The sequence below is a fragment of the Spermophilus citellus genome (assembly GCF_964194105.1).
Source record: "Spermophilus citellus genome assembly, chromosome: 15".
Taxonomy (NCBI): Eukaryota; Metazoa; Chordata; class Mammalia; order Rodentia; family Sciuridae; genus Spermophilus; species Spermophilus citellus.
This window is the reverse complement of record NC_138195.1, coordinates 95089435-95233613: the sequence shown is the minus strand read 5'-3', so window position 1 is coordinate 95233613 and position 144179 is coordinate 95089435. Positions and strand designations below refer to the sequence as shown.

At 47.6% G+C, this 144179-nt stretch overlaps 3 protein-coding genes across 4 annotated transcripts; 2 read left to right on the top strand and 1 right to left on the bottom strand.

Moving 5' to 3' along the window:
• Positions 1-52861: 52861 nt before the first annotated feature.
• Positions 52862-79839, bottom strand: GLRX3 (glutaredoxin 3). 2 transcript variants are annotated; one of them, XM_081266972.1, is made up of 11 exons: positions 79690-79839; positions 73344-73452; positions 66171-66245; positions 65291-65492; positions 60593-60765; positions 60320-60381; positions 58192-58249; positions 56451-56503; positions 55326-55365; positions 55145-55237; positions 52862-53106 (listed from the first exon to the last, which is right to left on the bottom strand). In XM_081266972.1, exons 1-11 carry the CDS (start codon positions 79785-79787, stop codon positions 53056-53058), a joined length of 1014 nt encoding a protein of 337 aa, XP_081123098.1. In that variant the 5' UTR covers positions 79788-79839; the 3' UTR covers positions 52862-53055. The 2 variants fall into 2 exon arrangements, with proteins under 2 accessions (XP_081123098.1, XP_081123099.1); XM_081266973.1 differs by lacking the exon at positions 79690-79839 and adding an exon at positions 78997-79468.
• A 95-nt stretch (positions 79840-79934) lies between these two features.
• LOC308634444 (uncharacterized protein) lies at positions 79935-95329 on the top strand (the record flags this gene model as incomplete). Its single annotated transcript, XM_081268261.1, has 2 exons — positions 79935-80048; positions 86682-95329. Exon 2 carries the CDS (start codon positions 94211-94213, stop codon positions 95327-95329), a length of 1119 nt encoding a protein of 372 aa, XP_081124387.1. The 5' UTR covers positions 79935-80048; positions 86682-94210.
• On the top strand, positions 95199-127251 carry LOC308633833 (uncharacterized protein C10orf143). The gene is made up of 4 exons (XM_081266974.1): positions 95199-95404; positions 114721-114885; positions 114991-115053; positions 126786-127251. Exons 1-4 carry the CDS (start codon positions 95336-95338, stop codon positions 126813-126815), a joined length of 327 nt encoding a protein of 108 aa, XP_081123100.1. The 5' UTR covers positions 95199-95335; the 3' UTR covers positions 126816-127251.
• Positions 127252-144179: the final 16928 nt, after the last annotated feature.

Genomic DNA, 144179 nt, shown 5'->3' with positions numbered 1-144179 from the left:
TCTGTGCCTGACCACCCCGGCAAGAAAAGGAAGGGCTGGGAATTGGTAATGCCGTGCTACCAAACAGTGACCGTGACAACCCAGGGCACAGGGGGACTCTCACATCTTCTCCAAGTGTCAGGAAGCACCCACGGCTCTGTTATGGACTCTGGCATTAATCGGGCTCATCCTCAGATGGAGTTCACTCAAACAATGAAGGTTGGTCACCCCTGGGGCTTTGCCGAATCAATATACATTACCCATCAAGCTGTAAAGCGGTGATTAGAAAGATCCCCTCGGTACTTTACCGTCTGATAGATGAAGCCAAGCATTAAGGTCAGAGTGAGCCTGAGCAGCAGAGGAGGCCAGGGAGGGTCCCCATCTCACGTAGAACAGAATTGCACCTTGAAGCACGGGTGTGAGAAAACTCTCCCCACGTGAAGACACTTGGAAATACACACATAAAGGGGAAACGTCTAGACTGAAATCTCAAAATCTATAGCGGATGGTAACACAGAATCAGATCAGAACGCTGCCTTCCTGCATAATCTGTAGGGTCCACTCATCCAGAAATAAAGCAGGCTCCGCACTCCACTGCTGAAAATCCTGCCCTGCAGCGCCACTCACCGGCACAAAAAACATCTTCACGGGGTTCAGGTGAAGCAAGTGTGAGAGGATCGTTTGAACTTCAACTCTTTTTTTTCCTTTGCTTATTATTCATTTATTTATTTTGCATTACAATTCTTAATATGAACTTCAACTCTTGTCCTGAGGTCCATGTATCCTGGGATTTGCTACAAGAAAAGAAGATACCATTTCACTCCATGGACTAAACTGTGGATAAAATCAAACCCATGCAGCTCCTTCCCTGGGTCCTAGGAGCTAAAGTGGCACAGTCAGCCCTGCCTACAGGCTCTCGTCTTGGCTGGCTCACCAACCTCATGGTCTCCAGGTCTGGAGGACCTCTGGTTAGACATGGCAGATCAAATGCTTGCACTTTCTCTGTTCCTGTCCCAAACCCAGAAAATGGGGATAGAGGAATTCCAAAGGGCAGCCCATGAGAACAAAGCAGCTCATGGAAGAAGAGAACAAAGCAGCTCATGGAAGAACTGGTGACACTGCAGGCAGGTGAGGCCAGGTGGGCCACAGCAAGGCATGTGCAGAGCACAGAACACTGAAGGGAGCCTTCAGGGAGGGGGATGCCCAGCTCAGGATTCCTGCAAAAGGGAGCATGAAGCCCTGACTGCTCTAGAGTGGCCTGAGAGCTGTGGTGAGCGCATCGTGGGGCAGCTCGGGACCCCTCCTAGACCAGACTCAGACAGTGCCCACCTACAGAAATAGAAACTGCTCACAAAACCAAGAGGCAAAAGACAGGCTCTGGTTAAAACTTCACTGTCGGCAACAGTAGGCCTGGGGGCATGCGTTTTTTCAGATTATCCATGCCATTATAATTCTGTAGTATTAAACTCTGATTGAAGAAAAGCCCAGTTGGCTATGAAAACAAACTCACTACATAATATTGAGAGGATGCTACGAAAGTGAAACAGCAAAAAAGAATCCTCCACTCTGGCTTTTGAGGATTAAAATCTAATAGTAACACTCAGGCACACATCACATCTGCAATCCTAAAAGCAAGGAGGACTCTCACTTGTGACTGTCCTAGGAGCAGGCTCACATGCATCGCAGGGTCTCACTAGGTACTCAGGCAAGATGCTGAAGGTCACCCACCCTCATTCATTCTGTGCCAAGAACTGTGCGGACCGACTCTGCACACTCTAAAAATAAGAGCACCCACACTAAAGGACGTTGGAAATTGCATTCCCAGCATGGATTCAACAGCAGAAATGGGCTCAAAGTGGGCTACACTTGAAGCTCATTAAGAGCACTCAAATGCATATGGTAAAGAGGAAATTAGTTGGGCTGAGGGACAGCTAAGTGGTAGAGCTTTTGCCTAGCATGTGTGAGGGCCTGGGATCCATCCCAGTACTGCATAAAAGGAAAAAGGAAAACTAATACAAGGTCAACGTCAAGGCCCTGACTTGTACATCTTCAGTGGTATATAAGTCATGGAAGCCCCCAGGGACCAGAGAAGCTGGGAGTGTGCAACTCCTGCATTGGCTAGTGTCTTCTGTTTGCCACACATTTGCAAAAATGCCTACTGGTGTTGGGCATGGTCACACACACCTGTAATCCCAGGGGCTCCCGAGGCTGAGACAGGAAGATCCCGAGTTCAAAGCCAGCCTCAGCAATGGCAAAGCGCTAAGCAACTCAGTGAGACCCTGTCTCTAAATAAAATACAAAACAGGGCTGGGCATGTGGCTTGGTGGTCCAGTGCCCCTGAGTTCAATGCCCCATACCAATAAATAAATAAATAAATAAATAAATAAATAAATAAAGTCTACTGGAGCTAGACTGCATTTCACAACTAGGCAATAGGTATCCTCATTCAAGACACCAAAATTCCCTAATTCCAAGGATTAAAATATTGTTCCTAGTTTATCAGCCTCTGAGCTCAATATTGTATTCATTTACTATAATAGGTTGAATATGTCACTGTATTGGATTGAATGCATGTCCACCTAGAATGTCAGAATGTGACCTCCTCCTTTGATAAAATTGCAGATAAAATTGGTTATATGGGGTCATACTAGATTCGGGTGGAAGAGGAGGTGTGGACACACAGTGGAACTGTACACACAGGGAACTGGCCATGTGCAGGCTGACGCAGAGATGGGAGTATTGGCGCTGCAAGCCCAGGGAGACCAGGAACCCCCAGAGAAGTTAGAGACAAGGACATAGTGTCCCCTGGACCATGGATGGGACAGGGCCTCCTACACTTTGACCTTGCGATTCTGCAGAATAAACATCTCTCACAGGTAGGTGTCTTGAGCCCCCTGGTTTGCAGTGACTTCTGGTCAGGCAGGAAATGCAGACCTCAAGAGGGGGCAGGGCCAGCTCCTGAGCTACATTAAGTAAGGGAACCACTAATTGTTTTACAAAGGTAGGCGATTCCAAAGCCAAGCCTCTTCAGAGCCGGAGGACCAGGTCCCAGCCCTTGAGTACTTGAGACAGCTCAGACCTGAAGGCGAGACGGCCTCCCTCCTCCTGGGGTGGAAGCTGCCCCGCGCCACCGCAACCCAGCACCCCCACCCGCACTTCAACAAGGGCATGACTCAAAGCTGTCATTCAAGAATTCCCCATGCTGCTGTGAACACTCACAAGGAAAATATTTTACCAAATACTTTATTCTTCAGGAAGAGATTCAGGTTTGCGCCTGTCAAAATTATTTCCTTTGGGCTTCATTATACATCTCTCTGCCTCATTTGAAGGCTCAGGGAACGTGGTATAAAATGACCCTATTTCCCCTCTAAAATCTATGTGGCCACATCAAAGTTAAAATTACTTTTCCAAAGATCTTATTGCTTTTTAGTTTTTCTCTGCTTTATTAATAATGCATTGAGCATGTGCATGACTTCCCTTCCAGTTTCATTTCCTAACCTGAATAATTTGAAAATAACATGGAAACCTTCTGGCTGGACACTCAGTAGAGATGTGTAAGAGGAGCTTTAAATGAAGCTTCTGCACATGTTTCCACAACGGCCTGAAACTTCTGCAAATGTCCATAGCTCCCACAGTGCTGACTGATGGCTTGGTGCCTATAAACACAAGCACACAGGGCATATGTACATGCACACTTATGTACACCCATCGACACACCTAGGCATGAAGGAAACACTTCCAAATTTTCACCAGAGAGCCTGCACTTCAGAAAGACGGTGCTGTTCCAGTGTTGCCGGACAAATTCCAACAGTCAGGAAGACACAGAGGCTTCGGGGTCTGAACCGGCTCTGCTGCCTATGAAGTGTGGCCATGAGAAAGTGCTTGACTTTCTGGGCTCTGGCTGCTCATTTGCAAATGTGCAGACATCACCTCATCTGAGAACGTGGCATTTCTACACCAGGTTCAGGCCCTGTCCCATACCCTGCCCCAGTATCCCTCAACCAAATTTTTCTTTTCTGGAAAATGGCCACAAAGAATTATCCTTCAACGGAGCTGGGGCTGGGGCTCAGCAGCAGTAGAGCACTTGCCTAGCATGTGCAATGAGCTGGGTACAATCCTCAGCACCACATTAAAAAAATAAATTAAATAAAGGTATTATGTCCAATTCTGATATTGATATATATATATCAGAATTATTCTTCAAGAAAGAAAAGATATCACTTACTGAATGCCTACTATGTGCCACTCAGTGGCCACAGGAGTTTCCTGTTCTGTCCCTTGAAATGCCCTATAAGACATACCAAACACTATTAGTTGGAAGCAATTTGAATTTCTAAAGAGAAACCTTTTATGACTCATTTTTCAAAGTATCACCAAAACCACCAAATAGCTGGGAGCTGTGGCACATGCCTGGATTCCCAATGGCTTGGGAAGCTGAGGTATGAGGATCTCAAGTTTGATGTCAGCTGCAGCTACTTAGCAAGGCCTGCAGCAACTTAGTGAGAACATGTCTCAAAATTTAAAAAAAGAAAAGGGCTGGAGACGTGACTCAGGGGTAAAGTAGTCCATCCTGAGTTAAGTCCCCAGTATCAAAAACAAAAAACCCACCAAATATTTTGTGAATCTTAAATAAGGCCAAGGTGACCAGTGCTCTATTGGCCAAGGGCTGGGAAGGGCCCTCTGGTGCAGCGTGTGTGGGAGTGCGACACGGTACCCTGGCCCCAACCCAGGGATAATTCTAGGATTGAATATCAATGAAGTACCTGCCAACAGGCACCAAGACGTATAGACCACTATATTACTGCACCAGAGTTTGAAATAGCAAATGGCCAAGAACCCACGGGGCGTGGGGGGGACTCACTCATATTACGGTGCTTCTGTTTATTGTGTTTCCAGGAAGCCTCTTGCTAGATGGGGTAGATCTCCTAGTGCCAACGTGGACTCCGACAACTGTGGCCGCCCGGGGAGGATGCTGAGCGTCGGCAGTGGGAGGGGCTCCACCCTCTGCTCCTACATAGCCAGACCTGGATTGTTCACCAGCACGGAAGAGGGACGCCCTTCACCTGACATCACGGAGCACTTCTGAAGGCCACACAGGGACACAAGTTCAACCGAGGGGTCGTGCCACCTTGTCCACAGACACAACCTGCTGATGGAGGATGGCGGGCAGCACGGACGGCACTGCATGACCCTGCCTGGACACAGGGGTGGGGATGACGCGCCTCCTTCCCCAGAGGGACCAGAGAGCGATGCTCCCTGTCCACACCGCTGCTCACAGCAAGGCCGAGGTGCAGGGCCAGGAGGACCATATGGGGGAGCACCAGGCCCCCTGGAGCCACAAGGAGGGGCCCAGTCTATTAGAACCAAAGCCCATGCTTCATCTGTGACATTGTGTCAGTTTCCACATTTGAAGCAAGCAGTCACCATGTGCACCGACTCAGTCACCCTTCCCTGCCAGCCCCACGTGGCACCTGCCAGGGCCAGCCACAGGGTTCAGCCGCAGTTCAGAAAATCAGCAAAGGCAAGACCCAGGCCACTCCACTCCTTCCTCTACTGAGGCGAGGGGCATGAGGGCTCTTCTCCTGCCACCCATGGGCTCCTGGGACCTCAGGAGTGAAGCAGAGCCTGGTTCCCTGCAACGACTTCTTAAAACTGGAGCTTCCGTCGCCTCTGTTTTTGGAGAGTTCCATTTGTCTTCCTCTCAGAAAGGTGGACTTATCCTGGTCAGATCTCCTCAGGGCCCCGAGATCCGACAAAGACTCCTCCCCCCTGACCACAGACCCTGGGCCCCACAGGCCTCTCCCACCTGCCGTCCCCCGGGGGAACTGTACCCCCACTTCTGCCCAGTGGGGCCACTAGAAACTGTCAGACGGCTCCCTGCCTGTGGCTGTCTACACTTGCCCCCTGGAGGCCTGCCCACCAGAGAGAGCTGAAGGGTAAGGCAGGAATGGGGGTCTGTAAGAACAGGGTTGTGCCCAACAACAGGGGCCCTAATCCCACACAGAGCAGCCAGGGACAGCCACGTGTCCCCTGGGGCAGGCCCCAAGCCATCACTCTTACCTCTCCTGTAATCAACGTCCCCCTCACCCCCATCAGTCACAAAGCCCACAGCCTCTGATCCCAACAGGAATTGCATTTGGCACCAATCTGGAGGTTCTTGATGTGAAAACGTCCCTCCACAGGGCAAAGCAAGCATTCTGGCCCGGGAAGGAAGGGAGATTTGAGGCTGAGATGGAAAGGGAGCCTCTCCATCCTGGACTCCTGCTGCCCCCAGGTGGGGAAACTGTGGCACCGGTGTGCAGGCTGCTCCAGCCTCCTCCCTCCCAGAACAACCAGGAACCCCAGGGTCAGCCGCGGAGGGCGCCACTCCCTCACCCAGGCATCTCAGGAAGGCCTCGCTAGTACCCTGTTTGACCCCTGGACTGTTCCTACAATGGTGCAGACGAAATGAGGAGTTGGGGTTGCCGCCCACTGGGTCAGCCTTGGTCAGTCCCGGAGCTCAGCAAGCCGGCAGCCCTGGCAGAGGACAAGGCCGGGCCGGGGGGCCAGAGGAGGGTGCCCCAGAGCACGGCCCACACAAGCCCACACAGGCAGGAGGGGCTCCCTACAGAAAGCAGCATGCACCACACTGGAGGACAGGAAGTGACCACAGGAACTCGCTGTAACCGGGGTCACCACACCTGTGCACCCTCCTAAGGAGCAGCCAACGTCTGGACAGTTCTTGAAAGTTCTGGCAGACTTAAAAGAGAATTTGTTTATTGTTGCAAATCCCAGGGCAATTCACTGGGGAAGATAAGATGCAGCACTTGCTTGTTATGTTCAAGACGAGACAAAGCACGAAATTCAGGCTGCAAAGGAAATGTGGTGTTTTCAGAGTGCAGAAGAAGTGACAGTTTATTAAAAAATATAGGCTATGCCGGGGAAAAGTAATATGGGATTTTATGATTATTTCATACTGGGAATTGTTACATAGTTCTGTGCCTGTTTATTATATAACTACAGATTGCAATAATACGTTTTGTAGCTTGTAAAGTTCTGAACAAGCAGTTTTTACAAAGATACATTTAGTAGGTTAGTTTTTGAAAAAAAATTTTAAAAAAGGAAAGAAAGAAAAAGAAAAGAAGGAAAGAAAGAGAGGACTGTTAAGAATAGAGAAAATAAGGCTTTGGAAGAATAAAACCTATATTATTTTTTCACATTATTTCTTTATAGTTGCATGGGACCAGCCTTCAGTGTGTCCAGTAATCACCTGTATCTGTTTGCAATTAGATGGCAGGGTCCTCGACAGGAATCAGTCCTGCATGGAGCTCTGTAAAGTGACAGACACGTGGCCAGCACCAGGAGTTCTCTCAGGATTACAGAACTTGAGAGAATACTGAGGGAATCCTTCTTTGTTCAATCACAAAATTCTTAGACATCCCCTGTGACTGGACACTAGACACAATTCTGAGTCAAAGAAAACCACACACAGCCCATCCTTGAAGAACTTACAGACAAGGGGAAATAAATGTCAGTCACATAAGTCACAGTAATGCGAAATGACAGCTGAGGTCCTTTCTAGAAAGATGGGTATGCAGGCCACTAGACACAGAAGGGGCTGTCAATCGGTGATGCTGTCCTTGTAGGGGGAATGGGGCATGAGGTTTTTGAAATACAAAATAGTATTTCCACGAACAACACCATCTTAATACAAAATGGTGCCCGAGCAGCTAATCCTATTGTTGGGAGCACCTAAGCCCCTTTGGCTGTATTGACAGCATCAATAAGAGATAAAAATCATATTAAATCTTCCAACAGAGCCACGGGCTCTTATCTTGGAACAGCCCGCTGCTCTGAACACTGCCTCTTCCCGGGCTCTCCCATTTCCAGGAAGCACTTTCATAGGACGTGAAAATAAATCACTGCTTTGCTTTCAAGAGAGAGAGAGTGACACAAACAAGATAGTATCAGGCAATGTTTTGCCCTGAGTTTTAATAGGAGAGTCAGCGCTGTTTGTTAGGAAGCCTATTTTCAGACACCTGAACTCTGACCAAACGATGACATCCATTGCATTTTAGCTCAGCCAACTGTTGAGCACTGTGACATTTCCCTGGGGATGAACAAGCGTCCTGCCAGCCCAGGCAGCTCCTGGGTGTGCAAAAGGGAGGACAGAGGCTGTCCCTCTGAAGGGGCTCCAGTAACAAGCACTCAATTTGAGGGCAAAGGATGTGCCACCAAAAACTCTGTTTGATTGACACCGCTGCCCCCGTAGAGCTAGGCACGCAGAGCTGCAAATCCACTCCCAATCCCTGAACGTGGACTGAACTTGGCTCAGGGAGCAGGAGCACTCAGGGCTCCTCCAGGGCCAGAGCAAGTCGACAGCGTGGCGGGCTCTACTTTCAGCGGAGTCCTCATCCTGCTCCTCACCAGCTCCTCATCCTGAACATGGATGGCACCAGGAGACAGTGACGTGTCTACCGGCCTCTTAGAGAGACTACCTCAGGTGAACTAACAGTTCATGACAAATTACCAACACATAAAAGAGATTCATGTTCAAACAAATGGAAATGCTTGTTACCCTCATTTGATTATTATATATTACCTACATGTTTTGAATTACCAAATGTACCTTGTAATAGGTACAAGTATTGTCTCAATAAAAATATAAAATAAATTTAAAACAGTTTATGAGAGCAAGATTGTCTTTGTCAGCAGCCTACAGCTAGTAAGGGCAAAAGACATGATAGAAATTTTAAAATTATCATTGTTGCTATTAGCACCATAGAGAGGGCGGGTGTGGTCACACTTGATCATAATTACTCAACAACTGCATCTTCAGGAACTTCCCCAAGGCTCATTAGCCACAAGTATCAGGAGATCTAATGGGGACAGACTGGCCCCAACCCAAGTGTTCACTAGGGGAGACAGTCAACTGAACAATGGCATACCCAGAGAATGGAACACCACACTGATACCAAAATAAGAGTGATTTCTCCACATATTTACCTGGAGGGGTCTCCTGGACATTATGGATGGAAAAGGCATCTTGTTAAGAAAGGGAGGTGGATTTGGGGTGTAGCTCAATGGTGGAGGAGGCGCTTAGTAACTGGAGGCCCTGGGTTTAATTCCTAGGGGTGGCAGGGAGAGGGGGAGAGATTTTTTAAGTATGTAGATATACATTTGAATACATAAAACAAAGAAAAGGAAGAATAAATCAAAAGATCATTTTAACGGTTACCTTTTAGGGAACAGAACAGAGTACACAGAACAGGGAGAAAGCCCACTTTTATGAATACGCCTTGAGTTTTAGACTTGGCTTTGAAAACAGGTAAATATTTTACGAACCTATAAGCCAAGATTAAATTTAAATATTTATTCCTAAAAGTCAAAGTAAGTAGCACCATATGAACATAACAGTGTTTAAATGCAATGCCAAACAAAAAGGAGGAAAGAAAGGAGGGTGCACAATCTGTCCAGTCACACAGCCATTAAAAGGAGAGCCAGGACACAGACGGTCCAGGGAACCCGGGGCTCATGGCCTTAGCAGTACGTAATGTTAACCTTGAAGGTTCCAAAAGAGCAACAAAAGAACAGCCAATTACATGTACAAATGGTTCAGTTTTGTAATTAATTTTAATTCTCACCTCCTTGCAGTTATCAAGTTTTAAAATACGTGCTGCTGTCAAGCCCTAGTGCAAAGAAAAAACATGATCCTCTTCCCCGTAAATGGGAAGGGGAAGGGGAAGGGGAAGGGGAGAATCACTGAGGAGGTCACGTAGCTCGAAATTTCTATTCTAGGTGCAACTCTAAATGTCCCACCTCTGAAGAAGACCCTACAGATCCCGGACCCTCGCTGAGCACCAAGCCAAACCCGTGGAACTCGAGCAGAAACCAGCTCACACATCTGCACAGGCGCCCTCCACAGCTCACTTCCCACGTCCCCAAAGCACAAACCAGCGTCCTCCTGGAGAGGGCTCCCGCCTCTGCCCACTGCTGCTGGAGGCATCTGCACACCTGCAAGGCGGGGGCACTGCCAGCCCGGGCAGCCACCATCTCCCAAGACGACAAGGCAGCTCTTCAGTAAAAAACACAGAACACTCAGAGTTAACCGTCGAGAGCTTCTGCTGTAAGCCATGAAGGATCCACTGTGCAGGATTCGTCCTCCCACTGGAAACAGCCAGAAAAACAGACAAAATACACCAAACTGCTTTCGGAAGAGAAAAAAGGTGTGAAAAGGACAACTGTGACCCTGACTGAAGGGAGGCGATGGAGAGCCCCGCTTGCCCCTGGGAGCTTCGCTGGGGGAACCAGAGCCCAGGGTTCTCTCTGAGGTGAGGGTAGAGGTCGTGGAGGTTGGAGAAGCTAGAATAGGGGAGCAGAATTCCAGGCAGGAGGAGCTGTGCAGAGAAACACCTCCCGCCATCTGCCTAGGGCTCCCTGGAGGCCTTGCTGGGCGCTCACCTGTACATAGGGCCAGACACAGCTACGCCAGGGCCAGGGCCGGGCAGGATCAACGTCTTCAGAGGAGCAGCAGCTCCACTTCCAGGAATACAATTCCCAGAGTTCACGCAAGCCTGAGACTGACCTGCTCTGTGGAGACCTCAGATGAGCCAGTCTTTAAAAGTGGACCTAGCTCAGCTCTGGAATAACCTGAGTCACTCTGAATCAAAATAGATTTAAATATCGCCTAGCTCCGATATTCCTAGAAAGTGAGCTCCGAGCCCAGAGGCTTCCCTGGTGAACTCTACTAAACATTTGAGAAAGAAACAATGCCAATTCCACGTAGGCCTTCCGAAAATGGAAGAGGGTGAAATGCATTTGATGAGGCCAACAATACTCTTCACAAAGCCCGACAAAGACATTACCAAAAATATTTTAAGGGCAGCAATTCAATAGGCTTAGGTGTGTAGACTTTGAAAGCCTTAACAAAACACCAGCAAATGAAATATAGCATTATGTAAAAGGGATGATAGTCACGATCAAGTGGAATTTAAGCCAGGAATGTAAAGTTGGTTCAGCACTTAGGAATCCAACCAGGCAACTCTCCATGAAAGAGAAAAAACAGGGGGCCGCAGGGAGGAAGAAAACTCATTTGACAAAGATCAACATCCACTCATGATAAAGAAAATCTCTCAATGAATTAGAATAGGGGGGATTTCTTCAACCTAATAAAAGGCATCTACTCAAAACCGCAGCTAATGGGATCCTTAACAATCAAAGATGGGGTCTAAGGGGCAGAACAAAGCCGAAAGTCTCCTCTTATCACTTTTATTCAATGTGACACTGGAACTCCTACTCAGTGAAAAAGGCAAGAAAAATTAATAGAAGGAATACAGATAAAAGTAAAAACCAAGACTATCTTCATCCACTGGAAACATGACTGAAAATATATTTTGATCCTAACTGGATGCTATTGTAAGTGGTATTTTATTTTCGCCTTCAGCTTCAATTGTTTATTGATAATTTGCTAGTATTAACCTTGTATGCTAAGTCCTTCATGAATTCACTATCATCTCTAGTAGTTTCTTTTAAGCCATTTATATTGGAAATGGCAAAACATTGGTGAGAAGAGTTTTAAAAGACTGAAATAAGTAAATGTACCATGTTCATGGATCAGAATGCTCAATACAACCAGTAGATTGATTCTCCCCAAATTGACAGACAGATCCAACACAAAACCCAGTTAAAAATCCCAGCGTGCTTTCCTAGTAGAAAGTGATAAACTGATCCTAAAATTTATGCAGAAATGGAAAGGGCCAAAAATAACTAAAACAATTTGAAAATTGATCTTCCAAAGATGGAATTGACATTTCCCAGTTTCAATAATCACTATAAAGCTCTAGTAATACGGAAATTGTCATATCGACAAAAGTGTATGCATATAAATAAATAGCAGAATAGAGGATCCAGAAACAGACCCAGTCCTGAAGAGACTCCTGATTTTCAACAGATGCACAAAGGCAAAGCCAAGAACAAAGAACGCTCCTTACCAAAAGGTACTGGAACAATTGGTTGTAAATATGAGAAAAACCTCAACCCTCAACCCTCATTTTATATATAAAAATGAACTCAAAATTGACGACAGACCTAAATTCAAAAACTAAAACCTCAAAAGTTATGGAAGAAAATATAGGAGGCCACCCTTGTGACCTCGGTTAGGTTCTGATGAGACACATGATTGACACAGTGACTCTCAAAGGGCTCACCTGAGTGAGGAAGCTTGACACAGGGAACAAGCTCTGTCCCACTCATTTCAGTAAAGCTGTAGGGACGGTGTCCCCTCCACAGCTCCTGAAAGGAGGTCAGTGGCGGGGGAGACCCTCCCATGTGCCCGGCTCAGAGCATGAAGTAATGCTCCCCGTCTATACAGCCACTGTGGGCACATCAAGGGCCAAATGTGTCGAATTCATCAAAATGAAGTGCCTTCAAGGAGGTGCCTTGTGTTCGATGTGAACTTTACCTTAATCCAGTCGGGTTTTTGACAATCGGGTGTCAAACACAGGTAAGCTTGGCTTGGGTGACTCCACAGCGGCCAGCTTGGAGCTCCCCGTCTTTCTGTTTGATGTTTCATGGCAGAGTTGATCCCTGAGCTGCGGCTTTTGGTATTTGTTTGAGTGAAAACAAACCTGTGGCCATTTGGTGGCCAGCTGCCAGAAAGTGACTCCCAGTGATGGGAGTATCGTAGCTTTCCCCCTCCGAAACTAGGAAGTCATTTCTCTGCAGATTTAAGCCATTTTTGCTAACAAAACCCTTAATAAAAGCTGCCGTGCTCAGTGCACCTCACAGGGGAGTCAGGAGCAGTGAGTGGAGGGCCTCCTGTGATGGTCTCTCCACACCTTGATCCCTCTGCACGGCGTGGGTGCCACTGTCACATGCCAGGTCCCAAGGGCCCATCTGGGGTGCTGGCCATCTCTGTGACCCTGCAGAGATGGGGATGTTCCCACTGCCTTCTCCCACTTCATCCAGGGATGGACCCTCAGGTACACACCTCTCCCATCCTGAGCACAGGAGGGCGTTGCATTTGTGTGGCATGTCACTGTCCCCAAGGGCTTCCCACAGTTCCCTGTTTGCAAACCAGCACCCATGCAGCCAACCCCAGTCACACTCACCCAGGCCACAAAACCCAAGCTCTGCCCTGCAGCTGCAGCCTCAGACCTCCTGCTGGACTCGAACCCTGGATGCCCACGGGGCTGCACTGCCTGAGCTCATGCCTAGCTGTCTCGCTTCTTCATTACTCTGTGAATCACACTTAATCCTGGGGCCTTTTCCTTAAGACCTATGATGTTTACCTTTTAAAACAAAGTCCTCCAAACTCCCCGCCAAGGACAAGCTGCCTGCTGACACTCAAGGGGATCTCAGAGACACAAGAGCATTAAGGGGGCAAAGAATTCTGCTTCAGCCAAACCCCAGAGGCAACCCCACACCCACCTCCATCACTACTGAGTACCTGTTGTTTCTGAGAAAACCATGGAAATGTGAGTGTGGCTGCCGCCTGAAGATCCCACAGCTGAATCTATGACATCCCCGATTTTCCTGCATGAAGAAAGCCCTAGAAACTGCCCTGCTCAATCTCCTTCTCAGCTTGAGGGAAATCCGTGTGTGTGCAAACACATGCACACGTGCAGCCTCAGCTTGATTGCTGCCTACGGCGGGGGCTCCTGCACCTGCGGTAGCATCTCAGCATCCAGCCTGTTGGAACGCAGTTCCATGTTTGTGCACAGATGACCCCCAGGTGGCCTGCAGCTAGTCTTGGCTTGAGGCGTCAGCCTTGCCTGTGGCGGGTCAGCTTGCAGATCCAAGTGGAGCTGGAGGCAGGAGGAGAGGCCAAAGTGGGGACAGAGGCTCTGTTTCCCCTATGGGCTCTAGCAGTGGTGGTGCCCACCATGGTGGGAAGAATTCGGGCCTCTGATCTGTGCCTTTGCTCCATTTCATGGTGCAGGGGCCTTTGCCAAGGCCATGGAGTGGCTAACCAGTTGACCCTAAAGCACTGAGTGTACCCTCGGGTATTCAGGTGAATTCAATCGCTCGAGCCTGACCGCACGGAAGAGGAGGCTCAGCCCGTCAGAGAGCGCCCAGGTGCAGCAAGGACGTGCTCCTCACACAGGTGCCGGAAGAACAGAAGGAAACGAAGTCCACCAGCTCCCAGCAAACTGGCAAGAGGACCTGATGCCCCAGGTGACCTGCAGTCCCAGCCTACACCCAGTCAGAGAGTGGGGCCTTGCCATGCACCCTTCTCAGAAGCTGAGACAGGTGGAGGCATGTTGTTTCAGATGGTAACGTTGGGACTGTCACAACCACAAGGGGAAACCAACGCGCTACTTCTGGGCTGATTCCACCCACTGGTCCCACAGGGTGGGGACCCCGTGCAAGGGCTGGCATTGGCTGCACAGAATTGGGGACAATGCCACTTCAGAAGGGGCACTCAGGCCTACGCGGGTGCCAGCCTGGGCCAAGGCCTGCCTGCAGGATGGAGCAGCTGCAGATCTGTGGCCAGATCATGGTGGACTGGCCTTGGAGAGGGAACAGGGCACCGAGGGCAGGTGGACCTCACTGCAGAGCAGGTCCCACGGGGCTTCCCACATGGCCTCCCACCATCAGAGCCCACAGCAACCACTCACTAGCTCTGGGGAGACCTGGAGCAGCAACAGGCCAAGGCCAACTCCAAGTCCTCCCTAGGGTGTCCTAAACTGGACTTGTGTCTAGAACTGATGGGTCTGAGCACCACTTATTCCACGACCACACTGTGTGGCCTTCCTGGATCAGGGACATATCAGAGCACTTAAAATAACCTGTGTGCAGGCATCTGACTGCATGTAGATACAAGTCCACGTGGCATGGCCCAACAAGGGCAAGGAGTGACCAGAGAGGGCCAGATCATCACATGGCCTGCTCCAGAGCAGGTCACTGAGAACACCCATGGTTCCTCTTCATTGGGCCCCTCTTTTATTTCTAAATGGATAACGTCTTAGAAAGACTTAAGTGTGCAGCCCAACCCTGGCAGTCCCCCCACCTGCCACCCTCGTACCTGGAGCAAATCCCAAGTCTGGCTTTGATGCAAAGGCCTCCAGGATCTCCTCTCACCCGAGCCTCTACTTTTATACCATGCTACTCGGACCGTAGTGACTGAATGTTTGGATTTTCTGCTTGGTGTTGACTCATCTCGAGCCTCTTTCCCTCCCTAAATGTTCTTCCTTTCTCCTGTGTAGCTCCTGGAACTCCAAGCAGATCCCAGTCTAGAGACTGGGCCTCAGCTACCTTCCAGAGAAGACCCAGGTCCTTCCTCTGAGCCTCCGCCCTGCAGATCAAACACCACAGAGAGTACAGAACCTCATTCACCTCAAGGGCAGCCCACCAGCAGCGGGAAGCCTGCGAGCCCAGTGTGGGAGGAGGGTGGGCTCTACCCGCAGTCCCGGAGGGGTGGGGCAGCAGAGAGCTCGCCAAACAGAGGGAGGCAGCCCATGGTCTACCCAAAGCCCCACCTGAGCGCACCTGCGAGTCAGACCACGTCCAGGTGTCTTCTACAAACCATAGCACACTCCGGTCCCTTCTTAGTGGGGTCCCCGTGCCGTCCTTGTCCAGGCTGATTTTAGGGAACACTTGACAGTTTGACCACTGCTGTGTGGGGCCAGGGACAACTGGCCCCAGGAAAGCACTCACGCTTTCTTCAAATTTGATCCCTAGTTGTCTAAAATGACCTCCAATAAAACGAGAGCATCCTGGAGAAGTCCTAAATACTTTATCCGTGTGGTTTTTCGGGAGGCTGCAATCCCCAGAAACCTCGTTACCTGAACCCTAAAGCTGATGCTCAGTGGAAGTGCCCATAAAAAAATAAATGGGACACAGAGCCCACGGACCCAGGAGGGAAGGGGTGGAGCAGATGCATTTTCCTGAGTTCTGCCTCCGCTGTGCCTCTCGTCGGCAACGCCGCGGCCAGACCAGGCTGAGGAAGGTGAAGGCCCTCACCTGGCCCGCACCACACGCCTCTCTCATAAGTCCAGCGCACGGGAGCCGCTGCGCTTTCAGGAGCCTCGTCTTGGGTCTCTAGCCTCCTCCTTCCTGGGACCCGCCTGCTCGTGGCCCCTAGCTCCTCTCCCACCCGCAGCCTTTGGATGAGAAGGGGGCTCTGAAGGTGAGACCTACCCTGGTCTCCGTGAGGCGGGGAGGCAGTAAGGAAGGAAAGTTCGGCATAGACTTGTGCATAATAAACACGCCCCAATGCTCTCCCGCTGCTGCCTCCTCACTGAGCACCCCACTGGCCCTGACTGGCCTCACGGCCGCCTCGGCCATTTCCCTGCCTGACCCGTCCAGGCAGCTGGCCGTCCTTCCAAGGGCTCAGTCCTCCTCCTCTAGATCCTGTGCCACCTGGTGGGCTCCACGCACATGGGGCCCTGAGCCTGCCTCTGCAAGACGGGGCTGCCCCTGGAAACGGCACCAAGACCAGCTCTGAGCTGGCGGGACTTAGAGGGTAAGAAGGAGTGGGGTTGGCACCTGCCTCAGCTGCGAGTTTGAAAGACAGGAGTCCACCCGGAGCCGCAGCATTGACATGCATAGACCGTGTTCCTGGAGAGAGTCCTCAGCAAACCTCAGTCTCGGATGTCCTGTTAGTTTTAAAAGCTCTTTGGTTGTGTTTGGAAACATGCCGGCGTAGGGAACAGGTTCCTGCTCTGCTTTGAGAGACGCATTACAAACAGCAGCTGGAGGAGGAACCGGGAAAAAGACACAAACACAAGATTTGCTGACATTTTAAATGCAGAACAGAGCGGTGAAAGAAGGAGTTTATGTAGAAAACCTAATTTCTACCAATCTTATATTTATAAGGCCTCAAAAAATGCACCGAATCCAGGGTAGACACAGCCTCCCGTCACCATGGAGTTGGACAGCAGTGACCACACCATCTGGAGTGAAAGACAGCCACCTGGCTGTGGCTTCAAGGCCTCACCTGAGTGCACACACGGGTGGGGGGGTGTGTGTTGCTCCCACCGAGGCTGAGACAGTCCCAGGACATTGTCCACACTGAAGGTGGAGGGAGAGGGACTCGGTCCACTTTCTATGTCAATCATTTCCACTTGAAATTTCATAAGCCTTAAAAATGGGGCCTCAGTGTCCCATCTGTAAAATTAGGGTTCTAGTTTCCCCTCCTTCTTGCTTCAAGAGGTAAATGGACATGGTGCCATGCCAGGGCTCCTCCACGACTTTGCACGGTAGCATTGCTGTGCCCATTGTGCAGATCGGAAAGCTGAGCCACAAGTCGTGAGTGAGCCTGCTATGCGTCACCCAGTCAAAGCCAGCATGAGCCCAGGGTGGAGTCAGTGGGGGCCTGGAGGAGGCCAGCTTGCCCACCACGGAAGGCCTGGGATGCAGCTGCTCTTGGTGATATCGCCCAACTTGAGCGAAAGCCATTTGGGAGGCCTGCGAGTCCCCAGAGCTCTTGGGATCCGGAAGGTGCCATCCAGGCCTGTCTCCCGCTTAGCTTGAGAAGACTCCGCTGCATGATGAACGAGCAGAGATTTTGCTCTGCCTCGTCCTCAATCTGACTTTCCTCTCTCCTCACCCCCCTGCCCCGTGCTGCTGGCGGTAACCACCCCAAATCACAAACGCCTGTCTTTTCTCATTTGGATACTTTTCCCAAAGTGCTTTCACATGTGACTCGTTTGAGGCCTGGACCACCACAGGTGTTCATCCTCCCATCTGAAGAGGACCAAGCAGCCTCCCCATGGCCTCGAGAACACTGGGCACTACTAGGTCCTTCCCACCTCACCCCTGGGCCAGGTGCTCCTGGGAGGGTAGACCCAGACTTCCAAAACCACACGTCAAGATCTCAGCCATCCAAAAGGGCTGCACACCACCTCCGGGGAACAGAGAGGAGACCTCACAGTGGCCACTCACCGCAGCCCAATTCTGTCCATTTTTAAAATGGCTGCCACAAGGTCTGGGTGCCAACAGCCAAACACCATTCCTGGGTGGGTCAGGTTGTGGAGGCTGGTAAATGGACAGTCCAGCTGCACTAGCCAATCTCCTCCATCTCCAGGAAGCACATCCTGAGGCCCTCCTTGGCCCCTCAGCTCTTCATTCCCCCAAGGGTCTCCCATGTTTGGGCGCCTTCCATGGGGGTGTCTGTTCCAACCCACACTGGCCCGGGGGGCCTTCAGGTCCTGTGAGTGGAGACGGACCACCACTCAGAAGTGTGGTGCTGCCCAGAGCCCCCACCCCATGCTTTGAAATGGACTCTGGCTTGTGGTTCACCTTGAACCCCACTACCCATTGCCAGGTCCCCAGCTGCCACTCTACCAGGCCCTCAAGAGGGCAAGACCCGCCAGGCTGCCCTTCAGAAAGGAGAGGACAGGGTGAGCCTAGTTCAGGGAGCTGCCCTACCGGTCAGCTCAGGCTGCTCCAGCAAAACAGCAAAAATGGTTTACAAAGAGCAGAAATGGGCTGCTCACAGCTCTGGAGGTGGGAAGCCTGAGGTTCCGGTGCTGGGGATCTAGTGTCTGGGGAGGATCCACTTCTTCACTCGTCAACCTAAAAACAATGGAGAGACTCTCCAAAGACAAGGGGTTTATTTGGGAATAAGCAGGAGGATTACAATCCAGAATATGTGTCCCAAGGTGGACCAAGTCACATCAGGGAGGTTGGAGCAAGGGGATCCCTAAAGGCAAAAGAGAAATTCACACACTTCCTTGTGGGACAAGGAGAACACTGGCCACAGGGCTTAGCACAGGGTTGCCCTGCGGCAAGGATCCTTGGACAAGAACTAGGCATCCATAACCATTTCTGAACCTGTTAGAAATGTTTAAGTATCCAAGTAATAGAAACCCGAAAAACACAGGCTTAAACCTGACAAGTGCCGGAGGCAGTGCCACTGGCTCAGAGGGGCCAGGAACAGCATCTCTGCCCGTCCCTCCAGCTGCCAGGGCTCCAGCCACATGTCACACCCAAAGCAGACAGCAGGACAGGAAGCAGGAAAGGAAGAGTGTCAGGGTCCCCTTGACTCAAGAAAGCTAGGGGCCCCAGCAGGCTGGACATGTGTCCTGGTCACTGCAGGTGCAGGGAGTCTGGGAATGTACCACAGAGAACAATGCAGCAGCTTTCTACACCCTTTGATTCCCAGGACTCCTCTGCACTACTTTCTTCTAAATAGCAGTGCCTGCCCCAGGCAGGACCTGCAAGGAGGAAGCACCCTCCCAAGCTCAGCGGGATTAGCCTCAAATAAAACAATGTGCTATGCACTTTGATTGACAACTGTGGGCCGCAGGTGCAAATCAGTTTCAGCTTAATTGAAAGGAAGACCTTAATGAACAGACATATTTCTTTCTCACTAGATAACAGGACCTGGCAGTTCCAAGGCTACTGGGTGGACTTATAAACACTAGAAAATGAAGAGGATGGAAGGAACTAGGGGTGTGAACAGTCAGGAAGTCCTTAGCGAGCCCTCTGCCACAGAGCTTGGGTGAATTGGTGTGCTGCCGAGGGTTGGGACTAAGAGGGGGGGCTCCTACATTGACCTCCTCTGCCCCCATCCCTCCCCCAAACCCCTAACTAAGCCAAGCCCAATGCTCCTGAGAACCAGAAGTTCACCATAAGGGCAAGATTCCCCCAAACCCCAGGCTCTGGGTTGAACTGACAAGTGTATCGAATTTGAAAATCAGATTCAAATACTCCTGGAAAGTAATTTCAGATTAACCTTCTTCAATGCTTAGGAATTGCAAAAGCTGATTGATGTAATACTAGAGCCTCATCAACACAAACCCACCCGAAAACTTCAGATGACCTGGTTACAGCAAAAAGAAAATGCACTTCTTAAAGGCACTGTGGTGGCATGTGTGACCAAACCCACTGGCCACCAGGGCTGGTACTGCTGGGGCCACAGCCACTGAGGTGGCATCCGGAGGTGGGAACAGGGGCAGAATCCCCCAGGGCCATGGAGCCTCAGCTAGCCAGGATGAGAGCTGGCCCTGTCCAGTGCCCATGTCCCAGAGAGCACGCATATGAAAGGGTGGGAGCCTGGCCACGCCTCCCAGAATGGGCTCCTCCTCTTCCTGGAGCCAGTGGGCCATGTGGCAGTGGCTGGTGTCGAGACATGTCTTTTAGGAACTAAGTTCTGCTTGAGGACCCAGTCCTGCCGAGCCAGCTCCCTGGACCTAACCAGGAGGGCTGCTAGCAGTGTCCAGATCAGTGGTGGCTGCGTGAAGCCTAGCCTGCAGAAGGGCCCAGCTGAGGACTCGTTCAGAAGTGGAGGCCCAAAGAGCCCCTGCAGTGGGTGGCTAAGGCGGGGGAAGGGAAGGCCTGGTGGCTTTGCCCTTAGGGAAAGCCCAGGGAGAGCCAGAGGACCAAGCACGGGGCCAGAGGCTCCAACCCAGGGTGAGTGCTGCACCGATTAACGTGGGGGGCAGGATGAGAGAGGCCTGTCCACGTCCAAAATCTAGGACTTCCTATGCAGAAGGAGCTTGGTGGCTGTGACTGAGGAGACCACCCTGGACCCTCAGGTGGGCCCAGTGGAGTCAGCAGGGTCCTTACGAGAGGGAGGTGGACAGACAGGGGCTGCGAGGACAGCAGCAGAACAGAGGCTGCAGACCTGGGGCACCTCTGATTCTCCTCGGACCTCCGGCAGGAGCACAGCCTACCAGCCTGCTTGGGCTCCTGACCACGTAGGAGAGGGACGAAGATGAGGTGCGTGGTCTGACACAGCAGCTCCTGTGGGAGGCCAGTGGGAGGGAGGGTGCCATTCTCTGCCTGGCTCTACCTGCAAACTGGTGGGTAAGCTCGTCAGGCAAGGGCTGGAAGGCTCTCCGAGGGACACCGGGCCTGCGTTCCACCTTCTGGTCTTCTGTTACAGAGGGAAGCTGGAGCTTCCAGGGATGGCAGCTGGGCCCTGTGGGGAGCTGACCCTGGGCTGGGAGGGCGCAGGGCCTCCATGGGAGCAGTGAGCCCCTCAGCACGAGGTCAAGGGAGGAGGGGCTGTGCCCCACAGGGGAGCCTCTTGCAGAACTGAGTGCTGGATTGCTGAGCAGGTCCTTGTAAGACCCCAAAGAATGAAAGAGGACTCTCCCTAATTACCAGACCGTTCCCCCAACACAGTCTGTCCACCAGAACCAGCCAGGTGGGGAAGAAGCACTTTGCTCAATTTATAGAAGCAAAGAAATCTGGCACCTTTCTGGGCAGGAGCCAGGGTCTCCCTGTGCAGGAGCTGGAAGGTCTCCCTGTGAAGGAGCTGGGGGTCTCCCTGTGTAGGAGTGGGGGTCTCCCTGTGCAGGAGTGGGGGTCTTCCTTGCAGGATCCAGGGTCTCCCTGTGTAGGAGCCAGGGTCTCCCTGTGCAGGAGCTGGAAGGTCTCCCTGTGAAGGAGCTGGGGGTCTCCCTGTGCAGGAGCCGGGGTCTCCCTGTGCAGGAGTGGGGGTCTTCCTTGCAGGAGCCAGGGTCTCCCTGTGCAGGAGCTGGAAGGTCTCCCTGTGAAGGAGCTGGGGGTCTCCCTGTGTAGGAGTGGGGGTCTCCCTATGCAGGAGCCGGGGTCTCCCTGTGCAGGAGTGGGGGTCTCCCTGTGCAGGAGTGGGGGTCTTCCTTGCAGGATCCAGGGTCTCCCTGTGTAGGAGCCAGGGTCTCCCTGTGCAGGAGCTGGAAGGTCTCCCTATGCAGGAGCCGGGGTCTCCCTATGCAGGAGCCGGGGTCTCCCTGTGCAGGAGTGGGGGTCTTCCTTGCAGGATCCAGGGTCTCCCTGTGTAGGAGCCAGGGTCTCCCTGTGCAGGAGCTGGGGGTCTGGCAGCTCCCGTGTGCAGAGCACACAGAAACTCTGACTGCTGGCAGAGTCTTCCCACTGCTCCCGTCCTCACGACCCTCCAGGAGAAAGCCGGGGCAGACAGGCAGGCCGCATGCCACTCCTGCCCATCTTGGACCCCAAAGGTGGGGTCCTCTTTCAACAAGACTGGGCGCTGGTTGAGCAGAGACGACTTCTGTTCCTCATCAAGGACGGGAAAGAGGAAGCTGAGCCACAAGCCCACTCCCCACCCTTGGGGGTCAGGAAGGTATAGAGGGAGGGTAAAAGAAGTGACGGAGAGGGGAGGGGAGGAGTGGCCTCCCTTTTGGGGGAGCGTGGGGAGGAGTGGCCTGCCTTCTGCAGTGGAGTCAGGGTCTCACGCCCACAGCCCTCCTAGAGCCTCCATTTCAGCAGCCCACCTACAGAGGAGCTTCAGGCCCTGTCCTGAAGGATGAGCAGAATTAGTGCAGGGTCGCAATTCAGCTAGGCCATCAGGCAGTGCCAGATGGGGCGAGTGACTGCGGGCTCCGGGAGCTCAGGGCTCTCTAGGGTCCAGGGAGCTGCCTTGGCGCCAGGTGCGTGTCTAAGCAGGAGAGGAGTGGGGCTGTGCCATTGACACGGGGCAAACACATCTGTTTCCCCACAATGTCAGAATTTACTGAACAACAACAAATTCACAGGCTACACCACTTTCTTTTTTTTTTTCTTTCTCTCAGTTTAATGCATCACATAGGTACCGAAACCTACCCTGTGCTGTGTTCTGAGCAAGACGTCCTCAGAACACAAAGGTAGCAAGGTGAATAAAACCTGTTCTCCTACCACCTGGCACTAGAATTCCTCCTCACTTGGCAAAGGGCATTAAGCCATCGGGGGTAGAAAATCGTCCCTGTGGGTAGGGGTGACGGCAGATTCCAACAATAAAGAGAGACCGAGGGCTGTGCCAAGGGAGAAAATGAGACAAGCGCATCTTCTGTTCCTGGGGGAGGGAGAAGCCAGAATGAAGATAGAAACCTGGTCTCTGTGCAAGGCCAGGACTATTCCAGCATCCAGTGACCAAGGCCTTTGCAAAACCAGGAGTGTTGAGTATGTGACTTGTTAAACTGTCAGCTGCCAGAAGTGTGATGTGTGGCCCCTTCTCAAACCTGGGAATTTCAGTAAAGACCCCCACCCTCCCAGACACTGTGGGTGAAGAAGGGCGCTAGTGGATGTGGGTCCAGGGGTGGACGAGGAGAGGCATTATTTACAAATTAACAATAACGGAGGTGCTGAGAAGATGGCGGTTGTTCATTTGTACAAAGAAAAATGTCGTCCTACCTTGGCACTATACTCAGAATGGAGTCACTCATGGCAAACAACTGCTTTTCAAAATGTAGCAACTCAAGTTTAGACTCAGCCTGAGAGATGCTGTTCTAAATGCCGTGGAGTCACTCAGGGCAGGCACAGCCTGAGAGCTGCTGTTCTGCACACCATGGAGTCACTCAATACATCACGGGGTAACTGAGCAGGATACAGCCTGCTCCCCACAAGAGCCTACCCTGACACCTGCCCAGAGCTGTGGGGACCCTGCACAGGATACCACAGACCACATGCCCCTCACGTAGGCAGCAGTGTCTCACAGAGGAGCTGCCAAGGTGGTGGCAGGACAGGCCCCCCAGAGGATGGAGGGGAGGGGGCTGCATCTGCATAACCACTTGTAATTGGAGGTTGTTACAGGGAGCTGGGTAAGCTCTGGGAGGGAGGAAGCAGGCGGTGCAGTGGGCTGTGGCCTCCTTGTGGGGCACAGTCAGAAACACGAAGACCCACATTCCCTGAGGGCCCCAGATGTGCTGAGCCAAGGTGGCAGGAAGCACTACTACCAGGGGTTACCGTGGCGTGCCCCACCCTCAAGTTCAGCTTCAGGCATGCCTCCCAAGCCCTCCCCAGAGGACTGGCACCTCTCCCCAGTCCCTGACCCTCAGCTCGGAGAGGGAAGTCTCTTGTCTTCCTTGTAAGCCACCAGTGCCTCTCCATGTGGGGGCCTCAGCAAGGCTAGTGGGGCACAGAGTCTCTGTCCCAGCGTCACCTCCTTGAAGCTAACCCTCAGAGTACCTGCTGCAGGGCTTGGGGGAGGCTGCAGCAGCCCAGAGCAGAGTTTCATGGGATCCTCCCCCAGGTGAGTACACCGGCCCCGGAAGCAGACCCTTCTCCTTCTCGTCTCCCCCACCTAGGACTTCCCAGCCTGGGGCAGGCCCTGGCCAGAGCCCTGCTGAACCCCCAGGATAATGCTGGCTCCATGGACCTGGGGCAGGTGGGGGCTCCTGTAAACTCTTGATTCACACCCTCCCCAAGCCACCTACCCACTGTCATCCTTCTGGGGCTGACCTCCCTGGACAGAGCTCCTGGCCCTGGGTGACCCTGGGAAAGTGGCCCAAGTGTGGGGCTCACACTAACCAGGACCTTCCAAGAGTGAATTGCAGTTGATGGAGATCACTGGGTGGCCCCAATGTTGCTTCTGCCTACAAGAGCAGAAGCATCCTACGGTAATGGGCTGTGGAGGTTTCTATCTAAACAGAAAGAAAGAAATTGCCTTCTTGATGGGGCTGGATTCGTTCAGGATCATGCAGACACAAAACCACCAGCACCTCTAAATGAATGCCCTCACCTACACCTGCCTGCCCATCTGGGTCTAAACAAGTAAGGGCAGTATTAATAGAAAACACGGCTGTTTACCTTAAAGAATGGAATTTCAAAGCCCACAAAACAGTTGCTTCTGTTTCAGGCTCTGATGAGAAAAGAATAAGTTTACACCAAATTGTATTTTCAATATGTTAATTAAACCAATAAAGAGTAACCATATTTGCGTATCCTGATCTAATAACAAAAAAGGTATGTTTGGCTGAATATTTAAAGTGCTTGATGGAATATTTTATATGCTTTATTTGCATAATGAATAAATGCAAAACTAACATTCCAAGTTTTGCAAACTGCTCAGAACGCTGCAGCAGAGAGCTCCGCAGAGGGGCACACAGCCCGCCCCTGCAATTAACACCCCTGTTTAGAAAACCAAGGATACAAGTCTCCTTAATCAAACTTCCTTCCATGGGCTTTTTTTTTAATTACACTTAGAAATCCATACACTCAGAGGCTCATTTCATCCGTGGATTGTGCAATCATTTGGCCAACTTTTGGCAAGAAAATCATAAACTGAAGACAATTAGCAAAACTGAATCCTGAGACTCACATGAAACCACCAGAGACCGTTAGGTTGATTAATGAGCTTACTTTTGACAAATCTTCTCCCGCTGCACTTGGCCCATTCATTGGTGGGAAATGTACATGCCACACCTTCTGACGGAGGTGACTAAGCTTGAATTCTGCCACACACCCCTGCCACGCCTGGTGCTGGAGGGAGATCAGACTCTCCTAACCCACAGCTACCCACAATCTCCCCTTGGTCCCTCCCAGTCGGGTCCTCCCTCGGTCCCTCTTGGGCACCCCTCCCTGGCCTGACAGGAGGGAGCGCTGGCTGGCCACTGCTCCCTCCACGCTGCTGCTGGTCCGGCATCCCCACGGTCCTCTCGACCGCTCCCACCAAGACTGGGCACCCCGGGGCATGCTCCCTGAGAAAACTAGGTGCGAGTTGAGTTGTTCCTCAAGATGTGACCTCACAAGTCCCATGGCCCACTTTCCCTGGAGACACAGTGTCCTCCAGACTCAAAAGGAGAGTACTGGACCCCACCTCCAGGGAAGAGTCAGCTCACACTGTCAGAATGCACAGGGAAAGTCCTGGCCTCCGGCCATCCTTCCGTCCTCTGGTCCATCTCCTCCTGGTTCAAGGCCCATTCATGAGTGTCAGGGGCTTGTGTCCTGCACACAATTCCCATGTTGTTGTCCCAATCCCCAGCACCACAGATGTGACTGGACTGGGGACCAGGCCTTTAAAGAGTGAACTGCAGTAACTGAGGTCACTGGGCTGGCCCCAAAGTGCACAATGGGTGTCCTTGCAAGGAGAGGCTAGGAAACAGTGAGAAAACCCCATGAAGACCCCGGGAGAGGACAGTGTCCGCAAGGACAGGAAAGAGGCAGAAACCCACCTACCAACACCTTGACCTTGGACATCCAGCCCCCAACCCATGGGGTGAAGCTACAGCAGTGCCAGCAGACAAAACCACCCGTCACACTCAGCTCCCTGTAAGCACTCATCTCAGAGATGGACGCTCAGCTTAGTCAGAATCCTGGAACCATCCCAGCCCCCTGACCAGTGGGCAACATGATGCCCACATCATACCTGGGCCCCCTCTTAGCCACCCCTCCTCTCCCACCCTCACAGTGGCCACCAAGATGGGGACATCTGCCGCAGGCTCTGGCCCCTCAGCCTCGCACCTCCTCCTCCAACCCACCTGGGGCCAGTGTGGCCTTTCTGAAGACACAGACGAGCACACCACTCCTCCTCCTGAAATTTCTCAATGGCTCTCCAATGCCTTCAGGATGGACCCCATCCTGGCTCAAGGCCACCAGAGACAGCAGGTGGTGATGCATGAGGGGTGGACACCAGCACCAATCCACCTGGCCACACCCAGCCCTGCCACTGCCCAACATAACCAACACTCCTGTGCCTCAGTTCATCATGGAGGAGGCTGATCATACCCCGTGCAGAGTACGGGACAATTAAATCACCAGCTCACAGACAATTAAATTAGCAACAGTGGTGTGACCCATCCCTGTCTTTGACACAGACTGCCGCTGCCCAGGCTCACCTTACACCCCTCCAACACAGGGAGCCCACTCCCAGCACCCTGAAAGCCTGTGGCCACCCAGCAGTCACCTCCGTTCCATCCAACTGCTTCAAGGGCAGGCCCCTGGGAGAGGCTCCCGGATTTCCCTGGAGCATGAGCACCCTCCACCCTCCATTCCTCCCACCACATCTTTCCTCTTTTCTGCCTCAGAACTTCTCCCAAAGCCCCAAAAGCAGCCCCCAAACCCACAGAAGGCATGGCCCAGAACAAGACCCTGGGCGTTGCTCTCAGAGAACCCAGGACAAATTTTCACACAGAAGTCTGCACACTGCTGACGCATTCACCAAGCCTGGGGCGGCCAGGATGTCCCCAGTAAGTGAGTGGATAGACAAACTCTGGTGCATCCAGACCAGGGGACAACCCTAAGTTGGAAAGCAACAAGCTAGTGACTTGAGTCACAGCGTGGATAGGCCCCAGTGACAGAGACAGACCAAAAGGGCTACATAGGGCTCGATCCCATTCACAGGACGTCTGGAAGAGATGGCAAGATCAGCACTATGAGGGCCAGTAGAGGTGGGAGTGGTCACTGTGAAGGGGTGACGGGAATCCCAAGGGCAATGGAGGATTCTGAGCAGCACTCAGTGTGGACGCACGACTCTACGTGGCCATCAGAACTCACGGAGGAGAACTTCAGAAGCCCATCCAGGGGCACTGTGGATCCAGGACGAAATGCAACCTGACCAATGAACCCAAACATCACCGAGCGCACCCACTCGAGGGGGACAAAGCTGACCCAAAAAGCTTTAGAATGGTGTTCTCACTGGAAACTATGGGCTGGCAGCAAAAGCAGCCCCCACACACTGGACCCTCCTTGGCAAAGGTGTTTCTTGCAGGAGTGGGGTTCACAATTCTGAAACCGCTTTTCCTGTGTTTGGGGTTATCAGGGAGTGAGGTGGCATGGGCGTGAAGGAGAAGGGCACAGTGCACCGGGACAGCCAGACGTCGTGCTTGGCTTGATACCAGGACAGATACAGAGAGGGCCTAGGAGCACCAGCCACCAAGCACACCAATGGCAACCAGCACACTCAGGCCCAGATGATGGCTGCTGTGCAGCAAAAGGAACTGAGGATCCTTGAAGAAATGGCTGATTCTAGGCTCGGGACGAAAAAAGTAAGGTGGGCCTGGAGTATCTGGTAGCGTCAGAAAGCAAAGAGGTGGTCGAGCAAACCACAGATGGGGACAGGCCAAAGGACTCGGGCACTGACTGAGAACACCTCCGGTGGCCAATGCTGGAGCACCTGGGGCCACAAAATAAGTAGCACGGGCTGAATCACAGCCAGACGTGTCTGAATTTGCGCGAGCCTCCATGACACCAGCGAATGCATGAAACAGGAGGCAGAGGAGACCAGCCTTCTGTGCCCAGACCCAGGGATCTAGGTTACTATCCCTCTCCAAGGGACACACCCGTGCCCCTCCCCACCGAGTGAGGCTGAGCTCAGTCACTTTCCCCAAAGAGCAGAGGCTTGACAGCAGGGAAAGTGACCTTAAACAAGTGTGAAGGTCACCAGCAGTGAGTTGTGACAAGAAGGGTGCTTCTCTCTGACCCTCGTCCCCCAAATGCCAACGCCATCCTGGCAGGGCAAAACTGAGGCGGTTTCCACAAGATACTTGCCAGCGCTCCCCACACCTGTTGAGACCTCAACTGTGACAACAAAAGGGAAAAGTCCAAGAAACTGCGACTGATCAGAGGACACTCAGGAGACTTGACAGCCAGACTCCTTCATATCCCGAGAGGGCAGGCAGAGAAGCCTGGAGCTGACAGTACTCGCTGAGCTGGCTTCCCGGGTGTGACTAGAGGGCCGTGGTGAGAAACTGAGTAAGGGGCACACTGAGACCCTCTGTTCATCTTTGGAACTTCTCTGTAAATATAAAGTTATTCCAAACTGGAAACTTCTCAAAAATAAAACTCAGAAAGAAAAAATTAAATAAAAAAAATTAAATAAAAAAATAAAACTCGGAGATCTTGGAATACCTGAGTCACCTTTCAGTCGAGCTTTTCCAAAAGCCACTGCTGCTTCTTTCCCTAAGCATCACCAAAGGGTAGTGAAGCCACCAGCTCCCCGCCCCACCTGTCCCCCTACCCACTGACCCACCCAGGCACTCTGTCCCCTCCCTCAGCTGAGCCAAAAGGCAGATAGGTGGGTTTGGGGTCTGCTTTAGCTCAAAGGATGAGGTCAACCAGTGAAAACGGAGGGTGCTGACCGCATGTTGGGCGACCCCGCTCCTCTGGGTTGGGGACACACACTCCTGCAGAAGTGAGTACCCTGATTGCACACAGATTGCTTTGGGTTTACAGAGCGTGGCCAGGACAGACCTCCTGGGCACACAGTATGCATAACACTTTTGTACTCGATATGGATGTCATCCAGCCAAGAACCCTGGCCTTTCAGAGGCCGAAAAGCCAAACAAACATTTCCAGGCACCTAGCACTGAGGTTTGGGCCCTGGGCCAGGGTGGATCACCTGCACCTCAGGGAAAGCCAGGACAACCAGCCCCGAGCCTGGTCACGCAAGGCCCCCGTCAGCTGTTAGCTTCACAGGAACCCAGCACACGTGGTGGGGAAGTCTCCACGGCTGACCCTGGGTGGCTGCGTCCTCCAACGAGCAGGTACCAACAGCAGCATCTCCATCAGAGGCAGGTGAAGAGTCCCCGATGAGACAGCTGCTAGACAGCAGGCACTGGAGGCAGCCACGGCCTCGCCTAGGCCCAAAGGCCAGCAGCCAGGGGAGGAGCACAGTTACCAGAGCCTAGTAGTGAGGAGGGGCTGCCCGGGGAGACAGAGGGCTGCCAGGGAGCTGGTACCAGAACAAGGGGGAGCGGGAGGACATCCCCAACCACACCTCCTCCGCCAGCGCCTGCTGGCCTCACTGGTGAACCTCCTGCAAACCAGCCAGGGAGGCAGAGAGCTCAGGGCATGGGATGGACAGAGCTGGACCCAGCAAGGAGGAGCAGGGTCATCACCCCATATGGAGGCTGAGAGCCACAGACCAGCAGGGATGGAAACGCTGCCTGAGTGGACAGTCCACGCACCACTTGCACATATGAGCAAGACAGGGCAGCAGAAGCAGGGCTTCACAATGTGCTGAGGCCCGGGATCCCTCATGGGCTTCTCCAGACTTCCCCCTAGTGCGTCAATGTGCACACAGCCCCAACACCCTGAACTGAACCTTGTGAACTGCCTCGCAGCCCTACACCCACGCACGCGTGTGCACCCACCATACACACACAGGAGACACACATCCCGGGCACCCCAGAGTCCAGGCCTAGCAGCGAACACTGACGGGTGTCTGGGCTGGCGAGACAACTCCACGGGCCACACAGCACCGTGGTGGTCCTCTGGCTGAGAAGGACGTGGGCACGCTTCAGGCTGTTCACTCCCAGGAACATCCCAGAGTGTGGCTGCATGTGGCCCCTGGACCTCAGGACCTGCCTCCACGTCCCAGCCTCCATGACGACTCATGCAACAAAGGAAAGGCGTCCACAACGGGAACGTGCTTGGCTTCTGCCGTGACCGCGGGCCAAGGGCAGTGATTCCCCAAGGCCCGCGTGCTGGTGGCTGGACAGGCCCTGGGAAAGCTTCTGCCACCGGCTCAGAGCTGGCCAGGCCGTCAGCCAAGTCAGCACCTCGGGAAATGCCCCGTTACTGAGAGACAGACCCGTAGAGAGTGGTCGCACAGCCATGGTCCTGCAGGGTGCGTGGTCACACACGTCGAAGGCGCTCTCTCTGCCTGAAGATCTCACTTGCTGTGGAGAGCCTCTGCAGAAGGGAGGGGTGAGGGTCCCCACCAGGCCGCAGTACAGGCCGCGCCTCCTAAGTCAAGTCCCCGGCGGCCTCCCCTTCCCCTGCTTGAGAGGTGGTTCCTTGGGCCTCCGAAGGCCCCTTTCAGCACGTGGGGCATGGGGCGACCTCTGTCCTGCAGCCACTCAGCCTCCTGCCCACAAGCACACTGCACCACCTCGTGGTCTGCCCCCTACATGCCAAAGTCCCAATAGCAGGTGGCCCTGGGGCTCAGGCCAGCAGGCCAGCAACAGCCAAGGGCCCTCCAGAGGGAGGCCTGCCCTCCCTGCCCAGGCTCCCTTCATTCACATGTGTTCTTCCTTCCTCCCCCAAGACACTGAAGCATGTGAAACCACACAGGGTTGAAACACAAACCCGAGGGCTGTATTTCAAGCAGTCAGCCTCACTTGGGAAACCACAGCCCATGGGCCTGGACCCTTCCTAGCTGTGCAACCTCAGACAAAAAAACTGTCCCTCTCTGTGCCTCAGCATCCTCCTCTGGACAAAGTAAGTACATGTGACAGTGTCTGGCCACTAAGGCTTAGGACTCTGCCAGATACACAGCAGGACTCAGAAAGTGGCCTGTCCGTGCAGTGGCACAGGATCAGCCTGGAGGTAGAAGGAAGTTCTGAGACACTGCAGCCCGGTCAGCCTTGAGGACACCAAGGACAGAGGCAGTGTGAGTCTCCAGTGTGCCGTCTCCAGTGTGTCCAGTTCACAGAACAGTGGGCACCGGGGCAGGGAGGAGGGAGTGCTTGAGGACAGAGTCTCAGTGTGGGAAGATGGAAAGGCTCTGTGGAGACAGATGATGGTGACGGTGGCAGCAGTGGGGACCCGCTGACTAGAAAGAGGAGCCTAGATTGTGTGCTGTGTGTGTGCATCCACGCCAATAAAAGGGGAAAGAGACAGAGGCAGACAGAAGAGAGGGAGACAGCGGAGAGAAGACGCTGGGAACCAGCTGAGAGGGGAGGCAGACCAGAGGGGCCCCGTGGTGAGAGCCAACCCCAGGCGGTGGGGCACGAGAGCCCAGAAGCACCCCAGGAAAAGAGCCGGCACTGGACCACAGCCCCCCATGGAGACTCGTGCCAGGCTCCAAGACGTCTTCCAGGTCAGCACCAAGGGCTCCAAACAGCAGCCCACTGAAGTGACCAAAGGGTGCACACCAGGCACGGCCACCCCAGCCCTGTATGAAGGTCTTCTGAGAAAGACTCCACAGATGTGCCTCCCAGCCTTCCAGCCACCCCCACTCTGCAAAATAGAGTGGATCCTACAAGAGAACACTCACTGTGGGTGTTCCTTATGTTGCAGTTTTTAAAACCTACCATTTTATTTTAGAGAACTTGAAAACTCACAAGAAAATGGAAGTTATTAGTGACCACACCACCCAGAATGGCCCCCCCAGCATTGTGGCGTTGGATAAATACCCGAGTGCTCTGGAGACCTGTCTGGGCACACGGGACATGCATACGCACACAGACATTCCGGAATGCGTTTCCATTTCTTATTTTGAACTAAACTGAGATCCACCATATCTGCTCCTCTGATGCCTTTTAGAACTCTACCTCCTACTAGATTTTTCCACATAATTAGCTTCTGTTTTGCAATGCTGATTCGCACTGGGAACCTTCCGGCTGTTCCCACTTTCTGACGTTACCAGCACTGCAGAGATGCATGACCTCGTGGCAGATGCTGAGGACATAAATTCCCAGCTGAGAAGTCCCTAGGTCAAAGGGCAGGGCGTGCTTCTTGATATTGGTGGCTAAAACACCCCCAGAAAATCTACCCCGCTGCGCTCCATCTGCGGGGTGACAAGGCCTAAAGGAAACCAACTTGGACTTAGTCAAATGTGCTAAGCAAACACCTATGGGGCAAGGGCAGCAAAAGAAGGCACAGCATCTGTCCCATCTGCCACGGGGTGGCTGATGTCTAGAGCAAACCTGCAACAGCGAGTCAGCCAGCCACTCCAGGGGAGGTGCCTCACACAGCACAGTCCCGCCTCCCCAGCCAAGCCCAGGCCAGGCCAGGCCAGGAGAAGGCCCCTGGGTGGCCCAGCCAGCCGCCACCTCCTGCAACCTTCCAGCCCACAGGGGAGCCAGGGCTGCTCAGACAAAGTGGACAGAGCACAGGGCAGACCGCATGACTCCAGCCCACTGGGGTACTTCAAAGGCCCCACCTCCCGGTTGCCCTGCTGGTTTGGATGGCATTGATTTTGTGTCAGAAGTTAGAATTCTGTTCCAGCTGACGGCCCTGCAGCCAACCCGGGGATGCATCAGTCATGAATTCACATCTCGTGCGTCCCTCCACAGCCTTTGTAGACTGCTCTCTGGGCTGCAGGACACAGGATCGAAGCCAGAAGCACCGGGACACTGCCCTCTCCACCACCTCCAACCAGCAGGGCAGGCTGGTACCAGGCAGTGCCTGGTGCCTCAGCACCTACGCTAGGAGGGCAGGAACCTCTCCCAGGGAGCACACAGGTCCCCTGAAAGTCCCCTGGGAAACAGCTTCTGTGGGAAGCATCAGAAACGGGTTTCAGTCCCCGTCATGGGCCCCTGGTGACCCAGCACGAGGGCATTTCTGCAGGTGGTCAACAAGAACCAATGCGGACACAGCTGGAGGCAGAGCGGAGGAACCCAGACCCAGGGGCAGGGCTGAAGTATTAGGGTCAGGATCACCCTGACCTGGTTTCTTCCACAGGTAGACCAGTCCCCCGAGTCCAGCCTGTGCAGGTGCTGCAGGGGTGCCAGGGCCCACGGACACCTTTCATTCCATCTCTTACAATAACTGGCTCACCCACCCTCTTCATTCTGTTCGTCTTCACACCAAAAGTCATAAAATACAACTGTTCATTGTTTTTATGGAGGAGAGGCCCAGGGAAGTCATCAGAAAGCCCTAGGGAAAGCATAGAACAGGAAGGACCAGATGCCACTCAGAGATGGGGGTAGCCTCCCGCATGGGGACACTGTGGGAGAGGGAATGATACCCCTGGGGACTGAAGGGCCAGGGCTTATTCTGTGCCTGGGAGTTGAGCACAATCCTGCCACCAGATCCACCCTAGGGCCTCCAGGGCCAAGGAGAGAATAAGCCCACCAACATGCCCTCAGCAGCACGCCCACCAGCCATGCAGTTATGAAAACCAGCCCACTGCACGCTGCACTGCCACCAGGGCTGCACATGGCTATGGTGCGCATCAGTACCCAGACCCGTGCCATCCCTCCAGATGTCCCCCCACCAGGGCTGCACATGGCTATGATGCACATCAGTACCCAGACCCATGCCATCCCTCCAGACGCCCCCCCACCAGGGCTGCACATGGCTATGGTGTGCATCAGCACCACAGACCCCATGCCATCCCTCCAGATGTCCCCCCACCAGGGCTGCACATGGCTATGATGCACATCAGTACCCAGACCCATGCCATCCCTCCAGACGCCCCCCCACCAGGGCTGCACATGGCTATGGTGCACATCAGCACCACAGACCCCATGCCATCCCTCCAGATGTCCCCCCACCAGGGCTGCACATGGCTATGGTGCACATCAGTACCCAGACCCGTGCCATCCCTCCAGACGCCCCCCCACCAGGGCTGCACATGGCTATGGTGTGCATCAGCACCACAGACCCCATGCCATCCCTCCAGATGTCCCCCCACCAGGGCTGCACATGGCTATGGTGCACATCAGTACCCAGACCCGTGCCATCCCTCCAGACGCCCCCCCACCAGGGCTGCACATGGCTATGATGCACATCAGCACCACAGACCCCATGCCATCCCTCCAGATGTCCCCCCACCAGGGCTGCACATGGCTATGGTGCACATCAGCACCACAGACCCCATGCCATCCCTCCAGATGTCCCCCCACCAGGGCTGCACATGGCTATGGTGCACATCAGTACCCAGACCCGTGCCATCCCTCCAGACGCCCCCCCACCAGGGCTGCACATGGCTATGGTGTGCATCAGCACCACAGACCCCATGCCATCCCTCCAGATGTCCCCCCACCAGGGCTGCACATGGCTATGGTGCACATCAGTACCCAGACCCGTGCCATCCCTCCAGACGCCCCCCCACCAGGGCTGCACATGGCTATGATGCACATCAGCACCACAGACCCCATGCCATCCCTCCAGATGTCCCCCCACCAGGGCTGCACATGGCTATGATGCACATCAGCACCACAGACCCCATGCCATCCCTCCAGACGCCCCCTCACCAGGGCTGCACATGGCTATGGTGTGCATCAGCACCACAGACCCCATGCCATCCCTCCAGATGTCCCCCTCACCAGGGCTGCACATGGCTATGATGCACATCAGCACCCAGACCCCATGCCATCCCTCCAGACGCCCCCCATCAGGGCTGCACATGGCTATGATGCACATCAGCACCCAGACCCCATGCCATCCCTCCAGACGCCCCCCATCAGGGCTGCACATGGCTATGGTGCACATCAGCACCCAGACCCCATGCCATCCCTCCAGATGTCCCCCAACCAGTGCTGCACATGGCTTTGGTGTGCATCAGCACCACAGACCCCATGCCATCCTTCCAGAAGCCCCCCATCAGCCTCCCCAGGGATTGATGTCTCTGTAGAAAAGCACCCACCCAGCTCAGTCACTGCAGGCCAGAGGCTGAACTACAGGGGTGTCCACACAAGTACCTTTGGGGGAAGCCCCACCCTGCCACACCTAAAGTTGAGCCAGCCGCCCCAAGGGGTTCTAGACCCAGTCTTATCAAAAACCAAGCTCTGGAAGGAACATGGCCACCCTCTTTCACACTGCCGTGCACCGCCACCCACAGCCCCAGGTCCCCTGCAGCCCACCCAGTGGAATCTGATCAGAGGGAAGGTGTGTGCAGCGTGGCAGCCCTGGGCACACTCCTCCCACTTCTGACCCTCCTTGCTGAGAATTGAGCGCTCCTGCCTGGAGGTGGTCCCCACACGCTCAGCCCAAACTATGCCCCAGCCAGTGCAGTCCATCCAGTGACCTTCCTGCAACCACCAACTGCCCAGGGCTCTCAGAAGGGGCAGGTCAGACCCTTCCCAGAGCCCAGGACCAGTGTGGCCCTGCCACCTTGATTTTGAACTTCTGATTTCCGGGACTGAGGAGTAAATTCCTGTGGTTTCAAAACACCTAAATTGCAGTTATTTGTATGGAGTCCCAAGGAACCCAGTGGGTGGCCTCGGCACGCCACAGAGAGCACTCTGTACGTTATTACTTCAACAGGCACGTGGGAAGGGGCTACACCCTGGAGGAGGGCCTCGGAAGCCACTGCTGAGCCGCCAGGAGCACTGGAGCGTCCGGCCACTGCAGTGCCCAGAGCTGGTGCTGGGCTGGCCTCCACGGCACCAGGTGGTCTGAGAGGCCCAGGGGATGGCAGGCAGGCGCCCTGAAGACACCACCGGTGTTCCCGGGCATTCAGGCTGTGCTGCTTTGGGGTTCTTTCCCCAGTAACAGGCTTCTATTTTTAAAAAATGTGAATAATTTCAAACAAAAGCAGTGACAGAATATGCATGAACGTTGCCGTGCCTGGCCTGTTAGCAGAAAACGTCCTCCTAGTTTAAAGCAGTCTGGTTGTGTTGCTGGGAGCGGTTTGATTAGGCTGCAATACAAGAGAAACAACATTACAGAAAACAAATCCAATAACCATGCAGCCCAGGATGGGTCAGCAGGACTGAGGCAGCTGGCCCTGGGCACCTCGCTGGTCCACAGTCAGTGTCAGTGGGTCAGAATCACTGAGCCCCGGAGCAGGTCCAAGACAGCCGTCCTGCCGGGAGCACCCGTGTCCCTGCCTTGCTGGGGCCGACTCAGAGCCTCATGGCTCACCCCAGGCGCATCACAGCAGCATCACGGTCACCCCCTCCCTGTGCCCTGCGCCTTGACTGCCCCGCACTCTCTTGGGCCATTTCCTGAATCTTCTGGAAAAAAATGCCTGCGCAGGTCTGCCCCTCGGAATGCTTCCCAGGCCTGTCCTGGATGAGCAGCCTCCGTTCTTCCTGGTCCTCCCCGAGGATCCCAGACCCGCCCACCGAAGCGTTCTCAGATGCGGGATCACTGCTGCTTCTCAGGGTGTGTATCTGCCCAGGCTGTGGCCGCCCCAGGGCTTCTCGGCTGTGAGCTTCTTCCTGTGAGTTGCGATTCTAGTTTTCAACTTTGTGTAGACACTGTGGCCCTCCGCCTGACAGGCCTCATCCTGGCCCTGGGAGCTGTGTGGTGATGGCAGCTCCCCTGGTTGGCATGCGGACTCCACAGCCTTGTCAGCGGCTCCATCAGGCCCCTGTGGGCCCCCTGAGCCTCTGCTTGGCCTTCTCCCCCTCCTCCCTACCTTCGCTCTTGCGTGGAGTGCAGGTTTCTTCCCTTTCTTCCTGAACGGCTTCTGTGGCGCACTGTGTTGGGCAGAGGGGAAAGGATCTCTCCCAGTTCCAGCGAGTCGTCAGTGGACAGTGCTACAGCTTAACAGAGGCATCTGCGCTGAGTCAAGACAGCTCCTCCAGGTTGCACTTGTCAGGAGAGCAGAGCAGGAGATGGAAAGGTGCCGGGCAGACAGGGGTCTACAGATGCAGCAGACGACTCTTGACCAGAGACTCCATTGGAGCCTGCAGTATGCACCCGAACTCTGAGCCAGCCCAGAGGTGAAACCGCGCATGATCAACACCCTCATCAGACAGGGGGTACATGAACGTGAACACAGGGTGCCCTGGTGACTGGACTCAAAGACCCACTTCTTCAGCGTCTCTAGCTATGGTCTTCGAGACCACCTGCCTCCCCCTAACCTTGTCATAGAAACCCCTAGACAACAGCCACCGGGCAGCACCCTCCTGGAGACCCTCCTGCGGCAGAGCTCTTAGCTTTACCAGATCCTCTTTCTCTGCCCTCACCCTTTGTGTCCCTGGATCTCGTTCTTTAAATCACTGGACAAAGCATTCACAGATTCTGTGTCTCAATTAGCCTTACCTTTGTCCTCTGACGCCCCTGAGACAATCCCTGTCCCCCTCTGGGAGGCCCTCCAGCCTGGAATGACTGATGAGCCCCACCTTTGCTGGCTCCACACCCCTGGAAGCATGGCACCGGACCTCTCAGCAGCTGGACATCTGTGCAGTTTTTGTGGCTGTTATAAAAACCTGAGAACCAATTTAGAGGAGGAAAGACCTAGTTTGGCTCGTGGTTGCAGTCCGTAGTCAGCTGGCTACTGCTGTGGGTCTGAAGTGAGGAAGGACACACGGTGGAAGGGACTGCTCAGCCCATGGTAGCCTGAAATGCAAATGGGGAGTGGGGCAGGCTGGGCACAAGAAATGCCCTTCCAGGGCACACCCCACCTACCTCCCAAGAATCCACTCAAGTGATTCATTAATCCAACTCATTGACCCACTGATAAGGTCGGAGCCCTGATGATCCTGTCACTTCCCAGGGCCCCACCTCTGCACGTTGCTGCACTGGGGGGCTGACCTTCAACACATGAGCTTTGGGGGACATTTCAGATCCAAACCAGAACAACATCCCCTCTGGATTTCTGCTAGGTGTCAAATGACATTTAATCCTGTCCGTACACTTCTCGTTAGTTCCTTTTCCATTGACAAATCTGTTGAGATCGCTGAGTTTATTGCCAAAATATTCATGTACAAAGAGCTGGATACCCACCCCCCTGCAGTCCACCCTGGAACATCCCTGACGGCTGGCCTGACGGAGTATCCCAGGGATGGACACCCTGGCTCATCCGCCAGCTTGCGACCCCCCGGCAGAAGCCAAATGTGTCGGGTTTTTCTCTCATTGAAACCAAATCTGCTCTAAACTGCATGTGAGTGTACCAGGGTGTCTGCCCCCACTTCCTTCCACCTGAAAAGTGGGGCAGGGCGGGTGGAGACAGTTACCTGAAGGTCCACCAAGAAGGAATCATGATGATGTCAACTGAGGTCGGTCATGGCAGGGCAAGAAAAGGCAGCGGCACTGACGGTGAGTCTCCAGTGACACCAGGTGTCCAGCCTCCGCCACAGCCCTGTGCAGGCCGGCGGGTGGGGCGGGGGCCGCATACTGAATGCTGTGGGTAGAGAAAGAAAGGAAGGAAAGCAAGTGTCTCTTGCTCTGTAAACTCATGAGGAATGGGGACCTGGGACATGACAGGAATCCCCTCTCCACAGGGCTCCAGGGGCAGGCAGCGTGAGGCCGGCTTCCAGTGAGGCCACTACATGGTTTGACTCTCTGCAAGGAGCATGTGTAACTCTTGTAACTTATGAGGACAGAGGGGAATGTTCTCCAAAGCCCTGTGCAGATGAGGAAGCACCCTAAAGCCCAGTGGACCTGTGCAAGAAAACCACGTGTCCACCCGGGCCGAGCCTCAAAGCAGCTTCCACGACGGGACCTGCCACCCTCCTCGACAGATGGGAGGTAACCAGGCCACCTAGCTGCAAGTGTGCAGAGTCCAGGCTGGTGTCCAGGTCCAAACCCAAGTCACAGGCCCTGTCTGTGTGGCCCAGGGACTCCTGTCTGCTCAGGGTCTCTTCACCTGGACTGGTGCAGACAGCTTTAACCTCAGTGTAAGAAGCCCACCGCCCAGCCTGAGGCCACCACCAACCTCTCCCACATAGCCCCAAGGGTCAACAGGCCTCCACACACCGTATCTGCTCATGGAAACCAACACAGTGCCTGAGAGCAGAAAACACTCAATGAACCCATGTGCTAGAATGTTCTAGAACAAATTCCATCTACACCTGGATATCACGTTTGAAGCCAGACGTTTGAAGTCCTGATGCTCCTGAATCAGGGACCTTTTACGTGCCTGGCCTGGATGAAGATTTCAAACCCTGGGGTCTCAGTGTCCGCATCGCAGATGTGAGGATCACACTGAGTGGGAATGGGCGTGGAAAGACCCATCTCAACGCACCTGAGTCCAGCAGTGGGTGTGTACACACAGTCAGCTTCTCGCCGAGGGGGCAGTGGCACGTCAGTGCTTCATGAAGTGTCACTGGCATCTGGGGACAGGTAGGAACCCGAAGCAGCCTCACAAGGCCCGGAAGGCAGGGCCAAGCAAGCCCCATGTCTGCACCCAGTGCTCCTCTAGGACATCGCCGTCCAAGTGAATTCCATCCAGAAGGTTCCGCTTGCCACCAAACATCCTCCACACCTGCTGTCTGCCCTGACCGAGATGGAAACCCGCCTGGGGCAGGACGCCCCTCTGGATGCCTAGAGAACCGGCCTCCGGCCCCCAGGGCTGGCCCAGGAGCTCAGGCTTCTCTCCTCCCATAGCCACCTCCCAAAGCAAGTCCCAGCCCAGGGGCCTTCTCAGGTGGACATGAATGTTCCTGCACAGAACACTCCTGATGGCTTTTATAAATGCCACATCTGGCTTGCTGAGTTAATTAACAGAACGGAATCACGGTAAAAACAAAATAAGCCAACACTGCTCACCATGGCAGCAGCAGGGGGAAAACCAAGCCTTCACAGTTCTGCACAGGAGAGTGCACGGTCATCAGCGTCTAAGTGACATTGGCAAATACATTTCCATAATCCTCCCCTCAACCAGGCCAGTAACCCGCTACCTAAGTGTTGTTCCCTTAAGTTTTCCCAGTTCCTCTCTTGACCCTTGAAACTACCAGCCCACAGCCAGACACGGGGCGGCCAGCGGAGCTCTGCGTCCTGTGTCCTCCCTGCCTCTCCGCCCCTCCATCTCAGCTCGCTCCTGCCTCCTGTCTGCTGTCCACTGTGGCTGAGCCTGTCTGCTATTCCAGGGGCTCTGGTGGAAGAAGGCCCGAGTGCCAACCCAGACCCTCTGCTGACCAGCTGGGTGACCAGGGATACCGCAGAACATGAGTCCACATGGCAAACTGGGACAGCACGCCCAGGCCTGCAGTGAGGACGGGGCCTCGGGAGAATGCCTGATGCGCCGCAAACAAGACACCCTTTATGAAATCCCCGCTGTTCGCAGGCCTGCGCACTGCCCAGACTCGCCCCGCCACCCTGCCTGGGCTCAGGGAGGCCTGTGCTCTAGGGAAACGGCAGGGGCCTTGGGCTCAGACCCACAGGCCTGGCTCAAGAGCCCACCAGGCACCGCACGTGCCTGTCCTCGCTCCTGAACTGCTGCACCTGTCGGCAGAGCAGGGTCCCCACCACCCGCAGCCTGGCTGCAGGCAAAGTGCACATCAGCTGCTGGTGCTTGGACACTGGCCCCAAAGTGGCCCGGTGACCAAGTCTGTGCCCCAGGAAGCAAACCCTCAGCATGGTCCATGTTCAGAGAGGCAGGGCCAGCAGGGATACTGGTCTCCTGAGCCCCCCTCCCTCAGCTGCTGGCAGAGAAAGACGTAGGAGCCCATATTGATGAGGATACTGTAACTGCCAACTGTGACGCATCTTCCAATATCCTAGAACCCTGATGAGGATGCGTATAAGATTAACAGACGCAATTAGAAAGAGACTTTTTGTTTCATTTCAGGCAGAATCGGCTTCTTATTGCACTTATTTATAATACCTTCACATTTTCAAAGTCAAGAAACTCAGAAAGGAAGCACAGCATGCTGAAGCACACCCCATGTTATCATCTTTGAGGAAAATGAGGACAAAACCACAAGATGAATTTCAGTGAAAATCCACAGAAACACAAAAATGCCCCTACGTGTGTGCTCAAGTCCAGCGTCCTTTTAAGTTGGCTTCATAAACTCTCTGTGACCTTATAGAACATGGCAGCATCTACTGGCCAAGATTTGGGGCATGGAATAACAGTACTTTGGGACTCTGTCATACAGGATTCTCAGCACGTTTCACAGCCTTGACCGACAAAGTCGGAGGTCAGGCAGCAGAGGAGCCCAGTGCCAGAGCGGCTTCACCCACAGGCAGGCTAGGGGCAGGACCCCAGGGTCTGCAGGCACTCCATGTGTGGCTGTGTGACTGCCCCCTGGCCAGAAGCCCAGGGCTGGTCGACAGGCCAGGCCCTTAACCCCCAGCTACAAAGAAAGGGTATCTTTTGCCCTGCCCTTTGCCCTCTGTGACCAGCAGCATTGAGGGCACATCTCCTCAAACATGAGCAAAGTTAAGAGTCCAAAGACTCACAGAAAGTCCAGGCCAATTCAAGGATGCTGGACTTCTGACCGCTGCGCTTGAACCGAGACAGCCTGGCAAGCTCATCAGCACAGGGTGGGTGCTTTGTGCCTCTGGAGAGGGGCATCCCAAACAGGTTGGACCCTGGGCCCGCGGTAGGCAGAAGACAGCAGGGCACCCACCACCCAATGCACAGACCGCAAGGGCATCCAGTGACACTCTGACATGCAGAGCACCAGACACGAGACAGAACCACACTGTCATTAGCTGACACCTACGAGGCCCAGCGCCCCAGGGAGGGAGGGAAGGACACCTGGAGGGAGAGAGGAGGAGAGAGGAGGAAGGAGCGGCCAGGGGAGGAGACGGGGCAGGAAGAAGGCCAGGGCCCATCTTCAAAACAACCAAGCAAACAGAACAGCCCAAAGCCTGAGGGAGATTCCTGGGGACATCACACTCTGGGAGTTGGGGCTTAGAACCAGGGTCTCTGCAGGACTGAAGGGAGACCCGAGGGAGCCCGAGGCCTGGCTGCTTCTCCAGGGCGCAGGTAGTCAGTCGTGAGGGTCGCCCACATCTCTGAAGTTGGGCAGGCTGCCAGTAGGAAGCCCAGACACTACACCCCCTCCTGACCACCAGGGTCCTGGGACGACCCTGGCCATGCACTCCCCGCCTCCTCATTCTGCGGTGGAGCAGCATCTTCCAGTGACTCAGCTGACTCTGAGCTTGTGCCAGCCCCACGCCCTCCCACAGGCCAGCAAGCTGCTGCAGCACAGCCCCGCCGGGGGCCCGGCCCTCCACGGCGCCAGCAACCACCACCAGCTCTGATGCCTTCTCTTTCCAGGGAAGCAGGCAATGAATCGCCCACCTTGCTGAGTCCTGGGTGTCAACAGGACCGCGTGGACGCGCCTTCGTGGCACGTAACAAGAGCATTAAAAATGACCTGTGGGAATCGTTCAGACTTTCAAAAGGCCTCTTTAAGGGTGGTGAACGAGAACCCCCTCACGGGAGGGTCACTGTAAGGTCTCCTCAGATGTTAAAACCTGACCAAGAGGAGGAAGGAGGGACCCCCCCTTTCTCAGCTGGAAAGGGCTTCAGTGTGGGGAGCATGGAGAAACTGCAGGGACCGGGCACATCTGCTCTGTGGCGGTAGGCAGCTAGCCCAACCACAGCAGAGGGCACCAGCAAGGGGCAGGGTCTGCACGGGTGAGGTCAGCATCCGCTGTGCAGAGCGCGCTGTGCGCCTCCATGTTCTCAGGTACGAGGTGGGGGAGGGCCAGCAGCAGCCCCAGCCCTGGCCAGTGGGCACAGGGACCTGACTCAGCTCACAGCTCCGGGGCCACAGACACCAACACCTGTCTTTCAGCACACAGCAACATGAGGCCCAGATGTTTGGAGGAAGAAGCTCCTTGGTGTCACAGCCCCACGGGGGACACCCTTGCCCTGCCCCACAGAGCCTTCGTGCCCTAGGTGCAGCCACCTCGTCTCCCTCCACACTCAGAGCTGCCCCCTGGCACCCTGCCACCGTGTGGGAGACCCAGGGATTCTCCCTCTTCCCTGCCACGGGGGATCCTGTTCAGGGACCTCTTCTCCTCTCCTCTTCCTCCTCACCCTGGGGAGCAGGACTGGGCTGCCCTCCTGGGCACAGACAGTCCTAGGAAGCAATGAAAGGTAGACACCGGCTGGAAGTGGGTGAAGGACATACAGGGAGGGTGGAGATGCTGAACCGCACCCCGGAACAGCCCGCCATGTTGCTAGGCAAATGTTCATCAGCCTGGCATCCCTCTAGGACAAGCAACTAAAACATGCCTCGATTTCCACCTCCAGTGCTCCTGTGAGTCCCTCTGGAGCAAGTGTGTGACTTACAAGGCTCCAGTGTCATTCTGAGGGAAGCCCAGGCTGAAACCGTGCCTTCACAACAGCACTTCCAGAAGTGAAGCCACCGTGAGCGTCTGACCCGAGCAAAGGGGCCCGCCCTTCAGCAGCCACCTGGCCACCGTCCAGGAGTCAGACACAGAAGGTCCAATCAGGGTCACCCAGATACGGGGAGCCCTCAACCATCCTGGAACATGGTCCTGGAGCAGGGCTTCCTTGCAACCTGGGCTCCAGGGAATTCACGATTAAAAGCAGAGACTGTTTTAGGAATAATAAGATTTTTATATTTATGTTTATGAAAAAGCATGTGGAATGGTCCCTGAGGTAAAAGGGCCTTGCCATCAACTCACACGTGCCTCTGGTTTCCACCCCGTCTGTGATGCAGAGTGCTCTTAAAGGTAATGAAGTCAAATTGCTTTCTCAATGTTCTGCAGCTCTGACTTTTCACTGAGAACCAGAGAGCTTTTTATTGAAGTATCATCTTGCTGAGCACCTCTTTAGAAGGGTTGTGGCTACAATAAATCCAGCCTGCCATGGAACCTCTAGACAAAATGTCCCTTCCCCACCACTCACTGGGATAAAACAGGTACATTTCTCAGAGAATCCGAGGGCTGCTGGAGAACACCCAACTCTCAGTGGCCAAAACCTCCATGTCTTTCATTTCTATGCTAAGCTACATTTGAAATCAATTATCCAGATTTTTGAATAGGTAACTAAACATGTTCCCAGGAGAAATCTTGCCACTTGTCCTGTCACTAGGTTGACTTTGGTGCTTAGGAGGAAAGATAACCTGCCACCTTTGGACTTAAGAGACAGATCACCTAGCCCCTTTCCCAGGTGACACTCCTCCCTCAGGGGATGTTGTGGCAGGAGAAGGGCGCCCTGTGGGGACCAGCTACTCTGTAGCTTGATTGTGGAGGAAGGGGCATGAGCCTGTACATGTGACAAAGTCACACAGAACTGGTAAATCTGAGTGAGGTTAACAGATTGCACCGGGGTAATACCCTGGCAGTGCGACCACCCTGCAGCCTGCCCTCCTACCTCCTGCTTTCTTTCTTCCTTTCTTTCTTCCTCCTTCCTTCCTTCCTTTCCGCCTTCCTTGGTGCAGTGCTGGGAACCTCACGCAGGGCCTCCAACATGCTAGATGCATGCTGCACCACTGAGCTATGCCCCAGCTCTCAGCTACAGTTCTGCATAATGTTCCCTGGGGCCTCTCCGTATGATTTCTTACAATTCCACATGGACCTACAACTATCTCAAAGTGTTTTTTCATGTCCCACTGACTGGTGTCTGGACAAACCATACAAGAACCCAGGAAGATGCACAGATGGACAGATGGAGGCCACTCTGTAGCAGGCAGAGCCCCAGCCAGGGAAACATGCATACATACATGGAGAAGGGTTCAGGGACAACCTTGGGACCTGCTGGCAGCCTGGAGGAGGGTGCAAGGCAGGCTGGAGAAACAGGGATGGAGGATGACTGTGGGGCATTCATAGGGAAGGAGGAGAAGGAAGCCAGTCTCCCCAGGACTGCATCTCCCAAGACTCCCAGCCAAATCCCACCCAAACAGCAAGGTTTTGTGGAAATGAACCAAACTTATAACTTTGACAGGTCATGTGAGTTTGGGAACCAGGCCAGTTTTCTAAAATGATTCTTCCCTCTTTAATTAAAATCCTTTGTTAACTGCCAAGCTAATGCCTTCCCCCAAGACAGACTAGATAATGTGCACACATCCATTGTCCCAGACAGGCACCATCCAAGAGGCTGGGGAGGCTCAGGAGAAGGGAACCAAGCCCACACGCACCCCTCAATGGCACATGGGCACAGATGCTGAGCACAAGTTTGGAGGCACATCAGGGAATCCCTGCAGGAAACAGGGGGGCCCCAGCCAGTGCCCAGCAGACCAGGGCTTTGTGGACCCACACCACCCGGCAGAGTGTTCCTAATGGACAGTGAAAGCACAGAGCATGTGCCCAGCAGGCCCATTTGGGAGGGCAGGGAACCCAGAGAGTTTTAGAACTGCCCTCTTGGTCTGTGTCAGCCAAGCAAGGGCCCTGGGCAGACCTGGCTTAGATGTCCCAGGAGCTCCCGGCATGACCACAGCCAGAGCACAGACTCGGAGCTGGGGCAGGGGGCAGATGCAACCAGAGCAGCCGCCCACCAAGCCCAGCCCTCCTGGCCACCGGGCCAGGCTCTAGTAAATGATGAAGGGCAGCCTGGTTCACCCCCAGTGTGGGCCCGAGCCATCATCTTTTCATCTCATTTGAAATATTCCACAGACAAGAACTGGAATCCACAAAATAAATGCCCACATGTTCACTCTCCTACCCCTTAGGTATAAAATAAATATTCACGAGTGCACACTGATATGCGTGGTTGTGTAAATCAATAAATGAGAAAAGAGATAAATACCTATGAATCTCCAAATAGAATTCCAAGGAATTTAGGTAGAAGCTCCCCCTCAAAGTTGCCCCTTCAGCGTAGGCTGCAAACTGACGTCCAAAGAGTGCAGCCAGCCGAGGGGAAGAGGAGGAATTTCTCAGCCAACTGACCAAGGACAACAGCAACAGTGACAGGTCTGAGGGACAGTTGGTCCCCTTCACAGGAGGCGAGGAAAGGGCACTTCACCCTGTGGCCTTCCTCCCAAAACCACTCTCCCCAGAGAAAATCCTCAGACAAATCCCAGTAGAGAAACACCCCCAGAAACGCCTTCCCCTGACTCTTCAAACTGTGGGGACATCAGACAAGGAGGGGCTGAGAAACGGTGAGGTCAAAAGGAGGACGGCAGGAAACCTAGGGCCGATGTCAAGTATGGACTTCAGTGATGACCACTGCCCACACTGGTCAGTGAGTGACTGTAACAAATGTCCCGCGCGAATGGAAGGTGCCAGCCACAGGGAAACTGGAGCGAGACACGCGATAACTTTCTCAACTACCTACTCAATTTTTCCGGAAATCTAAAAATATTCTTTAAAAAAAAATAAAAGCACATAACCTCCAACTGTCACTGCTGTCCCTCAAGGTCTCTTGGCTCCTGGCTTTCAGGGAACACTTAAGATTCACTGGACTAAATAACAAAAGCGAGGCTGGCACCTCTGGTGTGCAGGCCACCTGGTCGGGTGTGCAGGCCACCTGGTCGGGTGTGCAGGCCACCTGGGGTCGGGTGTGCAGGCCACCTGGGGTCGGGTGTGCAGGCCACCTGGGGTCGGGTGTGCAGGCCACCTGGGGTCGGGTGTGCAGGCCACCTGGGGTCGGGTGTGCAGTGCGGGCGTCGGGCAGCCCCTGCAGGGCGGGAGGCTGGGACCGCTCACGCGCGGACGCCACGGGCTCCGCCCTCCAGTTCCAACAGGTAATCCCGGGCGGACGCACGTGACATCCGCACGGTGGACAGGTGCGACTCCCTGGCTTGGCGCCCTTCCGACAGCGTTCCAGGGGCTCCAGGGGCTAAGGCCCGAGCGGGAAGGCCGAGAGCCCCGGACACCTGCCCACAAAACCCGGGCGAGCGCGCGGCAGCGCGCACACGGCGGCGCGCTCCCGGCTCCAGCGTGATCCTCGGTCCTGGCACGCCCCCTGGCGCCCGGAGACCGCCCCTGCAGGCGGTGCGGCCGATCGGAGCGCGGTCATCAGCGCCCTCGCGTGGGCACGCGCCGCCACCGCCTGCCGCGGGGGCCTGCGCTCCAGAGCAGTGACCCGTGAAGGAGGGCACTTGCCCAGAGCCTGCAAGTCCCTCGCGGCCTCGGCCAGACAGTGTCAGGAAAGCTCAGGGCCCACTGGGTCCTTCGTTTCTAGTACTGTGCTCCCAAAGGCCTGGCCTTCAGAGGGCCGCTCTCGGGTCACTTCTCCCTCCGGGGAGCTACTCTTAGCCTCACCCTCTCTCTCTACCATTAGAATCAACTCCCAAGAGCTCGGCCCTAGGACTGAGGTGGAATGCCCCTGCAGGGCTCGGTGGCCTGAGCATCCAGCCTGGCCGGACTCGGTGCGCGCTCTCCCCAGCGAGGCCACCATTACATCAGTTCCCTTCCCAGGAAGGCGCACAGGGAAAGGGTGGATCCTGAGCAGGCCCAAAAGGGATGCTGTGTCACCTGGACAGAAGTGCGCTGCCCCCCCCCCCCGCCCCGCCCCAGCAGGGTTCAAGGCCTGAGCCTGAGCCTGAGCCGGAGCCGGCCGGCCGCAGGGACTCCCAGAGGGCACACGTGTCAGCCAGCATCCATCCAGGGTCCTTGAGGAAGTGGGGGTGGAAACGGAGGCAGATCTTGCGCCTGTCCTGACCCAGAACAGCCCCCGAAGCCTGATCATTCTAAATTCACGTTGGCAGGAGAACACAGGGCAGACTTTACCCGGTGGTGCAGTGTTCGCAAACGGTAAAGGGTCTCCACTGGACTGCTCTCGCGGTGAGCGTGGACCTGCTTCCCCCTGCTGCCCAGGGAGCACCTGCGTGTGGTCCTGGCAACCACAACCAGACCAGGAGACAAACTGAGGACAAGGGCGTCCTGTCCGGCCCTACCCCACCTCAGTGCCAGACTTAATCAGCGGGGAAATCTCATCTCCTCACAGACACAGCATCAGGAAAGCTCAGGACCCACTGGGTCCTTCGTTTCTAGTGCTCCCAAAGATGATGGCCTCATCTCCCCACTCAACTCCAGTGCTTGCTAAAACGACCACTCCCTGTGGTCCAGTGCCCTAGGCTCCCAGCCTGGTAAACCTAGATGACACTCCTTAGGTGACAGGGTGCAAACCTCTGAGCCTGTTTCCCACAGGTACAAGCAGCACCCAAGACACTAGTGTTGGGCCCACTGGGTCTTTCGATTCTAGTAGTATGCTCCCAAAGGCCTGGCCTTCAGAGGGCAGCTCTCTGGCCACTTCTCCCTCCAGGGGAGCTACTCTTAGCCTCACCCTCTCTGTCTACCATTAGAATCAACTCCCCTCCACCCTGCTCAGTGCCCTTCACATGACCACCTGGGGCTGTCTTCCTTCCCAACCCACAGGAGTGGATTTAGTGACCCCTCATGCAATGTGGGAGTAGAAGCCAGACCCTGGAACCAGGAGATCCAAGGTCAAACCCCAACCCCACCAGACAGTGTAACTGTGAGCAGTTTCCCCTCACTGTCGTGAGAACTAACAGGTTCCTAAGTTGGTGACTGGTATGCGGACTGTCCTGGCAGGAGAGCACACAACAGGGCCCCCGATGCTGACCATAACCACACTAGATTATGTGAAGTCTCTCCAGCAAACAGCTTGTTCATGCTCCAGGAAACTCTTAAGGAGAGCACCAGGTGAATGAAGAGACCTTCCACAGATCTCCAGAGGACACCCAGGCAGGCCACCGACCCCTACCCAGCCATCCCCAGACCACACCCTAGCATAGCTGCTTCATCTACTTCTGGCCCGGGCAGCCACAGGACAGGACTCTCATGTAATGCTGTCATCTCAAAATAATTTTCTTTTGTGCTGCTAGGGATTGAAACCAGGAGTGCCCTATGGCGAGGCTGTATCTCTGGCACACACACCCCATGACTGTGAGACAGTCTATGTTGCACAGGCTGGTCTCAAGTTCACTCCTGCCTCAGGCTCCCAAGTAGCTGTGGTTACAGGCATGAGTCACTGTGCCCAGCTTCAATCTTCAAAGCTCTCTAACCCTGAAGGGACAATAGCATGTGAGCAGGAGGCCAACCCATGGGCTGGTGGTGCTCCTGATGCCCCAGGAGCACAGAATCCCAGTGGACATGAAGGCATACCCATGACCAAAACAGCAGGTACCAGCCCTGCCATGCTTCCCAGGTAAGCAGACACATGCATTCAGCAGAGGGCAAGAGCATCCTAAGAAACACAAGCAGCCAAGAACCCCTGCACTATGGATGTCTTCTCCATCGATAGCAATGTGCTTTCTCCTTCAGACCTGTGGCTCTACACACTGCACTCAGGACGGGGCAAGGGGGGGAAGGACAGAGCAGTGCTGTGAAGGCTGGCCAGAAACCAGCACAGGAACCACAGGCCACCACTTCCAGACTCGGCTGTGGGACAAGCTCCCTGCCAATCAGGAGCTCATGGCTCCAGGACCAGGCCCTCCTGACGTGACACCAAGAGGCACAGGAAGGCGAGTGCCCTAGGTTACTCCAAAACCAGTGAGCACTTCTTCCTTGCCACGTTGCCAACTGGGAACTTTCATCTAGAATTCAAGAAATAAGGGGAGAGGGAAGGATAGGTGGCCAGGCTCCCAGGGTACCCAAGCTGCTTCTGGGTTTTGCCCTCCCCCCTGCCATTATATCCCCGCTCTTCCTTTTAGGACACAAACATGGAACAACAGCATACAACCATTTTATTAACCATGAAAAAATTCCCAACCCTCCCTTCTTCCAGATATCTCCCTGCACAGGTCAGGTTACATATCTGAGGAGCAACAGTCCTGACACCTTGACCCCCGCCTTGGGGCCCCACAAAGGTCAGGCTCTCCCCCATAGGGTTCATGTGGGAAATCTTCAATTTCCTTAAATAAACGTGGCATTTCATAAGAAAAATAAATACATTATCTACTATTGATAACCATTTAGATAATGGAGGAAGAGAATAAGGGGGTTTTAGAGTCAGAATTTGCTAAGTCGTGAAACTTTAAAAGCCACACTAATCCTAACACAAATGCCACAACATACCAGGCACTGTGGCACACACCTATAATCCCAGTGTCTCTGGGGGATGAAGCAGGAGGATCTCAAGTTCAGTGCCAGCCTCAGCAACTTAGCAAGACCTTATCTCATTTAAAAAAAAAAAAAAGAGAGAGAAAGAAAAGAGAGAGGGGGGGGAGGGAGGGGGAGGGAGGGAGGAAGGGAGGGAGGAATGAATGAATTAAAGGGCTGGAGGATGTAGCTCAGGGGTAAAGCACCCCTGGATTTAAACCCCAGTACCACATTTAAGGAAAAAAAAATCACATTTCAGAAGCTGAAGACATCTCCAAGTTAGCTAGATGACACAGGTCTACTTCAGGTACCCAGGACACTTCTGGCACAGTGCCTAGGCCTGGACTTGGGGCTGGTTCAAACCCCAGCTCCTTGCCCTGGAAGAGTGTGTGTGTGTGTGTGTGTGTGTGTGTTGGTGGGGTGGGAGGTAGGGGAGATGCATGGCAAGCCCAGCCCATACCCAGCCCCGGACTCTCCTTAAAGGCTGGGTGAACTGGTATCTTCCAGGTCTGAAGATCTGCAACTAAGACAAAACTGTGTGGAAAAGGCCAAGACTGACATCAGAAGATGGTAACAGTTATATGAACCTGTCCATTTGGTTGAATTAGGCATTAATAGGCACATCAGTTTGTATCCATTCCTAGGACTTAACATCTGAAATTTGTATTAAAAAACAATTTATCTGCAAAGAACCAATAACTAGAAAGAAAATGTTTGAATTTTGATAGTAAGTCCCTATTGTCAAATTTAAGAAAATTGACTTTAAAAATTAAAACCAGAAATCATGTTTCATATTGCAATCTTAAGCTTTCAACTTATGTGACTGCTGGACAGGCCTTATTTGTATAATTTTTTCCAATGAGGCAGGTAATGATTTCCAAAGCCAAGTGCTTAGATCATACTACACTTGTTGCAGAGATTAAACTTATTTTCTTGAAAAGAATGCAGTTTTAAGTTAACGAGACTTCTAATTATAAAACAAATGCCTGCTATTTTAAAAGTCTCAATCGACTTTCAACACATTCACCTACAGGCATCCCCAAACCAACTGCTGAGCTTCAGGAAGTCTGGGTCAGAAAGACTGAGGCCTGGAAAGACAAGAGCAAGAACTCTGCCTGGCACTTGCCCAAGCTCCTTACCACAGGTACAGAGGCACTTAACCCAGGCCGTCTGCTGAGTGAGGGCCTCCTGGGAAAGGTGTATTTCAGGTTTGGGTACCACATCTGCTTGTACAAGTGGGCCCCTGAGCGAGTTATTTATCTTCCCCAGGCTCAACTATAAACTCACTCACTCCCTCTTGTTAGAAAATTTGGCAGAGGAAGTTCAACCCAAGATACTTACTTTGTAAAATCTACTTAATAAAACCAAGCTAGGAATGGCTTTCAAAACAGCTTGCACGAACAAGATCTCCTGACCAACGCAATTGTGGTCAAACATGGGTAAATATAAATATTCCTGTGTCCAGCCCCTCATCCCCCCATACCCTGCAAGGCTCCTGGAGTCAACAAGACCAACAAAGAAAGAATAAACCAGGAAGGACACAAAGGCAACCACTCACCAACTCCCCTGACGGAACCCAGGAGGCCGAGCAGAGAATGATGTCTCTGACACGGGGTTTCACCCAACCATCATCCCAGAGGTGGGAGTTTTCCTGAAGTGCGCTAACCTGTGACACCAGAGCTACAGCCTCTGGCCACATGTGTTCCCAAGCTGGATGGAGGTAGGTGCTCATGTTAAATGGCATTTCATTTTTTGAGTGTATATGGGGTGAGGGGTGCCTATCAAATTTGTGGTAGCAGAGATTTTTGCTTAGCAAGGTGAGGGTAAAAGTTGACATAGTAGAAAATAGAACAGGAGGCCCTTGTATACAGAAATATCATAAAAGCCACATGCAAATGATTCCAGTTTGACAGAAGCATATAAAAAAATTATAGACCCTTCTTCCATGACTCACACAGCCCTGAAGCTAATGGCTTAATAGAATCTGTTTGATTTCTACTTCCACCTGTATTTTTTGCTTACACAGTGATTTTCATTTTAACAGGAAAAAAGTCATTCTCAAAAGAGCCTTCTCTATACATAGTGGCAAGAAAAACTTCAATCCCAGGCATCCCAGGTCCTAGCAGGAAACAAAGCCACATCCACTTTCCAACTGGTGCAGAACAGACCAACCTCTACAACGCACAAAGGCCATCAATCAGCTCTCTGGTCCTTACACCATCAAAACAGGAGAGACACACAGCCCAAGTGCAGAGGCAGCAGCAGAACTCCGGTGATGGGCTGTGTGTGCGACCCCTCCACCCCTCTCACCTCAGTTACTACTCTTCCTACCTTAAGTGTGTTGTGCAACTCCAGCTGCCTGGATCAGCAGGCTGGGAGAATTTAATGAAAACAGTATGTGTCTGAGGTATCACAACCCTACAACTCAGAGATGAGTTCAAAATCCTGATAAAGGTCTCCACCAGTGGGGAAGCTTTTATCCCAAATGATTCAGGATCAAAACACCGTTGGAATTTTCATGGCCCTGAGAAAAGCTCTCAACCTATCTGAAAGGCTAAACCAGTATTCATTATAATGGTTAAAACAAGCCATGAGGCTGCAAACGGACTGACACTTTCTTGCTTTGTCATGACCACTCACTCTTCTACATACTGAGAAAAGCACCTGCTGTGACACGCTCCATGAGGAATCCCATGCCTCCTGAATGTGCCTAGTGTGCACCCTCGAACTGAGCATCGGGTCTGAAAGCAGACCTCCTGTACTGCCTCCACGCTGTCACAGTGCGGGGCTCAGATGCCAGCAAAAGGATTTCATCTCAATTTCCCAAAGCTGCAGAGAGAACTCTCGCCAGTGAGGGGAGCTGCTGGGCTGGTATGTGAGCTGCTCAAAGGCTGATGGGGAGCCACAGCACAGCTCTCAAATTCTCAATACTGATATTCCTCCAGCTACAAAAGCCCACGTTAAGAAAGAGAGATTTAAAAGGGACTCATTACAGTAATTACATGGTTAACATCCCTACAAAAATACACCTTTTTACACACTTATTTTAATTGAAGATGTTTATTGCATTCTATTTTTGGTGGAAAAAATGAAACATATATTTATTTAGTACAACCTTGTGAAATGCACAAAGCATAACTGAGTAAGAAGCATTTATTATTCCTAGTCCATTTCTGAGGACTAAATCATGAACTGCTCCACTGTAATTAAATATTTCTTATAATAGTTGGGCTTGTTAATTTTCTCCTCTCAGTATAGGCAGCAATTCACCATTTTCTTTCAGTTCCTAAAAATAAAAAAAGTAACAATAATGTAAATGCACATATAAAAAATGAAAACATCTTTGCAAGTCACAGCTTTCATCAACATTGAGAACAAAAAGGAACTCCTATTGCATTTACACCCCAAGTCTTTCAACATTCTCAAACTAAACATTATGTCACAAAAACTGAATATAGCTGTTCCTTGGTATGCACAGGGGAGCAGTTCCAGGACTCCCAGGACACCAGAAAGCATGGATGCTCAAGTCCCTTGCACAGAACTGCACAGTATTCACATACAGCCACCCATACCTTCCCATGTGACCTGTGTCATCTCCAGATGACCTATAATACCTAATGCCAAAGAAGTGTTACATAAGCAGCTGCTGTGCTGGATGGTCTAGAGAATGGCGACAACGGGGGCTAAGTCTAGACGTGATCAATATGGTGCTTTTTTTCCCCAGATACTTTTCAATTCTCCATTGGTTGAATCTGTATATGGAAAACTGCAGGTGCAGATGGCCCTGTATGTGTGTTTACGCATGCAAGCATGTAAAATGAAAAATGTAGGTCTATTTTTGTTGCTTTAGGGTTATCCAAAAGCTAATGTTAAACATTTTTTTCCTCCAGGAACGAGATCAGCAATACTACCCCACTGATGTGTTTCAGAGCCATCATGGCTGCAGCACTCAGCAAGAAAAGAAGCCGGAACAGATGCAACCTCCATATGAAGGCCCCACAGTCAAGGTGCTCAAAAGCCCTGGCTTTGTAAACATGCACTAGTGCCATTTCAGCTGGGATGGGGTTCCTCCACGTCATGAAAGTGCATGCTAAAAACCTTCCCTTCACAATATGACCAGAAGTAGCACTTCTTATTAGTTGTCTTCCACTTCAAAGTCAGAGATCTGACAGAGAAGACTTGCTAACAAAGCAAGCAGGAGGAAGGCCTGAGGGTAGTCTGGGCCTTGGAGGAAGCTCAGCAGCCTGCCTTCTTGACAGTCCCAGCTTCTCAGGAACCAGCATTCCAGCTGGCCCTCCACTTGACCTACCACAGCCACCTCCCAGAGTGGCAGCAGCACGGCAGAAGGTTTCAGGGTGTCAAAGCTGCAGCTTCCCTTTATTGTTGTGGGCTAATCAACAGAGCTGTGCAGCACACAGGTGCTAGATGTGGGGCTGCCCTAAGTTCTAGACATCGAATGTAAGAAAAGTTAAGTCCAACAAGCCAAAAAGTAAATTAGTCTACCCATCAATCACTTGCTGAGCTCCTAAATTACACAGAACATCAGAAGGGTTTCAGAGTGTACAAGAGGAACCTCTCAACATGCTTACCATCCAACAGTTACAGAGTAATAACATCTGACTGAGGCCAGTGATCTGCAGCCACTGTAGTGCGCAGGGCAGGGCCAGTTCTGGGCCTCCAGGCTCCTGCCTCATCTTCACGCACCATGAACAAATGAGGGAGGATAAAGAAAATGCAGGAAGAAAATCATGACAACATAAAAAGAGGCACAAAAATTTCAGGAGTAGGAGCAAATGTCTCTAGCTGGAGGGAGCCAGATATTTACAGACCAGTGAGTTTTACAGGATAAAGAAAACAAGTTTAATTACAGACTATGAAAGAAAATCCAAAACCAAGGGGACAAAGGTGAAGAAATGCTGAAAAGCAGGAAAATATGGAAGAAAGTTCTATGGACTTAGTGCACTATGGTTTTCTTAAGCCTGGCCACAGTCTAGGGCTCACTGAATGCCAAGCGAGAGTTTGGATACTGGCTGGCAGCTGGATGGGAGCTGACGAGGTTCTATAGAAGGCCCAGAGCAACAGGGAAGGAAATCGCTGGCTAATCCAGGAAGGAGAGGATGAGAACAGTCTGAAGCAGCAGAGACTATAAAAAGGATGAGACATTATACACTCCAAAACAGAAGTACTAGTCCAGAACAGGCAATCTATGAGGCTGGAGAAAACAGGAGTCCGACAACCCCAAAGTTTCCATTCAATGTGCAATGATGGTTTTCAAACGTGTCCCACTTATCAGTGCTGGAGGGTAGTGGATAGAGAGTCCTTACCTTAACAATATCCAATCCTCCAACAAGCTCCCCTTTCACATACAGCTGTGGGTATGTCGGCCAATTGGAGTATGCTTTTAATCCTTGCCGAACCTAAACAAAAAACATGATCCTGAAACCTTCCTACAACATCCTACAATGAAAGCTAAACAAAAAACAAAACAGAAACCCCAGAACTTACTTCTTCATCTTCCAATATATCAAACGTTTCATATTCAACACTACAAAAAGGAGAGAACATTTTAACAGGAAATACAGTTGTAAAAGAAAAAATTATAAGACCTATTTGGTGTTTTAAAAATAGTCAAGAAAAGTAGATATTGCTAACAAAATGCCCTAAGTTCTAGGCCAATGGAAACTGTTTCACTTCTTAGATCTGCCAGGGATGACAAAGAACAAATCACCACAGGACACAGATCTACCTGGATCTCTCTCTAGACAATAAAGGGTCAGACCCAGGGTTAGAAAAATGTTCGTAAATAACAAAGAAAGGGGCCATTAAAAAAATGACCTAAAACCAGCCAGCCTCCCCTCCTGGCCCAGGAAAAGGGGGAAGACAGAGTGGGCCTGAGGTAGTAATTATGCTAACTTGAACATATTTTCCTTTATAAAATGCCACAATAATTTGAAGAAATTAACCATTTTTCTTTTTGCATCTAACATTACATTCAATCTATGCTTTCCATCCTACTAAAGAATGCTGAAGTATTTAAGATTATATTCCCTATAACTTCATAGGGTAGGTTAATATAATCTATTTAAAGCTATGATTTAAATACAAATTATATTTTTTTAAAAAAGCAATTGTGAAACAAGGAAGAGAAGTAAAAGTAAGCAGAAGCATCTGACAAGCCCAACAGAATATTTGCTACGTATCTCCAGGTAAGTGGTTTTGTTCTGAACCATAGAAGTCAACGGCAGTGTTCTCACCTGGCAGCTTCACCACGGAGCACATCAGAAGAAGAGGTGCTGCAATGTAAGTTCAACTGGACCCCTCTCAGATCCAGGTGATGGACCTTATGTGTGCCCATCAGTTTCATGTGTTGCTTAGAAAGTACAACTTTTTTAAAAGAAAATTTTAAAACAACCTATAATATTCTCCCTGTCCTATCTTTATGCATGGTGAGAACACTGGCCCAAAAAGTTCTACTTTGGTCTTAAGTTAAAGCATTCATAAAACATTATAGCAAAAATAAATAGATTTTAAAAGTATGAACAAATCCAGACATTAAAACTGAAAAGCATTAGTGGCAGAACTAAAGTTAGAATTTTTTAAATACACCATTTGAAAACAAGATTTACATACCCAGTACTATTCAGTATTTCCAGAATTTGTTTGCTGAATCCACATTTTGCTTCCTAAATTTAAAAAATTACATTTTTTATATGTCCCAATTGTCATGACCGCAGCTAATGCTTTGTCAATCAATGCAGCGCTTGTCCAATGTCATGGCCCCTACATGTGCTCGGCTCCTGACTCTTCATAGCCCTCTCCTTCCAAGCACTGACCCTCCAGACATCTTCCCAGACACAGCCCACAGACCTACTCAGGCATGCAGCCTCATAAGGTGACGTGTGCTTTAGTGGCTCATGGTCTGTGTGGTAAGAAGGGGCCTGAATCAAGTCTAGACCTTCTGGAGAATTTCTTCCTTACTTGATTTATCTGAACACACTTAACCTTTCTGCAATAACTAAAATAATCATTGTCATGTTCCCAACTTTGACCCCATTTTAAAAATTTATCTTTACATTATATGGCATCAATTTTTGGGGGTGGTTATGGAAATCTTATGCCTTTTTTTCATGCCACAGGACCCCAAATCCTAAGAATCTTGTGGAAATAAATTGATACACATAAAACATTTTAAAAGTTCCAACAATAGTGTTTCTGAAATGTATGAATTCTTTCTGGGCTTCCAGAAAAAAAAAGGAGTGTTGAAAATAAAAATCTACTTTAAATAATCTCAAAAGCCAGGGGAGGGATGCCGCTTTATCATTACTAGGAGTTATTCATTTCCTCCATTTATTTTTAACAAATACACTGAACCAGTGAAAGAATCTAGATCCTAACATAGCATGGATTTCAACATGCTAAAAATTCCTATGATCTTCCTTGCTGTTATTACTTGCGTTATATTAACTAATGAGTTTCATTACATTTGTAATATTAGCTTTCATATTCCTTATGGTGACCTGACTCTCAAAACAGTCCTATGAAGCCCATTTACAAGGGGCAAAGCAGCTTTTTATGGCTGAGTCACCTGCCCAAGGTGTCCTGTCCTATGTGTTGGGCAGTTTCCTCACTCTGTCAGCCTCAGCTAGCACAGTGGTAGTTTCCACACCTCCAATGTAAGCCAAACCCTGTTCAGCTTTGCCTATCCTAATGACTGGCTGAGAATTCAGGAAATTTAAGAGAGATTCAATTGCTACAAAACCAGTAAAATACAATATAAATGCAATGGCTAGTCTGGGGAACTTATCATCTTAATCCCAGTTTTATTCAAGCCATCCGTGGGAGTGATCTATCAAACTTGATAATCAAAATTATGCAAAATTAATATGTATTTTCATCAAAAATACTACAAGAACCCTCTCATTATAAATGAGAATTACTCATTCATCAAACATATGAGGAGCACACACACCAAAGCCAGGGTTTATTTCCCACCGTGGACACTTGTACTGTAAGAACCCAAGCACTACCAGCTTCCCCGCACAAAGTACACCAAAGCAGCCCACACACTCAAACAAAGGGTAATGGGACAGCAACTAGCAGACCAGCAAGTGTTAAAATAGTGTTGACCATGTTAGCTGACAAAGTTTGGCAGCAAAAAGAAATGCACCCTGCTGAGATGTTGATGATAAAGTCAAGCAAAATGTAGATTACTTTGCTTGATCTCCATAAGCACCAATTAAGGCCTGGATAACTTCCTGATACTGCTACAGCTTCATTAGCTAAAGCTAGGAAAAGAAGATTTAACTGTCCCCTTGTTGCAGATGTTAACATCAAAAGAAATTACAAATAAAACCATTTTTGAGTTCTTTACCTGTTTGTTTCCTTTCATAAAGAGCATCACAGAAGCTTTATTTGTCAGCACTTTAAGCCTGAAGAGAGAAAATTGATATAAAATGGCTCAGCTCAATTATTAAACACCACTTTTGCTCTGCATCATGAGTAACATGCGTATTTGAGGGATAGCAGGATGATAGTTCACAGCTTTGAGTGGTATTAAACAAGCAAATGCACTGACATTTTCCTTTATTTCACGCTCTCCCTGAGCCACTGTAAAACACAATATGGCTTCCTAGGCAACGAATGTTCCTTCAAGTTGCAATTTAAGCCCATCAACTCAGAGTACGAAAAAAAATAATAATAACAACAACCAAGTCAGGAAGGAATTATTCAATAGGGGGCTCATCTATCGGGCAGAATTTCCAGAACTAGATCCACGAGCCCTGTGTCTCACTACTCTGCAGAGTTCTGCACTCCTAAGGCTCATAGGGCAGGGCAGGCTAGAGGATGAAAGTGTTAAATCCCAGAACATCGACTAATGCTAGCTGCTAAAAAACCAATGCAATAATGACTTTATACCACCTTTCAAACCAAATAACCTAACTCCTGTCAGGAACTTTAATCATCTGTAGTTAGCCCCAAAGTTTAGTCACACAAAGCTCAGAAAAAGCGTGGGAACAATGGGTCACACCACCATATTCTCACTCCACTGGTGCCACAGGGTAATTAATCCACAGCTCAAAATCTCTCTACAGAAAAGTCACAAAGAAATGCACAGATCATGAACATGGCCACATCATCTCACCTCCAATGAAGTCTAGCCCATTCTCAGACACAGCAGCAGATGCAGAAACAGGACGCTGGCCCGCATCACTCACCCAGACCACTCTGTACTGTCAAAATACGTCACAAGCCCACAAACTCTGCTCACGATGTACTCTTTAAATTACTATTCAAAATACACTAAACTCTGCTGGTCTATATAATCCTGGCCAGTTACTGTCTGTGTCTAAAGCACAGGAGATTTAGAAGCAGTACATTCAGAAAACGGAAGGTCCAGTGGACAGAAGAGCATAAACAGCAATGAGCATCTATTTGAAAAGGAAAATGGGTACTGAACAGCAAATCTAGACATAAAAGAACAGTTGTCTTCAGAGGCTACAGCTGCCACAAGCCAAGGGCGTCACCACACTATAGGAAAGAACAAGTGAGGACGTGTGGTCAACAAAAGGACACCACTTTCTCATTAAGAGGCAAGAAGGGCAATTAAACTTTAAAAAAATAAAACTAAAAAAAAAAAAAAAAAAAAAAGGCAGGAAGGGTGCTGGCTGTGAGAAAACAGGCAGTAAGGGTCAAATGGACACCCATGGAGAATTAATACAGTCCTACTACCCACGGAGGACCACTTTACTACTCAAGCGCGAATGAACAAGGTATTTATTATTAAACACTATCAGAAATTTTCAAAATATTAAATGATATGAAAACTTTAAGAGGGAGGTTTATTTTACAAACTCAAGCCCAACTGCAAATGGCTGACTTGATGTATTTCAAAATCAATTCCTTTTTAAACCTCTACATTAATCCATCTGTATCTGAATAAAAGTCCCTTTAATTCTCCCTACATACCAAAGTCCAAAATTTCTATGAGTTTCTTCTAAAGTTGACTGAGATCCTCCATAAAATAGACAAAAATTTTCCAGCTCCAAAATCTGCTGGATTTTAAGGTGTCATAGTTAGAAAGGCAATGAGACATATCCAGGGTCTGATGGGAAGTCTAACACATATGGAATATCAGCTTCTCACACTGCACACACTCAGGGTTCTAAACAAGAGTGCTGTGTTGACATCCTCAGGCAAGAACCAAATAACAGGATCCTGGCTCCAAATGCAGGGAGGGAAGAAAACTTGGTTAATCCACCTGAAACCATGACTTTCCAGAAGAGCAAAGAATATCTAAGCAATCACTAAACTGTTGCTAATGCTTCTCCAGTTCAAATTAGAGTTTCCCAAGTCTCTATAACTAGTTTGACAGCAAACAATGACCCCTGGCAGGCAAACATCAAATCCTTGATTTCTTTAAAGAAAAAGCAATGCAAAAACAGGATTTAAAAATATTTTTAAAGTAAGAGTAGACTCTGTGAAACTTCTATAACACTTACCTTTCCTCTAATTTGGGAGCTTTGGGGCAAATTGTATCTAGTTCTTCAGATGCTTCTAGCTCCTGAAATAAACATAACATACACATCAGTTTAAGAAACCTGTACTATGACATAAATCTCCATCACACCATAATACTGATCAATTACCTATTGAGAAATACTTTTATTCCAAATTGATATTAGTAAATGCAGAGATTCATGTGTACTTTAGACTAATTATAAGTATGCTCTAAATGGAATTTCTTTACAAGGTACAGATTTCTCAATCCTCACCTTAATTATATCAAGGCCTCCTATGAGCTCTCCAGAAACATAGAGCTGAGGATAGGTGGGCCAATTGGAGTAAGTTTTGAGCCCCTGCCGAACTTCTTCATCTGAGAAGATATCAAAACTGCTAAATTGAATATTATGTTTGTGAAGAATTTCCACCATCTGCTTGCTGAAACCTGCATACAGAAAAAGAAAACAAAGAATTTAGCATGTCTCTCATATACATAAACACGATTATAAATTAATTGAGAGTACATATCACCCAGTGAACACAGATGCCTGCCTTTATTCTGCCAGAGATTTAGCTGGCACAGCTGAATAATATGTGAAGAGAAGATACATCCCAAGAAACTCTCATTTGACCTTGAACCATACATGTTCAGATATGACTTAACTCTTTAACACAACTGGAAGCTTTAAAAAAAAAAAAAATGGATGTGTACTAATCAAAGTTGCTCTTACCATTAGGAACATTTTCTGTGGAAGGAAATTTAGTGGCTAAAGAGCAGAGAGCTCTGAAGCTCTGGCACCATTCATCCACCGTAGGGCAGAAGGCCCTGGACAGCCACCTCCCAGGACTTCCTCCCAGTGGAGGGACTGATCTGGACGTTCTGAACAGCCCCTCCCACTCTCCCATGCTGAGAGCAGAGGAGAGTCAGCTCTAGCTAGAGGAAAAACTCAAGACAGCAGTTATTTTTAACCCAACTGTGTACTTCCACTGCCACTTTCCTGCTTCCTGAGTGCCCACTTGAGCAGTTCTCAGTCCTCAACATCTCTAAGGACAGATGAGAAATCAAGGAGGGACATCTTCTCTCTCAGGCTGAAATGGGCACAGCACATTGAATTTTAAAGCCATCTTCTCTGTCATTATATATGAACTGTCAATAGATTGACAGTGTTCTTTCTCATCTCATGTCATCACTTGACAGTTTCTTTTCTAAAACTATTTACATTCCCTAAAGTGTGTAATGTAATTTCTTTGCTACACTGTAGTGACAATTTTATGTTCCATGATTTTATTATACTTTTGTGACACATTTCTGTTCTGTACTTTCTTGACATCATCATCTTATTATAACATTAGTACTGAAGAATAAGAGTGTGAATCAGTCTTTTATAAACCTGTTAGTCCAGTCTGAAAAAAGGATATTTTTCTTTCCATAAACTAATTCTTACCAATCTTTTTTCCTAGTTTGAGCCACCCTATGCTTTCTCATCTCATCATTCTTCTTTCCAAACATAGTCGTAACTCACTAGAAAATAACCTATTCTTCAGATTCAAAATTCCTATAAGACTTAATAGCATTTGCAATTATTTTCAAATCAAATCATAATATTTGGCATAAGATTAACTGAAAGATAAGCTTAACCTGATATCACCCAAAAGCATGTTTAGTATTAAAACAGATCTACAACTGAGCTTCATTTTCCAGATCTGCAGTTGAAGATGAAGCACTAGTATTTATTTGTACAGCTATAAGTTCTTTTCCTACAACAGAAGTGTTAAGTTCATGTACAGCCTGCAGTAAAACACTGATTCTGAAATTTTTTCATTCATCTGGGAGTTCATTAGTAAACAGCTAACGGCTGATTGCTGATGGTTATTCTGCTGCCAATATATTAACTCATTTCTACTGTAACTGGCTGAGAAAGAGCTTTATTTTAGCTTTAGGCAATTACATGCAGACTAGAAAGATTGATTGGTAGTATTTCATTTTTAAGGGTTAAAGTGGTAGACTAGAAATGTTTTCCTTATGGATAAAGTAGTAAGAAAGCTTTATTCTAATGACAAAATATTTACACAGTTTGAAGAAAAATGCATGCAAGAAATAAAAATACTTAAAAGTAAAAATAAATAAATAAATTAACTGCCACAAAGTCACCATTTCTATCTGCAGTCATGTCTATTCATGACATGAGTAATACACCTAACTGCCACATTTAATAACTAACAATAAACCCCTAAAGAACAGTTCTGCAATATGCTTTTGTGACTGAAACAAGGCAGATGACTCTCACTGCAGGAGACATTTCTATGGTCAGACACCTGCTTTGCTACAAGTCTAACTTCAACAGCTGTAAGAACTCCCCAATTACTTAATTAACTTGCTCTAAGACTTAACAATTCTGTTTAAGAAGACAGACATGTCAGTGCTTCTAGAAACTCTTCCTTCACACCTAAGTGTCCTCTCTATCCTCCCGAGCTGCACAGAAAAGAGACAACCAAGTCTTTGACAACTGAGGCTCTCTCATGATACACCATAGGATTCTACAGGCAGAATCCACAGCAAAGGATGAGAAGGCAGAGCTGTGGCCTGCATGGGAGCCAGGGACAGGCTCCAGAAATGGCTTTTCCAGCTTCCTGGATTCAAATTTAAATGTTATTTATTCATGGTTTTCTGACTTTCAGAAAGGGAGACGGGGGCCATCAATTTAAAAATCAAGTGTAGCCATAGTCTACAGTGGACATCAAAACGGTGTTACTAAAGCGTAGTACTTTCAAAGCGAACTCTGCCAAACCAGGAGAGTGGCCACTTGAATTCACAAGGTGAAAAAAACTTGGTTTTTAATTACAGGAGCTCACCTACACTTCTTCTCTGAGGTGCTAACAAAGGAGCAAAAACAATTCTCTTCTAGGCAGGCTCAAAAAGACAGCAGAGGGAAAGGCCTTATGCTCCCAAAAGAAACCAGCTTCAGGATGAAGTTATGCAGCAAAGCACACAGAAAGGGGAAAAAGAGCTGGGGAAGGAAGCAGCAGGGCTCAGACACAAAGGAATGCTTTCTAAGTACCCTAAGCAGACACTTAGGATACTCAGAACCAACGCCCTAAGGCAATCTGCTCACTCTATCTGCTGGGTAGGAAAGACAACACCCAAAATATCAGGAAACGGAAAAGCCTTTAAAAATGCAGTTACAAAGTCGTAAAGAATAAAACAAGCCTCAGAACAGAAGAAACTGTACTGTTACACCATCTGCATCTAAAAACCTTCCTTTAAATTCCCTAGTTACTTATTTCATTCCCTAAATATCTGTAAAGCTGTTTTTCAGATTGCTCTAAAATGTGTTAAGACTTTTTGATTTTTATGTGTAATCTTTTAAATGTCAGTTAATACATCATAAATGAAGTTTAATGAAGTGAAGAAAAATGAGTATTTTTAAGTTTACCTCTAATTTGCTGGAATATAAGATCTACATTGAAAAGGCCCTCCAAGACTGACTTTACCCCAACACCCCCAGAAGGAAATGGGGGTAGTTACTTGTGCCCAGTTACTAAGCAGGGCCAAACAAAGCTCACTCACTTGACCATGCCCATCACTCTTCCAGCACACCCTTTCCTCTTCTGGCTGAGCATCCCTTCCCCCAGCTTTGGTTTTGCCATTTGCCAGCTTCACCAAGTCATCATTCAGATCCCAAAGAGGAGAACACAGCATTAGGTTTGCTATGTAAAAACTAGCAGACAGGTTCGCCCACATTTTATAGCCAGTTATACTGCCCTTCAGACTGGAATGAAGGTACTGAATTAAATCCATGAGACTGACGTGAGTCCTCATATTAGGTGGACTCATAAACTGCCAGAAATGGTTTTCATGCAACACGTCTGTCGCTGCCTTAGCTAATCCTGCAACAGACCAGGTTAGCCTGTAGTCCCTTCTGAGAAGGTGTCACCTGAAACGGAAGACACTGACCAGGAAATTTTTTAGGTAGAGCTAAGAAATAAAAGAATCATTTCTTCAACTTTTAAAACAGAATTTATCTTGAAACTTTACGATTAAAAGTAGACTTTTTCATAACTTAACATATAATTTGATAACCATATAGGGAAGACTTTAAAATTGAAATTTATATTGGAAGCTAGGCTATTTTTATAAAGTCACATTGGACATGTAGAAACCAGATCAATTACATCCTCAATTTTATTGCCACCTATCTTAATAAGTTCCCTCCTGTGTAGTTGAAACAAATATTCTTAAGCGTCTCAATAGCATCATCAAAAGTCATTGAATGCTCAATTATGAAGCATAATAATGTTGTACCAGGCACAGTAATAAGAAAACAACATAAACCCAATACCAGAGGGGTCAAATAACTCTAAAACTTACTTAAGGACACAATTACGAGCATCTATGTGTATAGAAAATAAGGGTACTATAAGCCAAGAATTGGGAGTCTTTAAATTATTAGCCGCTATAAATTGGAAATGACAGCAATGGGCAAATAATGCAATCATTAGACATCAACAACAGGGAAGGCAAGAGTACACAACACAGGCCCACGAACACTTAAGAAAATATTGCAGATTTTTAAATTACTGAATCTGATGAGTGAAGAAAAGAAGGTGGCCAAGAAAGAAGCTGTTAAGAGCAAAACTACACAGGCCAAAGGCCCATCAACAGAGACAGCAACATGGCAGCAGGAACCTGATCTCAACTGGTTGGCCTTGGGTGAATCAACTTCCCATCTACATGGATAAGACAAAGGTGCTGAATTAGATAATTTCTAGGACCCCTTCTGGTTCCAACCTTCTCCGAGTTTACAACGCAAACTAACTCTTCTCATCTACTTGTCTGATGCCCCTGGGAATCAGCACCTGTCTGGTTTTCTACAAGCATGTGAACAGAAGCAAAAGATGTCCACCCCAACTGCACCCTACATTGGCAAAGCACCTGCATGGCTTACACCATCTCAAGCACAGCTTCTTACCACAGCGAGGTTCTTGAGGGGTTCCTTTCATGAACAACATGCAGGGAGCAGCGTGCGTTAATTTCTTCAGGCGAAGGTTAAGATCTTCTTTAAGATGCTCATTAGCACTAGGTGGAAAGGAGCCACTAGATGCGTGTCGCTGCACTTTTTTGGTCAACTCTGGAGCATGTGCACCATCTAATCGGTCAATTTTCTGAGAATTCTAAAGTTTAAAATGTCATTTAGAATACATATGGCATTCCTTCATCAGAGAGATTTTTAGACTCAAATTATAGCGAGTACATACATAGTTCTAGTCAATTTTTAAACAAGTCAACGCTGTTACTGGAGAAATAAAAACCTGATTACCAACTGCCTGAAAGGCACTCAATTTAGAAATACATGAGCCCTTTTATTGAGAATGTGTGATGAAAATACTGCACCACCATAGTCAAACCATCCAAAAAGATCTTCCCCCACACTCGCTGGGATGCATCTATTACTAAGTATGAAGTATCTGAAGAACTATGGTAATACCGTGGGTACCCTGAAGCAAAGATTTGCCTCTGCTTCCTAAAAATCATCAATCAAGCCAGAACCAGCTACATGCTTCATAATGTTTAGGCACATGCCCTAAACAAGCAACTTCTGATTCAACACAAGGGAACATTACAATTTGCAACCAAGGGTATGTTCTTTGGTTAAGAAGTAACCACCTGGCTTTTCTCTCTGGCCTTCTCATCAGCATCAGGGCAAACAATGAGACCACTGGGGAAAGTGCAAGGCCAGGAAAAACCAAATGCCTCATGTTAAGGAGTCCAGAAAGAGTAAAAAGGAACCAACATGGACAGTCCAATGGCCCACTAGAGATGGATGTTCTTGTACCACCCTTTATCCTTACCTTGAAAAACAGAAAGGTGGGAACAGAAATAATTTCATATTTTTCAGATACTTCAGGAACAGCTTCAGCTTCCAACTTTAAAATAAAAAAAGAATTTAAGCTTGATTATTACAAGGTCCTTTTTTACTGCTTCAACATGTAAATCAGTTTCATTTGTATTACCCCTCCAAGTAGCTGGCGTTTTTAAGAGTATGGTAGAAAAGTCTACGACACATTTACATTGAAATGAGACTCACTGGGCTGGCATGCCATCCACGGAGTCTGCAGTGTCAAAACAGGTTCAGAGGTTTTTATTTTGTTGCACATTTCAAAAGATGCCTGGAGGCTGTGAATAAAATTTTTGGTGCACTAGTGACCTAGTAAATTTTCAATCATATGCAGCTACTACTATATTGAAATCCATAAATCACTGACCCCAGTTATGTCATGATTACAGTGCTTATTTTCTGCCCACAGCAATTCTTGCTGTTTGCTCTATTGACTAATTTCAAGAGGCAGTACATCATGACTGACAGTTGCAGCCTTCTGCAAATTATGAAGCAAAAGGAGTATTTCTTCAATAAACTATTGATGTCTGATAAATTTTACTTTTAACTCCTACAAGGCTGCTGGACACTAGGCAGATATCCTGCCAAGTTACTTGCTTCAGGTCTATTCATACATGGAAATTCACTGTAAGATGATTACACTCTGTCTGATGATTTCCTTGAGGCTCCTCAACAAGACATAATGTGATATCTGACGACGTGGATATGAAGGACATTTAGAAACACAATTTTGTAAATAATTAGAACACAATTACTATAAGCTATTTATGTAGGTCTTTATAAACTATACTTTGAGAAAAACCAAGATATATTTTTATCTCACAGGACTGTCAATTTAATATAAACTTTTTGAAACCAATAAAAACCTACATTCACATTATACCTATAGGAAATAAAATTTATTGATAAATTGTTAAAAAGTGCTAAAAATATATACACTGAATTTCTTCAAGAGTGAAATATCTCCACTGGGCCTGGAATACTATTTTTATCTACAGCTTTACCAGTCAGGTGATTTCCATTAGATTGAAACTCAATGCAGAGGGAGGCAGCCATCTGTCTGTGATCTATGCCTTCCACCTTACACATTTTTAGGTGCTGCTCCACTATCTTGTTTTGAGCACCCTTTTGCAACAATATTTTTAATTAATTTCCATTTTTAAAAATGCATTCTGTATCTTAAATTAACATCAACCATTCAATAATCTGAAAAAGGTGCAAAAAAAGATGAAGTTTTTCTCAGACAGCTGTTCAGAACACACTTTTTCTTTAATTTTAGAAATGTGTGCACCATTCTCTTTAAGACATGCAATTCTGCACTCTGAACAAGAATGCCAGAGAGGCTGAAAACAAGGGCATGTCCAGTGTCACTTGGGCTCATTAGCCCTTCCTTTTGGCTACCATCTGTGGAGCACCCTCTTCATGCTGGGTATTGTGCCATAAAGGTTCCTATCCTTGTACTACTGGAGTCTAACAGAAGAGACAGACATCCCATCACCAAGCAATGCCATGCAGGAAAGAGGCAGCGTGGTCTTAAATCAGAAAAATATAGGCAGCATCCGACTCCTACATGCTTTCAAAATCTGATCTCTTCTGATTTTCCTACTGGTTTCCCACAAGGTCTTAAGATAGCTCTTCCTGAAGCAAATCACTTGCTGTTCCTACTGAAGTCGAAGGATCACCACAAGTGCCTCCCTTCAAATCAGCTCCCAGAAAACAAATCTAAGGTAACGGTAACAAACAATTCCTACAGAACAAGAATAGGAATACAGAAAAAGGCACAACATCCTCCAGAATGTCAAAGGCACCTAAAGTCCTAGACTCTGCAGGGCTGGGGATGAAGGTCAGCAGTAGAGTGCTTGGCAAGCAAGCACAAGGTCCTGGGTTCAATCCCCAGCACTGTTTCTCTTTTTGCTTTTTTAAACCCTTTTCAACATGAAAATTCTTTGAAATATTGGATCTAATACAACATAACAATTTTAATCACAAATAAATATTTTTAAATGATCTGCAGTCAAAGGAACTCAAAAGATAACTAACAATAGCTACCTTTCATAGACAGCCTACTGTAAACTATGACCCTTTTGTAGCCTACTACTTTGAAAGGTATACAGCACATTATCACCCCAGCTTTAAAGCTGGGAAGGTAAAGAGGAGGTGTGGTTAATTTTAGACATCAATTTGACTGGGTTCACATTATACCTATAGGAAATAAAATCTAACTAATAAAGCATTATTCTGGGTGTGTCTGCAGGGGTATTTTCTGAAGAGACTGGCATTTAAAATCAGTGGACTAAGGAAGGGGTATCTACCCTCACAACGTGTGAGGGCCACATAATAGGCTAAAGCCCCAAATAAAACAAAAATGCAAAGAAAAGGCAAAGTCATAGAACACCCATCTCCAACCCTTGGCCATCAGAAGCCCAGGTTCTCTGACCTCTGGCACTTGTCCCCGTGACCCCCACGTTCTTAGGCTTTGGGCCCCAAACTATAGAGTCACACCATCAGCTCCTCAGTTCTTGGGCCTTCAGACCAGAGCAGCTTCTCGGCTTCTTCAATTTGCAGAGGGCAGGTGGTGCAGCTTCTTGGCTTCCATGACTAGGTGTGCAGATTTCCACAGTAAACCCTCTCTCATACAGCTCTCTCTGTATACATATATCCTACAGGCTGTTTCTCTGGAGAACCCTGACTAATATACAAGATCACGGAGTAACCTGTGTCCACGGATACACAGTTAATAAGTGGTAGAACTAAGCACAGTGTGCACGCCTGTCATCCCAGCTACTAGGCAGGCTGCAGCAGGAGGATCACAAGTTCCAGGCCAGCCTTGGAAACTTAGCAAGACCCTGTCTAAAATACAAATAAAAAAGAGCTGGGGGTGTAGCTCAGTGGTAGAGCATCCCTGAGATCTCTACCCACTAGTACAAGCAAACAAACAAAATAAGTGGCAGAGCTGAGAAACCATAAAATCTATGCTTCTTTCCACTATCACAGTTAACTTTTCTTCTACTACAATCAAAAAGATAACACTTTAAGAACTGGATTTATATATGCCTTTGAAACCAAACAAACATGAACACTTTCAGAATGAAATCTGAATCTCCCTGGTGGAAACCACTTGCTTCTACTCCAAGAATCTCAAGCCCTGGATTCTTCTCACCAAGCATTCTGTGTATGCATGAGAAGGAATGAAGTCAGGGAAGCATGAGGTTAATCCAGAGGTGGGGAATTCTCTCTATTTCACTTCAATTTAGCAGGGTCACCAAAGACTGGCATGACAGTTACAGTTCACAGCCACAATTTACTCTAGGCCAGACACAGTTCCAAATGTTTCATGTACTGACTCAATATCCTCTCAATAACAGGTACTATCATTAGAACCATTTCACATCGTGATTGTACAGACATTTAGAAACTAGACATTGTGAACTGTATCTTTAAGTTAGTTGCCTATTTCAAAATATTTAAAAATAAAACTATAAAGATTCCTCTTTTTTTAAGGAGAAAAAAAAATACATATTTCACTATGTTAACTCCTCAATGCCCTTAACTTTTTACCTTAAATCATAATGTACATCAGACATAAGTACAACAGTTATTATACAAACAAACTTAACATTAAATGAAACACAACAGCATAAAAAACTAACCAATCAGCCAGCTGCTAAGTCTGATCTGGGGAAATTTTGTAGTACAGTGCATTATATGATAAAAGAGAACCACAGGGGAAAAATCCATTTTCAGATCCATTTGATTTGTTTCTCAGATATACCCAGCAGCACAACTTGTTCATCACCATGTACTACTTCCTCCTTCTCACCTCCTCTGCCAGATACCATATTCTGAAAGACTCTATCAACTAATTAATTGATAAATGTATATGCACATTTTAGGTAATGCTGAGGGCCATTACCAAGTAGGAAATTTCCTTGCCAGCGTACCCCATGTTAATTTCGCTGTTGACATTGCATGTTAGGTGACCCTGCCCAAGGACGAGGGTGGATCCAGGATTAGGGTGTATCCTGCAGTTTGAGGAAGTATCCCAATCCTTGGGTTTAGGGCGTTCCCGGTTTAAGACAAGGCGTTCCCAGTTTAAGACCTTGGATTTTAGGGAAGTTCGATGTTGAGGATTATTGCTGCTGGAATTAGGGCGTTCCTGCTGCCTAAGCTCCTGTTGAACTCTCGTGAGATTCAGAGAGCATTTTGGGAAATAAGCCTCGTGGAGTAGGTGAATTGGGTGGCAGCAACTGGGATTGCCCCAGAACGTGTGTGGAGGCCAGTGTGAGTTCGGGAATAAAGATTGCTGTTTGAATCTACAAAGCTGTGTGGTGGCTCGTGATTCTGTGCCCAGCCAAGACTGCGGCAAGGTAAAGTACTAACAACATCTTTTATTTGAAAAGAAAAGACATCTGACATGTTTTTAATTCTATTCTGAATAAACACAAGGTTTCTATACAACAGAAACAACTCATCTCTGTCCTCTAAGACCTTGGAGGTCTGAGAGCCTGGGTAGGGCCCACACCTTAGGATTTCAACCAGATAACAAAGTAGCCATTCAGGCAGCTGGAGGACCACCCATCCTAGACAGCTGTGGCACCCAGGGGGCATCAGTGTACTTCCTAGTCTTCATCAGGACAATAAGAGGCTCAGAGACAGTGAGTGTGAAAGCCTTGCCTTTCAACATTCACACCAAAACTGCACAACTAACTTTTCTAAGGTGATATTTTTATTCTCTCCTACAAAATAAGAAATTGTTGGCAGTCAGAGGACCTTACAATCTTCCATCTGAATGATTTATTTATTTAAAGTGACTATAGAATTACTGCTCACAGTGGTATCAGACTTGGTAGTGAGGTTTTAAGTTGTTCCAAGTGCTTAAGTGTCTCAGTGAGCCAAGGACTGGAAGCCCTTGGAGCTACTTGGGTTGTCAGGGCACTTAAGTCTGACAGCACCTTATTTAAATGACTCTGTAAAAAGATCACTTATTTAAGTGACTGTAAATCTCACTGACAAAAATGAACTAATCCCCACATTTTACAAGTCAAAAATGCCAAACTACTGTATTATCTTAAAAAAAAAAAAATGAACAAATCACATTAGAAGACACAGACAGGGAAGCTGGGCAGCATGCCCTGGAGTCCCAGCTACTGAGGAGGCTTTGGCAGGAGGATCACATGAGCCTAGGAATTAGAGACCAGCTTGGACAACATGCTGAGACTCTGTCTCAAAAGAGACACAGATAAAGGCAGCAGAACATTAGTCCTATAATCTAGAAATATTTAGAAGCCCCTATTAACAAAAGAAAGCTGTTTCAAAATGAACTGCATGACTCTTACTGGAAAAGGTCAATGATTTCTCAAATATTTCACTTCTTATTTGTTCACTGTAGTTCAGCAACTGCCTTTTAACTACCTACTTTACAAACTCCATGCAAGTTACATTTGCCCTCGATGTCTAGTGAAATACCACAGAATGAGTTTCTGCAAAGTGGTGGCTCTTGAAAGAATGAGCAACCTGGCACTTCTGTCACCCCACAGGGCAGTCAGGCTCAGGTGCCCCAATAACCCAGCAACACCCAGGGCTTCCAATCTTGGCTCATTGAGACACTCAAGCACTTGAACAACTTAAAATCTCACTACCAACTCTGATACCAATGTGAGCAGTAATTCTATAGTCATTTTAAATAAATCATTCAGGTGGCAGCTGAGAACAATGTGTTACCTAAACCAGTAACACTATACACATAAAGCAGACTTCAAACAATTACCATCATCTTGATTAATCTTACGATTGGATGTTTAATCATTCATTTCACTGGTAATCATTATCTTTTATCACTGACCAAACATGCAGCTTTAATGTCCCCTTCTATTATTTATATTGGACATTTTAGGGTTACATCCTAAGGTTACATTACACATTTCGTTGGAATTTTAAATAAGTCCTTAAATTTTAAAAAGCTATTATATTCATATTTGTTCCATATGCATAAAGAAACACTGGAAGGGTTCATGCAAAATTAATGTAAGCAGTTATATATGGGAAGGGACAACAGAGCTGATAGGCAAGACACAGGTGAGAAGCATACACTGTTTGGATTTTTGAGCCATCAGAGTACAATACCTATTTAAAGCCAACATCTTACAGAAACTGTCTGAAAATATTATCACCAACTATATAGAATTCTGTGTTTTCCATTCACATAAAAAGAGGCATTCAAATAGTTCATTTCATTTTTAAGCCTACATGTGGGGGGTATACTTGTTTATGTGAAGTCTGAACTCAAATTCTGGTTTTAAAAAACAAGGCTTTGGTTTTTCTGCTTGCTTTGAATCTTAAGGATTCAGACTTCTGAACACATATGCCTGCCTGCCCAATAATTCATTATTCTCAACTCATATTTTAGCCTTGATGCCTAAATCAGTACCAACTCCTCAATGACAACATTAAATGTGTTAAATCAAGTAAGCTAACCCACAGTCAAAACTATCATTTTCCTAGTACTTGTCTGCTCAAAAGCAAAACCACACAAAACCAGAATAAAAACCAAAGGAGGAGACTGAGAGCAGAGCTCAGAGGCACAGTATATGGTAGCCAGGTTCAATGCCCAGCATCAAAAGGTGAGGAAAGGGAGGTAAGGAAGAGACTGCCTGGCTTCCCTTTCCTCTGCTTCCTGGACAGGTTAGATTTTCAGCTTCCACAAGTTTGCATTTACCCAGTCCAGGACAGCAATTTCATCCTTTCCCCAGGCTACAGCAACCTGTACAGACCCTTCAGGAAGCCTTTTACACATCCCATCCAGCCTTTCCATGAATTAAGTCTGGTTAATACCTTAACTATCCTAAAGCCACAATTATCCAGAGAATTACCTCACCTGCCCTTTCCCTCAAATAACTCTGCCTTTGCCCAACCTGATACTTCCCATCCAAGTATACCAGGGAAAGTGTGGTGATTTCTATACTAACTTGAGAAATGCAAAATGACTTTAAGAGTTTTAATTATAATCTACTGCAAATATCCCAATGCTACTTATAAATATTTGGAATTCCACAACACTCCTTTGTATTAGTTAATAAAATCTAGTCAAATCCACAACATAAAACACATAACACTGAAAATACAATACCTTCACAAATGAAACTTCACGGTGTTCTTTAGCTAACTCTGCCATTACATCATTCATCTGTGCACACTGTGGAGCCCATGGCGCCCAGAAATGGATCACAAGAAGGGACCTGTGAGTTAATGAAACAAACTTCTTAAAAACTTCTTAAAACTTTGGAAATAAGTAAATACTGATGTAGATCAATACTACTACAAAAATAAAACCTTTAAAAGAACTGCCTAAATTGTTTAATACTGTAGGATTTTGGTATATTATAAGCAGACTGAATTCAAGAATATTATGCACAGCCTGAGTCCCTTTTGGATGAATTTTCAAGTCAATGATATTTCTTAAATTAAGAATTAGCCCATGTAGCTAGGCATGGGGTACATGCCTGTAATCCCAGCAATTTGGGAGGCTAAGGCATGAGGCAAGAAGATCAAGTTCAAGGCCAGCCTCCATAACTTAGCAAGACTGATCAAAATTAAAAAAAAATAATAACTTTTAAATTTTTGTTTAGCTGTTGATGGACCTTTAATTCATTTATTTATTTATATGAGATGCTGAGAATTGAACCCAGTGCCTCACACGTGGTAGGCAAGCGCTCTACCACTGTCACAACCCAGCTCCAAAATAAAAAATTTAAAAAAAAAGGGCTGAGGATGTAGCTCAGTGGTTATGCACTCCGGGGTTCAATCCCCAGTCGCCCCCACCCAAAAAAAAAAAAAAACCTAGCCTGCATAAAGTGGTTCTGAATGTCCATCCATCTCAATTAATAGGTATATAGTATATAAATCAACTCTATTTTCAGACTCCTAAGGAATTTCTTTATTAGGGGCACCATGTTTGTGAATATCATCATCAACATATTTACTTTTTTTTTTATACATAGTATTGTATGGAAAAGGGGGTATGATTGTGACCATAGGAATAACAATAAAATGTTGAAAGCAAAAAAACAAAAATGTCTCTTACAAAAACAGCCTCTTATAATTTTAATATTATACCACAAATGATTTTCTAAGTAGTTTAGTATGAACAGTTAGAAGAGCAGATTAATAAATTACTGGCTATGTTCTTAAGAGCCTAAATGCATATCTACCTTAATCATTTTTTTTAATATTTTTTTTTTTAGGTGTAGATGAACACAACACAATGCCTTTATTTTTATGTGGTGCTAAGGATCGAACCTGGGTCCCGCCCATGCTAGGCAAGCGCTCTACTGCTGAGCCACAATCCCAGCCCCTTAATCATTTTCATACAAAATAATTGTGGCAAAAATAGCTATATTTATTTCTATCCTCATATCCAACCTAAATTAATTTAGTTTTATAGGATGCTACATTCAAACACTCTCCTCCTCAAAAAAAAAAAAAAAAAAATTGAGGGAAAAAAGTTACATAGAGGAAAGAACCAAGGACAACCAATGTTTGAGGGGGAAAAAAAACTTTTAGTTTTTTTTAGTTGACGGACCTTTAATTCATTTATTTATTTATGAGGTGCTGAGAATTGAACCCAGCGCTATAAAAGCCAATGAGATAACAAGTGAGGAAAGAGCAGGCCCATGTGAGGAAAGTGGAAGCACAGGGAGGATGAGGAGGCTGTCAGAGGCGGGGTTTGGTGACGTCCAGGAATAGGCGAAGTCCAAGGCTAACTCCAGCTCTGGCTAGAGACTGAGGGCTGGAAGTGGCAATGGCCTCGAACTCTAGCACAAAGCTGTCAGCCTGGGAGGAGAGAAGTCTAGTGGGCTTTCAGTGAAGATATCTGCATTTGACCTACAGATCTGGGTGGGAAAAAAAGCCACACCATGTTGCAGAGGAGACAGACTGGACCCACAGTCAGACCTCAGGGCTGACCAACACCAAGTCAGGCCACGTGGAGGACAAGGAAAGGAGGCCTAGAAGTAGGAGGAGGTTAAAGGGTCTCAGAGAGGTGTGAGAAGGAAGAGTGAGTTGAAGTTACAGTTCACCAGTATGGCATTTGCCTAATATACACAAGTCTCTGGAATCAATGCCCAGCACTACAAAACACAAAAAGGAGTGACAACCATTAAATGCATCAAGAAAGGGCAACTAACATTACCAAGAGGAATATGAATGGGCTAACAGAAGCACATCAGTCAGCAGCAGAGGCGGGCTGAAGGTAAGAAAGCAGAAGCTGCTAGAAATCTACTTCAAGAGATTTGTACCATGCACAAGAAAAGGACAGATCTAAGGAATCAGCTTTTTAAAAAAATCTTGATACAAGGAAACCTTCATATGCGTATTTTGTGCAGGGACAATTCAAATGGAGAGGGAGAGGCTGAGGACCAGAGAGGCAGCTGAGAATGCATGGTCTGCAAGAAGGCAGGAAAAGGGCCTCCAGAGTAGAGAGAGGGGCAGTGTCCTCTGTATCAGAGCCAAGGAATAAACAATGGGTAAAGCCATAGCTGGGTGCCTATAATCCCAGCAGCTCGGGAGGCTGAGTCAGGAGGATTGTTGAGTTCAAAGCCAGCCTCAGCAAAAGCAAGAGGTAAAGCAACTCAGTGAGACCCTGTCTCTAAATAAAATACAAAATACAGCTGGGGATGTAACTCAGAGGTAGAGTGCCCCTGAGTTCAATCCCAGGTACACCCCCCTCAAAAAAGGGATGGGTAAAGTCATGTATAAGGAGCGGGGGATCAGGCAGATGCTGCTTAAAGGTCTTTTCTCTCAGGTACAAAGCAAGGCCATCTGCTGAAGGGAAGGAACTTAAGGACAGGAATCACAGGTAGGACTGAAAAAGAGGGGAGAACTGCTGGCTGCACAACAAGTCTAGGAGGGGCTCCAAAGGAAAGCCCGCCTATGGCAGCAAAGGACATATTGTGGAGCCCCCACCCAGCAGATCTTAAACTGCATTCAACAGACGGTGGCAGCAGCAGGGGAGGATGAGCAGGTGTTCCGTATGGGCTCTGAAACATTTAAGAAGCAACAGTGATACTTAACAGTTTTAAAATGATGCGAGTATTGATGATCATAAAGGTCAGCTCCAGGACTAAAGAGGTGAAAATTAAAAAGGGTAGGAAAGGAGAGAATCTCAGCTATGTTGATTTAGTATTATAATTCTCATGTTGACACAATACATCAAAACAGTCTTTTAAGGCTTTTATCTTGAGAACATGACTGAAGTTGAGGGTACTAAAATATCTCTGATTTGTGTTATTCTTCAGTGTGATAGGCAAGAAACAAATACCATATAACTGATTCTTGTTTAGATGGGGTGTTAGAAATTGAGAATCAGGCAGATTCATCTGCTCTAAAAATGACCCTAGCCATGATGACCCTAGCTGGGTGTAATCCCAGCAGCTTGAGAGGCTGAGATAGGAGGATTTCGAGTTCAAAGCCAGCCTCGGAAACAGTGAGACGCTTGTCTCTAAATAAAATACAAAACAGGACTGAGGATATGCCTCAGTGGTTCAGTGCCCATGAGTTCAATCCCTGGTACTCCCCAGCAAAAAATTAAAAAAATAAAAATAAAAATGACCCTAAAGTAAATTGCTTCAAAAAATTATATCCCAAAAAATCCTAGGTGGGGATTTGAAATTGTCATCAGTACTTTCATAATTCAAATGGAAATAAAAGAATTGAAGCAAGGTCATCTTGAGATAAACCCTGACTCAAGCTTTTGCAGAACTAAGGTGTCCTTGCTGGACAGTAGAAGAATCGAAACATGTGAAGTTCCTCAATTAAAAATGTACTGACAAGGAGGGATGGAAGGAAGGAATAGAGGGCAGAAACTGTGACTCTTTTACAGAAAGTTCAAGAGCACTAATCTACAGTGACAGAAGAAATCTGTTTTTGGAGAAGGGGCTAGAGGAACCCCTGGGATTCTACTTTCCTATTTTGAATGGTGGTTACTAATATGTATACAATTGTCAAAATTCATCACATCTGACAATGAAGATCTGTGCATTGATATCTCAATTTTTTAAAGCTGGTACATCAATTTTCACCAAATTGACAAAAGGATTTCTAAAATCAAAATATTTAATGATAAAAAAGATGGTGAGAGAAGCACTTCCATATCTTGCTGGTAAAAACTGAGATCTTCCAGAAATTCCACACATATATGCTGATACCTATTCCAAGGAAACAATTTAAAAGACAAAAATTTATGAATATGAATATTTCCCATTACTTTACATAGCTAGTAACTGGAAAAATCTAATGTTCAACAATGTAGTTTTTTAATGGTCATAACAAAATATTATAAAACCACTAAAAATCAAATTTTCAAGGAATTTTTAATGCCATGGGGAAAAATATCACAATCTGATTACATTTTTTAAAAATTGGAATAGGTAACTAGGCTTTGTAATATTATAAGCCCACAGGAGTTTAAAAAAAAGAAGAATATGCAAATAAGCCTGAATTCAAGTTTCAGCTACATCACCACCAACATGGCTTTTAAGAGTAGTTATCTTCCCTGCACTCCCACATCTGTGAATAGCATTACCTAACACCCTGAGACGTTAAGAACAAACAAAAACATAAAAGTGTCTTAGTTATACTAAAAGCATAATTTTAATGTTAGTAGTTAGCCATGATATTCACATATCATGCTTTACTTTCATTATCAATTAAGTATATTATATCATATATGTATACATCCAATATTATAATGACATATACCTGAAACAAACAAAACAATGTCCTCTTTTGGATTATATATAACAGTATTATCTCCAACTTCATGGATTGTTCAATATGCCTAATGCATTGTTTAAAGAAAACACTTAGAGAAAGATCAGGATGAAATCCTCACTTTCGAGATTTCAGACCACATAATGAATCTTGGTTCTTCATCAATACAACAGTTGTTTTTCTGTTTTTACAGGTTCTGCTACTTCAGTTTTTCATCTGCAGTTAACACTACCATTTACTATCACATGCTAGACTCAAGTATTTTTAAAATGGGTAAAACCTCTTAATTACTCTGCAAATGTGTAAACATCCCCATTGTATAACCAGCTGAGGTTCCAGTAACTTACATATACATTTAGTAAGTGGCTTAAGCCAAGGCAAAAAAATCTCAATTCCTATCAAATTTTAAAACTGAAAAGCAATGACTTGAAAAGTTCATTTAAAGTGTTACATGGAATACTACTTAATATTCTTAAATGTTTCTATTTTCACAAAGAGCAGCAAAGGTTCCCTCCTTCCCCAGATGTCACACTTCATTTCCCAAGTGCCCATTTAGCCTGGTGACCTTGAAGAATTTAGACTACTGGGTCATCTCCAGGGCAGACCACAAGCAAGAATACATCCAAAAAGTATATGAACTTGAACTTTCTCCATTAAGGATTGTGAAACATACAAAAAATAGTCTTCTCAATGTAATGGTAAATTCAAAACATTTAAGGACAGGTCCACACAAGTCCTTAAATGTTATTTAAGGATTAAATTTCATTAGGCCACCTCTGGTGTCCTCCACTGTTGTGCTGCCTGAACATGTGTTGGTTAGTTGGATGAATCAGAACCCAGCTTCCATCAATGAGTAATGTCATCTATCCCCTTAAAAAAAAAAAAAATCGCAGGTAAAACTGAAATAAACGCCTAAAGAACTGTTTTGTTTCATTCGTTTTTGGTGCTGGGAGTGGAACCCAGAGCCACCACTAAGCCACACCCGCGGCGCCCAAAGACCAGTTTTAACTCACACTTGAACTTCCTCACGTCGGTGCAGCGCAGGGCGCTTCCTGCTGCCAGTCCCGCAGCAGTTTACACTCGCCGTCTCCTTGCACCCGAGGCAGGCACTGAGCCCAAGGCTCGGTTACTACACTTGCCGGGGTTACCCGCTGGTGGGCGGCCGAGTTGACGGTCCCAAGAGAGGGGCACCGGAGCGAAGCGCCAGCAGCACAGCATAGCGAGGCCCCCACGACCCGGGTCGGGCTGCACAGCGGTCCAGCCACCCCAGCTGCCCGCCCTCGCGCCCCACTCACTCCAGGGTCTCCTTCCGCAGTCCGCTCAAGGGCGAGATGCACGTGCGCAGCCGGGGCGCCCCCAGCCGGGCCGGAAGCCGAAACGGCAACGGGCTGGGCGGAGCGCGGCCCGGGCGGCCCGGCGCGCCCTTCTCCGGCGGCGGGGAGGCTCCGCGGGGGTCTCTGCCCGCCCCGCGCCGCCGAGTCACGGCCCAGCCCGGCCGCCCGGGCCAGACGGCGGGGGATCCCGGGTCCGGGCCGCCGTGAGGCCGGGCGGCCGCCTGCTCGCTGTCCCGGGAGGGGCGGGCTTCGGGAGCCGGGCGACGCCGGCGCGGCCCGAGGCCCAGGCCTGCCAGACGCCAAGGGGCCGCCCGCCCCGCGGCCCGACCTCCCTCCCACCACCCGCCATCCGCCACCCACCGCCCAGCTTACTTGGCTTTGAGGCGCAGCAGCTCCTCAAACTGCCCGGCCGAGCGGACTTCCACCACCGCCGCCGCCGCCTCGGCAGCTCCAGCCGCCCCCTCCGCCATGCTGCAGCCGCCAGTCAGGAGCAGTCGAGCGCGGGCGGCTCGATGGGGTGGGGCGGGGCCAGAGCGCCTGCGCGCGAGGAACCCCGCCTCTCCTATCGAGGCCCCGCCCCCGGCTGCGCCCGAGGCACCGGAGACCCGGAAACCTGGCGCGGGGCGGGGTTGTGCCGCCAGCCTCCGAACTTTCCTCGCTCTTCCCGTAACCTTAGAGACCAAGCCCGGGGCTGTGATAGCGAGAAGTGTCTGAAGTGAGTGCGAGTGAAGGTGGGTTACAGCACTGGCAAGCCGGAATCGATCAGCAAGGAAATTGTATCAAGGTGGGGATGAAACGAGAAGTCTGGGAACAAGGTAGCGGTCTTGGAACCTCAGCACTACAAGGTGCTTACAGCTGGGTCCTGCAGCACCCGACCCCACGCCCTCTGTGTCGGGCTGGGGGCGACCCCCATCCTCCGCGTGCCATTCCCTCGACGGAGGCCTGCCAGACCCATCCCCATTGCGACCTTGGTGCCTCAAAACCAGGGTGGCGCCGCTTCTTCTGAGCACCAGGATGCACATTTCCATGACCCCTGCCTCCCTGTCACTCAGACCTTCTGGCCTCCCGTGTAGGTGGCCCCTCCAAGTGCAGTCCTCTGCGCCGGTCTTACGTGATTCCTACAGATTCTTGGCCTGGATAAATTTCCCCATGCTCCTAGTTTTTTCAGTCTCCAAGGAAACCTCAACAGCTAGCCCAGAGTCCAGTATCCATCTGCTTTGGGAAGTACACTGTCACTTGTAGAATGTCCCCAAACCACATCAGGCCTTCCCTTCAAAGCCCCTCTCCTTTATGGTTCCATTTTCACTCAACACCTAGTATCCTGGCGCCTGCCCAAACATTCAGGACTCTTGGCTGGTCCTCTGGCTCTGACTGCGCACTGCGTCAAGCACTGTGGAGCCTTTGTCTGTACTAGTTGGGTGTCCCAGGGCCACCAGTGTATGCTTCTAACATGGGCATTCATGTCCTAAACTGTTCTTGTCTCCTCCTGAGGCCATGTTCTTAGGTAAGATGGGAGCTGAATCTCCATCCCAAGCGCCTGCATTGGAGCCAGCCACAGATCCATGCTCCCAAATCACCAGATTTCAAAGACTGCACAAAAAACGAATGCGATATATCACTAATAATTTTGTATTGATTGCATGTTTAAATAATGACACTTTGAATATATATTGGGTTTTGTGAACTATATTAAATTTATCTTTCTTTATCTCTGGTTATTAGGACATTTTAAGTTACAGAAGACTCTCACTGTGGCTCACTTTATATTTTCTATTGGCAGCAATGTTCTAGTGATTAAAAGTAGCCTTAGGAGCCCTGTTTACATGTGTGCCTCACCTTGAGAAATAGATGTTACTAAAAACATCAGTTATATTATTAAAAATGCAATGAGAGCCAATGAGGATCTGTTTTGTTTCTTGGCAAGAGTGTATAGAAATAAATACACAGAAGTACAAATAAAACTAGGGAAATCTGGAAAAGGCAGATTGTATGCTAACATCAATATCCTGATTGTGATACTGTATTACAATTTTGTAAATGTTAGCATGGGGAAAGTATACACAAAATGTCTTTGTATTATTTTTCAACAACTGCATATGAATCTATAATTATTTTAAAATAAAAACTTTAGTTGATAGAAAACAAAAAAAAATGTAACTAAAAGCTTAGATACTACCGTGAGGAAAAATGCAATAGGAGGAGGGAAATCACATTGTAAAAACAGGATCCTACTCTGAGGAACTGGGGTTGTGGCTCAGTGGCACAGCACTTGCCTCACACATGTGAGGCACTGGATTTGATTCTCAGCACCACATAAAAATAAATAAAATAAAGACGTGTCCATATATAACTAAAAACACTTAAAAAAAACAGGATCTTACTCTGGTTACCATTTTTAAGCATTGAATTGTATGTAAATAAAATATAATTATATAACTGAATGTGGCATAGAAAAGGTCTCTAGAAGAATGCCCCCCAAGCATTAGGAGAGATTGCCACAGAAATTGTCCACTTCTTTGTGTCATTTACACGTGTTCAAAGAACATGGATTGCTTTGAAATTTAGTGAAATTTTAATGAAGGAAGGAAGTATGTTATAATGAGTATTTTCTTAAAAAAGAATAATCATCTCTTTGACATGACTATTTTATAAATCCTGATTTTTCCTTTAAATGGAATTTGCTAAAAGTAGCATACACCAGGTGTGAAGAAGGCTCCCTACTTTTTTTTTCAATTTGTGTGTAACTTTATTCAAATTTTAAATTGCACTTTAAAAGCACCAGTTTTGTCTAGCTGGGCATGTGCTGCCTTGCTCAGGTCTTGGCCTAGAGGAGGTGAAACGAGACACTCTCTCCAGAATTATAACCAGGACATCCAGGTAGAGCTCCAAGGAGAAACAGCAGGCTGCTACATGAAGAATGGAGGCTTTCTGTGCAGTCTGAAGGAGTTCACAGTAATGCAAGAAACCATAGACCAATGCCTTTTTCCTCAAAGTGTTGGTCAGCTTTGCATCACTGTGACCAAAAGACCTGATGAGGACAATGTAGAGAAGGAAAAGTTTACTTTAGCTCAGTGTTTCAGAGGTTCAGTCCATGTAGACTGTAGGGCTGAGGTGTGGGAAGGGAGTGATAGAGGAAAGCTGCTCAGGACTTGGCACCAAGAGGGGGAGAGTGAGGATCCCTACTGGAAGAAAAATGAAGACTCATGGATGATGCCCCAACCCTGCCCTTCTTGCAGTTACCACTGTTGCTATCAAGTGGCTTGGGGGCTGCAGACTACCTCTTGGCTTTAGAATGCACTGACTCTTTGCTGCTGGACTCCACACAGAGCCAAGCTGCATTGGGGGGCGGGGGCACACCCAAGGTATGGGTGTGTGCAGATAATAGGCAGTGCTTGCTGGCCTTTCAGAGCGCTTGCCCAGTGTCCATGTTCTCCACTCAGGGTCCCTCAAGCTGATGTGAAGACCATCAGTGCCTAACCCCCAGCTTATACCTAAGGAACTCACCCAGACACCCCACAGGGAGGGCAGGCCCAGGACTCACCCAGGCACTGCCAGAAGCCCACCGCCACTCTGGAGAGTCTGGTCATCTCCCTTGGAGTACGCTAGGGCCAGAGGAAATGCTGGCCGTTTCCATGCTCAGTGATTTTGAGCTGTTTCAGAACACAGTGGTCTTGGCTTTCCTTTATGCCCTGTTACGCCCAAAAGCTCAAAAACAGAGCAAAAGAGTGGGCTAATTTGGGTCCATGTCCCTGTGTGTTCGTCCTGGACAATGACATTCTGCTGACCCCATGTATAAGCATTATTCAGTGGTGTCTGTCCACTCCATGGGGGAGGGGTCCCTCTTGGGACAGCCCTGCCTGGTGAGGAATGGCTCTCCCTGCACAGCACCCTCCTCAGGGCCACATTCAGGAGAAGTAAGCTGCCCACATGTGCCATGTGGCCCTTCAGGAGCTGGAGCATAAGAACCAGAACCTGAGGCTCTGGGCCTAGGGGCTGAAGTCCTGGCCTAGGAGGGCCCGAGCTCCAGTGGGGAAGGCCAGAAAGGGATGTCCTGGACTTTGGGGGCAGCAAAGAGGCACCACCTACTGTTTGTGAATTGTCTGTTTTGAAGGTATACGTGCAGCGTGATTATTTTGAAGGATAACAACAACTAATATTTACTGTTCCTGAACAGACAAGGTAATATTAAACCATGAATTTCTGATGCGTCATTAGTTCCTGTGGCTGTGTGTTACTCAGTGGGTACAGGGCCTGGTACTGCAGAGGCACAAATAACCTGTCATGGAGGAATACTTATCTTAAATGAGGCTTGGGACCCAACTCCCACCTGGTGGGGGTCTCTAAGCCCCACTGAGAGACACTGAGAAACACAAAGGGGTGCTGGAGGAAAGACCAAGAAGCAGGACATTAAAACATGTTGTCATGCAAGTCAAATGGCCAACAGTTCCCTTCTTTTAAGACTCTTAAATTCCAATTACTCTGCCCCTGAAGACCAGTGGAGAATAACCCCAACTAGAGGGAATTAATTTCCTTAGGAATTTCACTAGTACAAGATTAATGGAGCCCCCCTGCAGAGAACGAGCAAAGCTGTAAGTACCGCAGATTTGCACCTGAAGGATACATATTTTAATTTCAGTTCTCAAGCTGCGATAACATCTTCTGAGCTACTATAAAAGCATAAATGAGCCCCAGCACGTCTGCTGAGAACCTGTTCACACAGAGCTCCCTGGGGGAGCCTCAGCCCACCTGGCCCAGCGGGAGACTGATCCCCCATGCTGCCAGCTTGGGCTTGGGTCATATAGGCGCTGAAGATGCAGTGGCCATGGCCTGGGCACAGGACTGGGAAAGGCCAAAGCAAATGTGCCTCCCCACAAAGCCCCTGACCTGCCTAGATCAGGCTGACCCAGTCTAGAGCGGAATCCCTGGATGGGATGCTCCTAAGTTGGCCACTGTCCCAGGTCACAGCCCTACTACTTACCTGGCATGACCGACACCAGTCCCCTGCCCCAGACAACTAGCCTGGACCCACAATGGGGGAACCCAGTCATGGATGGTTCCCTCACCTTCCCCTTGTCACCAGAGTCCTACAGGGAATTTTACCCCTCAGCTTCTCTGGCCCCAAGGAATGGCTCTCCCAGCACAGCACCCTCCACAGGATGGGACTTGGGAAGTATGTCTCACTAAACCATTCTGAGATGACTGGACACTGGGTCAAATCAAGCAATCAGCCCCTTCCTTACCCTTGGCCCAAGGGCCACCTGGCAATAGGGTCCCTTCTCCTGTCATTCTGATAACCAAGGACCAACCTAAGGTGTGGAGGTGGGGTGGGCCGCCATGCCTTCTCTCTTAACCCTTACAGTGGGGACAAGTCAGCCAATTTCTTGTACTCTCTTCCTTACCAGAAACTGTTTTTATTGGGAGAACCTGATGCATATGCTTGCTATAAAGGTTGTTTATTCTGTCATAGCTAGATTTTTATTGGTTGTATTTTTGCTGCACTTGCTTGAAAAATAATTATTTTCAAAGAAAAGAAGAATTACATATCCAGTAAACTAAATAAGACTCACTGTTTATTAGGGACCTCTGACAGCTCCTCAAACGTGAAAAAAGATTTCCAAGCAGTGAATGGACAATTTATGTGCAAGTTTATTTGTAAAACAGATTTCAAGACATACTTCATCTTGACTCTGCCAATAAAAATACATTCCATTTCTTTTCAGAAGTATGTGCTATCTGATGGTTTCACAGTAATCTGGTTTCCCCCTAAGAAGATCAGACCAGCTGCATCAGCATGTGCCCACTAACCTAATCTAGTTCCAGCTTTGGTTTCAACATTGTGGGACTGCTATACAAGAAAAAAACAAACAACAGCAACAACAACAACAACAACAAACTGTGATCATGTCCCATAGAGTCCCATAAGGCACTCTCTAGAAGGAATACATTTGTGAGAAATGTTGTTCATAAATCTTAACCCAGTCACTGCAGTCTCCAAAAATTCTTCAGTAAAAATAATTTTAAACATGTTTTTAATTGTTTACAATTTATCTAGGGGAAAAAATCTCATCTTGGTAGTTGACCACCCATTTTCTCTTCCCTTTGTAAATTCTCATCACCTCTCCCCCATCAAGGACCAGCCCAGGAGCTGGTCACTATTGTAGGTTGTAGAGCAGCTTCCAGGCTGCAGGTGGCATCCGCTGCCTCTCCAGGTTGGAGAAGGAGCTGCCTTTGTTGAGCGGTTTCGTTATTCACCCCAGAGAGACCACTGTTGAGAATTAACAGACTGACTTTGGTCTGCTGTCTCTTTGGAGGCTCTGCTGAGCCACCCAGAGCACCTGCTTTTTCCCCTAACCCCCAAACTTTTAACACTTTCCCCACCCCTTTTTGTTCCAACCAGCTGTGTATTTGAGATCCTGTAAATGTCACTAGTCTGGACCGTGCCTGCAAAAGCATGCTAGCATGGGGTAGACAGGATGGGGACGGAAGGAAGAACTCAACACAGGGCTGTGTAGCAACCATTCCCACATGCATCCTGACTTCCCCAGGGCCGCCACCGCGTGATCACCCAGACACACATTCCACTACAGTTCACAGCACCAAGCATGCAGAGCCTCCACATGTGTTTATATGCAGCTGTGTCCTCTTTTGAGTCAAAATGTTTTACAAATAAAGTGCTGTGTGTGTGTGTGCGTGTTTGTTCTCCAACTCCACTGGTAGTCAATTTTCTCCTCTTGTTTTTAATTATTTCCCATCTAAGAAGGTAAGGACAGGAAAGTACGGACACAGATGAACTTGCTTTAGGTCACAAATAAGACCACTTGTAAAATCAGAAATAAACCCTTAGGTATCTAAGAAGTTTAGCCAGATACACTCAGGCTGCGTGGCTCCAACACTCCTTGGCCCTTCCAGACACAGGGTCCCACCCACGTTTCTTTCCCTGGGTACACAGGCCCCTCTTTCCCACTCACCCAGGTGCTCTTTTATACACAGCTTTGGTATGAAGATGCCCCCTCCCAGAGTACCTCTGGAGTGTCCAGCAGACACCAGGCACATTTGCCCCTCCTCCCTGCAGAAGGGATTCTGGGTAGAGGTCAGGAAAACACACCCCTTAGAGACAGCTCCTCTCTGACCAGAGGGTAGGGTAAGTAGCTGGTGCTGACACATGGCAGAGGCCAGCACAGCCTGGAAACCTAATCCACTGAAATGTAGTGAAATCAATGACCACCACAATCTTACCTGCCCAACTTCTTCCAACGTTTGCCCCATTATCTGATATATAAGAGGTTTTCCTATGGGGGCAGGAAAAGGATCACCGATTATTATATTATTACTTATCATCTGAATTTATTTCTCATCTCTTCCAGAGTTGTCCAGCTGGGGCTTTGTGAGTGTTGTCCCACCGTGAACGGACACGTGGAGCCCCGCAGGCGGGAGCCACAGGACTGGGTGCTCTCAGCACCCTCCCCATCCAGCCCTGGAGTCCCCTGGCAGTGTGAGCCGCTGATCTAACCAAAGCTGGGTCAGATCAGAGAGGTGGGAAACAAGGAAACGCCCCTGGAAGATGTGAACACCTTTGGACTTGCTTCATACTCGAGGGACTCCCCAACAGAAGGGGCTTCAAACACATCCCTACTTGGGATTTAAATGGCGGGGATGCATTTTCTGTGAAACCATGGCTGGCTCTGTTTCTTCTTCTAAGGCAAAACAAAAAAGAAAGGAAAAGCAAGCCCCTGAACGTCACGGGCCACACAGGCCCCACGACCCTAGAATCTGTCTAAACGTATAAACCATTTATATGGTTGGTATTAATATTCTCCTGACGAAGTCACTAATTTGGTGAAACAGGGCTTATTTTCATCAGAAGAAATATTCACATATTTTGGTGGCAACATTACCTTTGGACTTTCCAGCTACAATATTGTTTTTTTGTTTTTGTTTTTGTTTTTCAGTTCACACCAGTTGCAATGACTGAGAAATGAATAAGAGGAGACAATAATGGGGAGTCATTCATCTTCCTGGGATGAGGCAGATGGGTTGGACCCCAAAACAGGTGTCCCTTTTCTCCATGGAGCTAAAAGACAGAGCCGTGCCCAGCCCTCTCTGGTTGAATCTGCAGAGACAGGACAGTGACAACTCTGCCAGCCAGAGCCCATCAGAAGTCTGGCTGTGAGCAGGTGGCAATCCTGGGGGCTGCTGGTAGGAGGCAAAGGGCTGCCTGCAGCCTCGGGGGTCTTCAGTGGCCTGCCAACCAGCCCAGCCCTCTGGGTGGGAGCCCCATTTTCTTAACCACTATTTTATTCCTATTGTCACAAACTCTTCAGCCTTCTCTGAGACTGCTGGACACCAAAGTGAGGTTGTCATGAATGTGGTGGAGATCTTTATTTTCTAATTCCCATACACACTATATCATCGCATCATAGTGACACTAGAGGAGACCAGACTCCCTCTTGGGGGGAGATTCACAGATGTATTCCTGGCCACAGAGTTCTCTCTCCTCTTGAATCAGGTTATTATATCATTCCTTACCCAAAGCTGAGTTCTTATTGGCCATAACTGTATTTACCCTACAGAAACATGTCCTTTTATGACAGGTATAAATATTAAAAAACAATGCTCTGGAATGAATACTTGGTCACTCAGAGAGCTGGATGAATTCCAAATGAATCCCAAGTCCTAATCTTTCCTTAAGTAAAATGTTCCATTTTAAAAGATGGCGATAAACATCTTCAGCACTATTTAGCAATCCCTCTGGAAGGGGCTGATCTCTTACTTACTGGAGGATGTGGTATGTGAGTTTGCCTGTCTTTGCTTTTGTTTTATAATTTCAAATAGTCAGGAAATATTGCATTCACTGGCAATCAATTTATTTTGATTGATAAAAAGGGGTTAATAAAAACTCCCTTAGAAATAAAAAGAAGGTGAATAGTAATATATCTTTCATGGTGCCTTCTTTCAGCTGTGCATAAAGAGAGCAAGATTTTTACTTCTCCCCAATAAGTCTTCTCCTCTTATTTTCTATACCTAGTGAGTCATTTATAATCCTTATTATTTCCAACCCACACACTAATGCAGCATCAGTCATATTTCCACATGCTGGGTTTTTTCCTCCTTACTATGTTATGAAAGCTGAAAGAGAAAAACACCCTCTAATTTATATGAAAATGCATACCAAAAATGGATTGCCAAACATAACCAATGTGACTTCAGACACTTGAAAATAAAGAAATTTAGGATGAAATATAAAACATCATGCTAAAGTTTCAATCTATTGTTAAAACAAAGTCTAACAGAAAGTACACTGCTGTGTGGCATTTATCAAACATTACCAGGCTATTAGAAGCAGAAATAGATTAAAATGAGATACAATTAATGAGTTTCATTCGAATGTGAAGCTATTGATTTTGGAAGGCATATTTGCAGAGTATTAATGTTTTTATTTATCTACAGAACCTATGAAGAAAATGCAAAATGAGAGATTGTAAAATCCTTGCCTACTATATGTAGCAAGTGTTTACAGTTACTTTACGGGTTGGATGTAGGCACATACATTATATGGTATCATATAAATCTCTAATTTGCATGAGTCACAAAGTCTTTCAATATTAAATTCCTGTTTTGGGTCATCCTTACAGAGTACACTTAAAAATTTTATTCCACAAAGGTATTTACGGAAGTTGAAAAACAGTGGGTTGTTATTTTATTATTATTTTTTTTCCTCAATAAAGCATGCTAGATTATTATAAGGCTTGCATGTAGAACAATCTGTACTGAGTCTTGCCATAAAAAAAAAATACAGCCTAAGCTAAAATGACATTGGAACAAACCCTTGACCTTCACTAACACAAGCATGTGGCTGACCTAAGGAGAACATCCTTCTGATCTAATCCTCTTGGGATAGAAAAACCAGACTGTCCATAGTGAGAGAACAGTGCTAAAGCCCCCACAGAAGGTGAGAGACAAGAGGCAGCAAAGCTTAGGACCCCTAGAGACAAGCCAACCAGCCATTATTGGCAATACTGACTTGCAAACATAAGAAACAATTATAAAGATGAGAAGTGGTCTGTGCACGGCTTTCACATTCTCATTATGCTGTTTTTCCATTTAACATCCCATCCATGTTTGCTCCAACAGGGCCTCCTTAACCACTAACAGTCACAGAGGGGGCAGGAGGGCAGAGGTATCCTCTCCTGGAGGCCCTCCCAACACCACAGGCCACTCACTCACCAGCCTTGTGCTGAGCACCCACACTGGGCCCCTGTCCTTGGCACAGGACACAGGGCTAAACATTCAGCTCACTCAGCTCACCAGCGAGGCAGATGAGCAAGCAGGGGGTACCATGAAAGCCAGCAGATTCTGTGGAGCATCCAGTGCCAGGAGCAGTGACAGGAACAAACCTGGAGCCTCCATGGCTCTTCCACGGAAAAGGCCTGGGGGAGAGATGAACATTGTCTGGATGTTGAGCAACAAGAATGGAGGGTGGGAGGAGAGGGCAGGGATGACTTGAAGTGAACACAGGAGGAGGAGAAGCCTGATGTGCCAAGGGCTCCTGGTTCTTGAAGGTACATGCCTGCTCCAGGAAGGTGAAGGCCAGGGAAGATGGAGGGAGGCCCTGACCTGCAGACCCTTAGGAAGGCAAAAGTCCTTAATTGCAGGTTGCTATGTGCAAGCCACTTCACACCCAAAGGCACACATCCACAAGAGCAGAGGCTGTCCACAGCAGAGATACACCGGAGAAAGCCACTCTCTGACCTGCATTCCCCAGGAGAGCACCTGGAACTTATGCCCTTGGGTAATGGAGGGAGCTGTAGCTGCTTTTATTTTCACCTAAGCCACCTTGCCGCTTAGTAAGAAGTTATCCCACAGGAACTAGAAGCCATAGAACAGCAGGAAGGTAGGAAAGGAGACCGTGTGGTCTGCATTCAGGCAGGCTATTGGATCACTTTGCAGTCCTAAACCAATGGGCAATATCTCTGTGACTCAGTCTTGTTTATCTGAACATGAAGATAGATCTGCAGTGTCATTGGAGGATTCCCTGAGATCAAAGAAGCCAAATTGACCAGCAAAGTCTCTAGTTTTAGACAACTATTTCCTGAGTGCCTACCATATGCCTGGCCCTGCACAGTGAACAAGCATTCTGGTATGTGGAGGATACAAAAACTCAATCAGTCAAAAGAATATTACTGCACAGCAGGGACTGCTGGAGACTGGGAATAGGCACTTACAAGAGGAACACCAGTGGCTGCTTTAGATTAGGTGGTCGGATGGACAAAGCTCCTGTTGGGCAGGGACACTTCAGTTGAAAAATGAAAAACAGAAAGCAGACCAGGTGTAGCACAGGGGAGCATCCCAGACAAAAATGACAACCAGTATTATATCATAGCTAAAGAAACAGTACACTCAAAAAAAAAAAAAAAAAAAAAAAAAAAGAACCTTATGCTAGTGCCCAGGAAGGGCTAGGAATTTCTTAGGAGGAAGAGAATAGGAAAGAACTCTACAACACACCTACTGTAAGCCAGGATCTCCTCTATAGATTCTCCATATGCTGTCTTCTACTTCCCGACAGGATGAGCAGAGGCAGAAGTTCCTAAAGGAAGTCCTTGGGAGTTTGAAAGGGGGAAAAACAGAAGTAATGTCTTTGCAACAGCTGCGTGAAAATGGTTACTGGAGGTGCCCACCAACTTCAGGAGTAAGTGTGGGAGGAGGGAGGCGGAGACCCACCCTTCGGAAGGTGGAAGCCCTTAATTGTGGGTTGCTGTGCACAGGCCACTTCAAATACAAAGGCATGTGTCCAGAATGAAGAACCAATGCTGTCCACAGCAGAGATGCAGTTGAGGGCTTACCAAAGAGAGTGCTGGCTACTCCAGAGGGACCTCGCAGAGAGCAGAGAGCATCTCACTTTCATAAAGCAAAAAGGGGACAGTGATCTAGCAGTTAAAGCAGCATACTCAGGATTGGAAATAGAGAAAAGAAGGACTGGGGCTTCAGCTACCTCCTTCCTGAGACACTTCCCATGAAGGTGGGTGCAAAAGGAGTTAATGATGCATGGAAAAGTTACTTCTATTTTAATAGTTAATGAATTTTCATTGTGGTAAATATGTATCACACCAAATTTGCCATTTTAATCATTTTTAGGTGGGTGGTCAGTAGTGTTGAGTACATTCACAATGATGGGCCACCACACCACCACCCATTTCTAGGACCGCTTCTCTCACCAAACTGAAACTCCCTACTAAACGCCTGTCCCCATTCCCCTGGCCATAGCCCTGGCACTCACCCTTCTACTGTTTGCCCACAGTGCCCAATGCAATCGGACTCAAAGATCTTTTTATGGATAGCTTACTTCACTTAGTCGTCAATGTCCATCCACATGCCAGCATTTCTTTCCTTTTAAACCCATTAAGTCCCAATTTTACAATTCTGCCAATATTTCAGTGAAACAGACATTAAAATAGGTTGGAAATCATAATCTAGAAACTATATACTATTTTTCCATTTTATTGGTGCATCGTAGCCCATATATTATTGTACACTAACTTAAGCAATATTATGATTATTAGATGAGTACATTCGAATCCTATATATTTTAAAGTTTGTATAGGAGTTCCACATCTGGGACGATGTGACAAAAGGGGGAAAGGCAGAATGGCATTACATCACTGCACGTACTGTACCTTGTGCCCTCATTCATCCACCAGTGGAGCTAGGGTTGCTTCCATCTTTTGGATAAGGTGGCAAATTCTGTGATGGACATGGGCGTTCCTGTGCTTTCAGTGATTTCTGTATATACATATGGCTTATATGGTGATTTTATATTTGAGGAAACAATTTCAGTAGCAGCTGTAGCACTTCATATTCCTTTCAACACACGAGCATTCCTATTCATATCTGATCCAATACTTTGTTATTTTCATTTTCTTTTGATAGCCATCCTAATGGACATGAAGTGGTATGTCAAGATGGTTTTGATATGCATTTCCCTAACAACTGATGATGTTGATCATCTTTTCAGTGCTTACTGGCCATTTATATATCTTCTTTGGGGAAAAGCTATTCTAATTCTTTATTTTTTGTTACTGGTAATTTGTAGGTATTCTTTAAGTTCTGCACATTAACCCATCATGAGATACATAATTTACAAATATTTTCTTCATTTCATGGGTTACCTTTTCACCAAATATCATTTGATATACAAACATTTTTAAATTATTTATTTTTTTTAGTTGTCAATTAATCTTTTGTTTTATTTATTTATATTTGGTGCTGAGGATTGAACCCAGGGCCTCACACATGCCAGGTAAGCGCTCTACCAATAATACCAATAAGCCATGACTCCAGCCCTTAAATTTTTTTTTTTAATCAAACGTTTTAAATTCTGATGTAGTCTTATTTATCTATTTTTTCTTTTGTTCACTGTTGTTCTGGCATCATATGCAAGAATCCAATGTCATGAAGCTTTTCCTACATTTTCTTCAAATAGATTATATATTCACTTTAACATTTAAATAATTAGCATTTTAAACCATCATTTTATAAATGCTATGCACTATTTTTTAAATTTTCAAAAATTTAAATTAATATATAACAAACAACAAAGAGAGGTTTAACATACATACCCTTTGCAGTGAGCTCCCAAATGAGTGATGTTGGTAAATTGTGTGCTAAGCTAAACTGCATTTCTTATTTTTTAGTGCTGGGGATCAAATTGGGTCCCTGTACAGTAAGGCAAGTGCTCCCTCATTGGGTTACATCTCCAGACTAAGATGCATCCTTCTAAACATACCCACTGCTTTATTGGCTCATAGACTTGAGTTTCTTCCTCTCATTGCCTGGGAAATGGCTCTGAGGATGATTCAAACACCTGCTAGAGAAGAAAGGGTGTTCCAATGGAGTGGCTCATTCGAATATTCCATGCTACCACAGAAACCTAAGTTGTTTACTGTAAAATCTGACCTAAGAGATTGGAGGAGAAAAAGCCAAATCCTATTAATCCAACAAGATTTCATTTGCACCCCTATAAGGAATCTTGAAATGAACCAATCTGCTATTTATGGTGCCTGATTTCCTCCACTTTTGTTGACCTGTAAAACTCACCCACTCTGTCTATCTCATTGGCACCCCTTTCTGTTTTGCAGACTAGATGCTGCCTAGTTCATGACTTCCTAGTAAGAACTAAAACTTGTTGAAATTTTGTTCTTTCACACATCTGTAAAGTAGCCATAAGGACAAAGTCTGGTGATACTGAAACTGGATAACAAAGCAAGTCATCCAACCTAAAGAGCAAGACAAAACATGTTTTGAAAGTAGAAGGAAGTAGTATAAGTCCACAACAATGCATTAAATCAACTCTGAAATGAAAATGTTCTGAAAATCATGAGGTTTTTTTCTCCTCCCATGTTTGGAGCAAGCCTGTGTGAACTGATGAGACTATAATCTTTATATATCACAGTCAGGATAAATATTTTGAACAGTCACACATTTTTGCTGTAGAAATGCTTGGTTGTAGGGCCCTAGCCCAGATCCCGTTGAAAGTTTTTATAAAACGCAGCATATATACCTCCCCCTTTAAAAAATTCAAACATTTCTGAATTCTAAAAACACATCTGGCCCCAAGGGTTTTTGATACTGGATTGTGAGCCAGCGGTGGCAGTACTGTTTAATAGAGCACTTGTGTCAGACACTTTGTCCTCACCACTCCCTATCAGTCATCATCATCATCTCTTACAAGGGAGGGAACTGAGTTAGGTTAGCTCCTTAATTTGCTTAAGATCATGGCAGCAAGTAGCCTGAGTATGGCTTCATGCATTTCATCAAAACAGGGCTTTGTGACAAATGATGCCTTCCACTGAGCAGAACGGGAAGCTCACTGTGACCCAGACATGATGCCAATCTGGAGATGGGCAGTCAGGTGGTTCGCAAGGCCCTGGGTGCTTTCCCACTTTCCACTGGGGTTGCCCCAGCGGCTCCCGTGGTGCGGCCAGGCTGCAGCAGCTCCGGAAGTTACACTGGGCAACAGCAGAGAAGGCAGATCCACACACCCACCTCCTCCTTTCACAGGAAGGACAGTCCTTCCCAAGTCTGCTCCACTGACCTCCTACTTCTCATGGGCCAAAACCAGGTCACAGGTCCCCCGCCAGTGGCTGGCGAAGGAATGCCCCGCTTTAATTCATCGACAGGGCCCTGGCTCTGGGCCCTACGGTGCGGAACCGCCGCGAGCTCGGCGGCGGAGCGGGAGGAGGCGGCGGGCCGGAGTCGGGGCAGCTGGTTACAGCAGGGGTCTAGAGCCTCAGGCGGGAGGACCTGGGCGCCGGAGCAGAGCGGCCCCGCCTCTGGGCCTCGGCTTCCGAGTGCACAGCCCCAGGGTCCCGGCGCCTGCGCCCTCCGGTCTGCAGAGGTGTGGGGTGCTCCCAAACTTATCCACAAGGTGCCACCAAAAGCCGCAACCGCGCCCAGCGTAGCACCGGGCCACGATCTCGGTGGCTCCCAGGGTGCAGGCCAGAGTCCAACTCTGGGAGCCAAGGCGCGTCAACCGGACCACAACTCCCAGAAACCGCCCGAAATCTCCCCTGCGGATTGGCCCGCTGCGCCATCTATCAGTCCACCAACAGCAGGAAGAACGCCGACGGTGCCCAACGACCAATCACAGGAGAGAGGAGGCGGGCGGCCCACCTGCCGATCCCGAGGCTGTGGTTCAAGTATGGCGGATACTAAACCAAGGGGCCTTCGGGGCCCCACAGCTGATTCTATGACCCGGCAAGGTCAAGCCACCCCTCCCCTACGAAACAGCTGCGTTAGGGCAGACAGGCAAAGCCCCTCGAGCACCTGTCTCCGAAAAGACTGCGGCCTCCACCACTCCGGCCTGCGGCCCTGGCTGTGTAGGGATTTGGCGCTCCTCGCGGCCACGCCCCCTCAGCCTCCTCATAGGCTCCCCCGAACACTTGCGAAGGAACCTGGGCGTGGCGAGCCTGGGCCCGGCCTCCGGGTGGGCCGGAGAGGCCGGCTGACTCGGGCCTGAGGCCGCATGGACAGCCTGGCGCTGGGTCAGTGGCGACGGCGGAGGCCGGAGGAGCTGCCGGTTCCGGGGGACGCGGTGAGCCCCGGGGCCTGGGTGTTAGGAATGGAAAGGCGCCTGCCCTGGGGCTGGCCCCCACCACCCTCGGCTGCGGGCACAGCACCACCCGTAAGGCAGACTGGCCCTGCGGCCTGCGCCTCACCGGGGCGTGTCTGGGGGCGTGGCCACGCGCGAAACCGCGGCCTCGCTCCGCCTCCCCCCCGCGCCTGCGCGGACTCGTGGAGCCTGGCCGCCGCCGACCCGCCAGCTTTCCAGGACCCGACGCCCGCTCCCTAAAATATGCACTGGGGACCCCTCCCACGACCCCGGGTGTTCGGTGTCTAGATCAGACGGCCTCCCGCTTCCCGCACTCTGGACAGGTCCACGTGCCAGTGCTGCGCGGCTTCAGCCGGGAGAGCGCGGGCTTGTGTGTGAGAGTGCCGGACTGCAGGGTGCGGCCGGCCGCAGCCCAAGGGGGGCCGGAGAGCCCGGCTCCGTAGCGGGTCGTGAAGGATCCCGGAGGGATGGAGCCTCGTGCAGAGCTGCGTCTTCCCCTGAACCGGCAAAGGGGGCAGTTATTTTTTGACCTCACTGATTTTGTGGTCCCTTGCTAAGAGCAGCAAGAGCAGCCAAGATACCCAACATTTGCTCTTTTCCTTAGTTGTTTCTTTGAGAGCTACAGACTTGATAAGTGCCAGGTCTGTTTTTTCAGATAATGCAGGCAACATTTTTTTTCAGACGTTTTTGTAGATTGTCGAAATTGAGTATGGGGTTTGGGGTGTAGTTCCCTAGCCCCGGACTCACTTCCCAGGCCCCCTTCACAGGAGTGACTCGGGGCGCTGGAGTGGTAAAGGGAGTGCTTAATATGTACAAGCCCTTGGGTTCAGTGACTAGCTTTCTACTTGCAGCATCTGTTCCCTCACTAGCCACTCACTACCTGATGTGGAACCAGTGCCACTTATGTTTCTGTCAGCAGCACCCCACCTCCAGGTGCCAGTGATTGTATTTCCAGGATACATCAGGCTGCAACCCTCTGTTGTGGGTAAAGACAACATGGAGTTCGGTTCTTCTGCACATAATAGTGTGGAGATGAGCCAGTCCACGGTGGTGAAAACCTGGTTCCCTGAATTTAGGTGTAAGGCAGATGGTACCCAGATCCAAGGACATCCAGGTACCTCGAGTCCTTCTCTCACACCATCCCCTGCGTGTCACTGTCACTGTCAGCTGGCTCCTCACTGCAGTATTCACACTCCAGACAGTAGGGAAGCAAGTGGTGGAGTCTCAGGATTATAGGACACTTCAAGAGCTTACTGCCACTGCCCTGTGGGAAATGTAGGGTGGGGTCAGAGTGAGGGCTCTCTGCCTGGTGCATTAGACAGCTGGGTGGGGAGAGCAACCTGCTGTAGTCTTGCTGACAGTGATGGGAGGGCAGTGGGAAGGGTGGAGTCCCCTCTCAGGGTGGCCTTGAGCACCTGGGAGGGCAGTGGTTCCTGTTCTGAGAGAAAGCTGGTGTGGTACTGGGAGAAAATGGAGTTCCTGTTAGGGCAGGCTGGGTTCTCTGTGACTCTGGGACATTTAGTGGTGATATGGCAAATACTGCTAGTCATTGAGCAGTCACCATGTGGATCATCTGGATTTCACAACAACGTTTTATGGTTCCCATACTATAAATGAGAAAACCGAGGTGCGGAGAGGTTCATTAGCTGTCCTCCAGGCCCACAGCAAGCCAGAGTTGGAACTAGGATCTGTCTGTAGAGCTTCTCCTCCTAACCGCTGGGCTACACAGCTTTCTGTGTGGGGATCTTGGAGCTGAAACATGAGGGTTTCACAGTGTTGTCCTAAATTGGCCATCATAAAATGATGAGAAAGTGTGATGCTGAGGGCTGTCAGGGACAGGGAGCCAGAGGTCATTATTGATCAGAAAGAACGGAGGAGACTTAATGGAAGAAACCTTGAATGATCTATCAGATTGGAATTGCTGAAATTGAGTGCCAAGGTTGCAACCACAGTGCTTCCTGACTGTTACCAAAGAATAACGATTTGGGTATCTTAGAGCCATGGTGTGTACTGCTTCTTAATTTGATAAAGTTCTTGTTTATATTGTACTGTGTCCTAGTCTTTGATCTAATAATCCAGATTGAGTTCAATAAAGTATCCGAGTGCTTGTATCAAGTTTTCTGTTCTCTCCAAGTTTTCTTCTCTCTCTCTCTCTTTGTCTCTCTGTCTCTCTGTCTCTCTGTCTCTCTGTCTCTCTGTCTCTCTCTCTCTCTCACACACACACACACACACATTTGATTCCTGAGGAACTCCAACTATTTTCCTCCTGTTGGCAGCCCAGTGGCTCTATACTGAGTACATATAGCCATGAGCAGAGTCCAGAAAATTGCCTGGCAGAGCCAGTCAGGTGCATCCTGGTCCTGGTCTCAGTTTCCGAGCTGGGCAGTCAGCTAGTGTGGTGACTGGCAGCTGCGTGTTGGCTGCATTGGATCATTTCCACCTGCAGACATCTTTTGAGCCCCTGTTGTGGCCTAGGTCCTGGGTGGGCACAGGAGGTGTGACACTTGGCAAGAAGTGTGGAGACCTTTGGAACTCCTGGCGAGATTTCTTACGTAGTACCTGCGCCTGCTCACATCAGTTCCCCTGCTCAGCACACACTTTTTAGAGTGATGGTGCCTGCTTCACACCTGAAGCTCCGTGTCACTCGGCCTTCTACCTCTGTTAGGGCTGTTCTCCAAAAGACCTCTGCTGGTGTGCCCTTGTGGTCCTGTGCGCTCCCTGTGCTTTTTCTATTTTTCTCCCTTCGTTTGGCTTAGGGGACTCTTTTTATGATTGCATGCTATTTCCTTCACTGTCTTATCAGCTGTAGCTTTGCTCTTTGCTTTATGATGTAGAGTGTTCCTCTGCAGCATCGTCAGGTGATGGTGTGCCACCTCACCCTTGAGCACCTCTCTCTTCCTTCCTCTCAACATTGTGCCTTATAGACCTATATATTACTTTGACATATGCTATAAACTTCATTTTGTATTGATACTATTTCTGTTTTTAACAGTCAATCATATTTTGAAAAAGGTTCAATAACAAGAAAAAAACACATATTTATACACATAGTTTCCATTTCCACTACAAGTCTTTCTTTTATGTTGGTCTCTATTTCCTTCTGACATTCATTTCCTCCCCTGCCTAAAGGAATTCCTTCATTTTTTTTTCTCCCTTTTTGGTGCTGAGGATTGGGCCCAGGGCTTTGTGCATACCAGGCATGTGCTCTACCTCCTAGCTACACCTGCAGCCCCCTTCAACATTTCTTATAGGACAGGTCGACTTGTGGTAATTTTTTTCAACTTTTATCTGTCTGAGAAAGTCTTTATTTCACCTTCATATTGGAAAGATATTTCCACTGTGCACAGAATTCTAAATAGAAAGATTTTTTTTTCTTTCAGTATTATAAAAAGATGTTGCTTCCTGTTTTGTAGGATTGCTTCCAAGGTGAAATCTCCAGTCACTCTCTCTTTGTTTCTCCATGTACATGTTTCTTTAATCTCTGGCTACTTCAAAACCTTTCTTTATCAGTAGCTTTGAGCAATTTGTTTATCATGTGCTTTGTTACCATGATAAATCCTTATTATTTTGTGCTTAGTGCTATTGTGATTCTTGAACTTGTGAGTTTATAGTTTTCATCAGATTTTTTGACATTTTCCTTCTTTTTTCTTTTATCTGGTGGTGCTTGGGATTGAACCCAGGACCTTGTGCATGTGAGGCAAGCACTCTACCAACTGAGCTACATTCCTGGCCCAAATCTGCAATATTTTTATCTATTATATTTTCAGATATTTTTCTTGTTTCCCTTACTTCCTCTCTTTCTGAAACTTCAGTTATTCATCTGTTCCTGAAGTTGTCTTGTGATGCCTACTTAAAGCCTTCTCTGTGTTCAGATTCTATACTCCATATTGCTGTTTCAGGTTCACTAACCTTTTCTTCTGCAGTGTCTAATCTGCCATTAATTATATCCAGTCCATGTTCCATCTCAGATTTGGATCCCTGTCTCTGTTTAACATTCTGAACATATGCAGTTATAATGACCTTTTAATGTTCTTCTCTGCCGATTCTAGCACTTGTGTGATTTCTGGGCCAGCTATAATGGATTATTCTCATTACAAATCACATTTTTCCACTTCTTTGCTGACTTAGTAATTTTTATTTGGATGTCAGACATTGTCAGTTTTATATTTTGGGTACTGGATATTTTTGGATTCCTATGAATATGATTGAGCTTTCTTTTTGGAACACAAATAAGCTACTTGGAAGTACTTGAGCCCTTTGAGTCTTGTGTTTAAGATCACAAGGATTTTTGGTTTTACTGGTAGAGTTAGGCAATATTCCCAGCCATGTTTGAGCATCAAAAATTGTCATTTCTAATCCTTCCAGGTGGTTCTTTCCATGGCCTTAGGTAATTTCATCCCTTATCCATGTTGATCAATATTCAGCTGAATGCATCTTTCTCTCTCCAAGCCACTGTCTTCTGCAGTAGTCTGCTCTGTGAGATCCAGCAACCTTGGCCTCCCTAACCTCTCATCAGTGTGTCCTAATCTCAGGGAGTTCACCAGGCTCCACCTGGGTTCCACCTCCTGTGCCACAGCCTGGAAGTGGTCAAGGCAACGTGGACAGGCAGTCATAGGGCTAACCTCATTTGCATCCCATATCTCAGGGGTCAGCACCCTGTTTCTGGTTGGTTAGTGTCCTGAAGTCTGTTATTTAATTTACTTTGTCCATGTTTGGTTATTTTATGAAGGAGAGTAAATTCTGTTGCTCCAATTTGACCCAAAGAAGTTGAATAATACAGGTTGATTAAAGGTTTAAAAAAGGAAAAGCACATGCACTAATAAAGTTTGAACTTTGAAGGACTTAAGATGTTCAGGAAAATTAATTCTAAATGTTTTCTACCCTGTTTTGATTTAGAATGTTTTAAAGGTTGTCTTTAAAAGACAAAAGCTCTTGTAAGTTGTACATGCAGCAACAGCTTCATGAAAACAACTAGCAGTGTGAGTATTTTCTATGCAGTTTAGCTCATCTGCTGTTAATGAGTCTGTTTATCTGGGAACATCATCACCCCTCTAGACTCTTCTGTAGGTGGGCAGCAGTCTGGGCTCAGTCCATCAGCGGACATGCTTTTCCAGTGACACCCACACAGTTCATGTCTCCAGGCCAGGATGAGCAAGCTTGAGGCTGTGAAAAGGACAGGTAATTCCTTGTCTCCACCTGGAATGTTTTTGATGCAACTATGCAAACTTTGATATGAGTAAACTGTAAAGTGCTATATGATATTTCCATGAATCCTTGATATTATGAATTGGTGAAAAAACAGAGGCAGAAGATATTTTAGGTCTACTCTGCTCTGTGGATTACTTCTGGACCTACCTTTGCTAGGTAAAGCTTGTAGTCCTTTGTCAGCAAAACCACTTAGACATATCGATGACTTTAACTCCATTCAGTGACCCTAAGCAGTCCAATCTAGAAAGCAAGAATGTTGGGAGTTAACTTTGCTAGCTTCACCCAGATTTTTTTTTTTTAGCTCATCTGCTGAGCTCCCTGGTGAAACATTGGGAATCCCTCTTGATGAAGCAGACCCCCAGCAAAGCCCCATTGTCTTCCAGGGGTCACTCTTACCACTGAAGTAATTGTGACCCACTCCTCAGGAAACAAGTTAGTTTTTGCACACAGTTTTTATTCTAGAAAGGAAATCGGTAATAATTCATTTCTAGTTACAGCCCTAATGCAGATGTTCACTCTGTCAGCCACACGTAGCCTCAGTCATTTCTGGTTTCTGGCAGATTTCTTTGTAAGTGAACTGAGTCAGTATGCAGCGAGGCCAGCAGGAAGGAGGTCTCCATGTTGGAGCACCTCGTTAGAGTCTGTTGTGTCTGCAGCTGCTCTGGGAGTGACTTGCCTGCTTCTGCAACTATCAGAGCCAAGCAAGGTGTGTAGCAGGTATTCAGGAAGCGTGGCTCGTGATGACTTAGGTGGATGCGGATGTTTTTAACTGAGAAGAAACGAAGGGAGGGTTATGTGAATGTGCGAATTGTTGGCATGTTCAAGACATTTATTTAAGGAAAACTATTCAGTTGGAGAAAGCCCCACCAGTGGCCACATGATTACCCTTCCCTGAGACTGCCACTCAGCTCTCTTGTAGTCATCAAAACAGTGTTGTTTCTTTAAGTGCTGCCATCACCACTGTCACCACGGAGTCTGAGACTTCCTCATCACCTCAGAGATGGTCACTCCACTGCTGTGTTCCTTATCTGGATCTGCCTCTTCTGCAAGTTTCATGGAAGTGGAATATCACAGTATATCGTCTTTTTTTTTAATATGTGGTCTTTTATATCTGGTTTCTTTTACTGATCATGTTTTTGAATTTCACCCATGATGAAGTTTATCTCAGTAGCATGTTCTTTTCACAGCTAACTAATTAACCTGTGTGGCCAGTTATGGCAATACCTAAGTGTGAGGTGAGGGCCACACCCACACAGCCTTAGCTTCCTCAGAAGGGCCGAGCACCCTGGTGGCAGCTGAGGAAAGAGCTCTGTCTTTATTTTTTTAGTCAGAGTGACAGTTTTTCTTTGCTCGTGTGCACTATCTCCTCAGCATAGCTAGCCCTCCTAGCATTGGCTAACTGGTCTCTTACTCTGACCATGACTCGCTCATCTCACAGCTTGCCTACTCTCTGCCAAGCTAGACTTGGTTAAGAGAGTAGGCGGAATGATCTCACAAACTGATTTAAGGAGTCTTTAAAAAATGGCCATGGCTAAATGAGACAGCATCAAGGTGTTCAGGACCCTTTGGTCACAATCCAGTTTGCCCTAGCAATGTGGGAGCTGAGTGTGAGAATCCTAACTCTGGTCCTCTCTCTGCTTGACATTGTGCCAGATTTCAATGTGCCGTAGAAAGTACACCTTCCAAGAATGCAAGGTCATTTTCCAAATGAAAATGTCATTGGAAGGAATCTTTACTTGATGGAAACCACGCATTCTTTCTAAATGGTAGTCTGTGGGGCCCTATCAATCTTGGTCCATCCAGTGTTCCTGTTCTACATGCAGACCAATGGTCATCCATATCAGCAACTCCAGCAAAAGTAAACTTCTTTATTACGGTAGAATTAAAATAAAACTAAACTCAAAAAAATGAAACTCAGCAAACTATTTCCTGTAACTAGGACTCAACCAGTCTCAGACATTTATAATACAAATGATCTTCAGGAAAAGGCCATTAGTCAAAAAAATTCTCAAAGTACTTTCAAGATGAAGGATTCGGGCTGGGGATGTGGCTCAAGCGGTAGCGCGCTCGCCTGGTGTGCGTGCGGCCCGGGTTCGATCCTCAGCACCACATACAAACAAAGATGTTGTGTCCGCCGAGAACTGAAAAAAAAAAAAAAGATGAAGGATTCGATTATTTTTATTTTGTTTATTTTTGTATAAAATATATTTCCTCATGGACTTCCTATCATTTGCATTACTGAAATCTAATGACTTACATTGATATTCTAATATATAATATATATACTTAACTCACATACTAAGTATATGTGCTTAATCAGGGGTGTTTGATATGAAGAATGTGTCATTTTCTTGCTCTGCTAATTGAAGTGTGTCCCCAGTGCATTTCTGTGACAGTTCCCAGGGTTGCACACACTTTAGTCTCTCCATTCCTTGGAGGCATGGAGCAGAGAGGTGGACTTCTAGAGGTGGTCAGTATGGCTGAGCCCCCAGTAGTGGGGCTGCCGCTTGGTTTCTTTCCCAAGCTGCTTGTCCTTTGGTGCATTCTTGGGAGCATCAGGGAAAAGTCCACAGTCTGGCTTGTACAAGGGCTTGCTCACATTCAGCATGGAATCCCGTCCTCCCAGACACCTCCTCATTAAGCTCACGTAGGTCCATCACCTCCGATAAAGGGAAAGTCCACGTCAACAGGGTGGTCCTGCTTCCTCGGGGCAGGGCATCTGCCAACTTGGTTTCATCATTGAAGCCACAAAATACATAATTTATGTTTAATTTACACATCTTATGAAGAAGCTGCTCCTGAACTGTGCTCCTGTTTCCGCTGCGAGGCTGCCGTTGCTTGATCTGCTTCAATGCCTGTTAGGTAATGGGGTCGTTGTGTACACTCAGGGTTTTCATTTTGTTTATACAGTGCAGTGTCTTTCAGCTTGGTGGTGAATCTTCATCTGCTTTATGCAGGCTGACAGATCCCCTCTGGAAGGGAGGAGAAGGGAACCGAGTGATTCTCACAGGCCGTCCCAGAGTTACATGCGCCCACGTTACAGAGTTTTCTTTGGTCTGGGCCAGTCCCTGATATTTGACCGGTAGTTCATTGCCAAGTAAGTGTCTAGGTGGATATCATATGTGTTGGAAGCTATTCCAGAATAAGGGCGGAGGGGAGAGAAAAAGGAAGGAGGGTCCCTTGAAAATACAGAGGTCATCAGCATGGAAGCAGAGGAAGGGGGTTGAGGGGAGGAAAGGGAATGGGGAAAGGGAGGGAGAGTGGAGTGAGTGCCATCAGACTTTCCTGTATACACGTGTGAGTGTACCACAGTGAGCTCCACCTTTATGTATGTCCTTATGCACCAGTTGAAAACAAGTACACACAAACAGAAGAAAGATCTACAGGTAGGTGGGAGGGAAGGGGTGGGCGGGGCAGGAGAGGAAGCAGAAGGGTTGTACTGAGGACAAAATTGGAGCAGATCATCTTCCATGCTCCTTTAGTTATGTCAAAATGAATTCTGTATATCCATAATAAATTAATATGGTAAAATGTCATATGTGGTCAGTTCTCAATAATCCGTAGTAAATAGCAGAAAATATGAATAATTTAATCCACTCTACTGGCTGAGGGCTGCCAAGCCATAATCTCCCACTCCCCAGAGGAGCACCCCTGCTGACCTGTACCTCAGCATGGCTTCTCCTTTCCCCCACCCCAGGGTGTGAGTTCCCTGAAGAACACTGGTCTGTCACCTTGGATGATGACAGGTCTCCCGACTTTAGGTACCACATGTCATTTAACCACACAGTGTTTAGGACACAGTTACAGAAGTGTCTTCGATTTCATCAGAAAGTGTAGGCTCCAGTTTCCATTTGTTTGTCTCTGCTTCTCCTTTTAGTAAGTGTGAGGTTGTTGAGGGAAGTCACCAGTCCGATGCTGCCGATGGAGACGTTGAAACACATGTATTAAATGGTGTGGAGGATATCAGTATTTCTATTCTTCCTCTTTAGCCCACATTTTTGAGAGTTGGCAGCACACTAGTTTTAGCATGACATGCTTCTTTTGCAGTGTGAAGGTGGAGCACGTTCTGGATAACTGGAGATCAAAGGCCTTGTCTTGATCCTCTAACTTAGGTGAAGGCAGTAGAGGGCTGCTTGATTTGCAAAAGTCCCCAGGACGCTGGTGGGTGTACTTTGATAACTAGAACGTGACATGGAACTCCAATTCAGTGAGAGTGTGTGGGAAACCTGTGGTTTCATCAACAGGGGAGAAGACCACAGTGACCACAGACCCTGGGAGGGGGAGAGTTGGTGCTGTGGAGGCAGCGGACCCAGGATGTGGTGTGGCTGTGAGGGCAGCTAAGCGATACAGGTTTCTCTGGAAACACAGGTGCCAAATTGTGGCTAGGGGATTTGGGTCTGCTCTACAGTAGTTGTGTGGCATTGGGGCATTCATTGTAGGTGGTTCATTTTAAGTGGGAGGTGGACAGTTTAGAAATACTGAGAAGAACGCACAGGATGGCAAGGGTCTGAAGCACCTCTGAAATGGATGGTGAGGGGGACCAGCCACGGAAAGTGCCTGAGCTCTGTCTTCAAACACGAGAGGATGTTATGTCCAACAGGAACAGCTGTTTACTTTATGTTGCTCAAGAGGGAAAAATAAGAATCATGAGTGGAGTTGTGAGAAAGGAATTTGGTTTAAATCAGTATTTCTCGAGTGTGATATACAAACCACTGGGAGTATGGGGGTTTTGTTTTGTTTATTACAAAACTTTTCGCCAGGTGTGGTAGTGGCCGCCTGTATTTCCAGTGACTCAAGAGGCAGGAGGATCGCAAATTCAAACCCAGCATCAGCAACTTAGGCTCTAAACAACTTAGTGAGACCCTGTCTCAAAATAAAAAATAAAGAGGGCTGGGGATGTTAAACACCCCTGGGTTCAATCCCCAGTACCAAAATAACAATAAAAACTTTTTATATTGAAATAGTTTTAGACTGTCAGAAAGGTTGCAAAGAACAGTGTACAGAGTTCAAATGCACCTTCACCTAATTAGCAAGCTAGAGTAAGATCGCAAGCCTTAGAACCAACCCTTGTACAGAATTATAACTGAGCTCCTCCAGGTTCCAGTGATGCCCTTCTTCAGCTGCAGGCTCAAATGCAAGATCTGATGTTGCTTTTAGTTGTTTCCTTGTCTCTACAACTTGTGACCTGCATCAGTCTCTTAGGACCTTCACACGTGTAAGGAGTGTGGGTCAGGCACTCGGTTGCCTCGTGTTTCCTCATGAGTTGACAGAGGCCACGTGTCTGGGGCATTAGCCCTGTAGCACTGATGCTGTGCTTTCCTTGTTTGTGTGTGTGCGCTGCTGGGGGCGGAACCCAGGCCTTGCACGAGCTAGGCAAACACTCTCCCACCCACTTACCCCAGCCCAAGGTGTGCCTCCTTGGTGCAGCATGCTTGTGGCATATGATGTCAGTGTGTCTCTACTGGTACGTCAGCCTTGTCACTTGGTAAAGGTGTTTTATCCACTTAACATTATTATTTTCTCTTTATGATTTATATAAATCTTGGGAAGATAACTTACAGACTGCAAATATCCCTTTTGTTTCTTAAATTTCTGCCTACCAATTTTAGCATCTATTGATACATCTTATCTGAAATGATTTTCATTGTATTTTGCTTAATCAAAATTTTGTGATGTCCTCTTTTTTTTACATTTGTTTATTAAAATTTGCCTGTAAAGAACTCTTGTCGTTTCTCCCCCATTTACTGATTGTTGTTTTTATTGTGGGTGTCATGGGCCTTTCTTCTGTGGCTTACGTAGAATCCAATGCTGGTGTTTACTGTATTACTACAATTATTTTGGATTTGGCCATTAGGAATTGCTCTGGGTTGGCACCCATGTCCTTTTGACACCCTTGTCCTTTACAAGGACTTCCTAAGGCTTTTGGTTCCACAAAGTACTTCAGGCTCATTGTATTTTCTCCATTCTGTCCCTGGGTCAGCTGTTCCCATGGAGCCTGGATGCCTTTCATGGGAGGATGGCGTTTAGCAGTCAGCACCTAGATGCTGCTGGGCTGCGGTGTTCTCTGCAGCTGTGTGTGTGCACATACACGTATAAGCACACTCATCTGTACATGTATTATTTCTGAATCTGCATCAGTATGTCTGACAGACACCTCCAGTTCCAATCCAACAGACCAGATTCACTGTAGCATTCTTCCTTTCTGTGTTTGTAGTTTATATCTTCAACAGTGAGAAACTTGCTCTGGTCTTTTATAGTATACTTGCTTATTTATTCAGTGCAAGTATAATGTAGTTTCAAAATTGCTGACCTCGTGAGAAACAGACTTACCAAACAGGGCACATTTTTTGTATAATAGTTTGGTTTTGGCCTTTGCATTTCTAGTCACAACAGTACTTTGTAAAACTACTTAGGGTGATTCTTTTCTTCATGGTGGTGTGTTTTCATTTCTGAGTAGTTAGGTTCATTTATTATTGTTTGCAGTCCATCAGGGGTCCCCTTCTCCTGACGTCCTGATTGAGTTGAATTTTTACTTACTTGGCTCTGAAACATTACTCAGTTGTTAGGATACACACCCTGACTTCCTCTTGATGCCTCTTCCCACCTCCCCTCTCCCATCCACCCCCTGTAGGAAAGCCATCTCTAATTTCTCATGTATCCTTCTTATATCTCTTTCTTTTTTAAAAAATTTTTTTAGTTGTAGATGGACACAATATATTTATTTATTCTTGTGTGGTGCTGAGGATCGAACCCAGTGCCTCATGCATGAGAGGCAAGTGCTCCACCACTGAGCCACAACCCCAGCCCCTATATCTCTTCCTTATATGAAGGATAGCATATTATAGATTCTCTTTTGCACTTCTAGAAATCATGCAGACTGGTCCATAGAAATTTCCCCCTTTTTATAGCAGTGAAGAGCCGTGTTGCTGTGTGTTCAGACTTTGTCCCCTCTCCTGCACAGGGCACGCACCTCTCCCACTACATTGCAACTCAGCAGTGCTGCCCCTTTCCAATAGGATATACACCCTGACTTTCTCTATTTTTTTTTTTTACAGAGTTCAAATGTACCTCCACCTAATAAGCAAGCTAGAGTATGATCGCAAGCCTTAGAATCAACCCTTATACAGTAGTATAACTGAGCTCTTCCAGTTTCCTCTATTTTTAAATAATAATGTTGCTGGAGGTAGATTGAGGGTAGGTACTTGGAGGTGAGTGCCTGGGGTAGAGCGTGCCAAGATTTGTTGGGTGTTGCCAGATTTCCCCACCATGTTTGCATTCCCACCAGCTGGACAGAACCTTGCCGAGAGGGAACTGGTCATGTTTAAAATTGTCAGTCTAATGGATGACAGATGATGTCTTTTTTTAATATATATTTTTATTTGTTCTCATTAGTTATACATGACAGTAGAATGCATTTTGACACATCATACATAAATGGCATATAACTTCTCATTTGTCTGGCATTACATGATATAGAATTACACAGGTCATGTAATCATATATGCACAAAGGGTAATAATGTCCAATTCATTCTACTATCATTCCTATCCATGCCTCTCCCCTCCCTTCACTCCCCTCTGTCTAGTCCAAAATACCTCTATTCTCCCCTCCACCCTTATTTTGAATTAGCATCCACGTATCAGAGAAAACATTCAGCCTTTGGTTCTTTGGGATTGGCTTATTTCTCTTAGCATAATATTCTCCAGTTCCATCCATTTACCAGCAAATGCCATAATTTCATTCTTCTTTAAGGCTAAGCAATATTCCAATGTGTATATATACCACAGTTTCTTTATCCATTCATCTGTTGAAGGGCACCTAGGTTGGTTCCATAGTTTAGCTGTTTTGAATTGAGCTGCTATAAACATTGATGTGGCTGCATTGCTGTCGTATGCCGATTTTAAGTCCTTTGGGTATAAATCTAGGAGTGAGATGACTGAGTCAAATGGTGATTCCTTCCAAGTTCTCTTATGGATCAATGACCTTAGGCACTAAAACAGAGACCCTGTGCCTAACAGAAGAAAAAGTAGGCCCAAATCTCCCCCATGTCGGCTTAGGATCTGACTTCCTTAACAAGACTCCTAAAGCACAAGAAGTAAAATCAAGAATCAATAAATGGACTTTGATTGGGCAAAGGGGAAGTAGGGAAGGGGAGTACATTACCCTAAGTACATGAATGTGCCCTCGGTACATAGTCACATATGGTGTGACTCCACATCATGTACAACCAGAGAAATGAAAAGTTATGCTTCATCTGTGTACAATGAATTGAGATGCATTCTGCTGTCAAAGATACCTAATTAGAACAAATTAAGAAAAAAAATCAATAAATGGAATGGAATAAAACTAAAAGCTTCTTCACAGCAAAGGAAACAACCAATAACATGAAGAGAGAACCTGCAGAATGGGAAAAAAATATCTACTACACACACCTCAGATAGAACATTAATCTCCTGGATATATAAAGAACTCAAAAAACTTAAAGCCAAAAAAAAAGAACAAATAACCCAATCAATAAATGGGCAAAGGAACTGAACAGACACTTCACAGAAGAAATAGAGTCAATTAACAAATATATGAAAAAATGTTCAACATCTATAGCAATTAGAGAAATGCAAATCAAACATTGAGATTCCATCTCACTCTAGTCAGAATGGCAATCATCAAGAATACAAGCAATGATAAATGTTGGTGAGGAGATGGGGGGAAATGTACGCTCATATGTTGCTGGTAGGACTGCAAATTGGTGCAATCACTGTGGAAAGTAGTATGGAGATTCCTCAAAACTTGGAATGGCACCACCAGATGGTGTCTTAGTTGTATATGGTTGTAATACCTTTGTTTTTCATTACTTTTTTTTAATGTGGTGCTGAGGATTGAACCCAGTGCCTACCACATGCTAGGTAAGCACTTTACCACTGAGCCACAACCCCAGCCCCTGTCCCAATGTCTTGATCTGCATGTCTCTAAATATGGGTGAGTTTGAACATGTTTTCGTATGTGTGAGAACCACTTTAATAACTTTTTTGTAAACTGTACCTTTTCCTCATTATTATTTAGGGCTTTTTGCTCTCAACTTTCACCCGATTTTTATATGTTAGTTGTGTGTGTGTGTGTGTGTGTGTATGTGTGTGTGTGTGTGTTATAAGTTCCAATTATTTTCTTATTTTTCAGGTACCTTTTAACTTTGTTTAGGGTTTTTTTTGTTTTGTTTTGCCCTGTAGAAGTTTTTATTTTTATGTAGTCAAATTTATCAATCTTTGTTTTGTTGCCTCTGGGTTTTAAGTCATAAATAGAAAATATTTTCCTGCACAGATTTAGAGAGGGGTTCCTGCGTGATTTCTTCTAGTGCCTACAGAGTTCTGTATGCTCAGTTCTTCTACTCTGAGGTCTCTGGTCCATCTGGTTTATTTTTCATGTACGGTGTGAGACACAGGTCTAATTTTTTTCTTTTTCCAAATGGCTGCCTAGTTTTCATGGCGCCATTCATTTGTTTAAAAGCCCACATTCAGCCCCGTGGTTTGAAATGCCCAAGTTCCCCCTCACTGGGTTCCCTTCTGGACTCCTCATGCTGTCCGCCGGACTGTGTGTTCATGTGTGAGCCGACCCGCCACCACCCTGTGTACTGTCGTCTTCCTGGCACTCTTCCTGCTCAGTAGCGGTTTTTCCAGGTTCCTCTGGCTATACTTGCAGGCTGGCTCTTCCATGGGACCTTAGTATCAATTTGTATAATTATGAAATAGTTTATTGATGTTTTACTGGTATTATATTAAATTTACAAATTAACTTATGGAGAACTGTCATTTTGGTAATGCCAAGTCATCCTATCCAAGAATAGGATTTTTATTTTTTTATATTGTTTTTAGTTGTAGATGGACATAATACCTTTATTTTTATGTATTTATTTTAATGTGGTAATGAGGATCGAACCCAGTGCCTCACACATGCTAGGCAAGTTCTCTACCACTGAGCTACATCCCCAGCCCAAGGAATGTCTTTTCATTTGCCCACATAAATATTTTTTTGTGTATTTCAAGAATGCCTTAAGTTCACCTATATACATTTCATGAAATACTTGTTAAATAATTTAATTTTTAAATATTTAGTCCATTGCAATCATTTTAAACTGGATTTTCTCTCATGGTTTATTTATTTATTTATTTATTTTTTGTATTTGAAAGCTACTGATTTTTAATTAATTTTTCTTTTTGATACTAGGGATAGAACCCAGGGGATTTACCACTGAACTACATCTCCAGTCCTTTTTAGTTTTTGATTACAGGATCTCACCAAGTTGCTGAAGCTGAGCTCAAACTTGATATCCTCTTCCTTCAGCCTCCCAAGTCACTGGGATTACAGGCATGCATTTCCATGCTTGGCAAAAGCTATTGATTTTAGTATACTAATTTCATATTGGCGAGTTCTTATGTGGTTTGAGTTAGTTTTATCATTGATTTCCTGGGATATCCAGATGTCTATTATGATGTCATTTGTGAACAGCAATAGTTTTAGTACTTATTCCTTCTGCCTCTGATTTCTCTCCTTCTCATCTCAGGTCAGACTCTAGTACAGTGTGAAAAGACATGGGGATAGGGACCTCTTTCCCTTCCCCTCAACCTTAGTAGGAATACTGGTTTAGGATTAAGGTATGTGTATTTTATCATGGTTAAGAGAAAAGCCCTGGAGCCAGGTGTGATGGTGCCCACCTGTAATCCCAGTGGTTCAGGAGGCTGAGGCAGGAGGATCGCAAGTTCAAAGCCAGCCTCAGCAACTTAGAGCCCTCATTAGAAGCTTAGCAAGACCCTATCTCAAAATTAAAAAAAAAAAAAAAGAAAGAAAGAAAGAAAGAAAAATCCTAAGGGCTGGGGATATGTCTTCCTTGCCTCAGTCCCAGCCAGGGGTAGAGTGTTTCCCTTCCTTCTCAGAGCCCTGGAGGCATTTGTACAGAGAGCTGCCTGGCCCAGATTCCTCTGAGGTTGCTTACTAATTTTTGTTTCTTCCATGGAAGTGAACCTGGAAGTGATCCGCTTCAGCTTCTGACTCTAATGGGGTCCCTTTGGATCATTTGGATTTCCTCCAGAAGTCATATGCTTCATCTGCATTTTCAAGTGTTTTTGCATAGAGGTCTACAAAGTTCTCTCTTATGCTTTTAAACCTCTTCTGTTTCTTTGGATATTTTTTGGCATTTCTTGTTTTAAGTATTTGTGCTCTCCCCCTTCTTCTTGATCAGATTAGCTAGTGGTTTGTCTATTTTATTTACTTCCCACACCAGGATTTAGATTTTATTCATTGGATATATTGTTTTTTTATTCTCTACCTCGTTAATTTAACTTTTCTCTTCATTATTTCCTTCCTTGTGTTTGCCTTTGGTCTACTTTCTTGTTCTTCTTTTATTTTTTGTGATTTGGGAATGCTTAACTCATTTTTTTTTCATTTTTCCTGATAAAAATGTTAGTGCAGTGATTTTTTTTTCTCTGATTATTGCTTTGAATGTGTCTTATAGATTCTGCCATATAGTGTTTTCTTGTAACTGCTTTAATTCTGTACTTTTTAGTTTACATTTCCTCTTTCACATGACTTAATTGTAGGACTTTAAATCTTCCTGCTGTTTTGTTGAAATCAGTCCATTCACTGTGACCAGAGGTGCTGTGTGCAGTGCTGCTGCCCTCAGAAGGCTGTGCTGTCCCTACTGTGACCAGAGGTGCTGTGTGCAGTGCTTGCCCTCAAAAGGCTGTGCTGTCCCTCTACTGCTGAGGGCTGCTGTGATGCTGCCTGACCCTGAGGAGAACGTGTGCCCTCATCAGGATGTGGCATTCCACCTAGATCCTCACGATCAGCCTTGGTGGAGTGTGACCTTGGAACATTGTGTCTCCCACTTATTTGTTGTTGGTGATGGTTTGGGTTAGTTTGTTTTCTTGTCTCTCTGTGGCACCAGGGATGGGACCCAGGGCTGCCTGCATGCTCTGCCTGTGTGCCACTCTCCCAGTCCTGACTGCTCTTTGCACACTGATGGTCTGGTGAGGATGGCCTCTCGTGCTGAGCCTCCTTGGGTGTGTTTCTGTCTGCTTCATCTCCTGTACTCTTTGCTTCCTAAGGTGGTGGTTGGTTACTCGGTTTGTAGACATCGGTGAGTGTCAGACTGTCACATGAATAGTGGCTTCTAGTATTAAAAAGGGTCCGCTCCTGCTCCTCCTGCGTGCCTTGCTGGAGACCTTGTCCATCTTTTCATGTTTGGCCTGTCAGCACCACTGTATCTGAGTGTGCTCCTTGGAGGCAGCATGTGTTGGTCCACTCTGTGAGCCCAAGGAGAAGCCCTTTCGTGTCACAGGTGAGTCAAGCCTATTTCACACACACACACGCACTTCAGTATCGATATGTGTGGATACACACACCTATGTACACACATATGTAGACGCACACACACATATTTTTAAAAATTTTTTGATTCAGTACTGGGGATTGAACAAGGGCTTAGGCATGCCAGGCAAGCACCCGAGTACTGACTACATTCCAGCCCCAAGGCTGTTCATATTTATTGATATGACTGGCATGTGTACTTGCAACCCTATATTTTATAATCATATATACTTTGCTACATTTTCTGTTTCTTTCTCTATGAGATGCATATTCTTTACTCTTTCATTGAAATTTAAAAATTTGGGGTGTATTTTCTAGTGATTATTTGTATTTAAGCCTGTCTGGAGTAGCCTCTCTATTTTTCATCCTTGTGGGTAGACCTTCTGGGGTCAGCTTAGGTCCATGCTTCTGCCTCTGCCAGCTGACCCCAAGGCCTGAGCAGGGTGTGGGCCGACAGCACGAGGGAACACGCACACTGGGGTTTGGGGGTGTTTGTCTTGGCGCCAGAGTCCTGTCAGGCTTCAGCACTCCTTATCATCCAGCTTGGCCCAGGGTAGGCCTGGGTGCCGAACTCACTTCCCCCGTCTTTTTTCATGTCCTTTTTGTAAGGACTGTGGGGAGGTCAGCAAGCTGGGCAGCTGCCCATGTCCTCCCCACCTCCTGGGAGGCAGGGTCTGCCTATGCCAAGGATTTAATGTAGGTGGTTCAGAGTTCAGCTTTTTTAATTTCAATCCTTAAGTATTTCTTAAGAGCATATTAGAAAATGGTGAAAGTAGCACTTTAAACCCATGATATATGGTTTCTCTGTTGAATAAATCCATTAAGTGCAACAAGTAATTATTCATGTTATGTAATATATTTGTATAAAATAAATAATGCTATAGATATTAAACAATATTGTGAAAACCACATTTGGCAAAGACAGTGGTTTGCGAGCAATTAGATATTGGGGTGACACCAGCAGACTGCACCTGAGAAGTGTCCAGCAGCAGACCTCCAGGGTGACCACCGCTGCTCTCTAGGGGGACATTGGCACTGGACCATGAGGGACTGGGTAACTGTTTACAGAGGCCCTCCTCCCTCTGGAATGCTATGTCCATCAAAACTTCATGACCCTGGAAACACCTCAAGTCTGGGACACTGGGGTGGAATAGTGTTTTCATCAGCATTGGAAGATTACTCTTGTAATTACTTTCTTCAGTTTATGTGGAAGCAAAGACCAAAGACCGTCTTTCCCCGAGGTTACCCATTATGGACTGTGTGTGCAGATTTTGAAATCAATAAAATTAATTTGCTCTTCAGTGCCAGTAAGACAGAGAGTTATTCACATGTGAATTATTCATATTGTGTTAAGAAGTACATAACTTGATACTAAACAAAATGTGTTGAAGCATATAACTAGTTTCTTGAACAAAATTTATAGGTTTTGCACATTTTCAATAAACCAGTCACAATAGTTTATTACAAGAGTTTCGGCCAAAATTGTTTAAAATGACTATGTTAAATCCATGAGGCTAAGTAACCATCAGACAATGCTAGAAATAATAAGGTTAAATGTAATTGATAGTTGTTATTCCTGAGCAGATAAAGTTTAAAGTCATCTCCTCAAATGTCCTATAAAGTTTTCCGGCTCCACAGGGGTCTTTATTTGGAGCTGAAGTTTTCTGAAAGCAAATTCAATTAGTGCTGTGTGCTTTATGAGGCCATCTCAAGTGAAGTTCTGTTTGTTTCAGAAACGGGCATGCCGGAGGTCAGAAGCCAGCAGGCAGGAGCCTGGCTGCCACCAGGAGAGCACATGCACCCTGGCGTCCTGGAGCACAGAGGACCAGGGGCCTCAATCAAGAGGTTGCCCCTCTGCACTGTGGCCAGAAGGTGCGCAGGGCAGACCACGCTCAGTGGTATGTTCCCATGACCCAACCAGTTTTGAACCCATTTAAATATTTTAATAAAAATTATAAATAATCATTGTTCTGATCCATTTGTGCCTGTGATTTGTTAAATAGATTTCTCAAAATGGTGGAAGAAGCTCAGCCCAGCCTTGCCCAAGATGTATCGCGGGGGAATCTGTAAGTTCACTAACCTCCTGTGACATAAGAGATAGACTTCTTAAATATTAGATCCATAAAACAAAGTAAAACCTGCAGCCGCAGGTCTGAGGAATGAGGGAGGTAAATAAAGGTAATGGTGGATTTGAGCTTTTCTTAGCATTCTATTGGGGAACAAACTAATTTGTTTCCAGCTTCAGCTCAGAGGTAGAAATTATAAATTCATTTAAAATTCTTCCTAAATAGCAGTTTGTAGGAAAGGAAGAGCTACTCTAATTGGCTGAAATAGAGAGTCCTATAATGACATCTTCAAGAGCATGCCTGACCATATTATTTACTGCCCAAATTAGGAATCAACGTTATTCTTTTTCTTTTCTTTTTAAGTTTTCCTTGCGTGTTTCTATAAACTTTACATAAATCATATATTTCAGAAGGAAACACAGTGTTCACACCATAAATTTAAAGTAAAGGGAGGTCAAAAATTGCCAGATTCAATTCTCAGTCTCCTCTATGGGGCAGAATATCATAAAGTATATATTAGCATCATAATACCTTTGTTATTAATTTTGAACTTACTCTAAGAACAAGTTAATATGTTTTTGATAACCTCTATAATTCTTGGGTTTTTTTATTTTAAGTCTGAAATCTTAATATTGTAATAAAATAGAATCGTATTTAAATTCCACACAGAAATCAGGAATTTGTGTGTGTGTGTGTGTGTGTGTGTATTTCTGAGATTGCCCCCTAAAGATCTTCAGAGAAGTGCATTACTCTGTTTTTGGTATGTGAGAGAGTAAGACTGAGTTATGGAGATTTAGTTGGCATGTTGCAGGCTGTTTTACAGAGGCAGACACATTGATGCTGTTTAAATGAAGACCTAACACCGTGACAGCTGTCATTCATGTGCACCTCTGACTATGCTAAGTCATTAGACAAATACCAAAACAAAGTTTGATGTAGAACTCCTTCCTTCAAGGTGTACTTTTGTTTCTTTTTGTGCTTTTGGGGAAAATTTTCATGTTATGTTGCATAATTCTGAATTGTGGTGAAATTGAACATCTAGCAATTTGAATTTAGCATTTAGGTTGATTCATATAGCTGCCAAGTATACCCTGGAATACAAATAAATACAAAGCAGGACCCCATTATAGCTCAATTACCTGTGTGCTAGTGACTGACTGGTACCTTTCCTTGTTGCCCCATTTCCATGGACTGTATCTTTCAAATCCCCCCATCTGTTAGAGACGAACACTTGGAATGCAGTGTGGATTCCTAATGCTCTCAGAGGTTGTATTCTGGCATGAATGGCTCAAAGAAAAAAATTTAGCTCAAGCAACTGATTGGATCATTTTGGCTAATATCCTGTTAGAACAACAGTACCTGTTTGATTAGGGTTTTTCCTTCCTTTGTAATTCCCCGAGCTTGCCTCTCTGTTAGTTTCATAGGAAATGAGTCTATGAGCAGAAAAACTACATTGATATGTAAATATCATTTTTGGTTAATGCTGAATATTCTTTTCATCTAAATTTCAGAAACTGACTTTAAAAAATCAGTTTCCTTTTATTTGTAGTTATTCTCAATAAAATTTCACCCAGGCTCAGGCGTTTTAATATTTACACCCACTATTTCTAAAAGTCTTATGTAAATAAAGATTGAAATGTGGGTTTGAAAAGTCACACCTCTTGATATTTGAACAGACTATAGCTGCGTATATCTTCTTTTTCTAATAATACGGCTAGTTTCTCTCCTAAGCTTTTAAAATAATAAGACACTATTTTTATATTCTAAAACATCAAAGGTTCAGTGTTAAATAAAAAGCAAATAGTATTTTTAGAAATGCAAGATCCCAGGGAGCAGTACTTAACAATAAGTCACCAATGGGCAGCAATTCCAAATTTCAGAAGACTTCATCAACCTCAGGTTCCCAGCATAGTCACTTGCCCACTTGCTGTGGGCTTGTCCCCCTCCTGGCCTTAGTTCCCGAGGTGACTCAGAGCAGCTACTGTGGATCAAAGAGCAGCCAAGGTTTCGCCAGTGGTAGTCGGACACTGGCCTGTGAGTCTCAGCTTATTTGGGGAGGCTTCCCTGAAAGCTCCTTGGCACCCTGATCCTCTGGTGTCTTCCTGACCTTACTGGGACATCAATGATCTGATCGGTTCTGCTCAGATTCTCCATATCACTGTCTTGCCTTGGTGCCTGAGCTCCTGTGGCCCTTCTGTTCTTTATTTCTTATCATTGAGTTATTTCTCACATGAAAGGACTTTTTCTGGAGACCTTACAAACTCACTTTCTAACTTTGCATTTCCCTCTCTTCTGTTTCCAGTCTATCTCACTGTTACACTGTTTTATTTCAGGTTTTGCTGTCTTGCACTAATTGCTATCAAGGTTCAACTCAGGGTATGCAATATTTAGGAGCATCTCCTCTCAGCCCGGCAGCACCCTGCTCATGTTCTGATGATCAGAGTGATGGCGGGTGCCCTGCCCGGTGCCTGGCTGCCTGCTCTCACAGGCTGCGCTGCCTTGGCTGCACATGCAGAGGGTGTAAGTGAGGCCCTGACCTTCCTTCACAAATGGCCCCAGAGCAGGTGGTTGGTTGCCAGGCACCAGGCCTCCTCTCTGGGATCAGCCTGGCTCTGGAAATTAGGCAGTTCTCTGCAAATTCAGACCAATTAAACAAAACCCAACCAAACTGCCAAAGCCTTCCAGAATAATCAGACGAGCCACGAGGAGGAGAGGGAGGGGCCTTATGAGGAAGAAGGCCAGGAGAAAGAGATTGGACAAGTGGAGAGGGGAGGTGATGCTCACTCAGCACCGTGTTTCCAGGGGGCCTCTGGTCTCTGGTGCTCCACAGCGCCTCAGGGCTGGCCTCCTTTGGGGTGCACCCTCAGACTTTATTAGTCAGCTGCTATTTTTTGTCAGCTGTGTTCTCCATTTTATTGTCCTTCCCCCTTTTCCCTGCCCCATTCTGTATTGTGGGGACCATCTAGCCTCTGAATTCTGGGTTGATTCAGACCTGTGAGGCCCTGGCAGGACACTGGTGCCTGGGAAAGACAGGGAAGCCGGGCAGTTCTCCCTCTCCCTCTCCCTAGTCCCCTCAGCCCTCCCTCCAGGACCCTGGCTCCTGTAGGGAGTACTGCAGTGGTCCCCTCTTACTGGTGCCTGGTCACAGAGCCCTGTGGTCCCACTGCCTCCTCCCTTCTCCTCCCCACCACCAGGACGTGGGGCCCTCCTCTTGTGGCAAAGCATTGGTTGGCTCACCTCCCCGTGTGGCTTCTCATCAGCTCCAGCACTTGTGGGATCTAGTTCTGGGCTAAGTTCCCTCTGTTGGAAATATCTAGGTGGGCTCTTCTTTTCAGACTGAACCGTACCTGCCTGGGCGAGTCACTAATGAACTGGCAGATTCTCCTGGGGTAAAGAAGAGCTGTGGGCCTGTGGGCCTTGTTATCCCTCCTTGGGGCTCAGGTCCTTGGTGCAGCAGCTCAGCATTGGGCAGGTGCAGGTAGAGCCTAGCCCAGTTATGTGCCGTGTAGACAAGGCTATAGCAGGCCACCCTGTGCTCTGCCTGGGTTCCTTCACTGTCTTGTATCTGGGTTAGGGGTATAATACTGGCGTGAATTGTCATATAAAAGCCAGCACTCGAAGCCTGATGCTTCCAGGCATCGTGGACCTCCCTGCCTCTGCCCAGCCTATTCATGAATGTTAGCGAGCTTTTTCCTTTTTCCTTCTCATTTAAGTGCAAATACTAAGGGCTCTGTACTTTTAACTTTCAGTTTCTGACACTGAAATCCATTGCTGACAACTGTGTGTGTGTGTGTGTGTGTGTGTGTGTGTGTGTACCTGCTTGTGGGGGGGTGAGGCAAGCACATGCGTGTGTGTGGTGTGTGTTTGTGGAGTGCCTGAGTGCAGAAAGGAGGGCACTATAGAAGGACTACTAGAGGGAAAGGAAGAGAGGTGTTTGGACAAATCCATTATTGGTTCAGTTTTCTGCTGTAGGGTCAGCAGGAGGTGCCAGAGGATGATCATTCTAATTCTGAATGGCCACTTTCTTTCTTTGTACCTCCAAGTGTGTGACCTTCAGATATTTGGGTTTATTTCATTTACATATCTGTAAATTACTGGTGATGGCTTCCTACATCTATACCATTTACAATCACCACTGCTGAGAGCCATCGCTGAGTTGGATGGCATTTTTGCCAGAACAGAGTGGTTGAGAGGTGACGCCAGCAAGCCATTGAGATGATAATGGTTATGTTAAGCTATGTATTCAGTTGCATATTAGACCCCTGCTGTCCGCCTCAGCCTGCCACTTTGGAGTTCTCGAGGGGATTCCTGGAGAGTTCCCATTGGTTGGGGAAGTGCCAGAGGAGGGATTTTCCGGAGGAAGGATTTCTGGTTGGTGTGTGGTGTAGCGGGGGGGGGGGGGGGGGGGGGGGGGGGGGGGGGGGGGGCGCGTGTGTGTGTGTGTGTGTGTGTGTGTGTGTGTGTGTGTGTGTGTGTGTGTGTGGCGTTGGAGGGAGTAGGAGAATAAAGGAGTTCCTGTTTTGAACCTACAATACTGTGTGGCGGCTGGGTTATTTTGTGCCCAGCCAGACTGCGGCACACCACCCTCAAACAGGAACTCTCCAGCCTCTGGATGCCGCCCTTCCTCACGTGCTACTCAGAAATGCTGCCTGTGCCTCCTGCAGCAGGCTGAGCATCAGGTCTGGGATCAGGCCAGAGATGAGCTGTAGCATTCTGACATAGATGAGGAGGATCAGTGCACAGTGGTTTGCTCTTCGGGTCTATTTCAGTGATAACTCATTCTTGGCAGTCCTTTATTCGTATGTCCCTAGAGCAGAAAACAGTCATGGAGGGATCAGCAGGACTTTCACTTGATCATTGCGCAAGAACCAAATTGTGCCATGTGCCACGAGTTCATCAGTCTAACCCGCCAGTTAGATAAGAAGGATGTGGTCCTTGGGGCTAAGTGGTGGCCTGGCAAGCCCATGGTCCACAGGACAGCCAGGGCTGGGCTCTCTTGGCTGCTGGGTTGCACAAGCCAGCATGCCAGCGTCACTTGCCCATACTGGCAATCCTTCAGCCCACCTCATATCACTGAGAGTAGTAGCAGCCACATCATGAATTTTAGCAGACTTCCTTCCCAGGCAAATGAGAGGCCTTTGGTGAAGACCCAGGCTGATTTGTTTAAACTAAGAGAGAAAGCTGGCCACGGAGGAGTTCGGCTGTGTCACTCTGTCAAAAATGAGGCCAAGCTATGCAAGTATGAAGAGACCACTGATAAATCTTTAGATCTTGCTTCTGACAGGATCTGGCATTAAATATTTTCTCTGGACTTTGGGTATCCTAAAACTACTTAAAAATTAGCTGTATTATTATAGCACTCCTTCATGTTCAAAACACTAGAAAAAACAGGGATTATAGGAACATACCTCACCTTCATAAAAGCTATCTATGCTAAGCCCCAGACCAACATCATTCTAAATGGAGAGAAATTGAAAGCATTCCCTCTAAAAACTGGAACAAAGGATGCCTTCTTTTACCACTTCTATTTAACATAGTTCTTGAAACACTGGCCAGAGCAATTAGAAGAAAGAAATTAAAGGGATATGGATAGGTAAAGAAGAATTCAATTAGCACTATTTACTGATGATGTGATTCTATACCTAGAAGACTCAAAAATTTCACAAGAAAAATTCTAGAACTAGTAAGTAAATTCAGCAAAGTAGCAGGATATAAAATCAACACCCATAAATCAAAGGCATTTCTGCATATCAATGACAAATCCTCCAAGAGGGAAGTGAGGAAAACTACCCCATTTACAATAGCCACAAATAAAATAAAATACTTGGGAATCAACTTGGTGAAAGACCTCTACAACGAAAACTACAGAATGCTAAAAAAAGAAATTAAAGAAGACCTTAGAAAATGGAAAGATCTACCTTGTTCTTGGATAGGCAGAATTAATATTTTCAAAATGACCATACTACCAAAAGAAACTATACAGATTTAATGCAATTTCAATCAAAATCCTAATGACATTCCTCATAGAAATAGAAAAAGCAGCCATGAAATTCATCTAGAAAAATAAGAGACCCAGAATAGCTAAAGCAATCCTTAGCAAGAAGAGTGAAGCAGGAGGCATCACTATACCAGACCTTAAACTATACTACAGAGCAATAGCAACAAAAACAGCTGGTATTGGCACCAAAATAGATGCATAGACCAGTGGTACAGGACAGAGGACACAGAGACTAACCCACATAATTACAGTTATCTTATATTAGACAAAGATGCTAAAAATGTACACTGGATAAAAGATAGCCTCTTTAACAAGTGGTGCTGGGAAAACTGGAAATCCATATGCAACAAGATTAAATTAAACCCCTATCTCTCACCATGCACAAAACTCAACACAAAGTGGATCAAGGACCTAGGAATTAAACCAGAGATACTGTATCTATTAGAAGAAAAAGTAGGCCCTAACCTCCATCATATGGGATTAGGCCCCAACTTCCTTAATAAGACTCCTATAGTGCAAGAATTAATATCAAGAATCAATAAATGGAATGGATTCAAGCTAAAAAGCTTCTTAGCAAAAGAAACAATCCATGAATTAAATACAGAGCCTACAATTTGGCAACAAATTTTTACCATATGCACATCAGATAGAGCACTAATCTCTAGGATATCTAAAGAACTCAAAATCTTAACACCAAAAATAAAAAAAAAAAAAACAAATAACCCAATCAACAAATGGGTCAAGGAACTGAGCAGATACTTCTCAGAAGAAGATATACAGTCAATCAACAAATATTAAAAAAAAGTTCAACATCTCTAGCAATTAGAGAAATGCAAATAAAAACTACTTGAAGATTTCATCTCACTCCAGTCAGAATGGCAGCTACAACACAACAACTTAGCAAACCATAAGTAGAAGAGTTTATCCTGGTAAAGGTTGAGGAACAAGGTACTTATTGCAATATTGCCATTGTTGGGAGGGAAAAAAGAGAAGATGCTTGTTGTCATTACTTCTGCTCTATATACCAAGGTTCCTAGCTAACACAATAAGACAAGAAAAAAGAAATAAGGGGGAAAAAATCTAAATTGTTATTTCCAGATGATATGATTATCTACATAAAATATCCAAGAAAATGTACAGATGAATTATTAGAACTAATATATTCAGCAGGGTTGTTGAATAGAAGATGCACATACAAAAACGTATTCTCTGGTGATAATCAAGTAGAAAAATCTCATTCATATTATTTCTTCAAGTGGACATGAGTTACTACCTAATGTCCTTTTATGGACTCCCTTAATTATTTCTACAATTTTACTAGTGATATGTTTTCTGGTTTTGTTTGCCTAAGAATGTCTTAATTCTGTTTCATTTTTAAAGGATAGTTTTGTTGGGTATAGAATTCTTGGCTGACAGGTTTTCAGTGCTTCAGAACTATGTCATCTTATTGCCTCTGGCTTCCATGATTTCTGGTGAGAAATTGGCTGTTAATGTTATTGAGGATCACTTGTATGTGATATGTTATTTCTCCCTTTCTGCTTTCAAGATTCTTTGATTTTTGATAATTTTATTATGATGTGTCTAATTATGAATGCCTTTTGGTTTATTCTAGTTACAATTCATTTTTTTAAACACACATCAGTTTTTATTTTATTTATTTTTATTTTATTTTTTTAATATTTGTTTTTTAAGTGTAGATGGACACAATGCCTTTATTTTCATGTGGTGCTGAGGATCGAACCCAGGTCCCGCCTGTGCTAGGCAAGCGCTCTACTGCTGAGCCATAATCTCAGCCCAAGTTAGTTACAATTCATTGACATGAATATATAAATAAACATTTCAACGAAGTTGGTAAATTTGGAGCCATTATTCAAATATCATTTTGCACCGTCCCCTCTCTTCCCTCCGAGGCCCCTGTGTGTGTACATGTTGGCACACTTTATGGCACTCCACCACTCTGAGGCCCTCTTCTTCTTTTTTTTTTTTCACTTTTTTTCTTTTTTAATTTTTTTAGTGTTTTAATAAAGCTTATTTATTTTTAATAAAGCTTATTTTTAAATAAAATAAGGTAGACCCAATACCTTTATTTTATTTATTTTTATGTGGTGCTGAGGAGTGAACCCAGAGGGCCTCACACATGCCAGGCAAGCACCCTACCACTGAGCCACAACCCCAGCCCCCTCTTTTTTCTTTGTTTCTCAAACTAGATAATTTTATTTGACTTCAAGTTTACTGGCTCTTTCTTCTGCCTGCTTAAGTTCTCTTTGGTAAGTTTTTCATCCCAGTTATTATATATCTCAACTCTAGAATTTCTGGTGTGTCCGTGTATGTGTGTGTGAGAGAGAGAGAGAGAGAGAGAGAGACTTCTGTCTCTTTATTGATACTTCTTCTCTATTTTGTGAGACATTGTTGTTCTGCTTTCCTTTAATTCTTAATTGTGGTTTCCTTTAGTTCTTTGAACATACTTAAAGTAGCCGATTTAAAATCTGTCCTGTATGTTCAACGACTGAGATTTCTATTTTGTTTTCCTCTCCAGATCCATTTTCCATTGTTCTCTGCCTTCTACTCAGAGCCAGGCTGTTTGGTCCATATCAGTGGGATAGCTGGGCTCTCTGACTTGTCTGTGAGTTCAGCCACTGGGGACTCCAGGGGAAGGCAGCAGAAGACTGGAGAGGGAGGGCAGGGTACTTGATGTGTGCCACGGCCAATGTCACTGTTTCTTTCAAGGGGCCAGCAATCCATAACACATTCTCCTTCCAGATCTGGTGACTGCTTGCTCCTCTTCTCCCTTTGATCTAGGCCTACATGGTCTCTTGTGGCTTCTTCTACAGCTCTGTGGCTAATCCCTTTGCAGTGATTCTGCTCTCACATACATCTACTTCTTTATACAGAAGGATGCATGCGTGCTGTCTTAGAGCAGCGACTCCCTCCAAGAAGGAAGGGAGGAAGATGGGACAGGTGCATAATGCATGCTGACTTAGCATGGACAGATAGGGGTATGATAAAGATATTTCATTATACAAAGGCTCATGCCAGCAAAATAAGGATGGTTATCTTAGAAGTCCAAGATTTCTTTGTAGCCTTTGAAGTCGTCCAAGCCTTTGAGGAAAGACCTGTTTTGTGGCAGTAAAGACGAATCTGCTATTAAAGAAAGAAATGATTCCTCAGGCAATGGCAGGAATCATGGACAGTTTTGACTCACAAATAAATGCTGCTGTTTTATCACATTGATAGTTATTCAGGGATAGGTGGAAACCCCAAAGCCAGTATTCTGCATATTAATGAAAAATGGCCTTAGCAAACAGGCAAAATGGTATGTGGCAAAGCCTCTCTTCCCAGTGTGCACAGGTCACAGTGTAACTGGACTTACCATGGATGGGGTCTCGGGATGGGTACCTCATGGGACAGTGCCATATGGGGTAAGGCGAGCTCCTCTTGGCCCTGCTTGTTCTGCAGGCCCCTTGGGGATGGGGAGCCCACGAAGGCAAGTCTCTAGAACACAAAGTGGGAACTTTGAAAGGGGTGTTCATTGTGGTGAGCACCCAGTGAGATGGCCACAGAGCAGGAAGGAGACCTTGAGGCTGTACAAGTTTGCCCTGAGGAAGCAGAGAGGGTGGGCTGTGCAGGGAACATGGCTGGTAGCAGCCAGACCTGAGCCCTTTCATCCCCACATCAGAAGCAGACGAAAACTCCTTCCCAAAGCGCCTTTCTCTCCTGCTCGGTGGTGAAACATTGGAATTGCATTTTACCAAAAGCGATGTTTCCTGCTGCTGCTGTCAGATCCCTGCGGAAGGCCAGCCAGCCAGGGCAAGGTGCTGTGCTCTGGAGTGAGTGTCCACTCCAGGCAGAGTGAGCCTGCACTTCCCTGGCCCCTGTGCTCAGACGGGCATCATCAGATGCGCCTCTGGTGGCTGGTGTGTGTCGCCTGGGAGCCCCAGCACCCCAGGACTGCAGACCCCATGGGGCCACCCACATCCATCAGGGACATCAGGCTGCTTGGAGGTGTCCCTGTGGGCCCCATGCTGGAGAGACAACAGCACACTGCATGTGTGAAGCAGAGGGAAGAGGCCACAGAGACGGGGGAGATTAAACGAACGATTTAAAGGTTCTGTAGGTATCAGGCCTCACGTGGATGCGGCTGTCTTGGTCCCCAAGTCTCATCCGTTCTGCCTCCAGCATGTCTTCCAAATGTCCTCCTCCTTGGACAGGAAGAGGCAGGGGCGGGGGCCAGAGAGACAGGTCTCAATGAATACCTTTTAAAATGGTTTTTGAGCCCTGGTAGTGATGAAGATGAAATTAAGTGAAAAGCATCGTCCCTCATCCCCGGCCCTGACCCCGCTCTTCTGTAGGAAAGCACTGGGCTCCTGCCACTCCCCTCTTGTGCACCTGCGTGTGACTTCCCAGCCTCCTCTCCCCATCCTCACAGCCCTGAGGGCCTTGTGGCTGAGGAGCCTCTGGTGGAGAAGTCCAGGAAGTGTTGTGTTCTCTGCCCACTCAGGGACGATGCCACAGGTCTGTGAATGACTCGAGAACTGCAGGGAAGAAGCTTGTCTCCGAAGGTCCTTGGTGACGTGAGAGTGGTGTGGGAGTTGGCCTGGCGTTGGTGCAGCACCCGTGCTCCTCGGGCTGCGTGCGCCACAGCCTCAGCACATCATGACGGGTCCTGTCCCCATCATGTGCTAGCACTGCTGGCCCTTGTCACTGTGAGGGCTTCTCCAGTTCTGGAATGTTCTGACCTCATGCTGTTCTTGCTGCCTGGGAGGCCCTCTGGCCGTGTAAGATCCTCTTGCTCTGTCATGGTCCATCCGAGACACCTCTCCTGTGTGAAGCCCTCCTCACCCCAGTCAGGTGGACTCCTGAGCGTCCTTCCCTGGCTCTTTGTTCTGGTTGCCCAAATGAGCCCTCAGTGTGCAGTGGTATGCTGCCACCTGTGAGTCTCCCAGGCAAGGCCTGAGTCTCCTGTCGGGCCCCTGGGGCTCAGGGCAACACCTGCCTTCTGGGAAATGGGTGCCATTGTGGACTGGCCTGATTTGCCCCTCACCACCTGATCTGTCCCAGCCTTCCTGGGCCTCAGCCAGCCCAGGGAGCTCATTACCATTCTGGGGCAGTCCTTGTAGGCGGGATGCTCAGCCTGCCTCTGCCTGTGGGCCAGGAGCCACACTGCTGTGTGCTGACGTATCGGCCAAGTGTAACAGAGATTGCTGGCTGCTGGCGAGTCCTCTCCCTGTGCAGCCGGTCAGCCTCTGGCCAGCTCATCCCAGCCATCTGGTTTCCCAGTTATTCCTGTGGGAGAAGGTGCAGAGGTGGGAGGCCTGCTGCAGAGGGGGAGAGCGGGGCCTGACAGGGTGGCTGTGCATTTGGGCCCCTTCCAGATGTCCCTGGTAAGGAGCATGCTCTGCTTCTCTGGTCTTGAATCCTGATCCATCATTTAAGGCAACATCATTTTTTTAAATTTATTTTATGATTAGATAAGTCATTTTTCATTTTCACTCTGTAGGAGAACTGGGGTGTGATATTTACTGAGAACATTGCATGTGCCAGGCATTATTGGAAGCGTTCTACATATCTTAATTGCGATACGTATCTATTAATACATCCATAAATACACAGTCACCACAGAAGTTAAGGCATTGCTTACCAGGGCTAGTGCATTGTCTCAGTGAACATAGAGCCAAAGTGTGTGGACCTGGCCAAGGCCACTGAATTTGCACAATGTACTCTTTTATCTTTGCAGGGGCATTTTAACCACACTGAGAACCGTTAGAAGATGCAAACTGGAAAAGGGAAGATTCCAATTTTGGCTCTGAATCCTCTGTGTGACAGCAAATGTAAATCCCTTGCAGATGGGTTTGGGCGCCCACCTGTTCAAACAGCAGCCTGGCGCTCTCTGCTGGGGGATTGTTTGCCCTCTCGTTCAGGTAATCCCTGCGTCCTCTGCACAAGAGCCTACAGAGCCTGCGTGACTTCTAGAGAGCCCCTAAGTCGTTATGACTCACTATAGCTGCCTTTCAAACGTGTCTTGCTGGAGAGGGAAATCAGTTGCATTATTTAAAAGTTAAAAAAGTTCTGTATCAACCCCCCTGTGAGGTTTGGGAGCCCTGTGGCTCAGGGAATCATATCCAGATGTTGCCTTGCTTTTATACTTTGGGATTGTTTTGTAGATGTATCCAGGGCTACTCACATACTCTTTTTAATTAAAAGACTTATTTTTTATATTTAAAATGCTCTATAATCTTGAAGTGGATTTTATTAAATGCTAGTATCCAATCTGTTCTATGTAATTCTACAATTGAAGTTAACAGGGACAGGACCCACTCCATATTAAAATGGAAATTGCTTATTTTCTCATGGGTTTTCGATGTGTCATCGAACTGTGGAGACTAGTGTTATTTTCTCCGGGTTTAAAAGCTTCCCAAGATGGCCTGTTCGCATGATAGACAAGTTCCTAAAGAAATCACTGGATTAGAGAATTGATCTCACGTTCTTATAAACCTTCTAAAGCGGGAGGAGAGCCCGAGTCCCTGGTACACTCCATGTTTCTATCACTTTATTCCATAGGCCATGCTCCCTGCCAGGGACGTCCTCAGCACTGACATTTGGAAGAGCCCAGTCCATAAATGACGTGCTGTGCAGTCCTGGGGGGAGTTCAGTGGTGCCAAGATGGACCAGGGGAAGATACAGCAGTGGAGGGACACTAGGGCAGTGCCAATTGCAGTTGGATTATCCAGAATCATAGGACACAGTGCCATTAACCCTGAGTAAGGTGCCAGGGCCGAGAGCAGCTTGGAGAACATCAGCCCATGCCCAAACAACCATGGCTCCTTGCCAGAGCAGGAAAAGGTGTTGGGATTTGTGCTTTAAGCAAAATGTTTTCAAAGAGTTGTAGTTTGTTGTCTTTTCAAAATGAGATACATACCTTGGTGTTTATGGGGGGGAAAACACATTATTTTTGTGTGTAAACTCTTCCTTTTCCCTCAAACTTACAGAGATGCCCCTGTATCCATGGCTGTGTATTTTGGCAAATGCAGCCTCACAGAAATCACCTTGGCTGTTGATATGAATGGATGAAACAGCCCCTGGGCATCATCCTGTCCCATAGAAGATACCCCCATGCCAGAATATGCAGACCAGGGTCACACATAGGGCTTGTGTGATTTCTCCAATCTGTGTGGTGCGGGTGGAAGCCGCAGGATTTGTCCTGGGCGTTGAAGATGAGAGCACAGTCAAAGGGCGTGCCTGCTCCCTGCTACACAGCCCTCCAGATGCAAAGCAGCCTTCCCTCTGACAGGGCCCAAGGTCCTGCCAGGTACAGCAGCATGGAAATGACCAGAGCGGGCCAGGAGGCCAGCCAGAAGTGGGGGCCTGCCAGTTTTACTACAGCGCCTGCATGTCTCAGGTGGTAGAAAGAGCCCTGAACAGAGGAGCTGTGACAGGCAGTGAAGGATGTGACGTCTGTATTTTGTCTGCATTTTCAGTGCAGGTCAGGTCACAAATAGAATGCTCTGAAACCCCAGTCTTGCCACCCACCTTCCCTTCACTGGTGCCCCTCAGAACCCTCCGACTCTGGCCTGTCTTGCAGCAGGATCCCCGTTGACCATGCTGTCCTCAAGCTGGCAGCTTGACAGTCTGGCAGCACGACCCCAAGCCCACCTCTACCTGCTTGGTTGTCACAGATGCCCCTGGCCTCTCACCCACCTTACCAGTTCCAGAGTCACCCTAGCCACAAGCTCAGTGTCTGCTCCCTAATTGGCTTCTCTCTTTAAGGCCCCACAGCCAAAAAGGTGTGAGACCTGGGTGGATTCCTGTTCAAGTGCCTTCTCACCCTCGTACAAATAACCCCTGCCCTTGTGGACAAACAGAGAGAATACAGAAAGGAAAGCAGCATACTGTTCCCCAACGGCCACCACGGGCCTCCTGGCACAGGCCCTCCCAACATGGACTTCTGTTTTGGTCCTTAAGTGCTGCTATGTACCGAACCCTTCCCACACCACCATATGCAAAAGTCATATTAAAAGGTGGCAGAAGGTTTCACCTTTGAGTAGGAAAGTCCCACCTTTGAGTAGGCTGTCACCTGGCCATCTCTCCCTGGCAGCGCATGGCTGCCCAGTTGCCGTAGGCTGGGTGCTGGGTGACGAGGCTGCACCCTGCGGGGGTGGCCTGGTCAGCCCTGTGGCAGGGCAGGTCCTCACCCTGGACCGTTCTGGCCACACTGACTTGGCAACACCCCAGGTACCAAAGCAGGTTGGCTCACAGGCAGAACTTGCATGGGTTTTGCTAAATTAGGCTTTGACGCTGCCCATGACAAGCATGAAATCTGATTATCCCTTTAAAGCACTTCCTCTCTGTTTTCTTGTTAAAAGACAAGAAAAGAAAAAGACCTTTTCTCACACCCTGAGGAAACAGATAGGCATTTTTGTTTGTATTCCATTAGATCAATTTTCAATTTGTTCTTTCTAATCTGTCACTATTGTTTTGTTTGTGGAGGGGCTGAAAATACCAAAGTATACTTTTAATAATTCCACAAAATATGTTTATAGCTGCTTCTAAACCAACAAATTATAAAACAAAAATCATTTCAGAAAATTTGAATGCCTGCCAAGTTAATAAAGACAGACCTATTAACATCATTTGAAATATCTCGCCTCCTTTTAAAAGTTTATTTCCATATTTGTTTATAAACATTAAACATTGTACCCGAAATCCATACTTATTAAAGAAAAAGTTTAAATTATAGATAAGTGAAAAGGAAAAATAAGTCTCCTGTAACCTCATTACGAAAAATAACTAACATTACTGTTTTAGTCAGCTTTCATGTCACAGTGACCAAAAGTCACGAGAAGAGCAATGAAGGGGAGGAGAGGGCTCTGTCTTCAGAGGTGCAGAACAGATCCACTAACCCCACGGTTCTGGGCCCAAAGTGGGGCAGAATATCACAGCGGAAGGCCTAACAGCCGGGAGGTGGAGATAGCGCTCTCAGGGACAGAGTGTGAACTCCAAAGGCACGCCCCAGCGACCTCCCTCTCCCCCACCCCACCTGCCGCAGTCACCCCCAGTTAATCCACATCAGTAGCTCTGTCTGCTGACTAGGTCACAGCTCATCATCATTTCATCTCTGAAAATTCCTGAATTGTCTCACATGAGCTTTTGTGGGACACCTCCCATCTGAACCGTAACAGTTAACATCTTAAGGTGCATCCTCACAAATTTTTCATCTAACATATATTCCCACAAATAGACTTTACTGTTAGGGTCATGAGCATAGTTTATGTCAATAAATATTATTTAAAATGGTTACATAGTATTCCATTGAATGGAAATGTATGGTTTATTTACCCAGGCCTCTTTAGGTTGTATGATGTATCCGTTGACCTATTAGTACAAAAACTGCTTTATAAACCTTCTTACACACATTTTGTAAGTTTTATAATCATATTCATAAAAGCGTTTCAGAAGTAGAATTGCTAGAAGGTATATTCTGGTTTCTGCCCTCTGGAAAGGGGATACCAAGAACCCATGTCTCTTCCCCTGTCCCTTCTCTAGCACTGGGCAGAGTTTTTTGTTGTTGTTATTTTTTGTTTTTTGGGTTTTTTTTAACTGGGAATATTTCTAATATTTCTAAGTAGTTTGAACTCATCCACCTCCAGCAGCGGCCAGTCATGACTCATGACTAGTCCTGCTCAGCCACTCTGCACCTACATCTCCCCTCTACACTGAGAGCAAATACCAGATGTGATATTATTTCATCCATGATCACTTTAATGTGTGTCCCACAAGACATTTAGGAAGCATAACCACAGTATGATCGTCATTCTTCACATAAATTTGCAATAATTCCTTTTGTCGTGAAATGTCTAGTCCTTGAGCAGATTTCACACGCTTTGTCAAAAGATTGTTTAGCGTTGCTTTTTACAGCTTTTGCATCTGGACCCAGGCACGGTGCACACATTGTGACCAGTGGATATGCTCCCAAGTCTCCTGGTGGGGGGTTTCCCTGCATCTTTTCCCCTAACAGTTTATTTTTCGAAACTAGTTGGTAACTTTAGTTTAAGATTTTGTTAATGGTATCTCTCTCATGTTCTGTGTGCTGCTCTGACCTCTGTATTTCCTGTACATTGGTACCTGATCCAGAAGCTTGAAAAGATTCATTGCGGGGGGACACTTCTTTTTTTGACTCTTTCCAGGATGACCTTTGCTACTGACTTGCTGTTTTAATTTGCATGCCATGCATGACATTTATTATATTCAGATGGGCCATGTGTGTCTTCTGTGAACTTCTCATCTTTGCTCAGTTTTCCATCGGGGATGTGTTTTCGCTATTTACTTTGAAAAGTTTTTTATATATTAAGGCTATCAAGAGTGATTTTTTTTCCTCATATGTTGCAAATATTTCTCCCAGTTTGTCATTTTTCACTTTCTGTGTGCAGTGATATTCCTGTCCTTTGCCACAGATAATTTTTTACTCTTCTATGTAGGCTTTTTGCTGGTTTCTAGCCTTATAATCATTTTAAGAAAGGCCTTCCTTTCCCCAAGGTCATATACATTGTATGAATGTGAATTAAATGTTTACATTTTGCATGATTCCGAATAACACAACAATCTCCTAGGGGAAAGGTCAATGGATCTAACTTCATCCCCAGATATTTACCAGTTAGCCTACCTACTCCACTGACTATGAGATCTGTGTTTCCATATGTGGGACAGTTTCTACACTTCCTTTTCTGTTCTTTGAACTTCTCATTCAGTGGCTGTAATGTGCACACACACAATCGCACATATATGTGTGTGGCCTTTTTATCAAAGCACAGCACGCATGCACAAAGTGGAAGGTGAATCCCAGGTCTAGTGAGCATGCATGGCTGGTGAGGCTACTTCCATCTCCTCATTAGTTTCTTTGACATAATGTTCCGCTCTTCTCATGTGTCGGTTCTTCCAGGTCAACTTTAGGCCTCTTTTGTCAAATTTCGAAAACGAAAGCCACAGTAAAGATTGGGTTGGTGCTGCCTTTATTGATTGATTGCAGGACACAGGTAGCTTTACAATAACAGCACTACCCAGACAGGGCGCATTGGGCTACAATGATCTTTTTTTTCTTTATTTCCTTACCATGTGTCCTATTCTTTAAGCTTGATCTCAGGTAGCATGTTTCCATGACACCTTCTGTTTGTAACAGAAGATCAACACCAGGCCATTTCCCAAAAGTGCTGTTTAAAACTTAGGAGCACCTTGGCCCCCGTGAGAAAATTAGGCAGCCCATCTTAACTGAGCAGCACCCAGAGTGACTGTGCTGCGTGCTCTACACAGTTCATCATGTCTCACTCTCAGAAAACCCTGGAGGACAGAGAGGACAGAGAGGACAGAGAGGCTGAGCCACTTGTCACAGTCAGACCACTGGGTCCATTCCTGACCTCTGGGCCTCCGTTTCTGCCTCCTCCGGACCCTTCTCCCCTGTAGCCCATAGAGCATGGGGTGCTGCAAGCTCCCAGAACAGGCCACAGAGCACAAAAGGCTGACTGGGGCGAGGCAGAGGGTAGCCTGGGGTGGTGGGTCAGTGGTAACATTGCAGTTCTGCAGGACGAGGACATCGGGAGGTCCGCTGTCCTGTCTGTAGGTAACATTAACATGTTGTGCACTTCAGAGTGTGTGAGGGGGGCTGGGGCTGTAGCTCAGTGGCAGAGAGCTCGCCTAGCACGTGTGAGGCCTTGGGTTTGCTCCTCAGCACCACCTAGAAATAAACAAAATAAAGGTATTGTGTTCAACTGCAACTAAAAAATAAATATTAAAAAAAATGTGTGAGGAGGATCCATGGTTAGGGTTTGGGTTTTTTGTTTTGCTTTGTTTTCCATGGTACTGGGGATTGACACCAGGGGTGCTCTACCACTGAGCTGCACCCTCAGCCTTTTTATTTTTTATTTTGAGACAGGGTCTCACTAAGTTGCCCAGGATGACCTCAAACTTGCCATCTTCCTGCCTCAGCCTCCTGAGTAGCTGAGATGACAGCCATATGCCACTGCCCCTGGCTCCTGGCTAGTATCCTTAGCACAAAATTAAAATACAGTAGCCCCCAGTGGCGCTTGGAAGGAAAGGCTTCACTGGCCCTTAGTTCTTTCCAGGGTTCAGTTCTGCCACTGCCGGGAAGACCCCTTCCTTGGTGGCTGCTGGGAAGGTCTTCTGGCCCCCCAGGCCACCAGTTCTTCCTGGAAGGCATCGAGCAGTGCTGTGCTGAAGTGGGAGAGTCCTTGCAGAACTGCTTGTCTCTCCGGATGGTCCCACTGGCTCTGGAGTGACTGATAGATGCACTTGGGATCCTCTGTCCAAAAGCCGAGGCTTAGAGAAGGCCTTGCTGGCTGCGGGCTCCTTCCAAGCTGTGTAGAGTCCCTCAATGAGCCATTTGTCCTCTCAGTTCCCTGCTCAGCAGCAACTTCTGCACAAGTGAGCATCTCCTGAGAGGCCCTTCTGTGCTGGGCCTCATTCTGTAAAGCAGCACCATAGCCATGGACAGAAGTGAGAGCCAGGAGTCTGACCGGGGCCCTGGCCTTATGGTAACAGGTCCTGTCAGGTGAAATGTCCTGAAGCTCAGGTGTTCCTTGCTTCCTTGTGTGCCGCATGTCGGTCTTGGAAAGCTCAGGCTCTGGCACGACAAAAGCCCTACTTGCCGCCGCCGCCGCCATGCAGTTCCTCTCTGCACACAGTCAGGTAAGCGTGTAAGACTATCCCAGGTGTGGCATGTGTATTTGATTTCAAAGGTGAGTTATACAAATGATGTCCACCAGTATTTAACAATAGTGAGCAACACCTAGAAAACACTCTTAGAACATGAATTTTCCCTTAAAGTTAATACAAGAATTTTGACATGCTCTACTAATGATTTTATTTATCCACAAAGCTGTTGAAGCTCACCAGAAAGCATGGAAGATGCGTTGGCCACTGGTCTAATCTGTTGGTATCCTGGTCTAAGCTCTTACTTCCTCCTCTATTTTTATTAAAATAGCTCCTAACTTAGGAACAGCAACTTAGATGTGTGAGTAGACAGGCGTAGTGAAACTCGGATGGTGAGGGGTGTGAAGATCCCGCCAAGTGGAGTCCAGGAGCTGCTGCTGTGGGTTGCACATGCTGGGCAGCCAGTGGGGCATCAGGCCCCACAGCACATCCCACTGTCCTGGGTGCATCATCCGGGGCAGTCAATATGACGGGCACTTCTGAGTGTCAACTCCCAAGCGACCTTCTCTGGAGGTTGCCCGTAGCATTTGAAGTCACACAGTGGGACCTGTGCCAACCGCAGACCCCCTGCCTCTAGAGCTTAGCCTCTGCAGAGCAGTGTGGCCTTGGGGCCTCTAGAGCAGCCATTGGTTTGGGGGATGAGGAAAATACGGACGGTGAAACTGAACTCAGAGCTCCATAGGTTTGCAGACCTGGGCACTGGATTTCAATGGGAGGCAAGGACAGGGCCTCACCAGGCGGTGACCCCAGCAGGAGAGTCCCACGCCTACTTGCAGGTCGGTTAGAACTTACTTTTACAGAGCTCCAGTGCCTGGGGAGCCGCGGCATGCTCAGCAGGCACACGGTGCACTTGACAGGGCCCGCTGGAGCGTGGGTGAGAGGTGCTGGCCGTCCAGAGGAGGGGCACCTGGGTCTCCTTTCTGCCTCTTGGCCCTGTGCCTGAGCTTCCCTGAAGGTGCTCCCCAGGCAGGTCCCATCACTGCTTCCTGTTTCCAAGTCCTGGCCCAGCTCAGTTTCCCTCCCACGGGTGAAGTTTCTCTCCTGTAGAAGCCCTGGGAACAGGGACGCCGTGGAGGTGAGATCTAGAGCTCCCGTGCCACCAGTGGGGAGGCTGCCTGGGGAACGTTGCTCTGCCTTCCTCTGACTCCTGAGCAGTATCACATGCACAATTTCACATCGCGTATTTTTTCAGTTCACCCTTTCAGCACGTCCTGTGACTTTTAAAACTCTCTAAGTGCTCAAATCTCCAAAGCCCGGCACTTGACCCTGCCAGTGGAATGCTCTTCTACTGGGACTGGAGGTGGCTCTCACTACATGTTAAGTGAAAGAGTTGTAACTGTGGCAGCAAAATTAAAAAGTGACTGCGATGCCCATTGCCTCACGTTGGCCCTAGCATGAGCCTGAAAGCTGCCCAGGTTCTCTGCCTGGGATGCCCCGCTGAGCACCCCATGCCCGAGGTCCTGCCCTGAACTAAAGGGGTACTTGAGCACCTTCCAGGAGCTGGTGGGACAAGGGCCCTCTGGGTAGAGGAGAGCTGAGCCTCCTAGGAGCTGCACAGGCTGCTGGCACCAGCCTGTCCTGCCCTGGAGGTGCAGGGCTCTACCTGGGAAGCCATGTTTGGTGTTCTGGTCCTCAAATGGATGAACTAGCCACGACCGTGGAAAGAGAGCTCTTGTGCCAGACCCACCACCTGCTCTCTCTCTACCCCATGGCAAGCGTTGCCCCGGCCCTGCTCGCTGAGAGATGCCTGCTCCCCCGACCTCCTGGATGACTTCCTGGGGCTGAGATCAAATATGTGAGGGGCACTGAGTGAGCCCCGGCACCTGCACCTGACGTTGCCAAGTGAAGCCCAGGCAGTGGTTGGCTGCAGCACAAGCCAGGATGGTATCCACCCCTGCCCCCAACCTTCAAGACACATCTGGGACAGGAGTCTCCGGCTAGCACATTCCAGGGCCTCCAAATCAGGAATGAAGTATACTAAGAAAATGTCTTCCCAGCTGTCCCTTTCTCCTATGAGCTTTAAAAGGGCTTCTGGGACTTGTGTAAACATGGGGCTAGTGGGTGGCCCTTGGAGCAAGAGAGAGACAGGTCCTGGCAGTCTTCGCTTCCTTGGACCCCTGTGAGTCTGTAATTGTATCTGGAGTTGAGGACTGGTGCAGCTATCCCAAAGCCCCAGCCAGGGCACATGGAGGGACCTATGTCTCTGCTAAGGAGCACTGCGGACTTAATGTGTCTGGCCAAGGTCATGGTGCAGGTGGAGGTAGGGATGCTGAGCCAGGGAAGGAGGCACCTGCTTCCTAGCAACCTGCGCCCATCTGGCTAGTGAGTGGGGTGCCCAGACACAGACTCTACCCTGGGCCCTGGCAGGAGGGGCCAGGAGGGCATAGCCCAGCCAGCCTTAACTGCTCCTGTCTTAAAGCTCCAGGAGTGGGGGCCAGCCAACTTCAAATGACCACTGATGACCACAGAGGTGGAGGCACGAGGCACTAAACTGTACTGAGGGGAAGACAAGTGAGCCAAAACCCAGGCCACAGGCTGGGCATTCTGTTTGTCTTTGGGCAACAGCCCAGTGTGCGAATGAGTGGCCTGCAGAAGGCAGCACAGCTGCTCTTGCAGAGCACCCGGCTCTTCCTGGGGCTTCGTCAGAACTTCCACCAGATCTGGACGCTGGTGAGAGCTGGGGATGTTCTCTTGTAAGTCTGAAGTGTTCCCCAGTCTCATGTGCTGCAGGCTTGGTCCCAGATTGAGCAGTGTCCCAAGGTAGAGCTTTAGGGGGTGACTGCATGGTGACCTCATTAGTGGACTCATCAGCTGATGTTTTAATAATTTGATGACACTATCAGAGATGGTGGAAATTTTATGAGGTGGGGTCCAATTGGAGGAAGTAGGGGTGTGCCCTGGGAGGGTATCTCTCTCTCTCTCTCTTTTTTTAATAATACATTTTTTCTTTCTTTAATTATTATTAAAGCTTCGGGATAACAATACACTTTTTTTTCTGGTTGTATACAAAGTATATTCACACCGATTCATGTCTTCATACATGTACTTTGGATGATAATGTCCATCACATTCCACCATCATTTCTAACCCTATGCCCCCTCCCTCTGAAAGTGTATTTCTTGTCCCTCACCTCAGGCTCCAAACTGTAGAGCCAGCTGACCTCTGAAACCTTGAGCCCAAATAAACCTTTCCTGCTCTGAGTTGTTTGTTTCAGGCACTTAGCATAGTAAGGAAAAGCTGACCAACACAGGGTATCATCCTTGGCCTGGGTTCTCCTATAGTAGCATGTACCTATCTGAAAGCATGTCTCGGGTCCAGGCTGAAGAGGCCAGGGTATGGCTGACCTTCCTCTCTGTCTCCTGCCCACCCCATTCAGTTCCACCAGCTTTGCTGCCTAGCTCTGTAGTCAGGTTTGGGGGAAACTTGGAGTGTGGGGTCCTGGGTTACTTGGTGAAGGAGATCTAGGTACCCAAGGAGGAAGCTGTAGGTTGACAGTGGTGGGCACTGTCAGGGCATGAAGGCAGCCTTGGTGGGGCATCTCGAGGCCCAGGCCTGCACATGCTCCGACTGCCTCCCATGGAGCTTCCCGTCCTTTCTGTGACTTGCACCTGATGCCCAGGGTGAGAGCAGGGTGCAGACTGCCAGTACTCCCTGGGCAACAGCAAGGTCCAGAACCCAGAGCACCTGCTGAGCACGTCCCGCCTGCAGCCAGCTCTGTGGCACTGCACTCTAATGCAGTGTACTGAGGGGAAGACACTCCTCACCATTATGCCGCGGGGCCTTCCAGTCTGGTCCCCACTTCAGGATGAGAACATGAAGCCCTCAAGGTTGCACAGTGGTGTGGATGTCTGCCCTCAGGGCCCACTGGCCATCAGCAGGCATCTGGGCCAAACTCAGAGTGACAGCCAGGTGAGCCCTGAGAACGGGAGAGACATCTCTTCTGGGCAGACATGCACCTTTACATGCCGCTTAGCGTGTGTTACCTACTGATTAGAACACAGAGCGTTGAAGAGTCAGTGTGCCCAGGAGTACACACCTGCCTGCGGGATCCATGCTGCCCACCCCTCGCCCTAGCTCCAGGGGTCAGGGACACTCTGGTGGGGGGTGGTGTAAGGTGTCTCTGGGTAGATGGGGGTCCCTGTGCACTGTGTGAGCCTCCCATCCGCTGTGTGAAGCAGGTACAGCTGCTTGGGCCTGAGCCCCTGGGAACCACACACGGGGAGGTGGGGGCACAGGCAGCCTATGGTGACTCAGGGAGATAGCTGCTTTACATATTTAAAAGGAGCATGGCCGGCTTCCTATCTGAGGTATGTTTCCCCAGAGAGACCACCACCATTTGATCTATTTTTGATTAAAATGTAAAAATTAAAAATTAAATCAAATGGTGTACAATTCCTTTGGGAAAACACACTTCCGTTATGAAGTATTCCCCAAGTCACCTTGAGACTCTGATGGCAGCATTGTCTCATCTGTAGGTGGTCTTTTTATGTCACACATAATTAAAATGAATCGCGGTGAGATCTACCAAGTGACTGCCTTCCATGTGCCATATGCAGCTGGCACCTCCCAAGCACGTCCCAAGGGAGGTGACCTCAGGGTGAGTGGCGAGTGGCAGTGGGTGGACTGCCTGGCCGGCAGGAACATGAGGGTGCCCCAACCCAAGGGAGGAAGGAGTGCCACTTCCCAGCACCCAGCAGGTAACTTTCCAGCCCAGAAACCAAAGCAGATGCAGTGGATTTCCTAGGCAATGTGCTTTCCAGAATCTCATCTAGGGCCAACCACGGTTGGCAGGGTCTCAACTGGGAGAGAGCAATTGATGGTTGAAGAGGTGCCAACATTCACATTGGCCGTTTCTCACCACTTGCACTGGACATGATGTGACTTCTGAGCTGTGGCCTCCTGGCCAATAGTGTGGTCATGACTGGCCTTGTAGTGGATGCCTGACACCTTCTTGGCTCTGTTTGTTTTGACTTTTTTTTTTTTTTTTGGTGGTACTAATTTGCAAAACTTAGTTTATGATTTTTTTTTTTTTTGGTACCAGGGATTGAACCCAGGGACAGTTAATTTCAGAGCTTTTTAAAAAATATTTTGAGAAAGGGTCTTGCTAAGCTGCTTGGGGGCTTGCTAAGTTGCTGAGGCTGGCTTTGAACCTGTGATCCTTCTGCCTCAGCCTCCCAGAACACTGGGATTATAGGCATGCACCACTGTGCCCGGCTTTAGTTTATAATTTTAATAGGGTATAAGCACACATAATACATGTGTGCTTGTGCACACACTTGAACGTGTACATACACACGCCACATAATCATACACTCAGAAACATACCCATATACACCCATGTGCACACACATCTATACATACATGCACTTTAACTCGTGTACACACACACACACACACACACACACACACACACACACACACACACCCCTGTGCTAGGTGGTAGCATGAAGTGGGAATTCCCACACTGTACCAGCCCCTGTGAGGGAGGCTGTGGCTTCCTGGATCTCAGAGCTGGGCCAGCACTTGAGTTGCCATGCAGACGGAAGATCAAGGTCATTTTGCAAACATCAGCCACTTTAGAACAGTTTGGAAGTAGCTAAATTACCCAAGGAAATATATTAGAAAATGAAAGCTCTGCTAATTTGATTATGTTTACATTCTTAGAAGAGTTTGTAGATGGATAAATAAGTTCCTTTGGCTCACTTTTTCGGAAGAAACTGATTACACCACCTGTGTTCTAGCAGAAGGAAACAATTAAGGCAATTAGGGGCCCATGTGTCTGAGCTGGAGCCTTGGCCCTCTGGGCCCCAGGCCCCCAAGCCGGGCCCCTTCAATGGGAGGCTCCACATTGCGGCCCTTCCATCGTCCCTCAACATCATCCTCTGCTGCACCAAGGGCTGAGGATGTTGCAGACCTGTTCTCACTGTTTGTGGCGCTCAGGCGCGTAGCTGCTCAAGGCCACACTGTTCCGGCATTCCAACCAAAACTTCCCAGTGCCAGGTGCAGCAATGCGGGAAGGCAGGAAACAGACCAGGAGCAGGGGAGGAAGCTTCAGGAAAGAGGGCGACCACAGCACCTGGAGGAGAGTGGCTGACAACTGGTGTCTCTCACACCAGGCGCGGCTGCCAGTCTTGGTAGGTGTGCTGACGCGTAGGGCAGCTGCGACCTCCTTACCTGTTGAGGATACAGGCTGATGTCCTCAGGATGAACTGAAGCAATGTGTGGGTTCTCCTGCTCGCAGCTCCTAGGGGCTCCTAGGCCGGGAGAGTGGCGTGGTGGCTGGTGCAGCAGACAGGGCTCAGCTCCTGGTCTCTGCTTGTGAGCGCAGAGCAAACGTACAAACGGAAGGTTTTAAAGCACCTGCCAACAGTGACACTTTTTAAAATGAGGAAATTAAGGAGTTTACAAACTTAAAATAGATTATCAACATTTACAAACTTTGGTATTCTGAGGAAATCTAAGATAATTAATTTATTAAAATATTAAAACTAATTAGAAGGTTGATCAGTTGGTTAGATACAAACATGTCAATTCTAAAACTCTTCCCAAATGCCAGCCATAACCCACTGAAAAATAGAATTTCTAGGACTCCCATTACCAAGATGGCCAGGTCTGCGATGTGGGCCAGAGGCCCAGCCCACCCACACCCTTCTCCAGATGCCCCCGTGGGTCCACTCAGGCCAGCCACAGGAAGTCTCTCTGGAGTCCAGTCAGCCTCTGCTCGCTTCTTCCAGCCCCAATCCTGGTGCATGCCCAAGCCAAGAGGCAGGCTGGGGGCACACCCAGGCAGTAGCCCCAGGTATCCTGGTCGCCCTTCCAGTTGCCATCTCAGCCTCCTCCCTCTCCATCCTAGCAGGAAGGAGCACACACAGTCAGGGCTGAATGGTGTGCCCTGTGACCCACTGAAGCGGCTGTTGGCAGGGCCCACAGATAATTATCAAGAGGGAACCACAGTCCCAAGTTCATAAGCTGGGTAGGCCAAGGCCAAGGCCAGCACCAGGCATCCCTCCACCTGGTCGGGGTGGAGGTCAGAAGAGAGCTTGGCAGCAAGAGGGCACCCTCCTGGCAGCCCTACCTACAATCCTCCTTCTGCCCTGGTGGTGCCTTTGTGTCCCATCATTCAAATGGACCAGGAATAATTAAGAAAACGGTCCCCAAACAACCTCCCTCTGAGACGAGGACTGGAGGGAAATGTCCATAGGCTCATAAAGACTGCAGCGTGAGGCGGGACAGCCCTGACCCAGGCAGAGGGAGGAGCTGAGCAGGCCACCCACACAGGCCCAGCAGGGACCCCAGGCTGGGGATGGTTTCCTGGCCAATGACCTGCAACACTCTAATGTCTCCAGTCAGCAGCGTGAGGCTGAAGATCCATTCCTCGTAAACAAATGGGAAGTTCTGAACCAGAAACTTTGGCCAGTGGCTGGACCCCTCTCTTGGCCCACCTGTCACCGCTGGCCCAGCTGCTGTGGGACCCAGGTCTCTCTCGGAGCCTGTATCAGCTGGAAGCCCAGGGATGCATGTTCTCCCTGTCATCAAAGAATTAAAGACAACATCTTGGGTAGGAAGCAATTGTGGAGGGTGGAAGTTTCTGGCCAGGCAAATAAATTGGATTTAAGTATATTACAGTCATAATCTTTTCTGCCCCTCTCCAGACGGTCTCTGTACATGGAAAATGAGAATGTATTCTCAGACAAAGCTTGACCTGAGGGAGAAGCCTGCCGGAATCTGGATTTTCAATAACATAAGACAATAAAGCTTAGACTTCTAACCTGCCGCAATATAGTAAAAGTATGAAGAGCTTAGCTGCTAATAAAAGGGAAGGGTCTCCCCTCGCATTTGAAGATCTGGACCCCCCAGAAGGACACTTCATAAAGATCATAACGGGTTAGCGGGATCACACAGACACAAGGCCCCTTGTTGACCGATTGTCTGACAGTTGTCACCTATGGGTCCAATATTAATAAGTCCCGTGTTGATTTCCTTGGGGTATTTTTGTCCCTGTAATTGCACATCTTGCTGTTGCGACTTTACCCTTGGCTGCGTGTGAGCTATAGTTACCCGATGTCAAGAGGTACACCCACCCTCATTTTTCCCAGGGTATGCACAGCTTGCATCTCCCTTTGTGGGATGGCAGGACCAAGAACAGCCAACCACCTGTCCCTCTAGCTGGGCCCCTGGGCCCCTGACAACACAGGAAACTGAGGTGCAGGGTGGTGAGTGATCCTTCTCTAAATTTGTCTGCTTATCAAACACACTTCATCAGGAAGTTAATGGGTTATGAGCTGTTATCTAGAGTGACCGGGTCAAATAGTGGCTGAATTCAACCGGGGAAAGTGGCAGTGCCAAGTTACAAACCCCCTTGACATGTACATGCTACAGCCCAACAGCTTGGTGCTGGGGAACTTTAACTTCAAGAAGGCTTTCTGCCCACCCACTCCCTCCATGTGCAGAGGGCATTGCCTGGCCCCAGTCTCCACCCAGGCTTTTTGGTGGCTCAAGAACATTCTTCCATTTCACCTACACTCTAGTGTGACACTAAGGCCAAACTTTCCCAAACAGTCCAATTCTTTTCATTCCATCTGCTGCTATGTCCATGTGTATCCCAGAAGCACCAGCCCCACTCCACATGGGCCATAATTCTGCATAGGCTTTCATTTCCAGTGAGGCCCCAGTGGGACACTGGTGCCCCAGGGTGAGTCAGACCACACTCTGAAGACCCTGATAAGACCACTTAAGAGTCCCCGGGAGTGGAGGGCTGTGTGTATACAGGTGGGTTATGCACCTGGCTTGTTGTACAAGGATCACAGCTACCATGGGGCCACACGGGCCTCTCCCTCTGGTTGTTGAGCACAGACCTGCAGGTCCTGGGTGCTCTGGAGCCATGCAGCCAAGCAGCAGTGAGTGGGGGTAGGACTGTCCCTGTTAGGGACTGTAAAGTGTCACAGGGCCCTGGTGCCTGGGATCTGGGCAGAGCTGCCTGCCTCCAGGTTGGGCCTCTGGAGCTATAGGAGTTGATGCTGAGCCTCAGATGAACCACAGAAATGTCTGCCCCTCTGACCAGCCATCATGGAGACTTCCCTTATTGTAGTCCTATGATATGTGGACCTTGACTTCAGGAGATCCTGGAGTCCATGGCCAGCTTAGAAGACAGAGCTCAAAATCCCTGGCAAAATGGTTGGGGTGGGAAAGGGGTACCCAGCTGTGCCAATCAATGGTTCTATGCCTTCAACTCAGCAGAGACATGGGAGCTGCTATAAATGGAATTGTGTCTCCCAAATTTATGTGATGAAGCCTTAATCCCTGGTGGGACCACACATGGAGAAGCGCCTGCAAGGAGATAATTAGAGTTGGATGAAGCCATAGGGTGGGACCCTGATATGATAGTGTTAATATTCTTATAAGAAGAAACACCAGAGTGATCACTCACCCTCTCTCTCCACCAGGTGAGAACACAATGAAAAGACAGTGTCTGCAAGCCAGGGAGGGGAGTTCTCACCAAAATCTAGTCATGCTGGCACCCTGATTTGGACTCTCAACCTCCATAACTGGGAGAAAATAAGTGACTCTCGGTTAATTCCCACAGTCTGCAGCACTTTGTTATGGCAGCCTAAGCAAACTTGCACAGGCTAGTTTGCCCATAGCTGCCTCTGCCCTCAGTCTAAAGCTGCCTCTATTTTCCTTCACCTTTTCTGAAAGTGCCCTTCTCCATCACTAAATCACCTTCTCACAGGTCTCCACCTTTGTATCAGGTAACAAAATACATATGAGCATGGCCAAGTAACTCTTACTGGACCTGACCCTCTTGCAAATAAAAACTATAAATTCTGGACAAAAAATAGAAAAATAAGCTCTACTTATGGCTCTGGCTGACCATTGAGCCACACACGCTTTTAGCAATTTAGCTAAGCATGAGAAACCTGAACTGTTAATAATAAAGAAATCAAATTTGTAGTTATGTCCAACATGTTAACTATCTGTAGAAAATGAAAAATTTAATATGCTCTGGAGAATTAGAACAGATTCTCTGCAGCATAATGCAATATATCCCAACCAATGTGTCTTCATAACATGTCCAATATTCAGAGTAGAATCTAAAACTACCTGCCAGATGAAGAACCAGGGACATGTACCCTTGTTTCAAGGATTATTCTGAGATAACAAAGAGATTGGAATGAGAAGACAAGGATTTTAGAAAATATGTTATAATACATATAATTATATATAATATTATTATAATAAACATGATATGAAAAAAGATTTTAAAACTTCAGCCAAGTAATAGAAACTAAAAATAAAGAACCAAACAGAAGCTATAGCAATACTAGAACTGAAAAACATGTAAAACTAAAGGCTCTTTGGATTGATCTACTGGCAGAATCTCCATTTCAATGGATGGAAGAGTCAGTGAATT

Coding starts and splice junctions, on each gene's coding strand:
- GLRX3 (XM_081266972.1), bottom strand. CDS start 79,787: ATGGCGGAGGGGGCGGCTGGAGCTGCCGAGGCGGCGGCGGCGGTGGTG. Junction 65,493..66,170: donor CCACCTTTCTGTTTTTCAAG/GTAAGGATAAAG, acceptor TTTAAACTTTAG/AATTCTCAGAAAATTGACCG. Junction 58,250..60,319: donor GCTCCCAAATTAGAGGAAAG/GTAAGTGTTATA, acceptor TTCTCTCTTCAG/GCTTAAAGTGCTGACAAATA.
- LOC308633833 (XM_081266974.1), top strand. CDS start 95,336: ATGGACAGCCTGGCGCTGGGTCAGTGGCGACGGCGGAGGCCGGAGGAG. Junction 114,886..114,990: donor AGGGCAGACCACGCTCAGTG/GTATGTTCCCAT, acceptor TTTGTTAAATAG/ATTTCTCAAAATGGTGGAAG. Junction 115,054..126,785: donor GATGTATCGCGGGGGAATCT/GTAAGTTCACTA, acceptor TTATCTTTGCAG/GGGCATTTTAACCACACTGA.